We start from the raw sequence: 144,179 nt of genomic DNA, 5'->3' as shown, positions 1-144,179 counted from the left end.
TATTTAAGTGGGTCTTTACGTTATTTCTAGGTCCTTAAAGGGAAAATATAACCTGTTGGAAAAAATAGTAACTCTTTTCCTCGAAGAGATATCTCTGCTGCTGCTACACGTATATATATTGCATACTATTATTTTCTATTCTCTTGATAAATATATTAAAAATAATGCTTTTATGCCTTTTTATATTTAGTTATCTTTCCTCAAGACAGCTGAAGTTAACTGTATACTATATACAATACTATATAATACTATAAACTATTTTACTATTCTATGAAATGCTATTTTTATTTTTTTTTTCTGCAAATTTGATGTACAGCTCTAATGTTTCAGACCATAGATGTTTATTTTTAAAGAAGGGATAATAATTTTCCATGCATATCATTTATGTCTGGATACTTTGAAAACACATATTAGCAATAAATACTGCAGGTGGTTTCAAACTGTATGTGTGAGGGCGCAGTAGATAATGAATATAACATTTTTTCTAAGATCTTTGATTCATTGTTCTACCTGATAATTTCTCATGTAAATAATATATGTGATGTATATAAACATACATGTCATGCAGAAAATGCTGAATTCAAGCAACCTTTACAAAGAGAATCTTTCCTAAAACTACTTTGTAATTAGATTGGGAAAGCGAAATGACAGATAAACTTTTTCAGTATTTATCAATAAGTGAAAGCAGAGAGGAGGATCTTAGGGTTTCACAGTGTATATCAACACCAAACAAGTTGTCCTTATTCCATATTGTAATTTTTGTCTCTATAACAGTATGGCAACCCTTATTTTAGAGGAGAACTGAGAGAATGAAAGAAGATAGAAGGTAGTAATGTTTCTTTTTCTGGGAAAACTGCGTTACTAACAACTTTCCCCTACATCTAAAGGCACACACTTCTAAATGTAGCAATACAACTCAAGATATCAAAACTCCTTAAGATCTCTGCTTCATCATGTGTATAAATTACACCATTATATCTCTTTGGGTATTATAGATCCAGATTTAGGAAAGAAAGAAGTATCATAGCCAACTAGCAAAGCATCACTTAACAAAATGAGCAGTTCTATGTCAATATTTCTGAGTAGTTTAATTCTGAAGTCCAAAAATCATGCACACAAAAAATTATGCACCTAATTAATTTATTAGAGGTGTATGCTCTTTTTTTGGAGAGAAAAAAAAAATGCACAATTCCATAAGCCAAAATTTGAATCTCACAATATGGTATCCAGATATTTCCTTTTAAAGAGATAAGTCTGTCACATGCATAATTCCAATTTACAGCAACACAGTCATAAATGCAATAACAAACTCACCAAATACCAATACCCACCAATACCTTGCTAAAAATCTTTGCCCTTCATTAAGAAGCGTACTGTTTCCTAAACTGGATTATTACAATATTGTATATTAATCAGTGATAAAGCCTAATTTTCATACACATGCATGGTTTTGTATTAGCACCTAAGCTACAGTGGTTTTAATTGAGAAAAAATATTTATAAACTTAGGATATGAGTTGATCTCTAGATGACTTTAAATGCTTAGAAGCCAAATTCTACTAAACTCCAGAAGTCATGCTCAAATACTTCCATGCAGTGAAGCAGATCTTTCAGCTGTCAGGTGTCTGCTGTCACATCTTCATGCTGTAGGAACACACTGACACAGGAAGCACTGAACAATGACAGATCTAAGTCACAAGGAATAAAAGGGATTTAGGAATTCTTGAGGTGTCAGTTTAGCTTTTTAACAGATATAAAAAAATAAATAAATAAACTGATTTTATATTACCAGAGTGGTTTAAAGCACAAAATAAATCCAGTTCCTTTACTGGAATGATTTCAGGTCAAGAAATGCATTTTTAAGTGCCTTGGAGAGGTAAGGTCTTTGTAATTTTCTTATGAGATTGGAATGTAAAACTGAACACCTTCTACCATCATGGTAATGTCAAAAGTTGTTTTCTTAGGACCAAACCCATCTTCCTGGTCACTTCATTTTCCAGAACATTCTGATTTGGTAATGTGTCACTAGAGGGTGCTGCAAAGTTGTTTTCTAATATATTATACAGTTAAGTAGTATTTATTTTAATTTTTGCAGAAAATACAGATCCAAACTTTCTGGATAGAAAATCTCTAGGAAGGACCGATGAACTATCACTGGCTGATAGGCTTGAATGTCATAATGCAAAAAAGGTAGAAAAAAATGTCAGGTTTAAATGAGACCCAAACCATAAGTTAATGAATAATAGTGTGTTTTAGGTTTTCATTATATGCATTAGAAAGGGTCTTGATTAGGACACCTCTGCACAAATCTATAATAGTTCAAATTTATTTCAAGCATGTCTTCTCATCATTAGCATACTATTATGTTGAAGCAAGAAGATTAATTAAGAAGGTAGGAACTGTACTCTTCTGCAAAGACTGAAGTAATACCTTGTTCTTTCATATAAGATGAGGACCGGGACTTTTTTTTTTTTAATATTGTTGCTACAAAGACTTCTAACTGGAAACAACAAACCAATAGAAGAAAGAGTGTGTGATATGGTGTTTGCTGAATTGTGTATAAATAATACAAATCACATCCTCCACTTCTGAACTATCATGTGTACTTCTTATCCCTTACTTTACCAAATCACTAAATTACAGTGAGGGGCACCTAAATATCTAGACTTCTGGCAGATTTAAGACACTGTGAGAAATAATAGAGAAAATAGCTGCCACTTAAAAGCCCCCTGTAAGATAATGAGCATTGAAGAGTCATACAGGAGTATGTGTGATTAATGTATTAGTATGGTTGTCATAATTTCAACTAAATAATGTTCAGACATGATAGCACTACATGGAGGTGAAGGCTTAAAAAAGAAGCCCATCTTTTTCATGTACATCCTCTTTACTTTTGTTTGATAACTTTGTTCTACCAATTTTCCCTTACTTGTGATAGCTTTATTACATTTAATTTCCAATGCATTTACAAACCACTAATTACTGCCCAGTAGAAAACTGTGTTTACAGATACTGATTTTGAACTTACAGGGACTCGTACAAGACACTATAATGTATTTAGAGACCCATAAATCCCTAGGACCTGCTGATGGCACAGCTGTGCAAGTCACTGCCTCTGCTTGCAACCATAGAGCTCTGACACGCACCATGACACAAAGGTTTGGGAGCAGTGTCTCAACAAGGAAAGGGCTGCCCTACCGACAAGAGGGCTAATATGGTTGTGAAATGCACAGATTTAACACATTGCTTGAAAAACATTTTCAGGAACTGTGTTTTTGCTTGCACAGTTATTTGCAGGGAGGTGTGGGTTCTATCAGCAGATAGAACATGGACATGTTTGCGTAGAAGTGCGCCCCAGATGAAGAGCAGATCTGTATCAAGCTCTGACCCTATGAGCTGGCTGCTGGCTCCCACTGAGAAGCTTCCCTTGCTGCTGTGGCTTGCAAGCTACCCTTCCTCTGGAACCTCAGGCTGCCAACAGTATTCTGACCTTTCTCAGAGGTAATTCTCCTTACTTTCCCTGTCAAGCTCAGATGCTCTTTTCTATCAGGCAACAAAAGAATGCAATGTGGACGTTTGCACACTATTCCGTGTAACTGTTGGACTCTTGGCACTCTTCACAATGCTTTTCAGTCCTCTAGGGCTTTGAAAACAGCATGAAAGGGCTAGAAATAGGGTGGAGGGGAATATTTTCAGCAAGGTCACAAAAATGATCTAGTTGTTATTGACATTTTTGCCTCTTACAGCCACCATCTAAGAATAGAATGAAATCCTTGTCATTTATCTCCCTCAGTGGATCCTAACCCTGTCACAAACTGAAAATTATTTCCTTTTCACAATAGATAGTGCAATGTCTGTGCAGTAGTTAGTAGTTACTGTGTCAGTGCAAAGCAATAGGCAACTATGATAAGTAGCTTATTGACACAGTACATGGTAATTTCTCAGCTGGAACAATTGTGTCAATAAACACTTGGGAAATTTGTAATTCATGGAAATGCTATTAGTAAACAATATGTCATTATGGAGAGACCTTTATTCCATAGGTTGACACATGTACTGCCATGATTTGCTTTAGCAGTGATCTGATGCACTCAGAAAGAAATATTTTAAACAATTAATGTAGTATACTTAATGTTAATCATAAATATTCATGACCAAAACAACAGAAAGAAACATAACACTTTGGACTTTTAAAACTTAGATCTTACTATTAAATTAATAGAAAGAATAAAATGAGTCACTGATCCTAGTTGCACATAAACAACTATAATGTTTGTGGATTTCCCTTTCAAAGCCTTTGAGCTACAGTGGTGATGAAAAAACATCCACAGTGTGTTTTCATTTTTCACTGTAGTCTTCTATAACTTCATAATATCTAAACCAATTTAAACCTGTATTAATAAAAATGCTTTGAACTGGGACCTTGCATGTCAACTTGCAACACAGAAAGAATTTTTACTGTCAAGTTATGATCCTCTAAATTAGAAGTTGCTTTATAATTGAAATGCTGACACAGACTTCTAATTGTAGAGGTGTTGGCAGGTGCTGCTATGCTAGCATTATATTAGCAACTTTTTCCTGTGAATCTTGTTCATTAAAGGTTATGCTTATATCATATGCATACAGATTATAGGCCGTGGAATGACAGCTGTGTAAAATCAGTCAAATTAAAACACACACTGCAGATGAAAACAGTCACATATTAAACAGATTAAATTAGTATCCTTCAAAGTTTCTTTCACTTTAAAAATATAGATGGAAAATATTTTTATAGCTACCTGCTTAAAAGTAAAACAGTTTATGTGATGGTTTCTGATATGCATTAATCATTAAGGGAAAATAAAAATACGTCTTCTCCTTCAACTAAACATTAAATTAGCTCAACAATAGTAGTAGTCTGAATTGCAAGTGAATAGAGCATGGACCTAATTGCTGTAGTGTTCCAACCCTCCAAGCAGTGCAGATGTCATGCAAATAGTTTTGCGTTCATTTTCAGATTGTAAAATGTGGTCCTTTTTGCAAAATCTAAATGGATACTGACATGTATACATACAGAGTTAGAAAAAAAACCAAAAAACCAACATCACTGAATTCCCCTTTGTCTGGTTACTAGAAAAACCTTTCAAGGCACAGGCTTGTTTTAAGCAGTCTTAGTGACTGATCCACACCAAAACTCTTGATCAAAAGGTAGTAGACTTAGATAAAATTCGGATCTAAATCTCACTGAGCTGATGGTTTTGCTGAGGGTTTGTGTGTGTGCAGATTGGGAATGTTTGGGCTGTGAAGTACCAGTGTGCTGTGTAGGTACTAATATCTTAAGCCTTTTCTATCCTGCAGAAAATCATCGTCCCAGTGTGGAAATTGCTGATACATTCTGCTGGTGTATGTTAGCTTATTTCCATCTCTGTCTAATGATAATTTACCATGTAAGTGGCTTAGGGATGAGACCTGGGGTAGATGCTGAAATAATAAAAATCATCCCAGTAAGGTTGAGGCTTATTTCAGATTTTTAATGTTTCCATGTGCCTTCAGTGTGGAATTCCTGTTATTCAGGGTTACAATGCAGATGCTAGTAGACTTAAATTATTTACAATACAAACAAAACCATACCAAATTAAAAATAAATATTTAAGAAATATTTTTTTCTTTTAAATTTCCTGTAGTTTTCCTTTCTTTTTTTTTCTTTGTCACTGAGACGATATTTTGAACAGAAGTACTTGTTTGGTAATTTTTTAGGTACAGTCAAAGCTTAGACATTTTTTTCTTTGGATAATAAGCACAAATTAGGAAAAAAAAAACCAGAAAGAAGACAGCTGGATACATTTTCTATTCTTGTTCTATTTATCTAACAATATATTTAAGACAAGTGATTAAGATCCTGCAGCATTCTTTCTTCTCTTGCTCCAGTAAAGAGGATCCTCAGACAGTAGACTGCAGATATACTTTCAAAATTTTTCTTCACATGAATCAGTGGAGAGAATTGAAAAAAATATTTGACTTATTACTAGTTATTTTTATAGTTTAAGAATAAATTGTGTTATGAGTAATTTTTCTATTAAGAAGAGTCTTGGAGTCTGACATAGTTACTGGAGGGATGTTTGCATTGTCAGGAAACATAGAAGACAGGATAATTTTATAGGTTGAATTAGTATTTTATTCTTTATCAAAAGACATACAGGACAGCAGAGGTGAGCCAGTTATAATGCTTTTATCAATTGCTCAAGTTTCTGCTGCCAGACTGCTATAAGTAACTGTAAATTGGATAAATAAATGAGCACACAAAGCACTTTCTTTCAAAAGCCGGCATTAACTGTAAATAAATAAGGTTTTTCAACCAAGCAGTAATTACATATTTGCTCTACTCAGTGTCAGACTTTTTGCACTGCATCCATACTTGCAGAGCTGGGACTTTACCTGCAGAAGTACATGGTTTTCCTCACTTGTAAGTGCAAATGGCTTTAAAATTGTTTGGGTTTTTTTTTTGTTTTTTTTTTTTTTAGAGAGAAATATCAGAACACTCACAAAAATCTTATTGTTCTGAGCATACCAAAATGTCAATTTGATTTCACCTCTGCCACCTGGAGGAAGCAGATTTTGAAATATTTTGCATTTACTATCATTATGGTTATTATTACTTATCCTTCCTTTACTACTACCATTAAACAATCTTTTTAAAGTGAGATATCATGCTGTATATAAATTTCTACAAAGCTAAAGCAAACAAAACTAAAAGTAAAATTACTTATTTTGCAGACAGCACAAACATTAGCTTTGTGCTACTGAAAAGATCACATAATTTAAAGTAAAAAAAGGAAATTAACTGCAGTTAAAATGTCACTGTTAATCCGTTAAAATACCAACATCATCTCCTGCTGTTTTGTGCTACAAAAATAAAATTAAATAGTGAGTAAATAATCTTTAAATAGTGAGTAAAATATCTATAGAGTGCACCTAGGTAATATTGCATTCATGGGTGATTAAAACTGTTGCCACCTAAAGAGTAACAGTATTTTGGCATGAACCACATAACCTTTCATGTCTATATTAAATTAAATATGTGTGTGTCAACGTACCTGAATACATATAAAGATATGAAAATATAGATATGCTTTTACTCATACAGATGAGTTTCCCTATTTTATAAATCAAATACCATTTTTTCCTCTGATATATTTAGATCTGTCAAAGCTATTCTTCCATAACATTAAAGAAATAATGTTTTGCTGCATGATATAATAATAGTTTAGTTAACAGGAAAAAAATTCTGCTGAAGGAAAAACTGTTTTCTGTAAGTAAAGGTCTTCAATTCAAAGCAGGGATGGCTTTAGTTAAAACAATCTGTGGTCTTACACTGATTTAGAAGGTGTAGCTTAATCTGTTTCACAGAATCATGGAATCTTAGAATGGTTGAGTGGGAAGGGACCTTAAAAATCATCTAGTTCAAATTCCAATCCCCACCATGGATAGGGGTACCTTCCACTACGCCAGGTTGCTCAAAACCCCATCTAGCCTGACCTTGAACACTTCCAAGGATGGGGCCTCCATAGCTTCTCTGGGCAACCTGTTCTAGTGCCACACTACATACACAGTACTGAATTTGATCCTAAAATCTAGGCTAAATCTGCCCTCTTTAGTTTACAGCCATACCCCCATGTCCTGACACTACATGCTCTTATAAAACTCCTCTCAGCTTTCCTGCAGGCTCATTTTAGGTATTGGAAGGATAAAGGATAAAAAGAAGGCCCTGTAGAAGTCTCTTCAGTGAGTAAGCCCAGCTGTCTCAGCCTGTCTTCATAGAAAGTGTGCTCCAGCCCTCTGATCAACTTCATGGTCGTTATCTGCCCTCATTCCAACAGGTCCATGTCCTTCCTGCACTGGGGATGCCAGAGCTGGATGCAGCATTCCAGAGGCAGTCTCATGAGGCCAGAGCAGAGGGGTAGATTTCCCACCCTTCCCCCGCTGTCCCCGCTGCTTTGGATGCGGCCCAGGACACAACTGGCTTTCTGGGCTGCAAGTGCACATTGCTGGGTCATGCTGAGCTTCTCAAACTCAGACAGCATCCTCAAGACCTTCTCCTCAGGGCTGCTATCAAGTCATTTTCCTCCCAGTGTCTATCTCTGCTTGAGATTGCCATAACCCAGGTGTAGGACCTTGCACTTGGCCTTGTTGAACCTCACGAGTTTCTCATATACCACTTTGCAAGCCTGCCAAAGTCCTTTTGCATGACATCCCTTACCTCCAGCATGTCAACTGCACCACACAGTTTGGTGTCATTGGCAAACTTGCTGAGGGCGGCACTGTTCGTGTCACTGACAAAGATGTTAAGCAGTGCTGGTCCCAATACTTAGAAACAATTGTTTAAATGACCTTTACTGGTGATCAGATATTGTTTTAATATACTTTATTTAGTTTTGGCAGAAAATTAAGTTCTCTTAGGACTCATAGTATGCTACATTCTGAATTAACTGACAAAATGCAGTAATTTTCCCTTCTGCTTAATTGTATTGTGGAAGCAATCAATCATGCAGCAAAAGCAATTACATTTTTGTTTTTATTATATTTTCTTACTATTTTTGTTAATATCAAAGTGCATACTGTGTTTGAAAAGATGCTCTCTCTCAAACATGCTCTCTCTGAGAGCAAGGAAGCAAAACAAATCCAATGGTAATGAAATAATTCTTGGTTTTGTGGTAGGGTACAGGGTAGAAGAAAGAGATGCATATACACAAATATCTCATGAAAATATTTTCTCAAGGCATATTTAATAGATTTTGTCTAAAACAATAATTAGAAAGATGTGTCTGCCCTCTGCAGAAAATTGTATCTGTTCAACAAACCCAAAAACACCTGAATGTCAGAAATAGTCAGCTGAAACATTTTATTCACATCTGCTGATAATAATGCCCCATGGGCATTCAGAAGCCGCATGCCACTACTCTCAGTAGGTTTGGTTCATTAGCAAAGATTTTTCCCCTTGATGCACTTTTGGCCAACATGTAACATGACTATTTTTTAATGTACTGAGTTTTCATCTCCCAGGAGGAAAATGTATCTATTTGCTAAAAGTTGAAATTATTATTGAAAAAATACAGTGATTTTGTACACTCAGATATTTTACATAGGAAACAACCTACTTCTCAGGCAGCCTTATTGGTAACCTTGGCATTAGAAAGATCCAGTGTTACAGAGTACAATACCCACCAAATAACTAAACATCAGGCTGGGGTTCCTGTCTCAACTAATCCATTATATAGGTAGGTAGTGTGGAAAACTACAATTTTGGAAAACATTCTGCTTTCCATTTCAAGAATAATGAGGAAGATTGTTTGTCCATTGTATTGTAACACGTAAAAAGGCCCTAGTCACTGGATTAAGTCCATCACAACTGGACTTGATCTCAGAGGTCTTTTCCAACATAAAGGATTCTATGATTCCATAAATACTTCATTTGCGTATACTGAAACAAATCTGTCTTCCCCACTCTACATTATTTGACTGTGTACATCTTCAAAGAGTCAGAATTATTCCCCAATTTTAAGTGATATTCTGAAATCTCTAAGAGTCTGGGAAAGGTATTGATGAGATCAACACTACCACAGATTTGTTTGGATAACATTCAGCGATTTCTGCCCTTGATCATACTGAATCCAAGATTAGTTACACTATACTTGATAAGTCTAATTTTCCTCTGGTATAACCTGATGGAAAGTAGAGAGGATGCGTAGTGGATAATATGGCTATTGAATTTCTCATGCATTTGTATGGTGAATGCACTTGCTAGGTGTTAAGTTTACCAAAAAAACCAGTATCCAACATGGAGAAGACCAGTCTTGACACATTAATATTGGGTTCAAAGGATCTAACCAATCCTGATCACCCTTTAATAATGTATCTTAAAATTATGTGAATTTTTATATGAGCAAGTTTTATTTTTTTAAAAAATAGAGCAGGAAGAATAAAATGCAATCATTTTGATGGGCCAAAATTGTAATCTCTAAATAGAGTTTACTAAAAGATATTTTATTATTTTGATGTCAGATCTCATCAAGTTCAAAGAAAATTAAATAACTATTATCCTTTTCAAATACCTTGAAGAACAAGCAGTTTTGAAATTGTACTTAGTAGTATGCAAAGGAGATAAACTTTACATTAACCATGGAAATCTTATTAGTAATAACCCATTCATACACCATAACTCCCAATGTGCAAGAAGAACAATGCTTCTGTTACTGTCTCATTATACTCTTTATCAAATTATAAATGTAATATATTTTGTCACATTTTGTATGTAGTATTTTAAAATATCTGTAATACCTTATTTTATGGGCTTGGTTGGAAGAGCTACGAATATGTTTACCAAACAGTTCATTTAACAGATTTTACAGGTTTTCCGAATAAGATATTGAACTTTTTTTTCACTATTCCTCCAGTCTTATTATGTAAAATAATGCACATTGATTTTTTTTCCTTTTACTGGAATACTTTGGAGTCCAAATTAATATTAAGTAACTTTCTTTAAAGTTCTTTTTCTTGATTCTTGAGCTTAATAGGCTGAAATTGAATTTAATGGAGTAGAGAGAAGGGTGAGTGGGCAGGGAGAGCACAATCACAGTGGGTTTGGTATGTAGAGTGCTGCAGTTTGTAGCAGAACTCATTCTGGGACCTGGGTTTCTCCTTCCATGCTCAGTGCAGACAATTGAAATATACTTTATTTTCAAAGTACAGCACTTCCTCCCTCTCCTTCAGTGGCCTTCATGTTTTTCTCTCACATGTCTCAATCCTCCATCTGAATGGAACTGTTGAAGTGGGGTTTTTTTTCTCCTCCCTTAACTGTGTTATCCCACAGGTGCTACCACTGTTGTTGATGGGCTTGGCCTTGTCCAGTGGTGGATCCAGCTGGCATTGGCTCTGTCTGTCATGAGGGAAGCTTCTAACAAACTTCCATGTGGAAGCTGCCGCTGTAGTAACGCCCCACTGCCATTACTGAAACCTTGCCATGCAAACTCAGTACACATACTTTTAACAAAAGTCAGTTTAACTACCTCTTTCCTTAGAAAGCTAGGAAAAAGACCTGCTTGTAAAGCCACATTTTCTTCTTCCCCATGCTGCAGTTTTGATCAGAAGCCCAAGCAAGCCTAGAGCCCCACTGTGCTAGAGAGCCTGGGGCTGCTGTGGGGCTGCAAGTCCAGCCTATTCCAGGGTCTTCCCACCCCAGGGGTCTGGCTTGGGCTGGAGTGTGGTCATCACCAGCAGCTGACAGACCTCTGAATCCCTGGGCAAGACATATGCAAGACAAATTTCAAAGCAGAAACTAGTGCCTGAAACAGATTAGGGAAGAGATTTAGTTTTGATTGTAACTTTTGCTGGGAATACTCTGTTATATGTTAAAAGTGAGGAAGTAAATTACCACAGCAATTAAGAACTCCCTCTGCTGTAATGGCAAGAGTGTGAACCTGGAAACAAATCTGTTCTGTTTCCATCCAAGGATTACAGAAATCATGTGAAAATCTCAGGTACTTGAGGCAGTGCTAAGGAGTGATAACTGTATCCTTCATTGAAATGGCTTCCTTTTAGCCCCATCATTTGGAAATTATGAAAAAAGGGAAATGAAAGGTAAAAGATGAATGTATCTACACAGAATGGTGAGAGTACGCATGAAAGATGATCCTCCACAGCATACCAAATATAGCTCTAAAGATTCAGGAGTTAATGAGAGTGTCACTGGTGGTTAATGCAGTGCTCTGCATGGGATATGAATGAGGCCATACCTTCCCATGGTAGGGAAAGTGTAATTTCAAATTGTCCCTGATATCAACATGCAACAATTGTGAGCAAATATTGAACTCATAATGGCAATTACTGCATTTTAATTACTGAATAAATTATGTTGCATACAATAGACAGTAAATTGCCAACATTTTGTAACTTTTTTAAATGCTAAAAAACTGCTATCTACTAAAACAAAATCCTGTTTTCTCAAAACCATGAAAAAAATAATGAAAACCAGTACTTTCCTGAAGTTGATAATTTTATTTGAAACATGAAACAAGATAATTGGAAAAAAACATCGCTATAGATACACTTCCCTCCTGCTTATCTTCTTGCTTTTCTTCAACTCCTAACAGCTCAGATAGTTGCAACAGTAGGGGAATTGGGATTACATCATCTGTTCTGTGCAGAACACTAGAAGTATGAGTTGCATTGCTGAATAATCAGATTTTTTCTACTAGAATGCCCATTCTGTAGTTTGAGCTAATACACCATCCTGAAAATTTAATATCTTTGCAATCATTTTAATATAGAACAGAACAAAGCTGTGCTGAAAGATGCTTACATTTAAATAAATTAGAGCAAACTAGCAAAATGCAGAGGTTGAGATACAGGGTGAATTGTGCACATGAGGCAACTTTATCGAAAAAGGGTTCAAAACAGGTTTTATCTCCAAGTTCTTGAGAAATGAAAAGAAAATCAGCAATAAAGGGAGCAATAGAGGAAGCTAGCTTTTTCACACAGTAAGCAAACCTTTGTAAGGGCAGATCCACCACATAATCCTTATTTACTGGAGTCTAAATTCTTACAGGAAAATGTAAATATTCAGCACAAGAATGTATGCACAATGCAGATATTCTTTATTCCTTCAGAGCAAGGCCTCTTCAGTATAGCTTATTGTCAATACAAGTTAGCTGTCTGTGTAGAGAAAAGAAAAAACACTTTGTCCACTGTAAACTTAATCTCTTGCTCCTAAACTAAGCTTATTCTAATTTGAAATAAGTCTTTTTTGAGTCTTGGCACCAAAATGTTTTCATTCAATAAATGTGTATAAACATGCTCCTTATTACAGTTTCCACAAAGAGCTTTAATCAGGTCTCTAAATTATGGTTTTCAGAAAATCCTATTTCTTGTATGTGTTGGGCAATTTTCTTATTTCGTTCATTTGGTAAAATCTGTAAACAAAACATTCAGGATTTCATTAAATTGCTGTGACATATAGAGATACAGTAAGTAAGTATCCCCACTGAATGTACTCAGTTCTGGAATATAGAGTGTGTGGCAGTATTTTAAAATTCTGTAATGTTCACTGTGTTTGTTCTGCATGTTGTGAGTGTGCTCTAGTGAGAGAGTTTTGGTATAGTAAAGTTTTAGTTAAGTTAGTGGTCATTTTGCACTATGCAGTGTAAACTTGCATGTAGGCAAGGCTTGGATGTAGATGAAAAAAAAAAAGGAGGGTGAGGAGGTGGGGTGGTGTTCTTTAGAGTATTATTACTCAATCATCTAAAAAGGTTGGTATGTCATATTTTGTCATTTGATAATTATTTTGCAATGCTCTTAGCAGACATATTGCTTCCCTAGGTAGTGATTGTCTGAAGATTTCATTACAAACAGGAGCCTTCAGGGAAGAATGTTGCTTAATGAAATTAATCATTATACGGGTTTACTCTTTAATAAGGTACTTTGTAAGAGATTATTTCTTGATGGAATATATTAGTGCAGATATGCTGTTTTGACAGTCAATACACTATATAAGAAAGAGACAGAGTAGGAGAAAAGAAGAAGGGAAGGCGGGAGGGAGGGAAGGTGGAAAACAGGGAGAAAATTAAAAATAGCTCTTCACCTTACCTTTCTCTGGCCCCCTTGGCATGTACTGGGAATCATTTCACCTCAGCAGACCACCTGCTTGTTGATCGTGTGGTAGATAGAAGATGACTACATGACTGCAGAAAGGGAAGATGTATGCTTGGTACATTTTTGAGCTTTTTGTGCCTTTCAGGTGCCAATGCAACTCAGATAATCAGTACAGAGGCTGGACTTGATACACAGAAATTGGATTTTAGCTTCTGTTCACATTTTATCCTTGGGAATTTTTTTTTTCAGAATCAGACTGTCATTGGTTCCCTAGTCTTTTCAGAGTGCAGGATGTTAACATGGTAACTTTTATTTTTTTTTTCTATATATAACACTATCTATAGAGTTTGAGGCTACATGCAATTATGCAGCTTGGAAAACCTTTGTTTCATAAACAACACAAATTAGTTAATAAATCCAAGATTTTGGATAGTTATAACTACTTACAACAGCTTAAGAACTACTTCTAGTCAAACTTCAGATCATACATTTCTGATAGATTTTCCTTAAATCTATCTTGCTTTACTTGAAAATATAGTTTGCATCCTACCCAATGTTTTCCTAACTGTGTTTGAGCATAAGGAAATGCATGAAGATTAAAAGAAGGACTACTTTCCTGTGACCACCAGTACTGTTAATAAATGGCTGGTGTGTCATGGATTAGCATTTGAGACTTTTATAATTCGAGAATTTCATCCCTATCTTTCTTTGGATTAACTTTCATGAAGACTTTGTATTGTCTCCAGCGTTAGCTCTACAGGAAAGAAAATCAGCAAGTTACCATGAAATCAGAATTGTCTCACAAGTCAAGTCTAAACACCACTGAAAATCATCCAAGGATGATAGGGGAGGATGCAGAAGCCCAAGTTTCCACTTCGTGTGTGTCCAGTGCCAGGTTAGGGTTAGCTTTCTTCAGACCACATTGGTAGAGGAAGACATGGTTTCTGCCTCAGTGCTGGAGCAGGAGCTGTCTTTCATGACAGGCAATCCTAATAGAAAAGGTATGGACTCTCTTTCCATCCATGCACAGCACCTCTTAGGCATAGATTTTTTTTTTTTCTTCTGTTCAACTTGTTTTCAGAATTCACAATAAATGACCTTCTGAGGTGAAAAATACTATACTCCAGCAAGGGGTATATTATGGATTTAAAATAAAAAATTAGGAATGTTAAAAACAGATAAAGCTTATGAAAGGGCATGGCATTTTACTTGGTTTTATTATTGTGAACACAGGTTTAATTCACAGAAATTAGCTAGAAATTGATAAGCTTTTTTGTTTTTTCCTCATACAAAGAACACAATCTGCAAAAGAAAGAAAGAAAAAGCAATTATTTTTGTGAGCATAAACTATCAGATTTGCTAATTTGGACACTAGCTTCACTCTGAAGCTTAGCCAGCCTTTTATAATTTAACAAGTAGCCCTGATAATCTGCTGCATTGTGCACAATCATTTACCATTTCTAATTAAAATTGACAACCCCCCTGAAACTTCCCCTTGAAAAATGCAGCAAGTTTAGAATAGCTTCAATGGGTTTAATTCTTTGGGACTGTATTTTTACTTAGAGTCCTTTTAGAAAAGAAGCAACAATATATGGAATAGTACAACAAGCCTGTAAAAATGCCCAGAAAATAGATTTCTTGTGATGATGTGTAGAGTACCTACAAAACCTTTACCATATGAAAAAACATAGCGAAAGCACCATTTTCCCTCTAGACATGTTAAAGATACTTTGTTCTTATTTGGAAGCAGAGTCTCTGAGAAAAATATTGTCTCATATACAATTTGATCACTTCTGCTGCCTGGATGGCTGCTTGTCTGTTAAACTCCAGACTCCTACTGCAAAATACAGTGTGTGTGCTTGGGCTCTTACAAATGACCTACTTAATCTTGATAGAGGCAGCACTGGACCACCTCATACAAAGGTAACATTTCATACCTTCCCTCCTGCAACGAGACGGTGTCCTTGTGGTTCAATAAAGGAGTGACTGGAGGGTGACGTACAACAATTTGTGCATTAGGAAGCCAGAATCACTTCAGGGATTTTTTCTGTTCAACACTGAATTATTACAGTCCTCTCTCCTGTACCTGTCATTAAAGCTACTTAATTCAACATATTAATAGAAAGTTTTTTTTCTACTTCTGTGAAAGTAGTGCAGGCCTTAATGACTAATTTTTATTTATTTATTTATTTTTTAATGGAGCAGATGAAATAGGGGGAAAACATTGCTGATTTATGTATGTGCTGTACACGGTCATGTAAGAGCATGTGCATTTTGCATATTTCAGGAGATAGATTTTTGCCTGCAGCAATGCAGTCTATTTCTGGAATGTCCAGAGTAAATTCCTGAGATCACGTGTGGGGGAAGGGATACAGAAAGGCAGGAACAAAATGATACCAAAATGCAGATCTGATGCTCCCCATGTATTAGGGAACTTCTGGAAATCGGTGTGGGGGAAGGGATACAGAAAGGCAGGAACAAAATGATACCAAAATGCAGATCTGTATTAGGGAACTTCTGGAAATCAATGTTGTTAACATCTTTACAGAGTACTGAAGTAGCTGTTGTAGGGGCATTTCATTCTGGAAGGAAAGTGTATTTTTTATTGATAGTGGGCCTCTTTTGCTGTATGAATACAAGATTGATAATGCTGAAGGTCAAGTCTTGGCCAAGAGACCCAGTAAGTGTTGTAATAGACATCCTATGCACATATTCACTGCTTATCTAGTTTGGAACAAAAAGAGAACTGTGTTCTTTGAATGCATGTCTTGTAGGTAGACAAATTAGGAGATTGGTTCAAATACAGGATTTTGCATTCCAAACTTTAAAGACAGTATAAAAGAGGATTGGTCGGAAAGCTTGTGGCTTCTGAAAAGATTTATTTTTCTGTCTTGCACTTGTACCTTTGCATGTGGCAATGAGGTCCAGGGAGAGAGCTGTTTCCTTGAGAAGTTGATGACAGAGACATTGGTTCAGAAAGAAGATGGTGTTTGACATAAAAATTCTGAGATTTAGATAGAAGAAAATCACAAATATACAACAGAAGAAAAAGCAAACTACTTTCTGTGTCTATTTTCTGTCTCAATGTGTGTGTGTTTTGTTTTCTGTTACAGATGAGTGCAGGAATTTTGAGAAAAAAAACCCAATTTCCATTTAATACTTAAATCTGAAACCAATTTTTTGTAAGTTCATCTCAATGTGTGTGTGTTTTGTTTTCTGTTACAGATGAGTGCAGGAATTTTGAGGAAAAAAACCCCAATTTCCATTTAATACTTAAATATGAAACCAATTTTTTGTAAGTTCTTTGTGAAAAGAGGGAAGAAATAAAAGTCCATAAAAGTTTATAGACTCTCAGATTTCCTAGTGCCATAAAATCAGTCTCTTTTTTTATACCTGTTATTTATGTAGACTGAGTAATGTGCCTGACCTAGCCTATGCTTCCTTGTTTCTGTCTTTGTTGATGAGACACATGAACAACATTTATTTCCTTGTTTCCCTCTCCTTCTCTCTCTCTTCTCAAGTACTTGAATTCATGTACAGCATATTTTGGCTTCATGTATCTTCTTGCATGATGAAGCATCTGCCTGTGGTGCTGAAGCTACTGGCAGTGCCTGCGTTTGCCCCAGAGCACATTACAGATGGTAGTGTCATTGCAGATAATGATAGCCTAATATACTCAGGGTAGCAACAGGGGACAGATGCTGCTTTTGTTCCATTTTCAGTGGCAGATCCACCCTGTAGACTGGGGCGGAGGGGAGAAAACACCTCCAAAAAACAAGCAGAGCTGGCAATTTAGGTAAAGGCCACTGGGTGGGGCAAAAGTGCACATCATTAAAAACAGAACAAAAAAAAAAACAAACAACCAAAACACGCTTGGGTGATTTGTTGGAAATAGCAGTGCAATCAAAACATGAATTTTTTTGCCAGTAGATTCTCAGATATGTGAAATATCAGTTTCTACTTATGAAACAGCACACATCCTTCATTACTTTTATTACTTCCATGATAATTTACATCAGATTACACAGAGGGCCATTTCAAGGCATTTTGCCTCTCAGGATATGGATGTGAATAAATTGCACCCTATAATTTTCTATCATAACCAGTGCTTTTTCCAGGGGGGATTTACACTCAGACATAAAATAAACATTTAAACCCCTACTGTAGAATGGCAAAGGCCTTTTGTTCAGGAGACTACAACCATCTAAAGTACATGCTGTTTATCTTTTGCCTTTGTTCACAATAGTCAGATGAAGAAAGTCTTATCAGGTAATAATATTAACTAGGAATTTAACTTTAGCACTATTTTTCTCTGAATGTAGTATTTCACCAAATTGCATTTTCCTAATCTCTCAGTTTAGTAGCTTGAGATAATTTTTAAAAATTACAAATTTTTAATGATTAACATGATTTTAGCACAAACCAGCATTTTTTCCTCTTGCAGTTAGTAACACTAATGAGGGAATGGAACTCAGGTTATCCATGTCATCAGTCATCTATGTTCAGACAGTGTACTAGAAACAGAGAGAAGCCAATAGCTGAAAAAAAAAAAGATAAAAATCACAGTGTGAATGAGATTAACTTCTTGTACATCCTTTTACCAGTACTCAGATCTGCCATCTGTTTTTACCAGTACTCAGATCTGCCATAATGTAATTGCTCTGCTGAAGGTCCTTGAAGAGGTTTCTTCCCATAGCACTGCTATCTTTTTCATATTTTTCTGTAGGGAAGGAAAACTGTTGGCTTGACTTCAGCAAGCCCCTAAAATGGAAGACATAAGGAAGAATGGAGGAGTATTACAGGCTTTTCTAAGATTTTTTTTTCCCCAGACTTGTTCCTGAAGAGTGATCAGAAAATGAATAACAAAAGAATCCCCCTCGTCTTTGTAACACTACCGCCATTTTCTAAATTAGCCAAAAAAACTGCACTACATGTAGATGTTGAAGAACCAGCTCCAAGATAGAATACTGCCCTTTCTGTTTAGAGAAGACCATAAAAAAATAAATTTTTTCCCCTGTTCATCTTCCCACGTTTTTATGGCTGTATCCATCTATAACTCCAGAAGACCTCTCACATTTATGAACTCGGTAATTGTTATCACTTGTGTCATAGGATCAGTGGACAGGACAGTACCAATTTCTGCAGGGAGAAAAGAGCACCATCTCTTTTTTAGCAAAAAGACTGAAGCAATGTGGTAAAAGCCATTATACTTCCTCAGTCATTTAACACAGTGGCACCATTTTTCATTGACCTCACATCTTTCTACAAACATCCTGCTTAGAGCTACTTCCTGTGAGTAAAGCAGCCATCTGCTGGGGCTGCAAGTCCTTTTGCCCCTGGAGAGGTCTGTTTCACCTGATTCTTTCTAGACTAGCTGACTGCCTGGACTTATTTCTACTTGCAGTGCTTGGCCTACAAACAAACTGCTGATTTCAGCCCATTTCCTGTTCATCAGGCATACCAATCAGCAAAAACCATTAGAACAGATGTTACTATCTTTAAGTGCTTGAAGAGAGAAGACACTGAAGAGCAGAACTAACTTGCAGAAATTTCCAGATGTGAAAGGGTCTAATGCACATCACTTTCTTGAGGTTCCTGGCCTGTGTATAAATGAGTTTTATTGTCCACTGTTGCCAGCTTTGCATTTTAAAAATATTTTAAAAAATAACTTGGGGGAAAGCAAGCATAGTAACAGATAACAGTGCTCAAACTGCTTAGACTGTTTCAGAGGATATCAACAGGGCAAACATAAAACCTCTGCTAATGTCTCAGAATACCATTTAATTAACCTGTTGTGGTTGTGCTAAACATAGAAACAGAAAAATTAATCTCAACAAATTATGTCGTTTTGCAGAAAGAGCATTTACTGAAATATGAAGACACTACCCCTGGCTTGCTAAGTAAGTGTATACTAAACCTGGATGTTGGATATTGAAATCATAACTTCTGTCCTGTAACAACAAGATCATCTTTCCACTCTGCCTTGCACTGCAAAGCTAAGATAGTAATGCTTTTTAATAATGTCATTACTGATAGTACTTATTACTTAAAAGATTACCCAGTGTTGTAGCACAACTGCCAGTCAAACTGTATCTGCTTATACCAGAACTGAATCTGTTTCGCAAGACATTAGAGAATTTGAAGCACTTCAAACACTCAGGCAACCCTGACCAAATACAAATGAGGAGATTGAAATAAAAGTTTTGGGTTTTTCTCCAGGTAACTCTCCCTATCCTCCCCTACAGTACAAAGCAGAATCTTTTAAATTATTTCATTTTGAGGGACTACTATTGGCTTGAGCATCCTCTAACCAGGTCTTCCAAAGTATCTTCTTCCAAGCATTGAAAGGTTATAGCTTGCTACTCTTCCAAAAATCAGTCATCATCCCAGTCTAAAGTAGTTGTAGCTTTCCAGCCTATACTGAGAGTACTCTGCAATTTCCATTTATAGTTACACTTCCTGAATTTCTATCCTTGTCTTTGACCACAGAGAAACTGCTCTTTTTCATAATTGTGTCAAGAATTAAATGTGGCAATACATTCAATGTGGTTTCCATAGTCAATAAACAATTATCAATAGCAACTTGAAATATTCATTTAGGGCCTAAAGTAAATTTAATAAAAATTGCATAAGAGTTAATTAACATAAAACACCCGAATGAAAAATGAATTAAATAAACTAAAATAAAGTTCATGTTTTAATCAGCAAACCCTTGTTGCTTAACAGCTCCTCCAGGCTTAATGTTCGGCTTAGTTTCTGGATCACGCTCTTTCAAATTGCTCCACAGAGACATAAATCTGACTGCAGCTACTGTATACTCTTGTGAGAGTGAGTACATGTGTATATTTCTGAGTGGGAATGTGAAATATAGCGTGCTGGTGCATTGCATGTGAATGAGTCCTTTCTGTATTAGGGAAAATACATTGTAGTATACTATTCTTAAAGAACATTGCCAAATATTTTAAGTTTTCTTTTTTTGGGGTGATACCAGAGAAATTCAAGAATAACATTAGACTCAATTAGATAGTACAAAAGCAGAATAATATTATTGACTTCACTGGAATTTTCCTGGAATAGACACCAACATGTTTGAACACTTACATTAGCACAAAGTTCCATCCTTTGGCATGCCTTCACGGCAATATTTTTCTTTCTTGAGGCAAAATAAAAAAAACATTTCACAATCTGTTAATCCATAGATCTAGGACACATGTGTTTCATAATAATGTCCAAACTTACACTTAAAGCTAAGTAACTAGATAAGTTGTCTGGATTATGTCACATGTGTTAGCCTGCTCTGATCTACTCTGGCTCATCATGTAATCATTTGAATACAAGTGAAAATGTAGGCTGAGATATCTTTTCCTTCTCTGGTTTCTTACTGAGGTCCAGCACAACTTGACGAAAAACATGCTCTAAACAACAAGGTTACTGCTGTTTGACAACATACAGCAACCCAGCAACCAACACACTAGACAGAGATTTCTTGGATCTAAAGTCAGTGGGGACTCCCAGTAGATGCCCAGTGGCCCTCCTAGGACCCTGCTCTCACTGCTGGGAAGATGAAGAGAGACATGTTGTGTAGTATTAGCTGTAACACTGGGTCCAGGATAAGTATTTTTTTGTATGTTCAAAGACATGTCTAAATTTTCCTGACAAACATTAAAAACCTGTAAGTTTTTTTAATAACTACATAGAAATCTACTTGCACAGTCCTAGTTTATACGTATATTAATAATCTACTCCATTGCCCAGTGCATATTTCTGCTAAGGACTTCTAGCATATAAATTATCAACAATTTTTTCCCTAAATTTCTCCATCTGTAAAATCATAACAGTGTCATTCTGTATTGCAAAGATTGTGAAATAAAAGTGTCAGGAAGCCCTTTCTGAGCCTCAGGTAGAAAGTTTCACACAAGTGGAAAACATGTTTTTTTTATTTTCTGAAGTTCTGAATCATTCTATAAATGATTTTGCAGCTCAGAGCAGGCTTGTGAAAAGTAATTCTTTGTGGCAAAATAGTTCACATTGTCCTACATAAGACAAGCAAGTTCTGTTGAGAAAGTTGTGTTCTTCAAGTACAGCTAATTGAATTCTAGAAATTTTTATGTGGGAGGAATTACTGAAAGAAATCATGTTAATATTCATCATTAATATTAAACACGACTTGTTGGGGTTTTTAAAGCAGTACTGATTTTCAAGTGTCTTGTTAAATGACTAAAGATCATTATTAAAGAGAGTCCCCTCTGACAAGCCTGTGGCCACTCTATCTCAAAGAGAACACTTGTGGAAAAAAGGATAGTCATCCTTTCACTATTTAGATGACTTAGAGAGTCACTGCATGAAAGTTCTAGGGTTAATCACAAATTCAACAGAAAATGTTTTTAAGGGTGAAATGTAACAACATGTTTGACAGCCCAGAAATGACAAACTCTCAGGTACACTCTTGATTTAAAACAAATTTGCTAAAATACAAACTTTTGATGGAGGACATATTCTACATTTAAATTCTTTCTCTGGAATAAAGGATTATATGCATACCTCACTCCTAGACCCACAGAGTTAAACTGATTTGATTTTGATGATGTGAAGAAAGTTATTCAGTCTTCTTCAGATACTATTTCCTAAAACTTTTCTTTGGTAAAACTTTCAAAAAGATGAGACCTAAATGGTAGCCAAACTGCTCTAAAGGCATCATAAACCAGAGGAAGATCATGAACTTCTGAAATAACTATTGAAACACAGTTGGGCTTTCCCTGCTGCAGAGGGTTCATCCTGGATGATTGCTGGGCACCCACCAAAGCTTATCTATCACTCCCTTTCTAAGCAGAGCAAGGGGAAAAAAATTAACTGAGGGTTTATAGATTGAGATAAGAACTAGGAGAAATCACTCACCAAACACCATCATGGGCAAAACAAACTTGAATTAGAGACAATGATTGAATTTATTACTAACAGAATCAGAGCAGGATAATGAGAAGTAAAATAAGATCTTAAAAACACCTTTCCCCTGTCCCACCTTCCTTTCCAGCTCTCCCTCCTCCCCCCAAAAGTACAGGAAGACAGGGAATGGGGGTTATAGTCAGCTCATGAGATATTGTTTCTGCCTCTACTCAGAGAGTGGAATCTTTCTGCTGCTCCAGTATGGGGTCCCTCCCATGAGATATAGTTCTCCATTAATTCCAACATGAGTTTATCCCATGGGCAACCAGTCTCCATGAACTGCTGCAATGTAAGTCACTCTTCCACGGGGTGCAGTCCTCCAGGCACAGGCTGCTCTACCCTGGGTTCCCCACAGCATCACAATTACTACCAGGAAACCTGATCCAGTGTGGGCTCTTCTCTCCACAGGTCTGCGTTTCTCTGCCTCTCCAACATGGGTTCACAGCCTCCCCTCAGGCCTCCACTGCTCCAGCATAGCTTTCCTTCAGGGACTGCAGGCAAGCCTCTGCATCCCCATGGTCCTCCATGGCCTGCAGGGGCTCAGCTGCTTTACCATGGCCTGTCTCACAAGCTGCAGGGGAATCTCAGCTCCTGCCCTTCCTTTTCCAATGACCTTGGTGTCTACATAGTTGTTCCTTTCACATATTCTTATTCAACTCTTCTCTGGCCACAGATAGATGTGTGCAATAACTTTTTTATTTTCTTTTTCTTAAATATGTTATCATGGAGACATTACCACCATTTCTAATTGTCCCAGTCTTGGCCAGTGGCACTTCCATCTTGGAGCCAGCTGGCACTGACCCTTCTGGAGATAGAGGAAGCTTCTGGCAGTTTCTCAGCTTCTCACAGATGCTGCCCAGTCACCGCCTCCCCCCCCCCCCCCCCCCACTATCGAAACCTGGCCATGCAAACACAATACACCTGCCTTGTGCCCAGTGATGCAATGTCTCTTTTAATGGTATAGTGAAAACTAAGGTAAGTAATCTATGCAAGCTAATGTTTCTTGGGGAGATTTTAGTGACACTTTTCTGTTGTTGTTGTTTTGGGTTTTTTGGTGGTTTTTTGTTTTTGTTTTTGTTTTTTTTTGTGGGGGGGGAGTGTTCCCCTTTCTTGCCACTTCTTTTTTTTTGCCATTTATATTTCACATAAGCAAGGGTGGTCCTGGTTAATGTGCCCAAGAAATTGTGGCATGGGCATTAAAACTATTTCAAAGTTGTTTAGATGCACTTTAAAAGGGCAAGAATATCCACTCTGTACCTTGTGCTTTCTCTCCACTGAGTTCAGCTACAGGGCAAGCTGCTGCAAAGAAAGTGTTGCTGCAAATTTGTCAGCAGAATGCCCCCAAATCAACATGAAATAGAGGTCAAAACAAAAGTGAAGGGCAAATCAGTTATTGAGCAATCTCTAAAGAAAACCAAGGCCAGGTTAAATGCAGTTTATGTAATTCTTTTCAAAGAGGAGATTCAATAAATTTATGGAGCTGAAATCCAGATTCTCAGGCTCAAGCAAATGAGAGCTGAGCAGAGAATATATTTTATTGGTATCAGTCTTCAGTGCTGTGCCACAGACAACTGACCCCATGGATGACTTGAAACACAGTTCTATTAGTCATTGGATCCTTCAGTTCCTGTGATTCCTTACCTGGAATCCCTGCCCAGAAGAACATTTTATGTTTTGAGAGATTGTTAATTAGTTATATCAACAACTACCCAGAGTGAAGTACAGGGTCTCCAGTTCCTGTGATTCCTTACCTGGAATCCCTGCCCAGAAGAACATTTTATGTTTTGAGAGATTGTTCATTATACCAACAATTATACCAACAATTACCCAGAGTGAAGTACAGGGTCTATCTAGATAAGAAAGAGAGGCTAATTTCAATAGATATGAAAAAATTTTAAGCATAAAGTGTCTAAATTTAGATGCTCTGCAATTAAAAATAGTATGATTTCAGAGGACTTGCATTATTTGCAGAATTATTTCAACATACAAATTGCATACCATTCAATCATTAGAGAAGCTAATGTGCAGACTACTTAATGCATTTAGATATCTATAATGTATTGCAATTTAACCCTTTTACACTCATTTTAATGAGTGTAAAAGGCCTTGTGTTGATTCAGCATCTACAGTAATTCTGAAGTGTAGGGTTATTAATTTAACTTGTAACATCCAAGCATATCAGTTTGATGCATTTTTTCTTCTAAACTAAGTAAATTAACTTAAAAGTGACTCTGCATTTTGGTTTCTGATTACATCTCAGAACTACTGGTGATAAAACAAGCAACTAATTGAATTTTTCATTTTCTTACTCTCCTAATTTTCAATGTGTATTTACATTCCAAAATTTGATAGCAAAGTGTACAATGTATTCTCCAAATGTATAGAATCTCTTGTAAGAACTAAAGGTGGAATGAATTAAGTATTTTTATTTTAAGAAATGAAGTGTCAACTACATTTTCATGAATCTGTAAATTTTACAGTATTGACATTCTTACTGTCAACAAGCTAAGTATGAACAGCTTTACTAGGAACAGAGTTAGGTTCAGATTTAACAAATCATGAAACAAATCATGACTGTAGCACACATTTGCAGCTGTAATGATGTAATGCTCATTCCAGCCAGTCACAAGGCTGAGAGGTCTAGGTATTCACAGTTTACAATGATTACCACTTAATATCCAGGGAATTAAAAATTCAGTGTAGATATTACAGGATTTATTGCTACATAATAAATAGAGAATTCTTCCTTCAGATCCTCCTTTCTTTCTTTCTTTCTTTCTTTCTTTCTTTCTTTCTTTCTTTCTTTCTTTCTTTCTTTCATCAATACTTATAAACATAGATTTCTTTTGGCTGCTTGTATAGTGCATTAAAATATTCTTTTATTTTTCAAGATAGTACTATGTATTTTTACTCAATGTTTCTTCATTCCACATTACAGTAAAATAGAAAAGTGCTTTAATTGTTTTTTATACATTTCAGTGTCTGATAGATTACTATCATTTTTGAAAGTATAGAGGACATTTGATATCCAGTTCAATTCCTTCATGCTTCTAAGAAAGTACTAACCTCACCAGACATCAGTTTTTTTGCATCATTCTTCTTTTCACTTTAGAATAAATGCTTTTTTAAAATATATTTTCTTTTGAAAATCATTGTAACAAGCAGTAGTGGAATGCCCTCTGTCATAATCTCTTTAATTACAGATCATGCTTGGGACAAAGTAGTTCTGTGTAGCCATGATATTTCCTAAGAATAAATTTAGTTTGTGTACACTTTGGGTAATTTTCTATGTATTTACTGCTGTATGTACTGAACATAAAGCAACTAAAAAAATACTGGTTGGGTTTTTCAAGGGGGATATTTTTATTAATTGAAAATAAGAGTTGAATTTAAAAAACTCTAAAATATTTTCTCTTCTTCCACTTCATACAAAGTGAAAGTTTTCTTAATCTCTCTCTATACAAAGATTTCAGGATGTCATAAATATTACTTGGGTCGCCAAAGCTAAATTCAGAATTTAGTTTCATGAAGAGAAATCCAAAACTCACTTTAAATGCATTTAATTGGATATGCCAGTTTTCATGGCTTATGCTTTATATGTTAAGACTTTTAACAGACTGCAGCATAACTGAACTATGACTTATTCCTGTTCTTCTTTTATAGATTCATTCTGTTAAGTTATAAAGCTCTTTTCACTTAATTTCCTATGCATTTTTTCCAAAATATAAGGACTGCTGTTGGATCAAATAAATTAACTGCTAAGGGCTAAATATATTTGGGGGGAAATCTATTGAAAATTTCTTCTACAGTTATTCTGTGAGTGCACTGTGTCTGATGAGAAGGTCAGTTAACCTGTGTAAACCTCAGCTATTCTACAGTGGCAAAATTCTAAACTGACAAATTTTATCTTGTTACATCAAAATTTTATTTTGTTACATCAGAGTACTGATATACTAAATTAACTAACATTTCATATACCTTGTACTGTTGGGGTTTTTATGGGAGTTACCTTTTAAAGTGGAATTTCTCTATGAGTTTGTCTTTTGAAACCATATTCAAACACTTTTGTATACTCTAGATAAGAGCACAAAATTGTTTGGAGGTCTCTAAGCTGGTTAGTAGTTACATCCCCTTTGTAATTGCCTCCTAATAGAAAAGTATCCAAATTGTACCTTCAATCTAGTCAAACTGAGAACAGTGTTTTGCTCTGAACTGAAAATAGCAAAAAGAGGTCCAAAACCACAGTTCAAGTATTTTAAGAAGTGTGTTCACTCAGGCTGACTTAGTCTCACATTATTGTACAGCTTGTTGTTGGGTTTTTATGCCTTTTTTTTGGGTTTTTTTTCTCTTTTTTTTCTTGAACAACACCAAATAATATATCATAAGGTACTTCATAAGGCATGGAGAGAAGTCAAGATATACTGAATGTAAATTAGTATAATAATGAAAACTTCTGTTATGGAAGGGAGCTTTTTCTTGGTTATTTGTGTTATTGTTTTTTTTGTGATATTCAACTCAGTGACATTTTCAAGCCTACGTAGCCTGGGGAAGTTGAGGAATATTACTTTATGAAATGCTTCATCTTGGGGAGAAATCTGCATACTAAATCTTCACTCTATGGCTAATAAAATTATTTTTTACTTCAGTGAGAGCTTTGATTAAGTAATGAAGGAACTATCCATATTTTTATATATGTATATATATATACACATACACGTGCACATACGCACCATACATGTGGAACCATAAGTATGGGTTAGGCAAATCTCAAAATATGATAAATAAAAAAGAAGAAGAATAATGAAAAAAATTAAAAATAACATGGCTATCAGATTTTAGAACTGATGAGAGTAACATTTTGGCTGCCAAGTAAGAACTATATTTAAATTCAACAACACTGAAATGCTTTTATTTTAAGATGTTAGTGATTGAATCCCATCAAAAAGGAAGATGAAGACGTTAAAAGGCTTTTATAGGAAATTATTAGCATTGTTTTTTCTTGTCTGTTCAAGTAAAATAGTTAAAGGTAATTACAAATTTAAAAAAAAATATTATTGTATAAAATATATTAATGTATATATTAATGTGCATAAGTATTAATTAGTTCATGCTTAAAAAGTGCTTTGAGAAAGCATGGCATTACATAATACCAGACTTATTTTTACCATAATATCATGCAACTCCATTAGCTGTTTCCCACTTTCACAATACATAATTTAAAACTGTTCAGTAATAGATACAGCCTTCCATCTAGGGTAAACTTGTGTGAAAGAGCACATCATTGAATTGCTCTAGAAAGGTAAAGATGGGAACTCCATGTTTGCACTATACACACTTAGACTGTGACTCGTTCTGTGACCACATTATGCTATTATTACACCGGAATTGTGATATTGATTCAGATCCAAGGCCTTTCTTGGGCAGAATCATTATCTGAGAAAGTGGCCAGTGTCAGATTCTTTGAAGTCCTGGAGCCCTCTCCACAGGCGCTTCATATCATAGTCTGTCTCCACTTTTGATATTTTTTTGATTGCAACCAGAGATTCAACCCTGAATCATGAAGCTCTTCAATATGTCTCTATGTACAAAAATATATTACTTTATGTATTGTGTGCAAAAAAAGCTAAGTTCTCTAAAAGATGTGGGTGAAGAAAAAAAATTTGGCAATTTTACAAGGAAGCAATTGAATGAGCCAGTGGACTGCCCTAACTTTTACAATTGTGCAAGCGTTTTTCAAATAAAAATGCTGTGTGCAAACTCTAACCCTTAGCTCCTTTTCATCTCCTAAAACCTTCATTACCTCTGATATTCATGATCTCATTATCAGTCAACTATTTTGCATCCATGTTCTATTTCTCTGATATTTTATTTCTCTATCAGGGGATTGCAGTTCAGCGTAAGTTTGTGTTTATGCTAATCCTCTCACCCATAAATCATTTTTTATTCTGGGTTTAAAACTAAATCAAGATCAAAACTCTTCATAATCTTTTGTTTTGTCTTTCATTTGAATAATTTTTGATAGACCTTTAAGATACTGGCAAGAGACTAAAATAATACTGCACAAACCAGAAAGAGTAAAAACAAGCCTGAAGTTGATACTAAATTCCTGATTATGTTCCTAATTTGTTGACATTTCAGACTATATTCACTGTATCTCTTATCAGGTTCTGTTCAGTTTTAAAAAGAAGGAGGATAACATATCCCTGTGCAGTAAAAAGCTTCTTACTTTGTAGAGGAGTTCCTTACCTTAGGCTCCTAACTTCATTAGGTACCTACCTGCAGTTTGTGGCCTCAAGGACCAAACAGACTGAGGCTGGTGAACTAAACTGAGGTAATGAGTTCTCACTAGGGTGTCCTCTGCAGCCAGTGTGGCATTATGAGGATCATCCCTTCAGCATGACCATATGCTAATGGATGCCAGAGGTCCTGGTTAGCAAACAATCATTACTGAAGGAGCACCATGAAGGACTAGAAAGGGATAAAATGGGCATAATTTGCCCTGAAATCTTCCTGTGGATCCATAGTGGGCGAAATGTCTGAACTGCTGTCTAGTCTTCTTGACAGCCCTGGAATTGCCAACATGCCAAATGTAGGTACCACATGTAAACAAGAAATTAGTCAGTCATCATCTTGTATGCCAACTACCACCAGTGTCGTTCTCTGCAGAGAAAGAATCCACTTCAGAGCTGAACACTTCCCTTCAGTTTTCATCAGTTTTCTTCAGGTAGAAAAAGAAACGCTATGCCAATCTTGAGATTTCATTTTTATTTCTTTCTTCCAGGTAACTATTTAAGAACAAAACTAAAATTCATGGTATCCTTTGGATGTTGAAGATCACTCACTCTATGCCAGTTATAGTGAAAAAGGAAAAAAGTTTTGAAATAGTGTTTTGATTTATTTTTTCTTTAATTTATAAGGATACTGGAGAACAGTGAGTGCAGTTTTGTGCAAATAAGGCTTGCTCTGGCACTGCCGTGTAAAAACAATCACTCACTTCTGGGTTGTGAGCTGGAATACATTCCTACTCTGTGTTCTGTCTCCTAATTAGTTTTTTAATCCATGACATGACTGTGCATCATCCCCTCTCATTGCTTAATATCCTCAGAAGAAGAAATCTTTCAAAAGGCTCTTGAAATTCCAAATCAGTTATATTGCCTGCTTCTATTATGTATTTTGTTAACTATCCCAAGTAGTAATAACCCTTTAAGAATGTAAAAATCTCTGTAACAATACGCTTTGTAGTTTTATTTTCCCTTTCATGTTGCACTTATCAGAGACTCTTATATACCTTTGGTCAGTGCTACCAATTAGGAGGCACACACACAGAGGAACTCAGACTTAGATCTGTATGGTTCTTGCCAGTTCCCTTCAGTATTGAAAGTGCCTGGAGCACAACTAATATGATAAGGATGGTAACTTTATTGAAACATGGTGTAGCCATAGAAATCCATGAATTCTGTCTAATGAGGAGGTCTTTAAAATTTCTTTTCTCTAGTAGCTTATCTGCTTAAATTCTGAGGGCTTTAGTATTTTAGGTTTAGGCTACATTCTGCTGAAGCATATATACACACACACACATGTATATATAACTCTCCTTGTGTATGTCACCAAAACAATGTGCACACCCGAATACTGAGGCCTGTACTCTCAAAATGAATGAACTGATATTATTTTTTTAAATAGTATGTACTGTCCAGAAAGTGCAGGCACAATTTATTGCACACTCACTATTATTTTCATTTATGCACAAGAAGAAATGGTGTAGAAGCCCAAATGAGAATTTGCTTCTATCAAACATGAATCTAGTCCATTGCTATACCCTGGTGCCTATCTTATAAAAGCCAGTATCACATCAGACTGACAACTGGGAAATGCCCATGCCCTTTCTACTGCTCTCCTCAGCAGTGTTTGACACTGTCAGTCATACATTCCTGCTTACATGCTGTATAAATCTGGCAAGTGTAGGCAGAAGCATGCTAAAGTGACTCTGATCTTTCTTGTCAGATTAATCCCAGAAGGCTCCATTTCCATCTCCAGAACTTGGCACTGGTAAGGTTCAATTCCTTCCCCATTCTCATTTGATATCTGTACATCAGGAAACTATGACTTGGCAGAGTCTTGGAAACAGACCAGAATGGAAAACCAGAAGGGCATATACCCAGCTAGAAGAATGAGATGAATCCAGACAATAAAACAGCTGATATGCCTAAATACCTTTTACATTATGTTTCACAAAGAAGGAATCTTTGGAAATCTTCTGAAGGAAACTGGAAGTATAAGTTTAATTTGCTTGCTCCTTCCTTCTCGTCCCTACTCTTTGTTCTGCAGTTACATATGCTGTTACATGCTGTGAAGTTGATCAGGGAAGCAATACATGTTAAAGAAAATTAATTGAAAAATTCTCTTTTTTTAGAGCTTGATTTAACTTGAATAATTGAACTGATCTATTTTGTAGGCTTACTCTCTGTTCACCTGGGGTGACCTCACATGTGTGAATGCCAGCGCTGGGGGTAAGAAGGAAGGAGAAGAGGAATGTCTCAAATGCCTCAGCTGGCTTTGTTTTCAGTAGCACTGAAACACACAATTCCACCCCTTGCCTAGCTGAAAACCATGTATTACAATTGGGAATGAGTTTTCAGATGCAGCTATTCAAAGCTCATACACTCATTATATGCAATGCCTTAAAGAAAGAAAGTTTTAAGAAGTGGTATGAAGATTTCATTATATATATATTTACTTACTTAATGTTTTTAAGGAGAATAAAAGAAGTGAATTTTCTGTTGAAGATACAACTCTTCCTGATCTTCTTTCAAAATTTTCTTTGAACATGCATTTTCTATTTTTCTATGTGACAACAATGGCAAGTAATAGGATGAAATGCTAATAAAGGAAGATTGAGATGTACCACAGCTTTTGACCATAAATCAAGTAGTTAAAAGATATTTTAAATTTTATTTTTGTTTTTATGCAGTCCTGTATCACAGATTCTAGTACACTATTTGGACATTTTTCTACATCTCAATTTTTCTGAGTTAAAAGGCAGGGTTTTGCATACATTTGCCCTTAAATTCTGTTTCTATATCTGCTAATTAAGTAAATAGTAAGATCCTTCTTCTTCAGCTTGCTAAGCTACCTCTTGGATAACTCTACTTCAAAGGCCATGTGCTATACCAGCCATTCCATATAAATGCAGAGCCAGACTAAATGCTGTAATTCCTAATTTCCCCTGATCTTAAATCCACAGTTTTATGAATTAACATTAGCACTCTTTTTTTTTTTTGACCCATCTGGTAAAATTACCTATCTGCAGAGATTTTGCTTTCCTTTCAGAGGCATCAAAGCATGCTTCCTTTTGAAGTGGTAAGTGCTTGGTGTCGTGCCTTAATGCAGTACTTTATTGTTTTGCTCAGTCTCAGACTCAAAAAGCTGCTGGCCTGATCCTTCACACAGCAGAAAATATTGTGATCTGATAGGTGGGACTGAAGCAAGTAATGCAGGAGCTTGCCTGCACCAAGGATGGGGAGAGGGTTTTGCCTTTACCTTTCCCTGCTAGTGCCTGCTCTGTGCTATTATCTCTTTTAATAGATGGGAAAGAATTTTAAAAGAGGTAAATACCAAATCTTTTTTTTTCTCTGTGTTTTTGGTTCTTTTTTTTCCCTTTTCCTTTTCACTTTTGATAACTATGTAGCCACTTCCTAGTCACTGAAACAGGTTTATAAATATAGTTTTAAATAGTGCTGCTGATTATTCTTCTCTTTGAACTGATCACAAAAATAGTTTAGAGTTTATTGCATTCAATATTTCAAATAATATTGTGAGGGGGATGATAATGTAACTGATCTTGAATCCCACTTATTTCAAGCATATTCTGCTAAGGGTTAAACAGCAAGTCATTCTCAAGCCCAAACTGCCAGTATTACCATTTCAAATGTTCCCCAATTAAATAATTAGGTGTAACTTAATAAATGTTTGAACACCACTTTGTTCCCCCTTCTTTCAGTCCTACTCTCTTGTAGTTTATGTCACGATGGCCCACTTTTCAGCAAGAGCATGTCTTAATATTGACTGTATCAAATTAATCCTACGGTTTATTGTGGGCAGCCCCAGTTGGTCCTGTTCTAAGGCTTTCCCTCCCTTTCTGGTGAAAAGCAGTTGTACCGTGGCCCTGCTGGTGGCCTGAATCACCTCAATTTGTTCTAGCAATCAGAGGCAGCTGCTCCTAGTGAAAGGAACGTGGACCACTGAACAGAGCATTAGGACTGACCTCAGGATGAATGCAAAAGACTCAGCCTTTTCGGTGAGGCCAGTCGAGCATGTGCAAACAGATTTGCTGAAGTACAAAATGGTCCAGTGATTTAATGCAAGTTCTCTTCTCCCTTTCTCTCTTTTTCCTTTTCAGAAATGAAACAGGATAGAGGATAGCCTGGGTACAATCTTAGCAACATCTGTTGCCTTTCACTAGGGTCTTGGCCAAGGCCAATAGCTATTCAAAGAGCTACTGACACTTTACTGAAAGAGAAGAAAGGCTTAAATAGAGAAGTGTTTGGACATGTTTCCCAACACATACAGTTGGGTCTTTTTGTGGGTCAGAATGCTTTGGGGAAATACTTTTCCACTGCCTCCCCCACTCCCCCCTTTTTGGATGAAAGTGTCAGAAAACAAATCTTCAGCAAATTACAGAGTTCAGTGGGCCTACAACACCAAAGAACTGACCTGAGTTAAATTTTCCTTTCTTTGCTTTTATTGTCTGAACTAAAGGGTTTCTGATGACTAAAATCTTAACCACAGTTAATAAGATGTGTGAAGGAATTTATGCTTAAGATTGTTTCACATCTGTTACTTTCTAATTTCCACATCAATTTATCTTCTAGAGTAACTACTAATAGCAGTGGAGCAACTGCAGCATTTTAGCTTTGTTGAGATGACTAATATTGTATGAAGACATATTTTACCAAGTTATTTCTTATGTTTGTTTTCCTGTGTGCTCTCACCCCCTCCTCCATAAACATTAATTTCATCCAGCACTTAGGAAGAGGCAGTTACCTGTTTCTCTCTCCCTTTTTTCCTCACATAGCTTTTCACAGGCAATTTTGCTCTGTCCATCCATGACATGCCTTCATAAAAATGACAGATGAAGCAGCTGAGTAACTGGTGGGTATATTATCCTCCTGCAGGCATCTGCTGCTCAAAAGGCACCTATTCTTTTGTTTGCCTTGAGACAGAGGATTTATATTTCATCCCATACATGAAGTCATTCTTATCAGCCTTCTCCTATTTTGAGGATAATCACAGTAAATTAAATAAAAGCTACTCAGAGAAAGTCTAGAAGAGTTATTCAATTACATATATTTGCAATGAAGCTTGATGTAAGCACATGTCTGTAGACACAAAAGATGTTGCTAGAATCCTCAAGGAGAAATACTGTGGAGCTTCCCGTTTTACTGAATTTTGCTTTGATCAGGCCATGCTCATTAAATTCAAAGGAAGATGAATATCTATGGATGAGCACAAGCTTCTTGCCATGGGATGTCTTAGAGTAGCTGACTCATGTGTATTATACTCATGTGTGTAGTAAATTATTAGTATATGTCTGTAAGGTAGTACTTCACACTGAGAAAAAGGCGCTTGTGCTCTGTGTCCCTTGACTGACCTAAAAAACCCTTTGTCCCAGAAAGTTTCCAACAAAAATATATGTGACAAACTTCAGTGACTCAGAGGAAAACAAAAGCAGTACTTTGAAAAAGCAAGGCTTGCAGGGCTGGGAACACCAAGGTCAGTGTTGCTGAATGACTAGGCACAGCATCCCAGTGACCAGCACTGATGTCTCCAAAGGGCAGATTGGAGGAAATATGATAAAAGAGTCAAGGGGATTGAATGAATTACTTGTGATGCCAGGGCATCACTAACCTGCTAAGTGTGGGAGGAAGCAAGTTCCAAAGAACTGCTATTTTCTTTCATCTGTCCTTGGCAATTTTTTTTTCCTTTACACACATAGCTGTGCGTAGAAGTAGAAGGAAATAAGGATTCATCAGGCTCTGGTTTTGTTCTTGCAGCACAACCATTGGTGTAATGGTTTGGGACTTGCATCTTCATCTCCACCATTTGGGACTTGTAAAGATTTCCACCACTTTCTGCAGGAGTGGTACAAAATGTTGTGCTTCATATTCTGAGCTAGTTTTCAAACCAACAATAACAGGTTTTTCATAAACCTTATTTTTGTCTCATTGACTAAACAATGTTTTCCCACTGATTTTAATGAATGCAGAATCTATCCCAAGGAAAGGTAGAAGTTGGATAGGATTAAGGGATTTATAAGGTTTTTAGCTTTTTAAGTATAAAAGTAATGTCTAAGTTGTCATTCATAAGGAATAAAAAAATTGATGGATACATTAGCTGGGTGGAAAATTGACATATGAAATTATGTCTCCTTCAGCACTCACACCAAGTAATTTTGAGAGTGGGCAGTTCAGGATGATGAAGATAGTGACTTTTTTTTCTTAAACTCGCTTACAAGACATTTCCATCTGCTTCCTATACAACTGCTTACATGCTGGTGTAGAATTCTTTCTACATAAATATTCAGGTATAGGAGATTAGCATTTTGTTTAAAATCCAGACTTGAAAAATTGGATTGCTTCAAGGGAAAAAGGAAGGGTCATCAGCATGTTCCTTGCTTTTAGTGTTTCTTGTGCTTATAATACTCTACATTTTGAAAATGTGTTTTGGGGTTGTTAGGGACTTTTTGCCTTGTTTTGGTCTTCAGTTTTGGGAGAGTTTTTCTGAAAGAGAGAGTGCTTGTCCAATTTTTGCTGCGGTCAGGGGAAAAACCTACAAATAATAATAAAAAAGTTGCTTACTTAGCTTAAGTTTTCACACAGGGAAGGTTATGAGCATCTTGAATACCAGTTATGATGCAGAAGTGTACATAATTCAGGCCATTTATTCAGAAATGACTTCTAAAATTGCAGCTGTAATCACTGATTTTGTTTGTGCAAATGTTCAAGCTTGTCTTGACAAATCACACTGGAACACTGAAATTTGATTTGGGTTTAGAGGTCAGTGGAGGAATTATTCATATTAATTTTGTATAGTTGATGTAGAATAGAGGGTCTGACCTGAAGATAACCATCCTTCTATGTATGGGAAGTTACTGGTTTAATTGTGTATATATTGGCATTTTTCACAAGTAACTTAGCTGCAGATTTTCTGATGGATGCTACACAGTAGCAATCTCCCTGAAGCATGCAAAACTCCCTGAAGTCAATTGGACTTCCTATGTATAGCTTTTCATAGAATCAGACAAATTGTGGTTCTCTATCACAATTCCACTGAAAAAATTACATCAGTTGTACCACAGTATGAATGCTGGGCAGAATTTATCTTAATATACAGCAAAAATGCATCTAACCTATTTTTTTTTTAGCATACATCAAAAAAAGAGAGGAGTGATGATTCTAAGGATAGTGATGCTTCTTCTCCACCAGCAGGATCTTTCCATCCATGGCACATCAATCTGAGACTCATGTGCTTTTTTGAACACAATATGAATGATTTTTTTCATCAAGAGGTGGTCATAAAAGCAGTTACATGACACCTGATAGAGAGTTATTGTTTAACTTAGGACCATTTCAATGTTAGTGCAGGTCCAAGGATATAAAAGTAATTGGCATTTTGCATGCTCTTCTCCATCCAGACAATCCAGAAACTGGATTGTCTTCTACTCTTGCCCTGACTCATTTTTGATCATTTTTTATTTGGACAACAGTCTTGAATGAAACAGAATAAAATAGTTTTTTAATTATTCTGCCTCCCTTTTTATAATCTCATCTCATTTCTTATCTCTTATTCTTAGCCCCCCCCCTTTTTTTATTTAAGTCTAATATTTTAAAATAATATTAATCCTTTTATTATCAGCATCTTTCTTTGTCTGCTGCTGATTTCTTTTTTATTCCTCTATTGGTAATCCATACTTCTTGCAGAGCACTCACTGCACCACACTGCCAGCTTCGTCACTCTGTATTGTATCTCAGTGCTGGCCAGCTTGGTACATCCACTTATAATATGATGAATAGCATCTGGAGCCTGGCCACACAGCCTCCATTCTGGTCTTAGCACTTGTTTAAGCCATCTATCCTTGCTTGTACAAATAGCCCATTCCTGTGTGGCCATAATGAAATTCTCCATTTCTCTTTTCAGTTTTCTGACAGCCTACCTGCCATTTGCCATCGTCCAGTGACATTTTCAAAATTCTTTCCATGTTTTTGTTTTTCAATTGGTTTATTCTTGGGCTGTTCTTACTGGTGTGTGGCTAATAAATTACCCTCAATAGGAGAATCTTTTAGTTTTGCAGCTTCCTTATGATTAAATAAACTTATTTTCAGTTTAGACTTTTTTAACTTTACAAGTTCCCTTCCTACAACTCCCTTTGTTGCTATTCTCTGTTCTTCCTGACAGCATCAACTCCATTGTTAATTGCATTCACTTTTATTACCTCAGGCAACTTTGACTTCTTATTACTTGTACAGTTACATTGCCTTAAATTAACTAGATTTACTTTTGAAGAATACCACTCTTGCAAATATATCAGTTACTCAGATTTGCCAGTATACGTGGACCAAATATGTCATCAAAAGATTGTGGAAACTCAAGGGAGGATAGAGAGGAGCCAAAGAGGGACAGATGGAGCCATGACAGTAATGTTTAATTGATAAGGTAACACTTCTTAAGCAGAATGTGTGGTTGTGCATACACAAAGTGACCTCATAAATTCCCCAATTGAATCACCATTACTATTTACTAGAATTTAGTTCATATTACTATGTGATTTTGACTGACATATCTTTAGAGGATATTCTGCAAAATATATTCTAAAGAACAGGTTGCTGAACTTGTTATTGTTAGGCAGGTCCCTTGTGGTTCTACACTGGGTTGAAAACACTCTTAGATATAGAAAACATTGTAATTGTCTCAAAAATGTCAAAGTTTAAACAGCAAAATAAACTATAACTGTGAGGACACAGAAAGACAGAGAGATCCATCTGTTAAATATCTTGTCAAAAGCTGTGTCTTCAATTTCAATAGGCTTTATTTTTTTGTCTTCTGCTATTTATAGAAATGAAAAAAAAAAGGACTGAAAAAAAATCATTGCTCACTTCTAGACTGGAATCTGAGCTAGCATAGCCACAGCACTGGGCAGTGACTTCCTCTGTGATACAGAAGGTAAGATATTCAGATCAAATATATAGACACTTGTAAGTATTATTTCTGGACAGCTGAAGTGGTTAGCTAAGAGTAACGTACAAACCCATTAGTACCTGTACAGGGAAACCATGTGTTAACAGTGTTAAGAAATGCTTTCCTTTAAAAAATACTAAATTGCAAGCTCTCCTGCTTGCTTTATGAAAGACCAATACCCACATAATTTTTTTTTTAAAAAGTTAACATTTTGCATCTTAACGTACTACATTGACATATTGCAGGAACTCTACAAGCTATTGCTGAGCGCATAATGGATCTTGCTTTTTCCCACACAGTGAATTACCAGGACCCAGGCAGCAGTTACCTGACACTGCTCTTTTTCAGAATGTGTATAATGAGTGCACAAATAGAAATGTTTATATAGAAAGACAGAGGCTCAGGGGACTGAATACAAACATTAAACAAATTTGTTCTGTGTTTCTGGTCAAAATCCTTCATAAGCAGTGGCCACCAAAACTCTCACTGTCTAAGAAGCATTTAAGAGCATGTTTCAGGAGATGCAATTTCATGTTTAGTGGTCCTAAATCTATGGATCCACTCTACAAAGTAGCAATGTGACTTGTAATGTGAAGATGCATCCTTGATAGTTCCAGAAGTGAAAAGATGGGAAAGGTGCCAGTACCAATGTGTTTTGATGCCTGCAGTTACTCTTTACAGCACCTACCTAAGAGACAGTCCAGCATGGTCCAAGGTTTGTTCATACAAACTGTAGACTTTCCTCTGGAAGTGCTACACCTGTACCTCTCAGGATGGGTAAATGCACTCTACAACATATTAGAAAGAAGTACAACAGCTCTGTAGGTGTGGATTCCTGCCAAAATGATCCAGTCAATGCTTTGGAATGGACTGACTCATTGGCAAAAACCCACAATCAAGACAGTCAAGAACAAATTGTATTAAAAACCATACATTTGCTTATGTTACTAAAAATGGTAGATTGCCAAAAGTGACTAAGAATAATTGCTTCTTTATATTTTATTCTGCCTGTGCAATGAAATTAAATTGGTCTGCTTAGTCACATATTTTGCTTGGAGTCACTGTTTTACTCCCATGAAAGTCAAAGGGTTTCATACATTTTATTTTGATATGACAACATAAGCATTTAGAAAAATAATAAGGCAAAAATATCTATCCTATTTTCAACAGAGTAAAAATAAGTTCAAATGTTTTCACTGACACAAAGCTTAATGAGAGGTTTTGCTTGAGGGACTAGATTTTTGGAACATAAAGCACATCCTTGAGAGAGGTCTGTTAGAAAGAAAGTCATGAAATACTCCGTGAAGCTACACATGAAAGCTTTTTAATTGGGTGATAATTGACTATTCTATTTTTCCATTAGTAATATCTGGATCAGAATCAAAATTAATAAGAAAGAGTCCTTCCTTTATAATGATTTCAAGTGACGGTAAAACTACTTAGTCCCTATTTTGAACCTGAAGAGCAAATAAAAAGTTTGAGGATATTTGCTGAAGTTTATGAAGCTCATGACCTCTTGTAGATTCTTTGTTTATGTCATACTATTTGCAAACAAAGATTTTTTTCTCTGTTTTTGACTGTTGTTTTCATCATTGAAGTCATAGCTACTGAATTAAATGGTAAAAAAGATAAATTTTCATGGTTACATCTCTGAGTGAGTTTGAAAGAAGATAAAGGAGAGGTATTTATGATATTTCATGATTAAAAAAAAGGTAATCTGTCCTTGAACCTTGTCCTCTAAGGATCAGTGCAGAGAGTCTTATTTTGATTAACTTGTAAAAGATGAATTAGGGATTGGGGGAAGGAGAACAAAGGAAAGGCGAATCCTTAATTACAATCTTAAGCAACTGTGTGCAATCATGTTTCAGGATTTTCTTGCCTGAATACATCTTATTAAGTTGGAACCATGCACTCAGACACTCCACAACTTGGAGAATGTAGATTGCTTCTAGTTGCTCTCTTTAAACGACTACTTCAGTTCACAAATGCCATGTTGAATTGCTTCCCTCTGATTAGAAGGGTGACATTGGAAATCACGTCTGAAAGTGCAGCTTAAAGACAAGAAACACATAGCAGTTACATATTATATTTACTGAAATAGTTATGCATGATGCATTTGTGCATTCAAAGACTATAAACCAATTCAGAAATTAAAATTATTTTTAAAAAACCTTTGCAATCGAAACCAATTATTTTGTTGCTGTTTTTTTCTTATTCAAGTGACTTTATTCGCACATTACTTTATTAGTGTTGACAGCACACTTCATAGTATAATGTATAGTAGTAATGAAAAGTAATTATATATTCACATTATTAGTTTGTTTATATCATGTTGAAAATGCTTTTTCTGGTAAATATGAATCAAAAGACATTGGCCAAGGTGCATCTCTTACAGTTGCCCTTGGTACAGTCCATTGTTCTAAAAACAGTATGTGTTAAAAATATATTTGTCCGTGAAAAATGTCAGTTCAGCAGCTCTGCCAACATTTGGAACCTTAGCTTTTTTTTTTTTTTTTTTTTTTTTTTTTTTTTTTTTTTTTTTTTTTTTTTTTTTGTCAGGAGGCGTGCTGACTCCTGGCTGATCACGTTTCAGTTGTAGATCTGTTTGGTTCTGCAGACCCAAACGGCTTCAGCAGTGCTGAAAGGAGGCAGAAAGTTTGTGCTGCCGCTGACCACGTCCAAACAAAGCAGGTACTCATTTCCCAGATCGGCTGCCCCGAGCAGCTCCGGGGTTGCGAGGCTCTGGTGGGTGCTGCCGGGCACCAGCCCCAGCATGACACTGAGCCTTCTCCTGCTGCGGGGCGCACACTCCGCTCTCTCCACCTTTTATTCTGGGAAAGCGCCCGGTTTAGTTATTCAGCGTATTTTTTACTTTTTAAAATCCTCCTCTCCCTGCTCACCAGCACCCTGCGGTATAAACAGTAGCCGGGGAGGCGTGACAGCAGCTCTAGGGAGACAGAGGGCAGCAGGGCTGCGAGGTTTTAAGTCCCCCGAGCAGGTCGGTGGTGGCTCCGTGCTCTGCCCGGGGACCAGGAGAGGGGACCCCGGCCCGGCCCCGCGGCTGCCCCACGCCAGGCAGGAGGACGGGCCAGGGCAGGGAGCGTGGGTTTCACAAGTGGCAGGCTGGGCAGGCTGAAAGGGCAAAGCTTTAAAGCGGGGACTCCGCAAGTTCGGTTTAGTTTTGCGACTTTGCCTTCACGCCTCGAAAGCTCAGTCGAAGCTTGTAGGACAAATTGCTTGGTGGGGGGGAGAAGTAAAAAAAAAAAAAAAAAAAAAGAAAAAAATTTAAAAAATCTTGAAGTCTCTCCTTCAACTCCACGTTTCAAATGCAAATAGGGAGAAAGATTGTTTCCCGCCCCACCCCCTAGCCCGGCTCCTGATTTTTATCCAAAGGACTCCATCTGTATATCCTGTCAAGGAGGAGGAGGAGAAGAGGGGGGTGGGGGGGGGGAGGTAGTGGGGCCGGGCAGGCTGCTTGCTCCCTGAATCCCTCTTCAATAGCCACCACTGGTCTTCGGAAGGTACAAAGAGTCCCTGTGCCGCCTCCGCGCGCCCTCGGACGGAGCTGGCAGCCGGCTCCAGCCACCCAGCCGTGATATCCCCTGCCCAGAGCAGCATCCCCACCTCCTCTGCTTTCTCCCTCCCTCCCCGCTCCTTCCCTCCCTCCTCTTCCTCCTCCTCCCGCAGCCACGATCCGCACCCAGTCGGAGCTGGGCTTGGCACCGGCACCCACTTCTCCCATCGTGTGCCCAGCGGCTGCCTGTGCAGTGCCGCGCCGTGCCGTGGAGGAGGAGGAGCGGAGCAGCGGCAGCGCTCCCATCTCCGCGGGTGCGGGCGAGTGCGCGGGCGGGCGCGCAGCCCCCATGCCCGGTGGGCGCCCCGCCGCCCGCAGCCCGCCCCCCCCTGCTCGGGAGCATCCCGCCAGCACTTCGCCGCGGAGGCGCCGTCAGCCCTTGGAATTAAAATACTCACCACGCTGGGCAGCCGAGGGGAAGGGGGAGCAGGTAAGTGCTGGTTGCACCTGTGCCTTTCCTTGCCTTCCTTCCCCTTTCCCTTCCCCTCCCGTGTAGGCAGAGGGCGGTCGGAGCAGTTGCAGGAGCGGGCTGTGTGCTGTTCCTCCGCACCCGCTCTACCCGGAGCGGCTCCTGCCCGGAGCGGAGCCGCGGCTCTGCGGAGCCGCCGGGGGCGGCGCGGCCGCGGCCGTAAGTTTGGCGTTCTGCGGGCTGGGGGCGGCCCGGCCAGCGCGGCTGGGACCGGCCGCGGGAGCAGCCAACACCAGGTGTGGTGGGGAAACCGTGGAAAGTGAGAGCACTGGGACTGTAGGCGCGTGTGCACCTTCTGAGAAATAAGAGAACAATAGCATCACTCTTGACTCTTTGGAGAAGTCTCACAGACAAGCGGGGAAGTGGGGTGGGGGAAGGGAGGACCACAGACTTCTGCAAAATATAGGCAGCCCAAAGTCCTGACTGTCTCAGTCCTTTCTGCCAAGCCAAAGCGGCTTTCTTGCTTGGGCTCGAAGTCTGGCAGTGATGCTACAGCGCAAAATATTATAGAGACAATGACATTTCCTGAGTTATTTCCCAGAGCTTTTGTCCTTCTATGTCAAGGGTGTTCTAGAGTTTGCAAATGTTGAAATTATGGCAGCTGTTTCTTTGATTAGTATTCAGCTGGTAAGGCTAGCTCTGCAGTGCTTAGCTGATGCTGACCCTTCCCCCTCCACCCTGTCCCCCAATCCATCCACATATCCACACACGGGCATGTCCTGCTTTCCTACAATAGGCTGTGTACAACAGTAGCAAGAGGTTTGTCATCAGACTTCTAGTTGCTAATGGAGGCAAAAATAACCTTTTTTGAGATACAGTTTAGCCTTTATACTGCTTTCAAAAGGTGAAGTAGTTCAGGTGAGCCAAGAGTCTACAAACGATGCCTTCCCTGGGATGTGGGAAAGGATGGGAGATGGATAATTGTTATATGCTCTGATTCTGGGAACTGAAATGCTGATACTTTAATCTTTTCCCCTTGCAAGGATAAAATCTTATGTTCTGATAGATAACTTGCTCAAGCCAAACCAGAGACTTGAAAGGGCAGAGTATACTTCATAGTCTCTCTAACAAGGCATACTGACTGACTTGCAATTTTTCAGCTAAAACATAGGTGATTGTGCAGCTTTGCAGAAAATGAATTGCTTTTCCAGGACAAATAAATAAATACATAAAAGAACAAAACTGTTGAGTATGCCAGTTTCTGAGACAGCCTCTCTTTGGCATTGATGTGTGGCTTCACTTTCCTATCTTTATTATATCTACTAATTGTTTCTGTGTTGCATTATTTGAGTTTGCAGGGAATTGTTACTGGTGAAATCTAGGTACTTTGTTTCTGAGAAAGGTGGGTCTACATAACCCCGTGTGCAGCGCTGTTCAGATGGGCAGTAGCATGAAAGTTGCATAACTAAATTAAGTTGCTTACCATGTAGCTTCTGAAGGTACAACAGGTCAACAGATAAAGAACAGTTATAAAGTGATGCTGATTTTTTTTTTCTCAGCAATATTCTAACAGTTTTAACAATGCAGAAGTGAAGTGAGGGTATTTGAAAATGGTGCAATTGTGCCTCGTTAGAGCTAGTTCAGTGTAACGGGTGTGTTACCATCTTTGGAGGAAAAAAAGAACACAAAACCCACTTAACAAACCCAAAAGAACTATCCAGGGACCAAATGTGCTATTATTTTTAAGTCCTCTTATACAATTTCATAGCTTTTCAGTCTGCAGTTACCAGGGGATCAAACCTAGACATCTAGACACACATTTATTTCAGGGTCATGAAAAAAGGTTAAGTAAAATCCACAGTAAGGGAGGGCCTAGCTCTGACAGCTTCTAATATTAAGTATGTGTAACATCTAGGGTTTGAATACTCCATGAAGGTTTAAAACTACCAGGAATATTAGGAATATATCAAAGGTAATAATCTGAGCTACCACTGCATGTTAGAAATGTGTGTCAGTTAATGTGAGTGAAAATATAAACATCAGTAATATACCCTATTTTCTTGCAAAAAGCCATTAAAGATTGCAGTTTTAATCAAGGAACATTTCAGCCTTATAATGGGTGACTTTACTGTAATTAAAGGCTGATGTGGGTCATTAGAAGAGTGTTAAAAGTCAGATGACAGCCTCACAACTCTCCTAAGTCTACTTTCATTGATTTAATAGCAAGGCACTATTGATTATTTGCTATTGATTTAGCAGCAAAATATTCTTATTTTTTCATGTAAAAGAGTAATTGTAAAGCATTTGTACAGCAGCAGATTAACTGTGAATTTTCTGATGAGAAGAATGGATACAATATCCACATAGATTTTCGCCTATCCTTTTCACATACGACTGTGTGTACGTACATGTTTCCACATTTTTCTATGTTTCTTCAGCAGTCAGAGACTTGACTGAAGAAAATCATTACTAATGCAAGACCTTATATTGTTATACTCTAACTTAAATTCCTACTTTGCTATAAACCTGGCTAAGCCTTTTCTCAAAGGGATTCAACTCACAAATTGACTCCAATGTGTGATGAAAATAGAAAATATTTTAAACTTCATGTGGTCTACAGATGAATATACTGCTTGTGAGTCAGTCCTAGTGATGTCTAGTAAGTTTTTGTGTGTGTTCTCAGTCTATTGACTTCAGTATCTGATGTGTTCAGCAATTCTTCAATGAAGGCCTTTCTTGAGCCATTCCTTTTCCTTTAGTTTATCGCTTTTTCCTTTCAATTATCACTTTTTTTTCAGGTACGTTTTCATGCTACTACTGGGTATTGTTTTCTTGTGGCAATAAAAATAATTAAATTCTATCTGAGGAAGGGTGCATAAAATAGATGGTTACTTCAGTTCTTCCTGTCAAACCAGGCTTAACTCTAAGCAGTAATGCAGGAGTGCCTCCTCTGGGAATTCAGCAGTTCTGCAAGAAAGTCATCCCTAGGCATTATGTGGCGTTCTTCAGCTGAAATGAGACTGCAAAAACTGAGCTTGTGGAAAAATAAATTTAAATATTTGCCTTGATTGGTCCCAGATCCACAAATACTGCTGGTGTTTCTTTTCAATAACTGATCAAATTACCATAATCTTTCTCAGCAGTTTAGATCTTTCAAATGCACCATGGCAAGGTGAAAAACCAATAAAACACTTTCACATGGAGAAAATGATATTAGAAAAAAAAAAATCTTTCTTCTGATAATTTTGCATGGGGAAGAAAACAAACTTACCAAGAACCCAAACAATTTAGCACTCTAGACACGTGCAATCTTATGATCAACTGCAGAGCAGTATAAAAGACCAAAAGCTGTTATCTGGTTTTCTTTATACATTTTTTTAAAGCCATATAATTTATTGCAGAGTGCCTAGTGTTTTTCTGTTGTCTCATCAGGTCCTTTCACCTGAGTCAGAGGGTATTGGAGCCAGTTTAGTGTAACAGTGCCATATGTTTGGAGCAGTGATAGTTTTTTGCTTGATAACCAGATGCAGACTGCAGGATGTGCACTACATTTACAGATCTCCCATGTGAATATTTAGGCCAGTTAGCGGCAGGAGGTTGTGGTCTGTAGTTGTAATGTCATCTGGCACAGGGAGTTAATAGGTTTCATGGTACTGCCTTGACTTGCAGAGCTTCATTTCGTCACAAGGTCCCCACCTCACTTGCTCCAAGGCACCTTCCTTTTCTTTTTTTCTTTCTCTGAAAAAAGTGATAACCAGACATTGCAATTGACACCATAATTAGACATGTTATCTTCTTAAAATCTTTTTGTCTCAAGGATCACATTCCTGTTCATGTGCCTGTGAAGGAGTCTTCTGTAATATTTAGGATGTGTGACATGGAGGAGCTGCAGGCTTGTAACAAAGGGGAATTTTCTCTGCCACTAAATGTAACACCCTGTCCAATGGGCATTGTAAAATTGAATGTCAAAGCATAAATATTTCAGTGAGGGCAGTCCCGCTGTCAGGGGGCTCACCTGCTGGTTCTACTTTGTTTAAGGGATCATAGTTCAAGATCCAGTAGCAACAGTCACCCTTGGAATTATTTCACACCCTGGCTCTGATTTTACTGAATGACTAAAGTAGAGAAAAAACAAAAAAATCCCCATGGGATAACTGCTCAGTCAGTGGGGTCCATATTTGCGCAGTAAATTTTGCAATGGTATAAAAAAATTGAAGAAATTTGATGAAAGGAAAATAATGGGGCAGGGGGGAGGATGAGGGAAGAGAAGGCAATAAAATAGGAGTGGTAAACTCTTCAGTTACAACTTCAGTGAGTGGCTGACAGTGAGATTTCAAACTAAAGTAATGCAATCCAGACTGGGAGAGTTTAGTAATGGAAAAGGGTTTGGATTTCCACTTCTTCCTGAAGCATTTTACACATTAGAAACACTTCAGGACAAAATATACTGAAGGACAAAATCCTCTGTTGGGTTGAAGAGGTTGACAGGAAAATGATATGGTTCATAGATTAAGCTGGCACTGTGACACTGGTAGCAATGTGTGAGCAGAAGTCTGCAGGAATTTGCATTTTGGCTGCAAAGGTTAGGTGGTGCAAAGATGATCTCAAGAGCATTTAGCAAATTGCCCTACAGGGCTGGGGAAATCTCAGATGTGGGGAAGGAGGGCTTCCAAGATGATATCTCTGAGACTGAAAACTTGTCCTTATCTACTGGTGCTCATTGTGATACGCAAACAACGAACACTAGACTTGATGAGTTGTTTTAGAAATTTCGAAGTGAAGGAAAATATTCAGAGAGATTTTCAGTGGGTGTAAATTACTCTTAATTGCTTGCAGTGAAGGGGACTATTCCTTTAAGTTGAGGATCTTATTCATGATCTGAATGTTTTCAACAAATCAAGATTGCCCCTTGGAGACAGTGCATAATAGTGTCTTTTTGACATTAGCAGATTGTTTTGGCAAAGTAGAGTAGTAACATTTTTCATATTAGCAGTGTATACCAGTACACTGTGGCTTAAATATAGTTTAATTTTTGTACAGCAGATGGGAAAAATGTAAGGTTTATGATGTATATTGAATGAAAAAGTTATTAATTTTTTCAAAAGTGTATTCTTCAGTCTGATGTTTTGTATATCAGCCAGCTATTTAAGAACACAGACATGAGCATTTGAATATCTTGTGGATATTTTTTATGCTTAGTTTTTTGGGTTTTGTGGGGTTTTTTTTGATTCTTACAGCTGTTCAGTTGGACACCATGTTACTGCTTAGTTGAGACATGCTACCTGCACTGTCCAGATCACATAACATACTCTCCAAATTACACACCAGTTCTATTATTTTCTGGTTTTTATATTTGTGATTGCCAGGACTACATGTAAAGCAAATAGGGAAAACAAGCTTAGATGTAAAGCAAATAGGGAAAACAAGATTAGATGTGAAAGCTAGAGCTTAATGCTTTAAGTACACTAGCAGACAATTTTATTTTTAAAGGCCTAAGTTACTTTTTAGGTTTGAAAAAAACCTGTGAGTGGGAAGACACAATTTGATTTACCCATATTTGGGGAGGGGAATAGCATTTGGAAGATCAGAAACAAGATGTAAAGGTACACTTTTATTCTAGGATAGTTAATGAATCAAAAGTGTAAATGCTTCTCAGTTTTGTATACTCTGAATCTTGTTTGTGCATTTCATAAAAAAGCATCTTTAAACAAACTGTACAAAGTGGTTGCAGGTCAGTTTTGCCATCACACTTGAGTCAGTAAACACAGATGACAGTGAAGACACTGGAATCAGAGCACTGAATACCCTCTGTCGTTGTCAGTGTTAGCTTTATCCACTGCTGCAAGTGCAACCCTGAACACTCAAGCTGTGACTTAATGAAGAAAAAACCACCAACAGTACCTCCTAGTTTTCAGTTTTATGAATACTGTGACATTGCTTATGTGGTCTTGTGGACTTGATACTTATGGACATCATAGAACAGGTGATGTTGAAGTGCTAGTTATGCTTGGACAAAATTAATCAAAAAAGTCTGTATAAAATGTCTGTCTATCTATCTATCTATCTATCTATCTATCTATCTATCTATCTATCTATCTATCTATCTATCCAGCCATATATCTCAGTAAGAAAGGTAATGAAATGCAATTTAATAAAGAATTCTTCCCAAAACAGAAATTATTTTTAAATACAAGAGACTTCTGCTTTTGGAGGTATCACATATAAAAGGCAGTGTGCTGGAAAAACTATAAATAAAAATCTTAAAAAAAGAGCTTTAAGAGGAATAGGAGGACTTATCCTGAAGAAGAGAAAAAAGAGAGAGGAGTGTTTCAGAGCAGAAAGTGCTGCCACACAGCTGAATAAAAATAATTGAAATTTTGGAGTCTGTGTGGTGAAAGTATTTGAGAATGAATAAACCACAACAACATTTTTTTTTTCCAGGAGGTGTGAGTATTCTGCTTTTCATCAGATTGTGCTGTCTAGCATATGGACTGTTTTTCAGTTGGTATTTTGGGTGCGTTTTTCAGTTCTGTGCTGTGGTGTGTGGCTGGGGACCATGGCACTCCATATGGTGGCTTTCATACTTTCCTGCAGGTGTAAAAGAAAGGATATAAGAGAACACTGTTCGAGATAAAGGTTAGAGCAATTCTAGGTTTGAAATGTCTGTTCTGAGCAAGAACAAGACATTTCAAACTGCTTAGTGAAAAGACTCTAACATATTGTAAATGTTTTACTGACATTTCTTAAGAAAATCCATTTTGTATTTTTATCTCTGTTAAATAACAATCTGCTGCCTCTTTGAAATAAACTGACAGTTTATCAATATCAGATGTCTTTAACATGATGTAACTTAGACACAGAGAGGGGAAATCAAGGATGCATAAACAGCCTCTACTACAAACAACAGTTACTGTAGCTGAACAGAGCAGTAGGAAGTGAACGTATCACAGGGAAAGCACAGCTACTTCCTTAACACTCATTGGCAGGCCTCTCAGTAATTACTGTCATATGGTCATGATTTACCCAAAGGGCCAGATCAAAACTGAGTTATGACTAGTTGGGTTTAATCATTTCAAACTAGGCTCTTCTAACGAGGATGACACCTGCTTGTTAATCCTGCTGTGACAAGAATTTTGGTCCATGTTGAAGTGATGTTTTTTATGACTGTAGCATCATGTTTTCAAAATTAGCGTCTTTAGGTAAGGCTTGCCTATTCCTTTCATTTTTGCCTGTAGGGAGACACTGGATTTTCCTATTTGGAAGCTTTCAAATTGCTGCTGCTTAGCAAACACGCTCAGTGGGTTTGTGGTTTATCCCACCAGCCTCTAAGCAAAGCCTTTCTGGTGCAGGGCAGTACCACAGAAGGGATTACAATAAAAAGGCTTTAAATACAGTCTGTAATCAGAAGAGCTTTTTATTTGTTTCATGTTTCTGCCCTCTAGGTACCTTTGGCAGCACAATGCATAGGCGTTCTGCAGCTGAAAGAGCTTGACATACTGAAAACAGATAGTGGATATCACATTTCACTCAGTTTTAGTAGTAATGGGTAGGACTATGATAATCAGTCCAGAGTGTTTAATGTGTATGTGATTTAAGGTCTAGCCTTTTTAGATTAATTAAAAGTATAAAGGATGAAATCTTCTTTCTTCTGTGGCTTCCTAAGTAGCAGAAGTTCACTCCAAATTAATGCCGTTATCTATTTTAATTTCATCCTTATTTCCACTTCATGTTTGGCACTTTGTAAATGCTTCTTGTCTCCCTTATTGTTCACTTGGAAAAGGAGGATGTCTATTTAAGAGACAGCTTTGCTTATCTGGTGAGTCTTCTAAATGGCAAAGCTATGTTTGGTTCTGACTGACAGAATTTGTACTTTTAAAAACATTATACTAAGTATACATTTTTATATGGGCAGAGAAGGGTCACAGATATAAAAGGCAGAAAAGAGTCTTGTTCAAGTATTGAAGTTTGTCTTTCTAAAAAAAAAAATAGTAAGTCCTATGAGTTATTAAATGATTAAATTTTAAAATAAAGACTGATTTACATTTGTTAGTTCTGGAAAATCATTTGTAATTAAATCAAGGTTTCATTGAAAATAAAAAATGACATTATCTTCTGATCTTTCTGGGCATATTTCTGTATAAATATATAAAGTAGTCTAACATGTTTCTTACAGTGCCTGACATTTGCTTTAGGAATGTAGTGAAATTGAGTGGGGAGACTCAGACCTTTTTACCAGGTCAGGTTCAGTTCAGAACAAACCATAGCATCTGGTGTACTGTGACTAAGAATCAATCCAATTGTTCTGATTCATCTTATGCTCCTTCATTTTACTTTTGAGTTATATGGGAGAAAGTTAATCTAGGATCTATCCCTGCCATTATTACAATTTGCTGCCTTTAGCTGGTTTGTAATTATATCATAGTAATGGCAAGTAAAGCAGACCGTAGCAGACAGAAGAGAAAATATCAAATGAAAAGACTGTAAATAACTACACTTACTCTGATTATTTTAAAGAGGAACAATTTTAGCATTTATACTGGAAAATAAAAACAACCCAGTGTATTAAGAGAACATTTAGGAGAAAACTTTATGGCTATAAATACAGTTGTATCAGTAATGCCATCCAAGAAGCTTGCTATAAACTCAGAGAGATTTATGTAAACTCATTGGTGTTGATGAGGAGAAAAGTAATGAATAAACAGTTTTGATGCATGGTGTGAAAGCTGCAAAGAATTTGCATTCTCTAAAAAAATTATAAAAATTCTGACAACAGTTCTTGTCTTTTTCCTGGATAGGTACCCATTACACCATTTCTTTGGTGAAGGCTATTCAGCAGTGGTGACATCTTCCAATCGGCCACTCTGCAGATTATTATCTCTGGACTCCCAGCTGACACCCTGCCGGAGGCTAGAGCTACTGAGACAACTGGAATTGTGCCTGCTTTGGTCAAGGTTTTTTCATTCACCGAGGAAAAAAAAAAAAAAAGATGAAGTTGGGCAAAGTGGAGTTTTGCCATTTTCTTCAGATACTAGCTCTTTTCCTGTGTCTTTCTGGGATGAATCAAGCAGAGATCACAAGGTCCAGGTCAAAGCGCTCTTTTCAATCAGGGAGGATGAGAGCCAAACGGAGCTGGGTGTGGAATCAGTTCTTTGTGCTGGAAGAATACATGGGTACAGACCCACTCTATGTAGGAAAGGTAGGGAATTTAAATAAACTTTGGAGGGTGCAGATGCTTGCTTTTTGATGTGTTTATATGATGCAATCTAAAAATTGTAATTCTGTCAGCCCAGAACAGCAACACATTGCATTCTCCTAAGAATGCAAGGTTCCTATTGCAATTTTCCTTAAGAGCTCTACACATTAGCACTGCTTGTTTAACAGAGTGCAGTAATGGAAGTGTATTGCCACCACCGATAGGAAGAAAATATTTATTACTTATACTAGGTTTTAAAACAGAGGAACATAACAATGAGTATTCTTTTTTAAGTGTTAACAGCTAGTCCCAGAAAAGAAGCTCTGTATTATGTTGTTTGTGGCCTAAAGCTCAGCACTGCTGAAAGCAAGAGAGAAAGAATGAGGCGTCTGTGGGTGTGATGAGTGAAAAGGAGGGCATGTCTGCATTACTGCTTTTCTTTGACATTGCCTGGCTGGCAGATTGTCACCTTGGGGGCCTCGCTGTCCTCTGTACACAGCACAGCTTTGTGGCTTTACCTCTCCTGTGATGGGCACGGGTCCAGTAGAGAGCCAGCCCTTTTACATCAAGGCATCCCAAATGGTTGTTTCTGAGTGCCCGTCGCTGCACATGGAGCACACTGAGCACAGCTGTGAATCCGGGACTTAGCTCATTTACTGCCTTGTGCTAGTGGGTAATACGCTGCCTTCAGCAATTATGCAGGGGAAAAAAAAGCCCACAAAACAAAACCCCCTCTTGTGTTTCGCTGTAACATTTATGTGTAATCATCTTATTGAAAGGAAAACCCATTTTCTCGGTAATATCAGAATCAATAAATAGAGTTTCTCATTAAAATACAGCAAATGCATAGAAAACAAGGGAGTGACAGCTTTTGGCACAACAGCACGCTTGCAGAAAAAGATGAAGTAATCTGAAATCCACTGCTTCAAATATACCAGTGCAATGAATTTCAGCTTACTTAATTCATCTTACTGAGACAAAACCTTGATGTTTGTGTTAATGCAGTTAAACACTTAGAATTTAATCATGCCAACTGAATAATCAAGTTAAATAGGGAACTGCATTCATGATTGCAGCTATCGTTGTGTTTAGGTGTTTTTCTGAATTGGGACTGGTACTTTGCATAATTGAACCCTTAAGAAAAGTGTGCTAGAATCAGAAATATCATCTTGTGGTGACATTACAGTGGTCTTGAAAGTTTTGGTAAAGTTTTATATTATGTAGCAGTATCCATTCTGATGCCACACAGCTGCTGGTTGCCTGTGTGGGTTTGTCTTTTAGGCAAATTTGTCCCCAGGTTGTCCTCTTGTGGCTCTGGAAATGGCCTAGTTGGCATTCCTTCGTATTGATAAAAAAAGAAGTGTGGCTTGCAAATTTGAATTTCTCTCCTGGAAAAGAAGCATCTTGAAATACTTGAGTGAAGACTAGTTTTGATCTGTAGTAATTCTCATATTCAGTCGATTGCTATATTATGGCCAAAAATGCTGTGGTAGTGCTGTAGTACATGATATTTGCATGCATGTGCTTATTTTTAGCTTCACAGTCTGCTCTTTCCCATCCTTTGCAAGAGTCCTAGCATTCACAAGCAGATATCTTCCAAAATGCAACCTTTTTTTTTTTTTTCCTCCTGAAACATTCTGTGCCCAGCCTGCTTTTGTATCAGCAGTATGGATTGTTGGCTCAGGAATTTGTACCAGCAGTCCATTTTGTAGGAAAAGCAGATAAAAATTTTCATTTACAAAAAGAAGCCCTTCTTCCTGGAAACACAGTCCTTGCTGAGCATCTTGTAAGATAAGATGTGCCCAGTTCCTAACCTTCTCATTGTAGAGGCTTTTCACTGTATGGCTCCTGAGGCGCAATCATGACCGAAGCTGCATTCCCACACAGGGGAGCAAAAAGGTGAAGAAGTGAATTTCTTTCTGTGTCTTAACATATTATGTGTAGAACCGCTCCAAGTGCCGGTGAAGTGAGCAGCAGTCACCTTCCTCCCCCTCTTCTCCTCTTGAAAACATTGCTGCTCTTGTTTCAAATCCTTTGCAGGCAGGTAGGGACAGAGAAGACTGAGATTTGGATGGGAAGGATGGGGTTTTTTTCCTTCTTTTTTTTTTTCTTTTTTTTTTTTTTCCCTTGGTGAGGAAGCTGCAGCAAGCAAAAAGCTCTAATAACTCACTTTTTTCATCAAATAAAGTGGAAGCAGCAACCAGACTCTGCAGAGTGCTCTGCTTCTGGGGAGGCCAGTCCTGTGCTGCCTTACGTTCAGGATGCTTTGCAGGGGTCAATCTAACTGCACATCCAGGAAGCAGGGACCTTCTTCCAGCTTTTAAGGGCTGTGAGATAAAAAGGCTTCAGAAACACTCAAGCAAATAGAGCTGTAGTAGGAAATACTGTCTCCTTGCCGCTATTCAATTTTACAAAGCCCTAGGCAATTCTGGTTGGAGGACAGCATTTGGGGGATGTTAGGGTTACACGGCAAATCATTCAATAGTTGTGAAATATCAATGTTAATTCCATGTTCAGCACTAGCTCTGTCCTCCTGGGTGTCTGCATGCTGACACTTTAATTACATGATCATGCAGGGTAAAATCATATTCCTCGTAAATAATGTAGTAGGATTCCTATTCATCTCAGTAAAACAAGTCCTTCTCTTAATTTTTCAGTGTTTTCATGTTTGTTTAACAAGGCTTCACATCTATACCTGAGGTATACTGTAGCCTTCCTTCTTGACATCCTTTTTTCATTTTTCTAAATGCATATGTGAATATATGGGTTTTTTGTTTGTTTTGGTTTTTGTGGGTTTTTGTTGGTTTTTTTTTTTTTTTTTGGTTTTTTTTTTGGGGGGGTTTTTGTTGGGTTTTTTTTTTGTTTTTTTTTTTTTTTGTTTTGGTTTTTTTGTTTTTTTTTTTTTTTTGTAATTAAGGCAGCAGGCTCTATTTCTCACGTGACTCTGGAGAAACCTCTGGAGGAGTTCCATTAATTTCACTCTAATAGGAGTCAGAGGTGACAGAAGTTTGGTCTTTGCTTTTTTTATTATCTTCTTTTAAAATTTAGGTCCTTCCTCTCTACAATATGAATTTTAATCATCTTGGATGTAATTTTGAGCAATTCTTGGGAGGTGGTTCACATGTAATCAGATTGTGGACTGAACCATATACAATTCTTTTCTGTCGGTCAGCACAGCATATGTTATGTTCACTTGAAGGGCTGAAGCATTTGAGTGTTTAACGCATTAAACTGTTTGGATAGGCACTGTTCTCTTCCAGACATGCCATGTAGGAGGTGAGGCAGTTAACTGTGATGCTTATTGAGCTAGAAGCATAGCTGGCTTCTGTTTTCTGGAAAATGTTTACTATTGCTTGGTAATATGTTTTTGTGAAATGCCTTACTCTGTATCTTCCTTGTAAATGATGGTAATAGAATCTATTTGGGGAAAAAAGAAAAAGAGCAGTTTTAAATTATTTGAAACATAAACACCTAAAATTAGGAAAAATTTTGTTGAATATGCTATTATGTTGAATATTTGAAAACTTGCATACGATATTGTAATTAAAGTTTCCATGGGTACACATTGGCAAAAAGGGGTAGAGTAAAAGTAGAACTTGAACATTTTGTTGGTATTTTTTTTGGTTTTGTTACATAACTATCAGACATCCAGGGTCTGGGTTTTTTTTGGTCTGGTGGGTTGGATTTTTTTAATTATTATTTGTTTTAATTTGTCTTCTTCTGCAAGAGTATCAGTCTCATCAAAAGCATTATTATGATACAAAATCTCTGCCATTAATAATTTCATTTTTCTTATTAAATGTTAAAAAAACCCAAATAAACAAAAGAAACTGCAAACAAACCTGAAGTGATACAGGTCTTTGAATTCCATGTGAGATGCTGATTGATAGCTGGCTTCACTTTTTTCTTTAGGATCCAAGCCAACTCTCCTTTTCCAATGGCTCTAAATTTAGGTATAGTTACAGGGCAGTTTCAAGCTTTTTGCTGAGTTGAACTCTTCTCTTGAGTTCTCACTAACATATGAAGGACTGAAAATAAACACCAGAGACTTTTGACCGAGTACAAACCCAAGAAATTAGTATGTAACTTTGAGAGGCTCACTGGTAATTCTCAAAAATAATGCTTTGAACTCATAAAATGCCCTGAGTATTGTTTTTTATTTATAATGTAAGAGAAAGTAAGGCATAAGTCCTAACCTGCTTTTTCTTGATTGTCAAATCAAGAAAAAAGGTTAAATGAGTGAACTAAGAGCCTATAGTTTCCTAGATCTCACAGTCACTGCCTTCCAACAGTTTTACCTGCCTCTTCTGATTGTTTTAAGGTAAATAAGCCTGTTGGATTAAATTTTCAAACATTGTCAAAAGTGCATAAAAGCTAATATTTGCATTATTATTTCATGGACTAGTACAGAATGAGGGGCATGTGGGAAAAAAACCAGAACTGAACTTAAGCTTTTCCTATAAAATTATGTCATTTAAGAGAATTTGAAGGTTCTACAAGTTTTAAGGGAACTTACAGGAAGGATGGGTTTTTAAAGCAGACTCATAACAAGTTTATGTTATTATTAGCACGGAGAGTGGGTAGTTTTTTTCCAGTCTACTCATTTTGGAGGGAAGGAGGCTGGATAAGGGAGGATACTGGGGTTTTGGATTAATGCTTTGTTTTTCAAAGGTGTTGGTGAATATATCAGTAAGGTGACAGAATTACTCACATACTATATTTATCTGTGGTGTGACCTTGTCTCAGGCCATAGAGATGCAGTCAGCAGTAGGGCTCTTTTCATAGAATCGTAGCCTCACCATTTCAGATGTGGCTGATGAATTTTGATTGAGTTGGATAATAAGTGTCTTTGCTAAAATACTGTGTAGGCAGTGAGTACTGTGGAAGTGCTGGCCACTCAGTCAAGCTCAGACTGAACTGTGGGAATATTACTGGCATTTTGGGAAATGGAGAGGACATGAGGTGATATTACACAGGCTAAATATAGGAAGAAGGACTGGGCTGCCTCACTTGCACATAGTGAAAAAGGAGGTTAGTCAGGCACAATTCCCTGGAGGGATCTGACCCTCATGCTGCTTCTAGAGGCACCCACAAGGACTAAGGCTCTCTGCTCAGCTGTTGTCTGTGTTCTTTTTTTTTTTTTTTTTTTTTCCCTAAACATCCTGTGCAAGGTAAATGTTCATGCCTGTTCTGCAAGTAAGCTCCTAGCTGAGTGTACCACAGCTCTGCAGACTTTTGTTTATTTTCCACACCAAGAAGTTTTGGAAAAAAAGCATTCAAACATAACAAACTCAGACCAACTATTTCTCATCTGTCTTTGTGGCCTCTGTGTGGAAAACAGACAGCATAATAACTCAGAAAGAAACTTCCCCTTTGTTGTATTTTTTCCTCACTTTCTATTTGTGTTATCTTTACTTTTATCATAATCTTTGAAGCACTGTTGTTTTATATACTCCCAGAAGGCCATTTAAGAAAGGCAAAAAGAAAATCTGCTGTATTTCTGATATTTATCCATCTCAGGAACTCTTTGCTTTCCCGTGCTATGAAAATTGATAACTGCTGACCTTTTAAGTAAAATGGGACATGCCATTCTTTTCAAGTATTTTCCTACCACAACTGCTGCAAATGGAATGAATGATCAGAAAAAATAGCAAGTCCTGATTACTTGCTTAATGTATTGAATAGGTCTTGGGAAAGTGATGCGTCAATGGTACTGCACAGGTGTGACTTTACTATCTCAACCTGTTCTGTCCAGTCCCAGTATCACACACTTTTCTTCACTGGATAGTCACTGTGGACTTTGTGTGCTATTTCCGTGCTATAATTTATGTGGATTACCCTGAATATCTGAGAGATGACTGACAATCCAAATGTTCCCTCCTTAGCGTGCAGGGCTAAAGTGTCTCTGGGGAGAATGGTGAGATTAAGGCACACAGGAAGAATTATCCAAAAGGATAATCTAAAATCTGCTGCCTTTTCCTGGTTGATTTCATCAGCCTGAACAGCTACAATGTAATTTCTTCTTTCTCTCTTTACTGGAAGTCGTCTTCTCTCATAGCTGAATGGATACTAGAGAAGCTTTTATGCCAGGGACTTAAAATGATGACAATTTCACAAGCCCAAGCACTAAAAGACAATTTGTATGTGATTTCATTATTAAAAGTGATAATAGAGTTGAGAGACTTATGGTTGGATACTGAACCAGAACATGTAGCTTTTTGATCTCTTTTGTATAATATAGAACATTGATCCTTAACATGTGCCATTACAGAAGAGGAAGGTTAGTGAAGGTGATGACAAGACCACTAAATTAGGCAGCCCTCATGGCAATTTTTCGTTCAATGGCACAGCCATGCTATTTATGTAATCCTGTAATACCATTTCTGTATTTCAGCAGAATGAGAGGCTCTATCTGCAGTGCTCTGCTCTGGATGTCTTTTGACCATTATTTAAAACTAAATTTTATGAGTCTCTGATAAAATAGAACAGCAACAGTAAAAGCTAATTTTGCAATTATATGTAGATGAGAGGCTCTTGTATGCTTGGTTGGTTATCAGAAAATGCCTTATTTTCAGGAAAGAATGAGATTTAAAGCTCTGATGTCAGTCAAGCTGATGCTGCTTCAACTGACATTCCTTCTCCTTTTTGTCTTCAGAGATTGTACTTGGTCCCTTAGTTCTTGTTACTGGCTGTCATCCAACATCCAGTTTTATGTCCATCCTTTTGTCTCACAGTTCTGTGTTAATGGCATTAGAAATACAGCACTGTAAAACTATGTCCATCAGGAACTGTGACTATTTGCATTGTTCTAAGACAAAGGAAATCCATTCATTAGTTATTTTCCTATTTAAAATGCAAGCAAACACAACCCCTGCTCTGAGGCAGTGGTCTTATAAAGCAAGAACTAATAGCAGACTGAGAAGCAATGACAGAATTCAGGGAACTGTAGTGTTAATCAACATCTGAAAATAGTTTGAGAACAGTGGGTCACTAGTGCTGTTTTCTATGAAGATGGAATATTTCCATCTTTCTATGAAGATGGAAATAAAAATGAGACACATGTAACATTTTAAAACATTATGACCATATAATTGAGAGTTCTTTCCTGCCTTTACTTCCCACTTTATAGATGACAAGTTTTTTGAAACTTTTAAGTGCAGATCTGTTTAATATCTATGTTAGTACAAGGCTACATCTTCTTTCAGACCAGTAAAGATAAAGGATCTTTTCCAATTGCTTTCAAAATATCAGACTGCATATGCTTTATAGTTTTACATCTTGTAGCCTGCTGTCACACTACCTTTTTCATGTTGCCTTTTTTTACTTATACATCTTCTGTTAGCCATAAATGTCTGTCTACAGACTCATTGGGCATTCATTTCATGAATTAAGTATTTTCCATGTGTCACTGTCTAAAAATGATGCCAGGATTGTTGCTGCATTGTCATAATTCTACTGCAGAATTTCTTCTTTGCTTCGCATTTGTTTTAAATATTACACTGCATTTCTTAATTTCCTGGGCCCTCTTTTCTTTTTTTTCCCAGTAATCACTTAATAAAATAGCACCTGTCTACATATATCAATGTTTCAGCACTAAATTTAACCACTTAATGGGAGAACCTGGGGCAATATATTTAAAGATTCTGAAAAAAATCAGGGAATGGTTCCTTTGCATGCAATAAGCCGGCTTTTACATAAATACACTGATGATAAGTACTGGAAATCTCTTCAGTATTATCTTATTATCTCAGCACTGTGCATTTCCATGGAAGAGATAGCTGAGCAAAGTGCTAACGGTGGAGCTGCTGAGAGAAGAAAGATGTTAATACATTAAGTTGCTCAGTTCTTTTAGAATAACTATTAGCTGCCTTCTGCTAAGAGCATCTTCTCTGTCACTTTTGCACTGGAAGAGATACTTACTGTCATGTAAATTAAAGACAAGTTGCTCTTAGAAAAGGCAGTGGAGTGTGTGCTCTAGGAGAACTCTAATTCTGTCCCAACTGTTCAAACCATGTTCATGGTATGAGTACCAGCCTATACCAAGAGCAGAAGTTTGAGGATGTCATAATGCTTAGTCTTTCATAACTTCCAGGTTATAACAAGGAGGATTAGCCAGTTAAAAATAGGCATGGGGGTTGTTTACTTGATACAAATAAATGTTGTGAACACCTAACTATAATTCATTTGAACTCAATGTATAAATGGGAATGCTCTTAACTGTTCCAGGCAAGTGCAAACTTAGCCAGTGAAGAAGTTCATTGGCAACAGATACTGATCCACAAAATCAGTAAATAGGCTCATAAAACTGAAGGATAGATTTAATATTATTTCTTGCAGATGTTCTTGAAAAAAAAAAATACTACCATTAACAGTTCTGTCATTGTAAAAATATTTGGTGATGTTACAGCCCTCTGCTGTTGCAAAAATAATATTGTTATTTATGTAGGTATAAGGCACATAGTATGTTAGTAGCACACTGCAAGTCATAAACATAGTAAAGAATAAGCCTTATTTTTTCTCCCAGATAAATAGGAATGCCAAGAGAGATATAGCTCTTCTGCATACAGAAGTTCATGCACCGTTACTCATGTACCAAGAAATACAAAATATGCCTTACTGACATGGTGTCAAGCCGTCTTTTTCAGAGTTCTCCCCTAGGAGAAGAAGCTAATTCTAAACATTAAAGAAGACAAAAAGTTTTTTAATATGTTTTGATTATTAAATTATGCTGTTCATAGAGTAACTGAAAATTTAATCCAGAAACTTCAGATCAATTTTATTCACCCTTGGAGACCATTTCAGACATCTGGTCATTTCAAAATTGAATTTTTAACTGATATTTTATTCTGTAGGTTAGTGAAAGAGGAATACTGAGGATTGATTTGCAACATACATGAACATATTCCACATTTTGAGAGTGAAGAAATAGTGGCTTCCATTCATATAGTACTTTAAGGTTCCTAAAGCACCAAAGGGATGCATTGTCTCATTGTGTGTGGGTGAAAAGGTATATGCTAAGAACAATTAAGGACAATCTTAGATAATATTCTGTTTACAACACAGAAAATTCTTAGGCCCTCTCTGAGTAGAAAGAAAGAAATTTAATGTCATTTCTAGGTGATGTAAGATTTTTCTGCATGAATTCCACAAAACATTGCCAGAGTCATACTGTTTCATTTAGTTTTCCTGTTTCTGTACATCATGAGAAATTACCTTAAGGATTAACCAGACATGCAATTCTATTGCTGTGGAGTATGTGTGAGAAGAATTTAACCCAAAAAGTTATTTTTCATTTGAAATGCTTCCAAAATATGGAAAATCTGGTAGTTGGACTGTACATATGTAAGGTTGATAAGCTGCTTAAACACTTCATACTGAGGTACCAAATTGTTACCCTGCTGACTAGGCAGTCAGGCAATTCATTTTCCTTACAAGGTAGGCAGGTGCTGTATTACGTGAATTTTAGCTTGTTATCCTGTAACAATGAAAAGTTTCCAGACACAGCTGGGAAAAGCAGATGGTCATTTCTCAAGTTTCCATAATCATGGTATAAACGTAATGCCATAAATTAGCAAAATACTTAACTCGTCTTTCTTGCACAATCTATACACATTTTACAGGCAGAGCAGGCATTTGGAAAAGTGCTTGGCATTTTTTTACGTTTCTTTTTTAACTGGCAGGGCTGTAATTCTACATAGTCTACATATTAAAAACTGTTTAAATAATTCCACTTGCTCCTGGATGCTCATAATTTTCATGTATATGTAGATTGTTATCCTTCTCACTGTATTTCACCCTTTACCACTTAGCTGTTACTTAGCCAAGCAATTCTTTTAAAAGGTTTTCCTTTTTGAGTCAACACTGTAGTCTTGTGTTCATCCATACTGCTCTTTCATTCATCCCCTTCTTTTTTTGAATATCTTCTTGACAGTGAAAAGCTGTGAACAAAAGCACACTATTGTTGCTTCATCTAAACAGGAAATAAGCCAAGTGAAACTGTTACTTCCTTTCTCATTGTAAGATTCAAATTGCACTATTCATGTCTGTTTCTTTCTTTGCAAATTCATGTCCACTACCATGCTGAGAATCTTAAAGCCTTATTGCTTTTCTGGTTTTTTATCTTTATGCTGAATCAAGCACACTTCTCAGTGAGTATCAGTGCCAAAGCAATGGAAATAATAGTTGTTTAAAATGTTTCCATTTGTTTGATTGAGAAACCAAGTGAAGCCATGTCAAACAAGGTTTTATGGAGCAAACATGCAGGAACTAGAATGACAGCACTGATGAAGCATATACAGAAATGGGTATGAATATCTAGGAAGCAATGGAGGGACCTCACATTGAGGAATAGTTCCGGCTTATACTGACACTTTTATTTAATTCAGATTTATCTTAAGATTCAAAGAAAATATAAAAATTCTAGCCTATATTGGTTTTAGTTTGAGAAAATAGAGATTGAAAAAGTTAAAGGGAAGAAAAAGTATGCCAAAGACTAAGTGTGAGGTGGGAAGGAACATGCTGAAGCATTTTACTTTTTGTCACTCTGGAACTTGATGTAAAATGGAAATCAGTGAGAAAATAAATTTAAATTAAGGTATAACAATCTAATCACAGAATGGCTCAGGTTAGGAGAGGACACATGTTGTCTGGTCCAACCTCCCTGGTCAAGCAGTCATCCCAGAGCAGATGGCATAGGATTGTGTCCAGACAGCTCTTGAACATTTTCAGTGAGGAAGGCTCCACAACTTCTGTGGGTAGCCTGTTCCAGTATGTGATCACCTGCACAATAAAAATATTCTTCCTTGTGCTCAAGTGGACTTTTCTGTGCATCAGTCTCTGCCTGTTGCGTCTTGTTCTATTGCTTGGTGAAGAGTCTGGCTCCATCTGTGTGATCACCTGCATAATAAAAATATTCTTCCTTGTGCTCAAGTGGACTTTTGCGTCTTGTTCTATTGATTGGTGAAGAGTCTGGCGCCATCTTCCTGGCACCTCGCTTCAGAATCTTACAGACATTGGTGAGGACATCTTTCTCTTCTCGAGGCTGAACAGGCCCAGCTCACTCAGCCTGTCCTTGTAAGAAAGAAGCTCCAGGCCCCTAGGCCTTCTCTTTGAACTGTTCCAGGAGGTCCATGGAGCTCCAGGAGCTCTCTCTTGTACAGAGAAGTTCAGAACTGGACCCAGCACTCCAGATGTGCCTCACTTGGGCTAAGTAGAGGGGCAGGATCACTTTCCTTAACCTGCTGGCAGTGCTGTTCCTGATGTACCCCAGGAACCCACTGGCTGTCTTGGCCACACGAACACACAGGCCCATGGACATTTTGTTGTCTACCAGGACCCCTGCATCCTTCTCCAAAGAGCTGCCTTCCAGAAGGTCACCCCCTGTCTGTCCTGGTTTATGGGGTTATTCTTCCCCAGGGGCAGGACCCTGCACTTGCCTTTGTTCAGTTGCAGACAGTTCCTCTCTGTTCATCTCTCCCACCTGCTGAGGTCCCTCAGAAGGGCTGCCCAGCCACTTCTCCCAGCTTTGCGTTATCAGGGAACTTACAGAGGAGACATCTGCCCCTCCAGCCAAGCCATTGATGAATAAGTTAAATACTGGGCATAGTTTTGAACCTTGGGAGACATCACTAGCAACAGGCCTCCAACTACATCCTGTGCCACTGACTGCAACCCTCTGGTTCAGCCAGTTCTCAATCATCCTCACTGTACACTCATTCAACCCACACTTCCTGAATTTGCCTGTGAAGATGTTGAGAGAGACAGTGCTGAAAACCTTGCTGAAGTCAAAGTAGAAAATAGTACTGCCCCCATCCCTCCAAGTAGTTTCATTGCAGAAGGCAATCAGTTTGGTCCAGTGTGATTTACCATTAATGAACCTATGCTGACTACTCTTGATCACCTTGTTGTCATCCACACGGATAGAGATGGTCTTTTGGATGAGGTCAGGGATTGAGGTGAGGATCACCTTAACTGTAGATCTTGATTCCTTGTGCTCTTTGCTAAAGAAGCTATATGCATCTGTAGGATCACATATTGGTTTAGGTCAACTCAATCCACCCCATGGGTTCTAGAAAGCAGACCTGACTTGGTTATATTAACACAGATGGAAAATGAGGGCAGGTAGCCAGAGATCCAGTAACATCCAGATTTTAGAAATATACAGGGGAGTAGGTCTGTTAACTAGCAGATGTATTTGAAAGACACAAAAAAGGTAAGTAAAGTTCATTTTTAATCAAAAGAGGAAAATGCCATGTGCAGCAAGGTAATATGTGATACAAGACATCAAAGGCAAATATCATCAAGACAAAACCTAGTAGAACAAGTTTTTATGCTTCTTTAATGAGACTAAGTAAGCAATGAATAGGAAATGAAAGATGTAAATATTTCTTATAAAGCATTACTGGAGAGGGCTAGAGAATTTTGAATGTGTTAAAAAAAGCCCAAAACATGAACAGCAGAGTGCCAAACAGCACAGGACAAGACAGAATAGAATTCTATACATAGAGGTTCCAAGAATTACTGGGTCAAGATAAAGCATGGACAAGTGAAAAACAACATGAAGATCTGGAGGAGTCCAAGCAAGCCTGAGCTCTCAGCAGACGGATGGAAGGATGCAAATATGTGCAGCTGTCAGGGAAGTAACTGGACCATGTCCAGACTGTTTCCAAATTAAGATCCAAAATCAAAATTATGAGTTCTCTGGTCTGCCATTTAAGAAGGTGATTTGTACCTTACAAAGCAATTTTTTCTTGGGTGCTAAAGGGATGAAATAATGACATCAATGGCTTTCAGAACTTTAGTAGACACCTTTCCTTCTAGACTTGTATTTTGACATTGATCATTTCATGTAACTATATTTCCTCCCATCTGTTTGCAGGCTGCATGAGAATTTTTTCATGCAGACTAATTTCAATGTCCTGTCAAAATTAGATGCTGTTCCATACTATCTAAGTCACAGTATTACATGCAACAATTTTCTTTCATCTCTTATTTTAGTAAACAGAGATGGGTAGACAATGATGGTCCATTCTGCTAGTCTGATGACAAAGTAATCTTTCTGGATTTTTGGGTTTTGTTGCAATTTTACTTATAGTAGCACAAAGTGAAGTCAATGACTGCTTTATGTGTGGGATGATACAGACTGAGGGCCCAGGTGCTTTGTCAGGCTTCCAAAATACCTGCCAAGCAGAAAATGAGACCGTGAGGTAGATGGAAAGATTAAGACGTGCACCCTGATGACAGATCTTTCTGATTTAAAGATATAAGGGTGTGTATCTATATACCATATTAAAAAGGGAAGATATTTACCATTGCTTCTGAAATTATGTTATCATATGTGTTTTAGACAGTGGCCAGTCTTCCAGTTCTGATTATTTGAGGCATGCTTTGTATTATACTTAAAATGAAAATATCATTTTGGAACACAGTTTGAGGCTTTAGCAGGATGTGTTAACAATTTTTGTTTCAGATTATATTTATTGGAAAATTACTTTGTAAAATAATTAGCAGGATAAAGGGGAGACATGCTGCAGATTCACCTTCAAGGTTAGAAGAGTTAAATTTATTAGAGTGAACAAAATGATCTGCAATATCACAAATTTTCCTGTAATCAAGCATTCCTGTACCTGTAAATAACCTTTACTGAGAACTTCAGCAGAAATTGTATCTGTGGCATTGTAGAGAGTCATGGAGTGAAACCAGATGCTTTTTCTTCCACAGTAACTTGAATCTGGTGAAAATAGGGATACAACTGAGGATGAGCCATACATTCAGTATATGCTCAAAATCAAAGTGGATCCTTGGTTTGCAACAGAACTAGTGCAATAAAATAAGGTATATTTTCTTAAACATTAAGATACTGTTTAATAATGTTTGGCAGAGGATAACATCACTTTATAAATGAAATCTTGTAAGGCAAGGTAAGAGTTTTTCTTTATATATTCCTGAAGTTGTACATCTCAGTAATCAATAGACCCTCCCTGATGTTTTCCTGTAAGTTTGGGCTCAACAAAAGCATTTAATACCCTTAAATCTTGTATCTCAGTATTTAAATATCTTCAGGGTGGAGTGTAAGAAGAAGCAGTAGATTGTGACATGGCAAAGGTCGCTCAGGGCCCTGAGTCCTCACATTGCCTTGGAAACTCATACACACAATATGATGGTTTAATATGTCTGATGGTTTACAGACTAGCAGAAAATTTGCTCTTAAAAGAGACTGCTTAAAATTGTACTGTGTTACTCAGTAGATGAATTCTATGTGTGAGTCACACCTGCCTGTTCCAGTGATAATTTTTTTCCTACTTATTATTGCCATTAGTCCTGCTGAGCTAACACAGGTGAGAGACAGCAAACTGAGTGTCATCCACAGACTTATTTGTTATGTTCCACTGACTTACACCTGCAGAATCGTATTGTAAGCTATGGGGCCCTACATTTTAAAAATTAGAATAGAATCTGAAGATTGCAGGGGCTTTACTTGCTTTTGTAACCAGGGAAAAAACTCAACCAATATTGCAATATGAACAGCTTGCATATGGTCTGTCCACTGAGTCTGAAATGCAAGACAAAGGAAGGAATTGCTGGTTTTATGCTATTACTTTTTATCATGGTGCATACTAATAGAAAGTCTGTTTACTGTCCTAATCCTATTTTTTTAATGATTAAATTGGCTTGGTTGGTTAATTAATTTTGGTTTTCACCAGTTAACATTGAATTCACTAGATTTGGTGTTGGACTACTATCCTTCCACTTGTACCACTATTCTTGTGTATGTATTGACACAAATGCATGGTTTTGTATGTGAACTGGCATGCTTTACCTTTGGCAAAAATTATTACAGAATTAAATAGTGTATTCTAATTCCTCTACTCTCTAATATAGGCACTGGTTTTACCTTCCAGTCTTCCACAAGTTTTAAAAGTAGCTGCAGAGCAAACCTGAAGGGTATTTCTTATCTTGAGCTGTCATGAATACTGACAAATAGTGACTGATGACTTCTGTGAACAACATGCATTAGAGTTTCTCATATATTCATCACTGAAAACAAATTTTAAAAATCCCTGAACAATCTCTTTGCCTTCTAATTAATTTTATTGGAAAATATAAATAGAGATAAATGGAAAGAAGAAAATTTGAAGTGATGAAAAGGATGTATGTATGAAAAAAATTTGCCAGCTACAAACTCCCAAAAGAGCAGGGGTACTATTGGACAAGGGATTCAACAGGTAGGAAGATGTGGAAAGAGTATGGCTGAAGAAACACAGCGACCTTTGGACTCTTATATAAACTAGAGACAGATAGAGAATATAAATTCTTGTCAGTGAATCACTAGTGAGATTAAAAAGTAGAACTTTCTGTCCACTTCAGAAAGTTAGATTTTAGTGATTGAAGTGTGTACATATTTCATTAATTTGACTAATCTGCTTGTTACTTTTCTTTGCAGAAGCTCTTATTTGTGCCTTTTTCACAAGGTAACTTTCAGCTATTTGTGAACAACATAACTATTTACTAAAATGCCATTGTGTTTATATGACTTGTACAGTTTTGAAGGGAAAATATACAGCAAAATAACATAAGTAAGAGATTTTCATGTACAGAAGCAATTATTAATTGAAAAATATTTACTGAAAATAACATTTTCTTTTAACAAATATAAAAGTTTGGCACTATTTATTAGTGTACAAGGCTCAGAGGCCAATGAATAGGGATATAATTAGTTATTTTTTTCCCTTAAAACTACGGGATCCTCAGTTAATAGCAATTGTAACTTTTTTTCAGTGCACAGAGCTGTGCTGATTTACACCAAGCTTTATAGAACTTCCCTAAGGGGACTTTCTTAAATGAAATAATCATTTTAATGGACCACACAGAAGGTACGAGACAAGAGTGGAAATGCCTTGAGTATAAAGTTCTGAACATTACAATTGGTGACAGAAGGCCTATCAGTGAGACAATAATCCTATAAAAATACGTAAAGATCAGATTGTTTGTCGATTTAGACTTGCTTTAATATGGATGCATGCAAGGGAGCTGAAACTTTGCATCTGTTTTGTATACAAAGTGATTAGATTGTGATCACTTAGTCCAAGAGGATAGAAATGATGCACAATTCTGCCAGGATGAGACATGCAAATTGGATCAATTAGGCTTTGAGAGTGCTCAGACAATCTGGTAGAGAAGTTTACATGCTGTGTCAAGTAAAACTTAGCAAAGATCAGTCCTGGATGCTAGGGGCAAGTATTATAGTGATTTAAACGCTAATCTCTGAGAATAATTCATTGTTTTCAGATTTAGTTATAAAATGGATCCAACCAATACTATAATGAGACAACCAGATATTATAATAAAAAATCTCTTACAAAGTTGTTTGGTGGTACACCAGAAGTATGACAGAGAAAACAGTAGCAGTCATTTGAGTTGCATAATTTTTTGTAGAGGCAAGTAAATTCAGATGACTGATCTTGTTTGCAGCTAACAAAATGCACAATTCTAGTAACTCCTGTACCTTCATGTTTGCCACAATGTTTCAGAAGCCGGGAGTATTCTCATAAGTAGCTCACTGTGTGCACTATTTTCATTGAACCAAAGCTCTCTCAGAAGGGCATCAACAAGAAAATGATCATTAGGTAAGACTGCTGTTATTTCATCACAGACCACGTAAGAATTTGAATTATGTACCCTTTTCAATGTCTTTTATTGTGCCAAAGGACATGTTGTTTTAGATAATCAGAGGGGTCTCTATGGAAATTGAAAATTTTCAATATATGTGAAATACCAGAAGCCTCAGAAATCAGTTTTGAAAGGAGACACTAAAATTTTCAGTAGAATCCAGACAGCTTACAGAATTAGGAACAGGTCTGCACAATTTTAAGATCGATTCAGCAAGTATACATGAGCAGTGTAAAATGACACGTCATTCCACTATTTTATCAAAATTTGTATATCAGTGGCACATTTACTGTATCACCAGCATTTAATGGGAATAAGTAAGAAATACCATAAGAATATGTTAAGGTGAAAACAGATGAAAAAATCTCAGCACCGTCATTTTATATGGCAAATGTCATATCTCATTTGTTTGTTTGTTTTTTAATACAAGTGAAGTTCAATCTTAACTAATAAATATCTTCTTACATCATTTGAAATGGAAAAATATGATTTGAGGAAACAAGGTATAATGACTGCAGAGGAATTTGATGAGATTTTCTTGTTACATGCTTGTTGTAAACACCAGCATAAAAAAAGGCACTAGGAGAGCACTGCCTTTCACATAGAACTGTTAAAATCCTTCTGAGCTGGGAGGATTTACAATTAACCTAGTATTGTTCATGTTAAGGCAGTTTTTTATGGGTTTGAATGAGGCATTATCCTCCCCCTCAAATATTTTGTGAAAAACAAGCAGAAAACCTGGGCATTAAAAGCATTTATTTCCCAGCCCTTAATCCTGTAGAGTTTAAATGCCTATCAAGATATGAATTACCATCTTGAGATCAGCCTGGTTATATCTGAAAATTCTTGCAGGCCTGCAAGTTTGAATGGTTAAAAAAAAAAAGCTAGGGAGAAATCAAACTTCTTAAAGTATCTATTCACAAAGGATCACTTTAAATGATCTGAACAGTTTCAAGCAGACTTTCAAGTGTCCATATTTACTGTGCATACTCTGCTTCAGCTTGTTCTGAATACTGAACAGCTACCATGTGAATTTGTGTAAGGAAATCTCTTAATCTTTCAATGCTGCTTCTTATAATTAGGCATATGTGACACACGTTCATTAAAGCAACCTGCCTCTTAGAGCAGGGGTTAAGGGGCTGTTTCAGAAAGATACTTAGACATATGCTTAGTACCAGCTTTCATGACTGTTAAGCAAGTCCTGACACGATCCACATGGATAAGGATGATTTCCTAACTTAGAAAATGCTAAACCAGCTTTAATTTGATGTAGCACCAGGTTAAATTTCCCTAGGTTTTGAAGTGAATTTTGAACAATGGGCTGTGAATTACAAGCCAATATATATATGGGTGGATGGACAGACTTGAGAAATATTTTTGGGTGAAATTCAATATGATAAGCTACCTTCAGTGAAATACATAATAGTAGGGGAAAGACAATAAAAATTGTCCTATAGTCTGCTGAAAAAAAGAGCATGTTATTTGTCATTCAGTGTTTTATCTTTACTGTTACATTTACTGCAGAGCTAGAAATGGGTCACAGTAGTTAATGGAAAGCATTCACAGAAATATTAGGGTGTTTATCAAGCCAGACTCTAAAAGAGATTCTAAATGAAGTGTAAACACACTAGCAACAGTAACCTGTGTTTTATGATAACAAATTAACCAAGGGATTATTTTGCTCTTTTTTACCTGAACTCAGTTTACGACACAAGATAAGTGTCTACATGAAGGTATCTAACACTCTCCACTTTATCTGGCTATGCAGTGGTTTTTCATCTTACATTGTCATATTAGCAAGGAAACTCTAATGCTTTACTAAAGGCATTCCTGCCTTTTTCATATTAAATAATTCATTAATTTTAAAATGCTATAGTAAAATTTTGTGTTTAAATTCTCTGTTACTGATTTTTTTCCCTTGACACACTGTAATCTCTGGGCAGTTGTGACTTTCTCCACAACATGCCTTCCGAGGTACTAATTATATCTATGTGGGCATTGTGTCAAAATCCTAATTTTGCACTTTAAGAGTAGCCCCATTGGGAAGACCTATGGGATTAGTTTGTGAAAATGCTTTGGGAGATACCTGGGTGGTGTGAAATATTTTATAACATATAACCAATTTGTTCATATGGAGAACTGTCAATTTAAAGTTGACTATATAGCTTTCATGAAAGTCAGCATCAAGTATTTAATTTTTTTAAAACATGCAACATTTTATAAAGAAAGACAATAGGAATTTAGTTTTTTAAGAAGAAAACACAATAACAAGCACTGTTATCCTGACATTTGTACTGTCATTTTTGTTAAAAATTAAAATTAGTATTTAGACCAACATGTAAATTCTGTCTTGTTCTCACAGTTTTTTTTAAATATTAATTAACAAGTCCATAGTTGTTTTCAGGAAATTAAAGATTAGTGAGTTTGTGGAACCAGTTAACTACATTTTTTCTGTACTGCAAGTCTTTAATCATTAAAATGATCAGATCATAGTCTCTTATGTAGTCCAGTACTTTTTAAACTTCTCCAGACACTTAACCCTAGTTACTTACACTCCTTCAGTTAGGTGTTTTACCATTGTCTTCCAGTCTGTCAGGGTGTCAGCACTTCCCACTAACACATAAGGTAAGATTATGAGTTGATCTTTAGTAGCATTAAACTTTCAAAAGCAAATTAAATGTGAGGAATTGAAACAACACAAAACCAAAACGAAAACAAATGAAAAAAGCTCTACACCCTCTGGGTGTCTATTCCTTGGTACTAATGTTCTTTGGAAGCAGGTTCCTATGAGAAAAATCATTATCAATGAAGCAATGCTGCAAGCTATTTTGGATAGTTGAAGCAGAAAGAGGATAATGACTCTAAACTATAGATCAGTAGTTTGACGAAGAAGAGACAATATGAGAGTACAGTATAAGTACATATTTTATCTCAGAAAATACTTTAATTCCAAATGAATTTTTGTTTGTAAATTTGGTGTTACTGATATGGTAGTCAAACAAGAAGCGTGTATCATTATTTTTCCTGTGCAGTGCTGTTACAGATAATTCTATAGATTACAGAGTCAGAGATGAAAACATAGATCCCCTAATGTGCTCTCATTTTCCATGGTTGAAATCCTAGTCCCAAATTATTATGGCTGAGTAGAAAAAGCATTATGGGAGAAACAACTTTCTAATTACCTTGTTTGTATTCTAATGTCTTATTTCTGTTTTCAAGAGCAGATAAAAAAATAAAAGCATTAATTTTTCATTATTGAAGGTACATAAATTCTGCTACTGCTTTTCCTGTTTCATTTACCCTCTTTCCCTTCTTTCTGTACATGCATGAATTGTCTGGTCATAATAACTAACTAACTAACTAAAAAAAATAAATAAACTGTACTGAATTAATTAATAGAAGTATGTACAGTGGTATAAGAAGGGAATATTCATATTACTATAAATATATATATATTTGCAGCTATTTATGTGTTTCATTAAAGAAAAATACATGCTCAGGAATCAGTATTTCACTGTAGGTGTGTTAGTACTGCGCAAACAGAAATTATTTCATGTATAGTGAAGAAGTAATTTGAGAAGAATGAGTAAAGTTTCTTGAAGGTTCTGTTTCTGCAAGCTGCTACACATACATAAACTTTTCAAACTCATGGACATCTGCTAGCCCGGAGATATTCTTCTATGAAGTATGCTGGGAACTTTGGTATTTGTTTTCCATGCTACATTTTTAAAGCCTGAACACATTCATAGAAGCCATATGTGGGGAATGCAGGAAGGACGCATCCTTGAAACAAGTTTATTATACTGCTGAAATAGAGTGTAGTGACTTTAAGGGAATTTTGTCTTACAGCTTCAGTGATTCTTGGCAACAAAATAAATCAAACCACTGGACCAGCAAATCCATCACTTTAGTATATAACAGCAAGTTGCTTGGTGTACCATGAATAGATATGGATCATGTGGAAATAATATTGGCATGTGTGGAAGTGAACTTAGGCTCTTTCCTGGAGAAGAAGTGGGACCCAAAATAGAATGAATAGATATGGATCATGTGGAAATAATATTGGCATGTGTGGAAGTGAACTTAGGCCTGGAGAAGAAGTAGGACCCAAAATAGAGCTAGTAAGAGTAAACATTCAGGAATTTGTAAATAGAATTTCACTGCAGTGGGATGTTCACACGATGTAATTGTATTAGGCACTTTCATAAGGTTTGAGTAATTTGGTTTCTTTAAGCAAAAATTAAATCTGAGTTAAAAACAGCTGGTTTAAAAGTAAGTCAGATGGCAAATCCATTGTATGTTGGTTTGTCAATGACGCTGTTTTTTTACTGGGATGTTTAGAATGAGTACTCCTAGGAATAAATGCTCATAGACTGAGTGTAGTGTGGGGAAAAAAACAAACACCACCACCACCACAAAAAAAACCCCAAAAAAACAAAAAAAAACACCCCAAAACAAAACAAAAAAACCCTCAAAAACCAAAAAAAGAACAACCAAAACCAACTGAACCAAATAACCCACGCAATGCTGAATATTGAAAAGCTCCCTAAGGATTCCAATGTGCATGTTGTCTGCAAACAGTGTGGTCTGTTTCCATTCTAGGAAGCCAATTTCTGAAAAGTTTGGAGCCTGTGCATGAGGGGAAAGCAAGTCTCCTTTTTTTCCAGTTCTTGTTGTGAACATGTTATGTTATCTATAGGCTCTTGGTGGTGCTACAATACAGTATTGCTGTCCCCCCACCCCCAATAAATATTATGCAATTAGTACATGATGATGCACAGTATGCAGATGGTTTTTACCTCCCAAAGCTGCCAAACTGTCTTTTTATGAAAGTGAATGACAAACAGTCGTTTTGGGGAGTGACATGTCATGACGATGGCCCATTAAAACTCCTCAAGAATACTCAGCCAGCTACATATGCCCACTCAGCTCCATCCACAGCAGCAGCTGCTTCTGAGTTCCTCCTGTAGCTGCAGTAAACTTAATGGGCTGGCTGCACAATTCTCTGTCGCCACAGGGCATTTTGTGTTCTTATTAAAACTGGAGAGTGGAAAAGGCACAGATTTGTGGCTACAGCAGCTGCAGAGACTGGAAAATGACAGAAAAGGGAAGGGTACATGTGTGTGTATGTATGCACATGTGTACATGTACATACAGGCACTTAAATATATCTATTGATATACAATCTCTATGTATATAAAGAGCTACATTATATGTGGGTATACATGAGAAGAGAGAACACTACAGACACAGCTGAGTATTATTAAGAGAAAAAAGTATCACAGAAATGTGACATGGATGCTCGTATCACATCAAGTTTTCAGTATTTCCTATTAATTATTCAACTCACTAGCCTTTAGATGACAGTATCAGTTATTCCTAGGGGAACTATTCTTCTGAACTTTGTCTTCAACCTAGAAGCCTTGAGGGCTTACTTAGATGCTAACTGGAATATTATGAAGTGAGAGTTTTAGAATTTTAGTACTTCTACTTTGAATTTTGTTTGAATGGTAGCCATCAAGGAAATGAAGTTTCACTGTTCCCTTTCCTCTTTAACCCCCATTTTCCAAAGGTTGGCAAAATTAAATACTCACTTCACTTCATGTGGCTGAGGTGATAAGATTATTATCCTCCTGAAGCACTGATCCACTACTTAAAATTAAAAGGTCTTTAACTAAACTCTTCCACCAGTATCTCTGAAATTTTATTTTTGGCAACAATACAGAGGAAGGAGGGAATAGTAAAACCCAACTGCTTATTCCACATTTGCTGATAGAAGAACATAAGTAAATTAACACAAACGCTTACTATTTTAGTTTCTTAGGTAAAGAAACATGCATTCTGTAACAGAAAAGAAGGAGTTCAAAAACTGCATTAACAGCAGAAATAAGGATTGTTTGAGGGGTTTTTAAAGAAAAATACCTAGTCATTCAAAGTCAGCTGACAATTATGCTACTCTCCCAGCCCATTAATCATGTTTATTTTATCCTCTGGTTTCAGGACTTGAAAACCAATGGCAATTTAAATTTCAACTTCTTTTTTTTTTTATTTTTTTACCTTTTTTTTTTTTCCCCATACACTTGGAGCAGTGCTATTGCACATCCTTAGTAAAATGACAATTGACCAGATTTAGGTAATCATCTTTTTAAATTGCTGTTGCATTAAGCAGTGTATGAAAAGAAGATGCTGATAGTTATTACTCTGAAGTACTATTCTTGCACTTCAGATGTATCCATGTTCTCATTCACTTTGGCTTTGGTTTGTGAATATTTTTACCTTATATTTGTTTTTTGTTTTCTGGGGTTTTTTTTCCTGCCTGTCCTGTTAAACATTTGTATTTATTTTGCCTCATCCTCTGTTTTCTTCATAACGACTGAATACCTTAATTGTAGACAAAGCTTTATTCTCACTGGCTTTATATACTGTTGAATATGAAGGTCTTGAAGGTTCAAATTACACCAAATGTCATACATTTTGACTGCAGGAGGACTAATGAGGGCAATCTGTGGGATGAAAACTGATACTCCCAAAAGGATGTGCCTTGGTTTTACCTTGAATCTGAAGTGTGTTCATTTGATAGGTAATTTCTGATGACCTCATTGCATTTGTGGTGATCTTGGGCAGATATATATCTGCCTTGTGGTCAGTCATAGGACTCTAGTATTACCTGTGTCAAAACAAAATATGATTCAGAGGCAGTCTGAGTTCAGGCAGCCTGTAGGGTCAGTGCTGAATGTGAAAAGATATCTGAAATGTCCTGGACCTCAATTATCTCAGAAGTTCTTAGGTCTTTGGTCAGCTCTGAGCACTCCAGACACTGGTTTTGGATATTTTAAATCAAGTCAGGAGAGATGTCTTGTCTGGGCTGACCAGAGTTTTAGCAACCCTGTCACCAGCTTCTTGTGTTAAATAAATATAACATGGTTAAACTTTGGTCTGCAGCATGAGACCTTGTTGTATTCCCTCATGACTGTCTCTGCACTTGCCTGACAAAGAGCAAGTCTGAAGGCAACAAAACAGTGCATGAAATTGCCAGTACGTCAACATGGCAAATTGTGCCACAGTGACACCGTTGTCTGTGCTGGTTCCCTACTATGCTGACAGCATTGCTGAGACAAGGAAACTCTGGCAGCATTACAAGCATATTCCTTCTGTTCAAACTCTAATTAAACGTGTTGGAGTTTTGGGTATAGCCGTTTATATTGACTTGATCTCTTGTCCTCAGTATTATCTGTTATGCTGAAAGCACAGAATGTAAACCAGCATATTTCCTTCTCAGCCTAGGCCTATACTATAGTTTTACATAAATTAATAAAAGCAAAAGCAAACAAAAGCCCTCCAGGAACTCCTTTATCACTTTCTCAACATTTCTTGGAGAATAGACTTTTATAAGAAAATCATTACCTACTGAATAATACTTTCACTGGTGCCTGGGTATAAAGTCAATTATATGAATCACAGGCCTTTGCTGACATCAATAAAATGTTGAGGAATCTTTTTCTTTCCCTCATGACTTCTGTAATCAGACTGAAAGATAAATTTAAAAAGATGTCTTAGGCTGTTGATACTGAAATATGGTTTCAGTTTACAAGAATGATAGTTTCATGGCTCCCTCTGAAAACAATGATCCTATTAGTAACGAATGTGTTTGTGAAGCCCTTAGACAATGCAGAAACATGGTGTGTGTGCACATTAGATTTTACTGAAATGTTAACTACATTGTCTAGGTTGAATTTTAAATATTTGTTACTATTTGCATTGAAATTGTTCCAAAGCACCAGCAATGAATCCTTAGTTATCCTGATAGTTGAGAAATATAGCGTTACATTAAATTAAAAAAAAAAAAAAAGTAGATAAATCCCCTATAAACATCTAGTACTATATGAGTCATCACAAAATACATACTAACAATGATAATCTAAGGGGAAAGGGGATTTGAAAATTTTGTATGTGTAACCACAGTAAATATGGACTCCAAGAAAATCCAAGAACAGCAGTTTTAAGAACCTGGCTGTTGTGATGTCCAAAATTAATAGAAATGGAAAAATTGTGGTTTTGTTTCAAATCACCAGCTTTCTTTAACCGTTTAGAAATAACATGCTTAATCTTTATATACCCTTTTTAAGTCTTCCCAGAAAGGACAAAGGTAAGAAGATGGCATGAAATAAGTTTATTCTTCCCACAATCTATTCTCAGTTGTTTTGTGATAGTAAATTGTGGTTATAAAATGGACAAGAAGATTGCTTCTGGCTTGGAGTTCTTTTTTTTTATTTTTTTATTTTTTTTCCTTTTTCATGGTTGTTTTTGATTCTTAGTGCTTCCTTTCATTTTGTGAGGAGGTAGAAATAAAGCTTCAGTTGTGCCAGTTTCATATCACAAATAACAATGATGTTGCACAGGGCATGAGGAGGAGGCAGAGGAGGCAATTTTCATTCCTCTCCTCCCTTTCTAGTTAATTTCATAGAGAGAAAGGAAGGGATGCAGACAAGGCAAATCCTCCTTAAGAAAACTTTTCAGTTCTGCAAAGGAGAACATATTTCCTATGGTCTTAGAGAGGAATGCAGCTAGATTGTATTGAAGCATACCTTTCTCTCCATTGCCTCTGTCATTCTCCTAGTGTCAAAAAACCACCAGCTCCTCACTCATGTTCTCCCTTCGATTTTCTTCTTCACCAATAATCTATAGACTCTGTAATGAATCATTAACCATGCTGGTACAGAGAGAAACAAAAGCAAAGATAGATCTTTAGGGAAGAGAAATCAGAGAGGCATATGAACATTGCGCCTGGGTTAAAGGAGCCTGAACTGAAAATCAGAAAAAGAGCAAACCTCCCATTCAGACATACAAGAGATGAGTAGTGGCCAGATAAGCTGCTTTTAGTACTTTAAATGCTTTTAATAATGCAGTGCAGTATCTCTTCTTACTAAGAATAATAAGACTCCTTCTCTGTTGGAAATAGTGCTTTAGTACTTTAATGGCAAGTGATACAAAAGGAGATCACCTTTGATTGTACAGATGTTAACATAGGCAATGTCTAGAAATTGTTGAGTATTGGTAATCATCAGCCTGAAAGTCCACATAAACATAAATGCATAAGGGGAGACCCTGGACTAAGCTACTTGCGTGTAAGCCAAAAAAAAAAAAAAAGAAAAAAAAGAAAAAAAATGGGTTTATCAAAAGTTAAGGTAATAGCACCTTTGCTCTTTAGTGAAGCTGACTGCTTCCTTCTCTCACACATATCCAGCAAATATTTTCTAAAACTGAGAGCCTAAAGAGATTAAGTGCTTTTTTAGCTTGAGTTCAGAGTCAACAATAAATTATCTTCTAAAGAACAAGACAAAAGTTCACTTTTTATGTGCATTGTCCCTCTGCTTCAATAAGGCTTATGTGGCTTTTATTATTAGATCTGTTTGCTCTCTGCTAACTTTCCTAGCACATCAAAAGTTATCCTCCTGGTAAAAAAAAATATGTAATCTCTCTCTAGAGGATTGTTTCTTCCCTTTCCTGTTCTCATGTACTCTTGTATATGCATGGATCACCCAAATCCATAACTCTTAGAATCTTCATGTTAAATGTATGCAGTATGTAATGAAAAAGCTACAGGATCAGCGTACAAGAATTGGATCATGAAACTTATACTGAAAATAAGCCAAGTTGAAAGGCAAGGCAAACTGGAGAGTCACTGTCATAGATATTGTGTGGAGGTGGCAATGGATGAAATTAATTGGAAGCATACAATTGTCTCTATCATTCCTCTTTCTGAAAATGTGGTGTTTTATTTACAATATCTATGGTAAACTGATTCTGAAAGAGGAATTGTCTGGAATGACCCAGAATGGAACCAGATGAGGTTTACCCAGTAAATCTGTGAATCCTCCATGTCTCTTGAAACAAGAATTTGAAAGTGACTTTGTCTTGAGCCTCTCTGCTTCTGAAGTCATAGTCCCCATGTGCAGCTGCAGATTGAGCTGCAGTTCTGTCTCCTACAAGAATGGCCCTGTAGAAAGTGGGAGGTTTGAAAGACAAGCTAGCAGATGGCATGGCTATAGATGCTTTCTGGAACCTTCCTGTAAAGTACTACTGTGCTGAGAACTAATATCATTCTATATATTGTTGCCAAATTAATAACAAGAACTAATGAAAATCCCAGGTCTTATTACTTAATATATTTCTTCCATTAAAAAGGGACAAAGAATACTCCAAAACAACAACAAAAACAAACAAGAAAACCTGACAACAAAAAATATAAAAAGTATTTTCTAAAGCCAATATTATACAGAAAATTGTACTTCTCAATTCCTACAATGTAGGAATTAAATAGCTGGAACAACAGGTAGTTTGCAGTCATGTTTGGTAGTAGCAGAGCTGTGAATATGATACGGGACATTCAAATTAAAAAATTTTGTTCATAGTTGCAAAGCCTCAATGCCTCTGCATTAATGACTTTGAAGATCACTGTATGGAAGAATTACATTGTATGAAACTGGAATATAAGTGACATGAAAACTGCATCAAAATTCTCAATATTTTCAGCAAAGCACTTCTTTTTCTTTTTTTTCATTCTTCTCTTGCACTGTACTTTTAAGCTTTCTCAGATCTCCTCTAAAAAGCATATAAAAGTGTTGAAAAAAAAATCTCTTTAGAGTGCTTTACACTGAATTGATTGTTCCATAGTGCCAAAGATAAACTAAATCTTGAGCTATATCACCTTCCTGGGGTTAAGTAGGTAGAGAATGGTACATTATTAATCTGAGCATGGGCCAGCACAGTTTTTAAATACTTAGTAGAACAAAGTTTTAATAAAAGATGCAAAGAAGTCTGCAGTTCCAGAGCCTTAACCTTGGAATAACAAAGGTACTCACTAATCACTTTACTAATCCATGTGGTAGCAGTTTTCTTACCAAGGCATCGTTCCAAAAAGTGGCTTCTGCTCAGCATTTCACTCCAGGTCACCAGCCACTGTAGTGCAATCCATGAGGAGATTTATGGACCTCAAAGTGGAACTCCTTAAAGAACAATGTGTTGTTAATCAGTAAGCCACTGAGTGAGCAAATGGGAAATGCTGAAGCTACAGAATTTCTCCTTTCCCTGGGATGTGAAAGCCTTGCTCAGTGCATCTTCAAGGATTTACTGGCCTCTCCCCTGAAGGTCTTTTTTTAATTTTTTTTCAAAGCAGTGGTGATTAGTCATTTGGGATAGGGCTGGGTGCAGATACAAGGTAAAAGGTAGGCTGTGCAGCCCTGCAGTTTGAGACCATTGTAATGTGCTGATGGGCTCAGCTCCATACCCAGGGGACAGTGCTGTGCTGCTCTCAGCAGCTGAGATGTGGAAACTTTCCTTTCTCTGCTTGAAGAGATTTGCTTGTACATCTCTAACATTCCAAAAACTGCTCTGCTGATGAAATGCTGGGTATGCTGGTGTCCTCTGCTTTTCTCTCATCCAGCATCCATCCTAAAGTATGCCAGAAAAGGTGGAACAGCCTTTACAGGGAGAATGTGAGAGTCTCAGGCACCACAGAAAGACCAGCTATAATATGGGGTATGGAGAAAACAGTATCCCTTAAGAAAGACAGAGGCATGAAATCCTTGTATCCCATAACCTCAGTCCTTGTGTAATGTGATGTTCAGCATGTCAGTCTAGACTGTAGGATTCTGGCTGTGAAGGGAAACACACACAGTTCCTCTGTAGCACACAGGAGACATGCACCCTGAAGCAGGTATTAGAGAAAGAAAAGAGGAAGGAAAAAAAGGTCAAATAAAATTAAAGACAAGTTAGACAGATTCTTACTTGCACAGGCCAGTGCTCCTCTGTAGGGAAGATGGATACTTCTTCCACTCAAGTTTGAAAAAGCATTGAAAGCCCCAGCTGTCAGATGTGTGCATTGAACAGAGGTATGGTTTCTTCAATAAACCCCAGTCATTGGAACTGAGGAATACTCAGTGCTGTGGATCTCGAAAGAGCCTGAATGTGAGACACATTTTACCTGCCTGCTCACAGTGTCAGCATTGTTTATTCCTGAGTGTGCAGAGAAGTAGGGCTTTAATTGTTTGGGGAACTCCATCAAAGAAATCTTAGGCTTGTTTAGGTGTCTCTGGATTTAGGTAGCAGCAGAATAAGGATGAACCATATTTCAGAATAATGTAGCTAATCTGATTTAGATACCATAATTCAGTTTTTCTAATCCAGTCCAAAGCTCCAGATTCCATTTCTGTCTTAAAAGAGAGAAGTGCACTGTAATTGCATAAGTATGAGATATCTAAACAGTGTAAGTGAAATAATGTGTAAGAAATAGGCAGCTTTTTATCCAGCTGAAAAATTCAAAACTAAGCATGAATACTTCCCTGCTGAAATAGGAAAAGATTTTGCAGCTGTGCTAAGTCATACCCAAGATAACAATTTTCTGCATGTATTTGGGAAGCAAATACTGTCACAGTGATACTCCTAACAGAGAGAAAAAAATTAGGGATGGAAATTGTGATGATGATGATGATGACAGTGAACGCCGTACCTCCAAACTCAAGATAACATAGAATTAGGACGGCTACAAAGAATATATGAGATAGAAAAACCCAAGCATATTTAACACTGTCTTCAGGGCTTTACAAATTAATGCACTTTCAACAAGCAAGAAAATACTTTAAATTTTACTGATATTATTTTCACTTGTACAGTATTAAATATATCATATGTGTGTGTTACTATAATATGACATCCAGATCAATTACAGTCTTGATGCAAGTTTGAGAAGTATGTAAGAGGTGTTTGAGTCTGTGTTCTGTAACAGGAAGATGAAACTTGGTGAACATAAAAGAGCTAGAAAACCTTGGAATCTTGCTCAGTAAGTTAAAATACCTTGAGTGATGAGGAAAAAAATTTCTTTCTGTAAATCTATCTTGCATTTCTAATAGAAGATACGTTTTGGCCTACTGCAGTGTATTTCTTGTGTGCCTGCCACAACTAGTCTCAGGGGAACTGCACCTGGCCTTCAATGCTGTGTGCTTCCAAAAGTGCCAGGACACCTTGGTCTTTCTGAGTCCGCATTTTTCTGTAATTAGATAATGAAAAGGAAGATATAGAAGTGAAGAATTGAAGTTACAGGCCCATCAGATAGTAGTGAGCAGCTGATCAACCAGTACATTCTACTAGGATCATAGAATTTGCGGAGCTGGAAGGGACCCATTAAGATAATGAAGACCAACCCATGGCTTTGAACAAGAAACCACAAGAATCACACCAAGTGCCTGAGAGCATTGTCCAAATGCTTCTTGAACTCTGCCAGGCTTGGTGCTGTGACCACTTCCCTGGGGAGCCTGCTGCAGTGCCCAACCACCCTCTTGTTGAAAACTTTCCTGCTATCCAACCTAAACCTCCCCTGACTTAGCTTCATGAAATTCTCTTGAATTCTGTCACTGGTCACGAGAGTGAAGAGATCAATACCTTCCCTGCTGCTTTCCCTCATGAGGAACATTTAACACATTTTACTGGTCTCCACAGTAAACACTGAGAAAATACATAAATACACACAAGAGCAAACACACACTGACGTGAAGTTTATATTACCATTTGTTTGAAGTCTCATCCTTCAGAAGGATTTTAGGCTGAAGTGAGCAATGTGATTAAATTCTGATAGGAATAATGTCATGGTTATGATCATAGGTGTGCATGTGTTTGCCTATGTAAAAATCTGGCATGAGAGGAGTGATATTTTTTGCAGGAAAGAATGAAGTTTTTGTGCTTAAAGGAGCAGTTTTACAGATTCTAATGGTCACATACACGCTGTGTGTGATGAACATTGAGCTTATATTTCCAGGAACAATAAAATTTCATGTACTAGTGCTCAACACAGGAATTATTTTTTTTACATATCTCCATGCCACTGACTCTCTTGTAAGTTAATCTCATCTCTCATCAATTTTTCACCAGCTTCACTCTGATGTTGATAAAGGAGATGGTTCCATCAAATACATCTTGTCAGGCGAAGGGGCAAGTTCCATTTTCATTATTGATGAGAACACGGGGGATATTCATGCTACAAAAAGGCTGGATCGAGAAGAGCAGGCCTACTACACGCTCCGAGCACAAGCTCTAGATAGGCTGACTAATAAACCTGTGGAGCCAGAGTCTGAGTTCGTCATTAAGATTCAGGACATCAATGACAATGAGCCAAAATTTCTGGATGGTCCCTACACTGCTGGAGTTCCTGAGATGTCTCCTGTGGGTAAGTGCAAAATACACTGTCGGTGTTGTGGGAAATTTGTTCCTATTGCCTTTTTAAAAGTTTCATTATTTTTTACTGTTTCACAATAAGCTACTTAATTATCTATGAGGCACCTGCAACAGTTAGCTATTTCAAGACTAAACTGGAAATAACATGCTGCATTAAGTATTTACCCTTTCAAAAATGTTGTGAAACTCAAACAGCTATGCAAGGATTCAGCCATTTTATGGTGCATTTCTCATTCCAGGGCCCAGAGGCTTTGTTTTATAATCCCTATTAACAGTGATAAGTTTCACACCTATGTTATGGTACTCAAAGGTTATAATTTATAATTTCATTTAGATAGGGTCTGTTCATAACAAACTCTTCAAGTTCCTGCTGGTGAATAGCATAATCTTTTTTGTAAGTTTTGCACATTTTAATAATAGTTTAATGGATATTTTTTTCTTACACTGAAATCCCATTTTCTGGGGAATATAGGCAAGCAGCAGGAACTGGGGTACAACTTGAGATAGTTCGAAGTTCTACTGAAATCAGAGAAGAATGGGTCTTAGATGCCTCAGACCCTTTGTTGGAAGCTAAAAAATTCTGATTTTTCCTGAATTTGAATTAGGGAAGAATTTCAAAATCAAAATCACTATCTCTTCATTATAAGGTGACCAAATGCTCATTCATTGTCAGGTGCCACTGTTCCTTTGAAAGCTGACTCAGACCAGATAAAGGCTTGGCCCAGAGTTGTTTTGGTAAATGTTACTTTAAGATGAAGTTATAAATGCAAGCACAAAAAACCCCAACCAACCAACCAAAAACAAGAAGGAAAAAAACTAACAAAACAAAATATAAAAACTTATTTTACTACAAATGTGTATATGGGAAGGCCCACTTCAACCTGAGCGAGTTCTGTGGTTACTGAAATATTTTCTTTGCTTAACTGATTTTAAACCATATTAAAATGTGGTACTCTTAAAGTAAGGCTGAGCATAAAATTTTATATAGTTTCCTCAGTATGATCTCCTGTGTTTTTGAATGTTAAACAATGCATCTAAATTTGAGCTAGAGAGAAAAAGAATCTTCCCTACCTAAGTGCCCTGCAGCACTCAGTAGCAAACATTGCTTATATATTTGAAAATCAGCTTAGAAGTCAATAGAAAATAAGTAAAATATTGCTAATGAGTTTTCTATACATTTATTTTACTAAGCAGTGAACATAGACACTATTTCTCATTGATACTTGGCATTTGTTGTCACTCGGGCACTATGTGGATGGTTGAAGAGCTAATATTGGCTTGGAAGAAAGACACACCACAGCTTTTGCAGAGTTACAGGGAGGAGATGAAGTTCTGATATTTTGCTGGGAACTTTTTAATTCTGAATTTTGAAAAAATCTAGACAACAGATAATCTAAGACTGTAAAACCTAAATAATACACTTCAAAAATATGTTGTGCTAAAATACATCTGCTTTTTTTCTTAATTAAGTTACCCCTTTACTTTAGAATAAGATTATTTAAGTAAGATGTAGCATGCAAAAACTATTAGTTTTTTTTTCACTTTTGTCTTATGACCTGAAAAGAAATTATCTCCATATTTCACTTTTGCATTTATCACCTCTGTCTTTTCTTGCACTGGCATATTGATGTACAGAGAACTACTACAGATATATGAGGTTTACCTACATGTACAAACCCATGCTCTACTCCTACCTATGCTCCATTTGTTCCAAAACTATATTGGAAATCAATCTATGAGGAGTGCACTGTGTGCAGTGGAGAATACAAGGGCTATTTTTCAAAATGAGCTTCTTTGCATATTTTGTTGAATCTTTACATTATAAAGGAGTAAAAGATATTTTCTCCCACACGGACTATGCAACACCAAATGTATTTTTGATTCAGGTAAGTATTATGCAAAATGATTAACTGAGACTAGTGTTTTTGTGTTCACATTAAAATTTTGTGTTCACATTAAAATTTTAATTCACATTAAAATGTGAAATTTGTGTCAACTAAAGGTGGTTTCAGATTCATGAACTTCCTGAAACTGCACATTTTAAACATCTTCACAGTTAGTATCACACACCTAGCAAATACTGCACTGTTACACAGTTAAGGATTAACATTAAATTCCTTTGTCACACTCTGTCATACTTTGTCGCATTTTGTCTTACATAGTTACAGCAATTCATACTTTATTCACATAACATAATTTTTAATTAATCACCTAGAGCATCCATGAAATATTAAGGAGATACAAAGTATCTCTCTCCTATTTTGTTTAAAATTGTATCCATTACAAGGATTTTTAATTGGATATTAAAGGAAATGAAAGAGATCACAGGATTATAAACCCAAATTAACTATGAAACTAGGAAAACTATAACCTTTAACCTACAGACTGGTTATGCAAGTATAATGGTTCTGTATTTTGTTTGACAAATATTTTTGGACTTGATCTAAGGCTAATTGAAGTCAATCTCTTCTTTTATTTGAAATGACTTGAGGTCAGGTTTAAATTATATTTGGGTCAGGCCCAATTATATTGATTATCCTGAACTGAGTAAATATCTTGATGGCTTATAAATCTATTCATGGCAAAACCCCCAAAGATATGGCTTATCTGAAAAGCATAAGGATTTGTTTTTGTCCTATTTTTTAAAGTGTATCTGGTACTTAAAAAACTGAGCAGCATAATATTTGAAACAAAAGGATACTGGTCTGTTTGAGTTATAACCAGGGGAAGTAGGGAGAAGAATTCCACTTCCCAACATAGTTTTGGTTTGTTTAATCTTCTCTGCTCTCCAGCCATATCAACAGCCTTGCTTGTTACCCGGCACAGCAAATATCTCCCTTGCCATTTATTACCCCTGACTGAGATGGATAGAAATATCTGAATTATATAACAACGTAAAGAAAGCAAAAGCACTGTATCAGGCTTACATCTTTGATACAGTGTGTAGTGGGCTTTGAGAGTCTGCATGAAGTGTCTCTCTCCAAGCACAAGCCACCTCTGCTTGCCTTTGTCTGACCTTGCTGCTTAGCTGGGACCATTCTTGAGTTTTTTCCCCAAGTGAAGGCAACATAATGAGGCTGTGGCAGGGGAGGGAGGAGCTGAAGAGGGTTCTGACTCTCCCCATTCCCACTCCTGGAAGGGAAAGGCTGTGGAAGCCTTGTGGCATCAGCTGTGGGTGAGACCTGGTGGTGGAAGAATAGAAATACCAGCAGGTACTGAGCAGAACCAGTCTGGATTGTACATAAAGATCATGCAGGAATTCTGGATAACTTGATAGTAAAGGTATTTAATGTTTTTAGTAGGAGCTAATACCATGTAAAGATAAGATGCCATCATGGAATGGTTTTGTGTGTTAGACGTAGTACACATCGTTAATTGATATAAATTAATAATTTAATAACTGACTGCCTTAAAGTTCTATTTTTAATTTGTTAATGTGGCTAAAATTCATTTGATAAGAGTATGTGAAGTTTAAAAATTATGCATTTGTTAAATTATTTTAGTTTTAGAAACCAGTTTTATTTTGAATGATCTCACCAATATTAAAACAGAAATAATTTCTTATAAATATTAAAACAGAATCATTTCTTATAAAACGTTATTTCAAAATTTGCATAAAATACAATGCAAGTTACTAGCAAGCTTTCTAAAAAGCTCTGTAGAGGCTTCTAAAATCAAAATGGATCCCTTTGAAGGATCTCAATTTTCACCAAGCGGTTTAGCTTTTTCTTTTCCTATCATGGAAAAGTTTAATCTCTGTGGTGTGTCAGGAATATTGTTGAGCCTTGACTTGGCTAAATTTAAGTACAAATTGCATTCTAAATACAAGGTCCTCTCTGCAAATATCCTCCCATCCTTTTACCTTAATATTGGAGTTAATAGGTCAAATTCTGAGATTACTGTAATTTAGTAATCTCTATTAAATCTCATAGGTATTATGTTACAAATGATCTTAAAATTTCTGCAAAATAAAACCAGGAATCTGTACCAGTCACACATAATTAAGTCTGTAACAAACTACTAGCAAAAAAAAAAATAATGTGGAACATTTTGATAAGCAGCACAGATTTTTTCTCAGTCCTTGCTACAATTGCTGAAAAAGTTTATGTTGTTGTTACATGTAGAATTCCTTTTAATGAATTGATATCCAAGTTTTGTTAAAAAGACACAACTGTAGAGAAAAATAATTTTAGAGGAATCCACACTTAAATGACAAAGCTATTTTTAAAATAAATAACGCATGTTTCTTTTTTCAACCCATACAAAATACACAAACTGTAAGTAATATTTTAAGTTACGGTTGCAAAGCTGCAGTTTATATTAAGACACTAAATGAAAGTTTGGGGTAGGGTCACTGTCCTGTCTACACTTGCACTCCAGGGCTCTGAACAATGGCAACTAAACAAGATTTATTGGAACACTCATTTTGTTGGATGGAGTAAAGGTGTGGTATCATTTGTTGACTGTCCCTGTTGCCTGTAAATCCTAACCTTGGATGCAGACATGGCAGCTGACTGTCTCTGCTAGAGGGTAAGGCAAAACGTTCACGGATACAAGGATGACAATTTCAGTGCAGGAACACAAACTCTTCTAAGGTGATGTACTTGGAACTACAATGCAACTACCCATTTTTCCTCACACTTTTAGATTTATTTACTATCCATAAGTATCCACACAACTTTATGATTTGTGGTCTTTTTAAAAGGGAAGTAAGTAATTTAACCTCAATCCATTGCAGAAAGATTAGGACAGAAGTACATGGCAAGTATCCTACTCTGAAGGAATTCCAGTTCTTCAAAAGCAATCTGCTTCTTCTGGAAGAAATCTCTGGAAATCCTCAAATACAGATCTTTCTGTGCATTTTGTTTCCTTGGAACAGATTTCCTACACATAGGACTTTTCACATAATTAGAATACCTTCTGTTATCTTGCATATTCTTGAAAAAAATATTGTGCAGAAATCTCCCTCTGAGCAGGGGGTGTCAAAAGCTCTTTTTTGTGTGTGTGTGTGCAATTAATAAAGAAATAATGACAATATCATGAGTTTTAGATCTTTCTCCTAGTGATGTTTTGAAGAAGTTGATTATCACAGAAGGACTGTAAAAGTATAATTATTTTTTAGTTACTGATTACATTTAAATGGAATTATTGCAGAAAGATTTGATGTTAGAATTTCTGCTTAAAAAACACCCTTTTCTGAAGGATTCATATGTTTTAGGAGAGAGACAATCAAACTCAGATAACAACTTTATTCATCTCCTGAAATGTAGAGGGTTTGTTTGCTACATCAATAGATTTTTACAGCAAACAAGCATTTCTAAACTTGCAGCATTTTGAAAATGTCTTTGCTGAGATTGCAGAGCTTGTAATTTCTTTGATCTTGTATTGGTCTGGGGCCCTTGAAGGCAGCAAGAGCAGGGGAAAAGACATAACTGTGTGAGAGGTTTATAAGCACTTTTGCCAATATTTGCAGACATTGTAAGCTTCATTGGCAGGGCTTAGTGACTTTGTAAATGTGGTAAGCCTGGCTTTCACAAAGAACACAGGATGTCAAACAGTCATTAAGATACCCTTGTTCTCAAAAGCTGGATAGACTTTGGCAAGTTTAAAATAGGTCCCTGTATGAAATTACATTATAGAGCAATCTGTAAAATCAGTTTGACACATGTAATCAAAGCTCTTAGCTACTGGTGTACAGAAAATGGATGTATTTTAAATCATAAAACTGATACATGACTTGATGGATAAACTAGCAATTTTCTTTTTAAACTTCCCATCTACTTAATAGTTGCATGTGAAATTTCAGGTTGGGAAGAACCTCTTCCCTGTCCAAAAATATTAGGCCAGTCACAAGACAGAAAAAATACATTTAAATAGAATTGCAGCCATACTACTTTGTCATGGATACTTCAGGAACAGAGATCAGGAATGTGGGCTAACTAGGCCATAACCACAATAAATTTGTTTTACAAATGATCATTTCTGGTCAGAATTCTGTCAAGCAGGACCCATCCTTTGCAGTCTGTTCCATTTTATGGAGGGCCATACATAATCCTTTCTGCAAACTTTCAGCCTAGTCCCAGGCTCCATTTATGATGTTCTACTTAACTGAAAATAGAAAAGATGAGGAACATGGATGGGTGATGTCCTATATAAGATAAAAAGAACTTCAGAGCTTTCTCCCATTTCCTGAAAATTCCAGTAAAACTGACCAGTATACTATTTACTTTAACTTCACCCCGGACACTTGCTATTGCAGTTTGTTCTTAAAAAGTGATTTCAAGGCTTGCTGGTCTCATTTTCACATGTCAAAAACATGTCCTTTCAGAACATGAACATTGTGTTTAGCAAATGTTTTTCTCTAATTGTGTGTCTAAACAAAGTCTATGAAGCAATCTGATCCTCTCTTGAAGACCTTTACTGGGCATCTGCCAAAATACTACAATATTAATTTGCAATCTCACCTCCAAATGGGTCCCTGGGCTGTTCAATGGAAGTTGAACAGTTACAAACAATCTGCCAGTGAGAAAAAATAATCTTTTCTGTCTATCAAAGGGTGGTGACCATGGCCAAGGCCCTGGATCCCAAGTGTTATTTTATTCTGATCTCGGCATACACCATGACAGCTGCTGTCTAGAACAAAACAAATGGGAACTGACATGGGGAACATAATGAAGAGGAGCTGGATGCAGAATGAGGTCCTCACAAAACATAACATTCTTATTAGCCAGTTATAAATTTTTCTTTCTTATTCCTGTTCAAAAAGAGACATTTTTTGCTCGAGTAATCTTTATACAATAGATTACTGCAATTGATATTGCAGATATATTGAAGGAAAATAGTATTGCAGATTATTGAGGGAAATTACTGCTTTTTAAAGGAATTTTGAGACCACTTTCACCAGGTTTTCTCTGAGATGAGAAAAAAAAATCTTCAGCCATCTCTTTATGAAGCAGTAAATAATTTTATAGGCTAACAATAATTTTGTGTACATTTATCAAAATTTGCAACAACATATATATGTATATATGTTTGAATTTCTAATGAGTTATTACAATTTCAGCAAGCAGATGTCTCTTAAAAGGAAAACCACTAATACTGTATTTCATACTCAAACAGACTTCAGGCTTCACCATCATTACTGACATTTTGCTGACATATCCTCCACCAGGCAAAGGCAGAGATAGAGAGCAGGAGCTAATGAGTGAGACGGTTTGTACTGCTGTGAGTCAGTGCTTGTGACTGTTTGGGAAGATGGAATTCTGTAGTAGCTGATACTATCAAATAGAACCAGATACACTAAACAGAGTCAGCATGGAAATGATGAACAGTTGTGAAAAAGCCACCTCACCCTGTTCCAGATATATACTGGCACAGCATATAGAGTATGTGTAGTTCAGATTCTTCTATCTTTCATGTGCAACAGTCCTTCAAACATTTTACAGGTACCTCTGTGGTTCAAGTGACAGCCACGGATGCAGATGATCCCACTTATGGCAACAGTGCTCGAGTTGTTTACAGCATATTGCAAGGACAGCCTTACTTCTCTGTGGAGCCCAAAACAGGTAAATTTGCATAAACCCTTTGCAGTAATTCTGAGAAAAAGAGAAAAAATATGCATTAAGACTTGCTAGGAACTTAATATGACCTCTTTGTTAATTGAATACATTCAGGTTTTATTGATATTTTAATCTCTTATTGTTTAGAATAGATTAGTAAAGCCACATGTCTGAGCTATGTAATAAACAGACTTTGCAGGAATAGAATTTATTGTCTTTTTAATCTATGAGCTACTTGGTCTGCTGCCCATTTTCATCTCTCTTATCAATGAAAATTTCAAAATTCATTGAACATTTTTTTCAGATTTTAGAAATACCTAAATGTCACGTAGCCAGGTTCCATAAGAATAGATTTAAGGCTCAATTACTCTCTATTCTACTTTTCAAACTGAAGTTTTGTTGTGGAAAATGAATTCCTTCTTTAGTAATTTGAAGAAAACACTGTGATTCTTATGCTTATTGGATAATATTTTGCTGCCACTTTCAAAGCATATTGCTGGTGAAACTTTGTTTTTACAATTTTCTTGAAATTTTGTGAATATTTTAAAGCCACAACCAAATGCAACTTTTAATCCTCTGTTATTTTAATAAATATTGCCCATTCCACTGGATCATTTCATAATGCAGGAAAGCGGTTTTTGGTCTGCTCATTTCAGTTTAGAGCTTGAGCCTTCACTTACTCTTACAAGGAGAAGAGTTATAATCTTCATTTTGGATATAACCAAGCTGAGACAAAAGAGAAAAAATATCACCATTTTAATAATGAAAAATCTGTGATGCAAATCAGACCTGAGTCCCAATATTGTGACCAAAAAGTCACACTCTATTTAGCAACATCTACATTTTCAGAAATAACTAATATAATTATCTCCATATTGCAACAAATCCATGCTCAGCAGGGATATATAGCACTGTCCTTTTCCTCCCAATGAGTATGATTCATAGTGGTTTTCTCTCTATTTCTCTTTCTCCCTCTCCATGTGTGCTTATACACCATGTATGTTGTCATGATGACTGCAGGCAGCCCTTGAACAATAATGTGGTAGTTTCTGCTAAATAAAAATCTTGAAGAATTCAGACTGAAATGTTTGCACACATTTTCATCACTTTGATGTAATACTCAAATTTCCTGCGTGCATGACAGTTTGCATCCAAATGATTGGGTAACTTTGCCTGGTAATTTAACTATGACAGAAAAACAAGCGTGCCAAGAAAAGCAAGGTAGAAACAATAACATTATTAAATTGTATATTAATTGTATTTTTACACATCTTGTAAAATGGGTGAAATAGTACCAGGCAGTCTGTTGGTGAAATAAATGTTTCAACCCAAAGCTGATTAATGGCAAGTCCAACATTCATAAGGGAAAAAAGAAATAAAACTCTAAGCAAACATTCAACAAATAGCATATGAAAAGATATGTGTCCCAATGTGCCTCTTCTTTATTTAGTTTGTTTATATTTCTTTTATTGCTGACACTAAGTGCTGGAGGAGCAAACGGCTGCCTCTCTGGAAATCAGGGTTAGCAGCTGTATTATGTACTGGGCATGAAATATTCATAAAATCATCCTATTTTGAGAAGGCATATTTATTTTTTTGATGCATATCAACAGAGCTGAAAGAATGAAACACGGAATTTTCTTCTAGTTTTCATTTAATATCAATTAATTACAAATTAATCAATTATGCAGATCCTCAAATGGATATAACAAAAGCTATTTCACATATTTAAGTGTTTCATTACTAAATAAAAAAATCTCTTAATTATGCCAATGATTTAGAAATGGATATTGGTAAACCAAATGTAGGGCAAAATAAGATAATTTCATATATCCACAAAGTGTGGCATGTTATGGGTATTGGCAAGAGTTAATGTCTTGAATGGTCATCCATAAGATAGTGAAATGAATCTTGATCTTAGACTTTAAAAAATGAATGCAGAATATTCTGTTCTTCCTAGCTCTAAAAGAGTGGGAAATCAAATACAGAAGTTTATATCTTCCAGGGAAGGAAGTGTTACTCAAGACATTTTGAAGACTAGTTCAGGGAGAAGATACTTGAAAATCACAATCATGCATGGTATTACTCAGTAAATAAAAATTGGTGGGTTTGGTGACTATTTAAACTAAGCTTATGGTACGTCAGTGCAATCCTAGTCACACCCTGTTGTATTAGTATTGGAATTAATTCATTCCACTCTTGCTGCAATCACTGATCCGCTGTTCCTTTTAAAGGCAAACTCAGCTTTTAAAGTAGCATTTTTTTGCTTGTGTGATATTTGACATCTTGTCTTCCTGCAGGTGTTATCAAGACTGCCCTTCCGAATATGGACAGAGAAGCCAAGGACCAGTACCTGTTAGTTATCCAAGCAAAGGACATGGTTGGGCAGAATGGGGGATTGTCAGGGACTACATCTGTAACTGTCACCCTGACTGATGTTAACGACAACCCGCCCCGCTTCCCACGCAGTAAGTTACTTTGTAAATATGTGACTCATAATATTATTCCTAAACACTGCTACTTTCTTTACACACAGTGCTATTTCTAAACAAAAAGTGCTTATTTTCCATGTTCTTTGTTAAACACTGACCGCAAGACTATATTGCTATTATTACTATTATTAATATTATTGTTATTTAGCAAGCATTGTTTTTCTTTGTCTCATGCATACCAGATCAGTTAAAATGGTGTACAGCAGCAGGGACATTTAGGTCTTTCCACCTCAGCTTCAGAATTCTTTAATCCTTCGTACTCCTTTGGCATTGTCACGTGCTTACAGTGTTTCCTAAAGAGTTAAATACCAAAGAGCTGAGAAGTCACCTTCCCTCCATTTGATTTCTTTGACCAAGGTGGCTCTCATCCTAACCTAAAGAATCGTGCACACAGCTGTATGCTCAAACCAGAAGAGCTCAGTTTATTCATAGTGTGCTCAAACCAGAAGAGCTCAGTTTATTCATAATGTTCTGTCTGGGGTGCTTTTTTTATTAATAAAAAAACCAAAAAAATGTGGTAACATAGAAAGTAATATGAAGGATATATTCATGTCATCTCCAGCCTCACCTCCAACGATGGAAAAAATAGATCTGTACATAATAGATTTCCTGTTATTTCAAGCCACCAACTGCTTGAAATAATAATAGAATAACTGAAGTTGTTTTTGAAGGTGAAGGTGTTATTGGCTACAGAATGCACTCTGATAGCCTTTTGACAGCATATATATCATTTTGTGCTCAAATAAAAAAAGATAGAATTCTCAAGATGGTGCACTTACCATTAAAGAAATTAATATATATTAGTTTCTAGTGATATTCAGATTGTGAACTGCCTAATCAAGATATAAACTATAGAATAATAAGTTTTTATATTGATATTATTTTACTTACTAGCTTTTCTTTCCTCTTTTCTGGTAAAGAAAGGAAAACTGCATTATCAGGGACTCACATAATGATTTGTATTTAAGTTTTGAATTTTATTTTTGCATCTTTGCTTTGTACTTCTCTTGTCATATGAAGAAGTTATGCCTGTTGTACTTAGAGTCTATCACAAAGAAAACTAGCAAAAAAGGGCAATTCGGTTTCAAAACTGAAGAATCTTTTCTTGTAGCTTGAGTAAATGTTCTGGCACATGATTTTAAGGAATGTAGATTTAAGAAAGCTAGATTTTTTTTTTGACTTTCAGTCACAGAAGACTCTGAATTCATTAAATTTTTAAATTTTGCAGGATCATATCAGTATAATGTTCCAGAGTCCTTGCCAGTGGCTTCTGTGGTGGCCAGAATAAAAGCTGCAGATGCAGATGTTGGACCTAATGCTGAAATGGAGTACAAGATTGTGGATGGCGATGGTTTGGGAGTATTCAAAGTTTCTGTTGACAAAGACACCCAGGAGGGAGTCATAACTATTCAGAAGGTGAGTCAGATTTTACCCACTGATTCTGTTTGGAACTCTTCAAGATGGAGGCAGGTAATGAGAGTATGAGCTTTTGCTCCCAAGAGCCTTGTTTACTGTAAATGTTTCCATCGGTGTATTTCATCTTCACTTGACTCTGTGATTTTGAGGTTTTTAATTACTTATGCTGAAAAATATTCTGCATTTTCTTTGACAAGACCTGTATTTTTGTGAGGTGTATGTTTTAAAGCACTACATTTGAATGGGAATCAAAACGTTAGTCTCATTTGTCTTTGTATGAAATAGTAGAAAGAGTGAAAATATATCTTGCAGCAAAAATGGAAGCTCCAAATAAAAAATGGATCCTGAAATTAACTTTAAAAATAATTATCTAGATGTCTTTAGTTAAGGTGGTACTATTCAGAAAGCACACATTATTAATTTAAAATTATATAACAGTAAATGTAGTAGGTTTACAAGATCATGTATTATTAAAATTATTATTTTAAAAAACCCTGAAAAATTTAAATACCTATTTTTTCTTCATAGCTTTCTACATGTGCAGTTAGAAAGCACTATGAAATTGAAAAGTCATGTTGATATAAAATTATTAAAACTAAGCTTCTCACATTACTGCAACACATTTTAGACTACCCTTTTAAAAAGTAAAAATGTGCTGAAATATTTTTCAAGAAAATTAAAATTTTTTGAACAGCAAAAGAAATACAACACCTTAGAAGAACCTCTCCTTTAATTTCCTACTCTTAATGTGTGAATGCTTGGCAAGGTCCCTCTGACCTTTGTTATGCAAAGGGTGGCCTGGGCTTCCCACCCAGAGCTCAGTCTGCAGCTCCCACTGCAGCTGCTTACCCAGCTACCTACACTGAATAGATTCCTCAACAATTTAATATCCTTAAAGTGTAGGAATGACTTGGCATTTTGGAATACATGTACCTGTGTTTCCAAACAAGGACCTATGTTTGTACTTAGTATTATTCCATAACAGATTTTTCTATGTAGTCTTTAATCTTCACTATCGGCTGGGGTGCTTTTTTATTTTGTTGTGTTGGGGTTTTTTTCCCTTCTCTGGTGTATCACTTTCTTCTTCTAGCAATATGAATCTTCAGTTATATTTCTCTTTGAAAGAAGTTAAGAGTGCAAGGTTTTGCAGAGCAATGGGCTAACTCTCTGATGCCCTTAACACTTGTTGAGACTAGTAATCATCCGTAGATGTCACAACAAATGAAGTATGTTCACCCTCGAAAGATCATAATATGTGTAATGTGAATCTTTTTTCAAGGAAAAAACATCCATCTTAGGCTTCTTACAAAATGTACTTCTGCTTAGCACATTTGAAATACAAGTGATGAAAAGTTAGTAGTGTTTTTGTTCAACAGCCAAATTCAGTGTGGCTTCTTCAGTTTGCTCATTTAAAGTTTGTGGGCAAGGATTTGGGAGAAATGTGCCTATCCTAGAGGGAGAACATTTACCAGTGCCACAATGAGCAACACTGAATCAGTCAGGATCTTCAGTGATCTAATATGAGAACTGGTGAGTTAATTTTCTTTTTTTTTAGTATGGTTTTGTAGTCATGGTATTTGTTCCTGGAGTATCCTGACTTCAGTGCTATACAGTGGGCCAAATAATTGACATTTGTTATTTCTATAATCATTTTAGCTAGGGAGCTGAACTGGACTTTTCACGACTGAATATTTGTCCAGAGAAATGCTCTAAGAAATAGCTGTTAGACTACATCAAAAGGGTACAAATTTTTGACCCGATCAAATGGTCTAATCTGCCAATAATTCTTATACCTACATGCTTCTATATTTTGACACAAGAATTCAGACTTCTTTCTTTGCAGCGTTAGACCTTTTCTCTAATTTTCCTACTATTTTTGACTTTTCCTCTGTGTGGTAGGTAGTCCTTGGCTAGTGCAAGGTGCCCACCAAGCCAGTCTATCACCCCCTCTTCAGCAGGACAGTGTGATAAAATAAGATGGACAAAACCTTGTGGTTCAAATAAGAGCAGTTTATGAAAGTAAAACTGAGGGTCACATGCATGCCAAGCAATGCAAAAAAACAGATCTTATTCCTTATGGAAATGCCTGGCTGCTTCCTGGGAAGCAGGGCTTCAGTTCAAATAGCAGTTGCTTCAGAAGGCAAAGGTTGTAAATAGGAAATGCCCACTCCCCCACTCTAAGCCCTGCCTTTCTCTTAGGTTTTATGTCTGAGCAGATGCCCTATAGCATGGAGTATCTCTTTGGTCCGTTTGGGTCCATTGTTCTGGCTGTGCTTCCTCCCAAGATCTTGCCCATCTGTGTGGGAAATGTTGGAGAGAAGCGCTGATGCTGTGCCAGCAGTGCTTGGCAGTAGCCAAAAACTGGCATGTTGTCAATACCTTTTCAACTACCCATGCAAAGCACAGTGCTGTTCTGCTGTGGGGAAAATTGATTGCCCTTCACCCAAACCCTGACATACCCAAAGGTGATTTCCCACACTGAGGGCCACCTCCTGAATCTCAGGATGTCCTTAGCTTTTCATTTTGACTCCAGGGAACCTTGTGCTTTGCCCAGTGCTGAAAGACCACCCCTGCCAGCCTTCTAGAGAGCACTGTCTAGGACAGAATTGAGGAACTAAAGCCTATCAGGCAGCTTCACTGTTTTCTGGACAATAAATTGAATTAAAGACCATTAATAATATCCATTATTAATAACTGCATATACAGGTTAAGTATGTTTCAATTACTAAACCTTACCTGCCAGATCACTGGAGTCAGGTTGTCCCTGCATGATAATGTATGCTTGTTAGTAAGAAATCAGGGAAGAAATTAAGTTTGTAGCCTGAAATCTGCCTAAAAATCTTACTGTCCAGCACATGATGTTCTGTACTCCTCTGAGTGCAATTGCCTTTCTCCTTTTCATGCCCTAAAATCAGCTGAGGTACTGAGAAAAAGCTCAGCCTCAAAATGCATGCTTATCCTTTTCAACTTCTGATTATTGATATGCTCAGATATCATGTTTGTGTACACATCAGGCAGTAAAATGCCAAGGCAAAGACATGAAAAGGCACGCTTTGGTTCTAAATGCAAATGGGTGCTTTAGTTTTGCGTACTTCTGCTGCAATTGTACATAAAGCTCAGCAGGCTGGGCATGAAAATCACCAGCAGTAACTGAGCAGCTGAAGGCACTTCTCCATTCATTTTTGTGCTGGGTGTTGCTGGAGAAAGTTTGGCACCTGGTTATCCGAGTTCCGCACACAAGCTGAGGATTTTGCATTCTGTTTTTAGAAGGCTAACCACTTCAAGACAACTTTGAAAGTTGACTTCCTCAAAACTAACACTTTTTCTAACACATAAGTAGCATTAAATTTTAAAAAAAGAGAGTTTTTGTAAGAAAGAAAAGAAAACTGCAGGAAGAAAAGTGAGATTCAAGAATTCACCATGTAAAGATAGATTATTATGTTCCTTTTTATTTTTATTCCACAACATTCATTTTATGGAATATTAAAGAAAAATGCCCAGGGATGAGCAAAAATTGCAGGAAAATGATCTTGTTTGAAACAGAGACACCAAGTACCATGATATTAGAATGAGAAAAGTGTTACATGGTTAAGTGCATCTCAAGATTACTAGTGAACAGATTTGGGTGTGTTTAATTTTTTGTTTTGGATTGTTTTCCATGCCTGTTTGAACACATTTCTTCTCTGTGGAACCCTGCAAAAAAGAGACTTCATAACATCACGAGTCAGTGTGTGTAGGGGGTGGGGGGAAGTGTTTTTACTATTAATAGTGATTTTCTTTTAAATATATGAAGTGCATTCTTTTATTCCTTCCTTTATAATTCTTCTGCCTTGCCATAAACCCAGATATCTGGCTTGCACAGTTTATTCAGGCTGGATTTTTCTCCTAACTCTTTGAGAACAGTGTTTTTTTCAGAATAGTAGTGGTAGTTCTGCTCATAGTTCTTACAGCCATGGCAGGACTAGGGATTACATGTTCCTGAACATGCTAGTACTGTTCCTGCCTAGTGCCTAATGTGAGTGTAGATTAACTACTAGACTAAACTTCAGCTCAAAATAGCATTTTGGCAATAGTCTGGCTCTCCTGGAATTACTCCCTTGATCATTTGGAAGCAGACAAGGGAAGAATGCTTTCTCTGTGTCTCTATCCACTTGGTCTTTGTGTTTTCCAAGAGTAAAGAGTAGGATTGTACTACACCTTATGCAGCACAACTAAGAAGTATGTCTGCTTCTGTCACTGTTGAGTTTTTGCAGCCGTATGGATTTTCACATATTTGTCACACCTTATTTTATTTTATTCCAGTTAGGATACTTGAATCAGCAGGCAACTGAATGTAACTCCATTCACTACCAAATTAAATGAATGAGACAAGTAGTTCACTTATTTCAGGAAGTTGCTTAAGTTCCTTTGAAACAAAAATCCTCTACTAAATAAAACCTGAACCCAAATAAACCAATCAAACAAAAACAAATAAACAAAAAACCCTCACACACAACATTTTGAAAATATTTGGGACAAGGACTGATTTTTTTTCATTAATTTATGGCTTACAAAATGACAGCAGGTTATGTTTGGGTAGAATTGGTTTTGGGAAGATTGGAGAAGCTAAAATTTCATCTAATGACAGAAGCTAGTAAAACAGTGTTGAACCATTTACTTGGTTATTGGCACTAAGAAAATAATCTACTCTCTTCTGCAATGCATTAACTGATTTCATATGCAAAACATGTATCCAGGATGTATCTGGAATAGTATATGAAAATGTGTAAATCAATTTTAGGCTATTTTCAGCTATTTCATTACCTGAAATAGGATATCAAAAATTCTAGAAGACAAACTTTGACTTTCTTTTTCTTTGTCTTCCCTCTTTCTTCAGAAGTTGTTATAAATAACAAGTGAATGAGACCCATAAGTAATATTCTCAGCTTAAACAAAGGGTGGGAAAGTGGTAGGAAAGCTAATTAGGGTCTTTTCCTGTAACCTACTATATTCATACAATTTGTTGCCTAGCAGTTTCAAATCTCTGTGGAAATCTTCCTACTTTATTTACTCGTTCTCTTTTATTATATAATACTAAAAAATAAATGAAAAATTCTCACTTGTCAAATGAAACAAAAGAAATCTTTCTTATTTTTATGCTGTTCGGAGCAGTTTATGCAACAATTCTGATGTTGCAAATAATGTGAGTTTGGCTAATCTCTACACTGTAGCACAGTCTCTGTGGTAATTCAAAAAATAGAGCAGAATAGAAGAGAATAGAATCATAAGATAGCATCATTAAGGTTGGAAGAGATCTCCAAATTCATCAATTCCAGTCTTTGATCAAACATCATCATGTCAGTTGGACTATAGTGGCACATCCAGTCATTTCTTGAATGCTTCCAGGGATGATGATCCCCTGGGCAGTCTGTTTCTATGCTTAAGTACCCTTTCAGTGAAAAACAGTCTTTGTGATGTCCAGCCTGAACCTTTACCTGTCACATCTTGTAGCTGTGTTGTCTTGTACTATCCCTAGTTACCTGAGAGAAGAGGCTGACCCCCATCTCAAGACAATCTCTTTCTAGGCAGTTGTAGAAAAGAATGTTCCCTCTGAGCCTCCTTTTCTCAGGGCTAAACAACCCCAGTTCCTTCAGCCACTCCTTACACAACTTATTGTCTAGACCCCTCATCAACTCCATTGCCCTTCTCCCTACACTCCAACACCTCCTGAATGGGGGCCTAAAACTGGACACAAGACTCAAGGTGTGGTCTCACCTGTACCAAGTAGAGGGGAGCAGTTGCTGCCCTTGTCCCCCAGATATGCTGGTTTTGATAGCTGCTGTTGGCCTTCTGAGGCACCTTGGGCACACGCTGGCTCATGATCAGCATTCCCAGGTTCTTTCCTGATGGGCAGTTTTCCAGCCACTCTGCCCCCAGCCTGTAGCACTGCAGGGTTGTTGTCACTCAGGTGCGGAACCCTGCACTTTTATTGTTGAACTGACCTCAGCCCATTGATCCAGCCTGTCCAAATGCCTCTGCAGAGCGTTCCTGCCCTGCAGCAGATCAATGCTCCCACCCAAATTAGTGTTGTCTGCAAACTTACTGAGTGCACTCAATCCCCCTATCCAAATTATTTATACATATTTATCAGGACTGGACTGAACATTGGTGATTGGATGGCAACTGAATGTAACTCCATTCACTACCAATTTTCTGCGCCTGGCCAGTTTTTAACTCAGTGAAGAGTGCACAGGTCAAAGCCATGGGTTGCCAATTCCAAAGTAAAACTAAACTAGATGTATAAGTTGACTTTAAGGAGGATTTAGGAAAACATCCCTCTTATATGATCTTTTCAGAAAAAAAAGAGTTGTAGAGTTTATGAAAAGTAATGAGGCATTTATATTTCTTAGAAGTATCTCAAATTTTTTTCTTCGTTCACACTGTGACTCAGTACTCCATCTGTAGAGTAGGATCAATTCCTTCCTGTGGTTTCATTTGTAATTTCCAAACTTCTACCAATGCTCCGTTAGTAAGGACTCAGATCATTTGCATAACTCGATTTCACAGTGGTGAGGGTGTTTGGAGAAAAAGCGTAATTTTTCTGCATATATTGGAGTTTTAAAAAATGTGTCAGATTTTCCTCTGCAGTAGAAATCTTAGAATTGAAGAAACATTTATGGAAGCAAATGATGATTCAGTCACTTAATAGAACAGATTCTGAAGTGTCCATGCAAAGCTATGTACAATTTTGAAGTGAATTCATGTTGATTTTTGACAGAATCAAATTGTAATACATATGAATGGAGTTTTGGCTTTGCTTTCCAAACAAAGTATATACACAAACCCTTTCTTGTGGTTTCCAAGCCACTATTCCTAGAAATAGTGTGCTAAAAAATGCATCATTTAAGTACAGATCTTCATCCACAAAGTTGCAGGCTAAAGTTAGACTTCAGTAATATTAATAGCTTAGTAGCAAAATATCTAAAGATAAAAACATGATGCTCTGTATCCACCTACACTTTTATCAAATATTTGGTACTTAAAGTAGTTATGGTAATTTAATAATAAAAAAGGCTGTAAGGTATATTTTTATTTTATGTATCATATGTGACTTTTTGAAATGTTGTGAGATGTGATTCAAGCCATTTGGAAGTCTATGGAGAGATTTTAGTGGATTAAAGGGAGGGAGAAAAAAAGACCAAAGACCCCTAAATACTCTGTAGAGTGAGGGTTGCAAAGTCTTACTGCAGAAAGTGACAAGCATTAAGATTTCCCATGGCAGAGTTCTTGCTAACTTTGCCTTCATTTTTACCCTTAATACACAGCCCCACCACAATATCACTAACTGGTATGCATGTTAAAGGGAAAAATAATGTTCTAAAGTACTTTCTCATAGAAATTGACTGCTAAGAGATTATTTTAAAACCTGAGTTCATTCTAAAAGCAATATTGGCAATTATAAAATGGGGGTATGGGAAGGAATGGGTTTATGCATAAGCTTTTGAGTGAATAGCTATCTTTCCATTATTGTTAACATTTTTTTTTTAGCTAGAAATTTTCCTTTCAATTCTATAACAGAGTTTACAATGTAAGAACTTGAAGCTTCCCTGGTTCCTTTGAGAGATTATGTGCATTTGTTTGATGTACTGCAGTTTTCAATATAAAACCTCAACTGGGCTTAAAAATGGGATTTTCACCTCTGAAAAGTACATTATTTCAAAGTTGCCATGCAATAAAAATGAACATTATAAAAATGGACTTTCAGTGAGTTATAACTTTATATCCAGCTTCTCTAAAATAGAAGACTTGTTTTGCAATTTCCTTCAGAGAGGATAAAATTCTTACCCCTTAAAAGAAAAAGAAAAAAAGAGACAAACCTCACAAAAGGAAAGATATGGATCCTGCACATGATCTAATCAGATAATTCTAATACACAGATATTAATGAAGCTGTTAAGCTCTATTCATTGTACTAAAGGACTGAAGTATATGTTGTCCATTTAATCTTCACCATTGATGTAGTGATTTGCAGTCTATAAACTTGGTGTTCCATCATTGAAATCCTGTGCTTTTGTTATAGCAGGAAATAATGAAGGCATGATCTAAAAGCCATTTAAATAATACTCTCTGTAGAACAGACACCAAAGATAATTAAATAAGAAGAAACAAAAAAAAAGAAAATCTTTTCAGGTCACTTTCTCTGTCTTTCATTAGTGTGTGTAGCATGAAATTTCTTCATTATATTATCTAAGAAATGTTGAAATATTTATGCCAAGTCAAGAGCTCTTGCACATTAATAATATCTTAGATATTTTGTTTGCTTTTCCCAGATTATATTCTGCCACAAACTCTGATTGATACCTCTGTATTCCCCACTGGCTCTGAGGTTGTATATCTCAGAGCAACAGATTGAAGGTGATGACTGTAGCTATTGTAGACATTGCCACACGCCACAGAAGACAGGGTCTGTTAGAAAGAACTGAAAATAACATTTTTGCCACAGCAGTAAAATCACTTGATATTGTAAAATCCATTTGTCCATCCATAATTACCCTCTTCTAAACACCGTCTCTACTGTATATGGATATAGATTCAGTTTTTAAAATTTATTTATTTATTTTTCATTAACAAGGATCCTTATCTATTTTGAATGCTGCCAGCAGCATTGAGTACCAGAATATATCTGAGGGAATCCTACAGAAGGATTCATGTTGCTAAGAGCAGATGTTTACTTCTTTCAGTTACTGAAATTCCCTTACTAGTGACTGGTGAAAAACAGGCATTCACCAGCTGATAGCTTTCCTGGAAGAATTTTGCTACAATCACACTAAGGACCATATGGTGGCTTTGTCAGATGTATATAGCTCTGTTAGAGGAGGTTGAACATGCACTTAGTAAGTAAGACTGTTTAGAATACATATCTACACCACTGTTAGTTTTTCATCCTTTTCTGTGAAGAAATACTTTACTCATGAATGTGTATTTTTGGTGAATCCCTATTAGTGTAACACTCCTTCAGGATACACATTCATATGAAAAAACACTTCATTATGATTTCAGTTAATAAAGATCTAAAGTAGTCTTCTTTAATTAATATATAGACATGGGAGTGTCTTAAAATTAATTTAAATAGTATTTCTTTTTTGTTGTTCTAGTCTATTAAAACAAAATTTAAATTTATATAATTTTTTCAATTACATATATAGTATAAATTTTATGTATTAAATCAGAAATTTCATAATTGTTTTTAGTTGGAAGGACTGTGCTGTTAACATTAGTGTATCAGAAGAAGCTATCTCTTCTGCAGTCTCATGATATTTCCATGTGTTTAATTAGGTATCACTGTAATCTCAATCACCCAATTTCAACAGATACCATGAGGATAAATTAACTTTCCTTTCTCCACTACATACTTTTGTACATTCTGGCTGAAAACATACTGTTTGCAAAAGGGTCAGTGTTTTTGTTTATTGAGGGGGAGTTTTGGTTTTAGTGGGGTTTTTTTGTTTGCTTGTTTTTGTTTTCATATTTGTTATTTAGTTCAAAAAAGGTTATCCTTTTGCCTTTCACATTTTTCAGGTTATCATTTCATTATTTATTATGCTGTTTCTTTAGGTTATAATTTTTAAATTAATAGTTTGCTTTTATTAGATATTGTAATGTCTTAAGATGTCTTAAGACTTTGTCCACTCTAACCTTGCTGCTCATCTGGTTATATCACTTGCCTAATTGTTACCACCACAGAATGAAGTTTCTGAGGCATTTTTCATCATTCCAACACCACATCTCATTTGCATTATGGCTATGAGGTTGTTTCATAACACATGTACTGTCCTTTAAATACAAAACCAAAGTGAAAATAAAAAAAACCTATTAAACATGCTTTAGTAGTGAATACTGACCAGTTGTATCCAATACAGGGAGCAGTATCCAGACAAACTTTCTATTTCAGCATATCTGTTTTCCAAGAGCTGTGGATAGTGCAGCTTTGATTCAATGCAAATAAGTGCTTGCACAATATGAGAATCACAAGTATTCCCATTTGGAGAAGCCTTTTGCTGCCACACAGAGTTTATAAAAGTTCAGTGCCTTTCTGAGTGTGTTGTGCTGCAATTCATTTTTCATGTTTAAATCTAGACTCTTTGCATCTGTATTATCGCATCAACATAATCGCTGACTTTAAGATGCTCATTTGGGATTTATCCGACTGTAACTAGATGGAGAACTTAGGCCATTGTAGGTCAACAGATGTGTGTTTCACCTCTGCTGCTCCTCTAAGTGAATACTGCAATGTTTTGAAGATGTTGGAGGATTAATTTACAAGCATATCTCAGATCCCTGTGATGTATTCAGTAGCAGAACTGCAGAAAAAACATTTTTAATCTGTTTTATCCACTTGGAATTATAGTTTGAAGGCATAGTTGAATAACCAGACTGCAGCTTAAGAAGTGTTTCAGTATTTTGCTATTGTTTTTCAATGTTTAAACTTGGAATTACAAAGGAATAGTTAGTCAGATGTTTGGTGCAAGCTGACAAACTAAGACTACAGATACAGGGTAAACGGTTTTAATTGTTTCATGTTTTCTTTCAGTAACGGCCTCTGTGCTAAAATTACTCTTTTCTCAAATAAAATTTTCTTCTTTCTGAAGAATCTGAATATCCTCAGATCACAGATGTCTCAATTGTTGTGGGAAATATTTTTTTACTCTAATGCAGTATTTATTTGAAAATAAACTGTACTTCCATTGAAGAAAATTAAAGCTGAAAGAAGGTATTAAAACCACATATATTTTGCTTAATAAGCAATACAAGCCAAAACAATCTCCAGACTTCATCTCAGTACAAGATATTGTGATATAAACATTGTAATTTAGATCATTGTCTCATTTTCTACACAAATTTATAAGACCTTGGAGAAAAGATTGTTTATTCAATCCAAATACTATGCAAACCCCAATAAATTCAAAAGAAATTCAAGACAGAAAATAATCCCACCCACAATTTTCTGAATGAGATGTTTTCACATGTAAGTAACTTGTAAAGATTATATTGGGTTTTTTAATCTGGGTAGTATGTCACAGGGTATTTGCCATGAGCTTAGATAAAATATTAATAAGACAAAAAAAGGTATTAATTCACAATGGTGAAATAATCAGTGAGAATCTGGTCCTCACAGAAGTTACAGAAAGTTTTGCAATTATCTTATAAATTTGTTTCACTCATAAGGTAGAACTATCTTTATTGCTTAAGTCGTTGCAGAATATTCACTAGTGAGACACTGCAAATAGTGATTTTAGAAAGCTAAAAAATTAATCCTTAACTATGGTTTGTCAGTCAAAAGTGATAGTTGTATACAAATGGAAAAAGTATTTTCATTTTATACTTACTGAAAGTTTTAATCAAAACAGTTTTACATCAACATCACTGAATAATAAAATTTCCAAATAATTTTGCCTGTATAGGAGCTGGATTTTGAAGCTAAGACAAGCTATACCTTGAGGATAGAAGCAGCCAATATGCATGTTGACCCTCGTTTCCTGAGTCTGGGGCCCTTCAGTGACATGACAACAGTGAAGATAATTGTAGAGGACGTTGATGAACCACCTGTGTTTACCTCACGTCTGTACTCCATGGTGGTGTCTGAAGCAGCAAAGGTTGGCACTATCATTGGAACTGTAGCAGCCCATGATCCTGATGCCTCAAATAGTCCTGTCAGGTAATTCCAAGAGTTCTTGATTATTTATTCAGCTTTTGCATTGAATTTGTTCATCTTGTGATGGGAGGGGCTTTGGTAACAGTGGTAGTCATTAATAAGCTTTATTCCCTTGCAGAAGGAGATTCAGATGTTCTATGAGTTTGCATGGTTTAACTTTTATAACCTGAACTACAGAATCGCTGAAAAAAAAAAAAGTTGAAATCTCTGTGAAACAAAGAGAAGATATCAGAAGATATCTTCTCAAGATTTCAGAATCTCAAATGAAAGAAATCACCTAAAAATATTGCTCATACTTATTACTCTCTCAGCTTAGGAAGAGTCTATTATTATCTATAGCAAGTTATGTTCTCTTAAATCAACCAGGATCAAAAATTGTATCTATGATATACATGTATGCTTGAATAGTGATTCATAGTCTGTGTGCACTAGGAATCAGAATGTAATAGGACATAAATTCCCACATGGAAACTGGAGCTGAGGTCCCACAGCAGGAAACATTCATAAAAACTCTTCACATGAAATAAGTGGACAGGATGAGATGCATCCTGTTCTAGTCAGGATGGTTAAATGCTTTTGGTTTTGTAAATTTTGCTGCAGCCAAACGTCTTATATTTGAATGGGAAGAGGTGTGATCACTAGAGATTCATAAACTGTCAAGGCCCTCTTCCTTTGTCTTCAGTGTCTGAAAAACTTTCAAACCTTCCACAATATAATGTCCAAGATCATTAAGAAACCATAGAAGAACACAAATTCTCAATCTTCTGTTTGCCTGTATCTAAGGTCAGAGCTCAAGGGCAAAGACTCGCCACCTTAGCTATACCAGTAATGAGCTACTTGTTATTTTCTTTTGCAGAGTAGTAGTATTAATTCTCAAAGGAACATGCAAAGGATCTAGAGAGTAATGGTTATAACTTAGGAACTCTGAATTTAAACACCTGCAGGGGGAGGAACTCATACGCAATTAAAAGTTAGTGCTTAGTTACATTTGGTTTTATTGCTCACTTAGGGCATACATAGGAAAGATCTTTGTGGGTATTTGTTTTGGTAATGTTAAGTCTTTCCTCTCATGCATTGAAAACGAACTTGAGGATCAAGTGAAATTTCTAAAGCAGAGATCTTTTGCAAAAGCAAAGCACATGTTTCACTCCTAGAGGTGATGCAAGTGTTCTATCTCTTTTGTTATATATTTTCAACTTATTCAAAGTAGCTGATTCCTATAATGAATAAACAAGTCGTAGGTGAATGTTTGGCATGGATTTACTTGTGAAATTTTTCTTTGCTGTGGCAGTATTTTCTGGCACTAATGTTAGCATCTGGTGTATAATATCTGGTTACCAGAATCATTCAGAATAAGCTTAAACACAGTTCTATTAATGCAGGCCATGCTCAGAATGCTTTTGACTCCTTTGTAAACATAAAGATGAGTTTATTTGCCTTGATCTGGTTAATTTTTACAATTCCAGCATAAAAAAATAATTTTATCACCTGCCAACATCTTGGAGGTTCCTTCTGCTTGAAAGTTTCTTGGAATTTGAGGGAGAAGAAAAACGAAAAGTAGTGAGGAGGACTTTTCTATGTGCTTGTGAACCTGCTATGTACATGGTCAAAGTTACTGAAAGATAATATAATTTAAAGCTGTTCTACATATGCTCTGATACATCAGAGACAGATTCCCCTAAAATTGGAATGTGCTAAGAAGGATTAATGCGTAAAACTTTTCATGATCTTAAGTAAACTATTAATCTATAAATAAGTATTACAACTTCCAAACATTGGATTATATTGATACTGATTAAAATCTAGATTTGTTACAATTCAGAAAATGTTGAAATTACAAGATCAGACACAGAACCTTGACAATACCAAGGACTAAGGAAAATAATAAATGTTTTGAAAATAAGAGGTCACCTCATAAGGGCTAGAGGACCACTGATGTTTGAACTAGCTTAAATAAAGAATTAAAACTCCTGCAGCTCAAAGATTTTCAAGTACTATGGCTGTGAGGAATTAAAGGATTAAATATATTTGAAATACTTTTTTTAGAATTTGAGTATGCATACAATGCTTATAAATAAAGCTTGCTTCCTATGCATAGAATTATTTTTCTTCTTGTTTCATAAGGAGATCATCTAATTTATATAATTTGTTTGCTTTTCTGCCTTCCTTCCCTCTCTCCCTCCTTGTCTCTCTCCTTTACTGCTTTCTTCCTTTTTGTATTTCTCACCTCTCCATCATCTCCTGCTTTTCTCCTTCTCTTTCTCCTCCTTCTCCTCTGACTCTTCAAGTTGCATAATGATAGTCTTAATAACTGGGAAATCTAAGGATTTCTAAGGGAAATCTGGCAGGAGATTGAATCTCAGCTGTGAGGCCTGCCAAGATTGACTATATAGCAGAGGTGACAGGTATGGTCTCATGGGGAAACTTGCCAGCCTCAAAGCAGCTGTAGAACACAGCTGACCAAATAAACAACAGTGCTGGCAAGAAATAAAGTGAAAAATGGCCTACAGTTACGACAAAATGAAAGAAAAGAAAAAGAGGGAAAGCAGTTATCCACAAAAACTGCTCTTACTGTTGTTATAATTCGTTATTCTCTCTCTCGCTGAGACATAATACAGGTAAACAATTATAATTATGTAACAAGGCTCTGCACTTAGATTATACAGGTAGGAGGCAAAGATAAAAACACAGTAATACAGTAAAGAAGATGTATATTACAACGTATCACAAAAAAATGGTTTCATTAGATCATTGTGTCTAGGAAGTCGCATTTTTTAATTGTCTTGCATTGTTCTTTCTTTCCATGTTGTTCTAAGAATTTGGTTTATGTTATATCAATAATCTAATATATCATGTGTGTCAGTAATTGCAACAATCACACTTGATCTGGTTCAGACTTTTAATTCATTCTGAGTGTAGGGAAGTGCTCTGGAGTACCTACTCGACCTAAAAGAGAGTGCAAGAATTTGACCCAGTTATAAATCTAATGTCAAAAATACTCCAGTTCTAAATCTAAATCTGCCTAATGAGCTGTCCGTTACTCTAAAAAGGGATATAAGAAAATCACCCACAGTTGTTTTGACCTTTTCTCTTATGCTATTTTCAGTTTGCTAAGGAGCTCCTAAGGAGTTCCCCTTCCTAAAACAAGTTGGGAGGTAAAGAGGTGTTAAGCCAAAGATTTCAGGGCATGAGCCTGTGTTTGTTTAATGACAGGGAAGTGCTGAGAGCTGACAGTGATGACATGCAATCCCTTGACCCTAGGCTGCATCATCTTTCCTTTTTCCCCCTTCCCCTGCAGCTCTGGGTGACTCAGGGTCTCTTGTGGAGATAATAGAAAGTTCTAAGCTCAGACTGCCAGCCCCATGAGATCAGTGCCTGGCTGGTACAGACTTGTAGCAAATTCCAACTCACCTTCTCCTTAGCTGGCTCTCAGGAGGATGCTATTTGATTAATTCCTGAGTTTGTTTTACAGCACAGAGGAAGAAAGAAAAGACAGAGGAATACCTCGCTTAAGATGGCACTGTGGGAGTGTAGCCTGCCACTGGCAGCACAAGTCACTGTGTAATTCTCTCACCTTTGCAAGTGCCTTTGCTTCTCTCGATGCCCCAGGAAAACTGGACTGAGCAATGCTCAAACTGAGGAAAGAGTGGAAGTGCTTTCCCTCTAATAAGAAATCAGTGAAATATTGTTACAAGCTGTAAATGAGCATAAATTAAAAGCTTCTTTCATCCTTTATCTAGATATTCAATAGATCGAAACACAGATCTGGAGAGGTATTTCAATATTGATGCCAACAGTGGAGTCATTACAACTGCCAAATCTTTGGACAGGGAAACTAATGCTGTTCATAATATCACAGTTTTGGCCATGGAAAGTCGTAAGTATCCGTAGAAAGATTTTTACCAACAGTTTGTGTGTAAAGTTTCAGGCTTGGTTTTGACGAGCTTCACTTAGAGAAGTTCTGGCAGTGGCAAACTGTGACAGATAAAAATAACATATTGCTTAATGCAATAGAAATCTATATTATAAAAATACAACAGTATAGGTGTTTGCTCCTTCATTTGCTTCACACCTTATGTATGCTTTTATTTTCTGAATAACAAATACAAAGGAAGATGAAATATGTTAAGTCAGCAGTCTCACACTAAGTGTCATTACAGGAAAGGTGATACGGAAGATAGGGGAGAGTGGTTACCCCACCTCAGTGAGGGCACTCAGAGTTGATTGCTGTTGGTCAACCACAGCATTCTTAGAAGGTATAAAGAAAAGGGAATGTGAATGCTAACGTAGTTTCATTTTCCTGGCTCTAAGGTACCACTGTAGAAGTTATTTTGTATTTGGTATATTTTTCTAGTGTAAGATAAAAAGTGCTAAAAAATGCAATGCTTCAAATCGATACAAGAATTCTTCTAATGCAGGTTCAAACATAAACTTGTTCTGCTTTGAATACATTTTGTGAAGTGCTTTTATATTTGAAGAATTTATATCTTCAAATTTCATCTTTATTACTACTCTGTTGGGCTGTGACAATAAAAAGTTATCAGTTCTCTGGCTTGCTATTGTAAAAATCATCACTTCTTAATTTCAGTGAGCTTAATTTGACATTCAACCTGATAGTTAAGATTTATCATTTAGTGTCTCTATGAATCTATCTTCTATTATCACTAGTAGAATTTTGGTCTAAAACCACAGAATAGAAAAAAATTTTCCTGGGTGGTAGTAAAACTGATGAGGTAGACAAGGGGCATACCTGACACAAATAAGAGTCTAGGAGCACAAGCAAAAACTTGTACTGCTTTAATTTATATTTATGTCTGATTGGTTTTCAATCAGCTTAGTTCAGCAGAGGACAAATTTGGTGTCAAAAAGGCTTGCTTGTCAGGCATTTCACATGTGATATAAAAAACAGCCAAAAAAACCCCTCCTTGTGAATTAACATTTGGATGCTTAAAATTTTTATTAAAACATGGCTTCAATACACTCTAAAAAGAGAAATACATGTTTGAAGTTTTGTAAAGTTTTTTATTTTGTCCTGATGTAATATTTATATCATTATTTTTGGTAAAAAAGAATTATAACAACTATTTCCCCTGCTCTGAAAGAGAAACAAAATAAGTATTGCACTCACTGATGTCCCTATGCTTGGTTCAAAATATAATTATCGTTTATGGGTAAAGTATGACATTGGACAATAAACATATTCATAGTTTAGCTAGAGATGTGTACCAGTTTAGGATGTGATTCATATTTAAGGTGTTCAACATGTTAATGACAGTATTGAAATACTTAGTTGTGTGTGCACTTTAAATACTTTGTGATTTGCTTCAGAATGCAGCCTTCTCTTCTTTTCTCTTATACATAGCTGATAAAATTCTGGTTTTGACTTCTCAATATACTGATCCAGCTAAAGTTCACAAAAAAAAAAAAAAAAAGTTTAACCTATAATAATCATGCTATTCTCAGTATGAATAGTGATGTTCTGGCTAGCTTGGTGATGATTTTACATCGTCTTGCTTTTATCCTTCCATGTGATTTGATTCAATGCTGTGATTACTGAGTAAGATTTCCAGTTTATCCTGAGAATAAAATCTTAGATTAATTGAAGCAGCTGGAACACACAAATGTTGGTCCAGAAGATCAAGACAGGAGCTTCCTTTGTATTTGAGGGAGGGATTATAATTGATTTGACATGCATATCCCAAAGAAGAATGCAAATAAAAAAGATAATGACCTTCAAAATAACTTGCAAGGATCTCCTCTAAATTGTTTTATTGGACTTTTTCCTGTAGAGAATCCAGCACAGATTGGGAGAGGCTATGTAGCCATCACAATCCTTGACATCAATGATAATGCCCCTGAGTTTGCCATGGAGTATGAGACAACTGTCTGTGAAAATGCTCAGCCTGGTCAGGTATTTCTTGATAGGTTTTATGTTTATTTTTACTAGATAATCAGCCATTCCTTATGAAAGCCTTCCAGCTTTAAGAAAAATCCTCTTATGACATTAAGAATGAGGCTTTGATGAACAGTATAAGCAAACAGTAGGAAGGATCCAGGTATAAAAAATATTGGTTGAAAGTCATGTTAAAATCTCTGGCTTTCTTTCTTGTATAACTGATACATTTTACTTAACTCACCTAATTTTGAATAATACTGAGAACGCATACTTTCCTCTAATTTTTGTGGGAAGTGGGAAGTAGTAACACAAAGGTCATTCTGAAACTAAAAGTCCACCATTCTGAAAATGAGTACACACTTTTAATCCCCCTAGAAAGTATGGACCTTAAGGAAACAGTTTCACATTGGAAATGTATTCTTATTTTTTATTCTCATATTTTCAACTACACAAATATCTTCCAAGTAGTCCTAGACCTAACTAAATCTATCACTTGTGGTTTGTCCTTGATGTCCCTCATATTTGGCCTTTTCCTCTCTGCTTTGGAAGACCTGACAAAATACATTTATTTTCTTAGAAAACTTGTAGTTGCACCTGCATAGATCCCGCATATTTCCTGGAAGACTTTGTGCTTTTGTGTCTTCTCCCAGTGTATTGTCCTTCCTGTGGTAGATGTTTATTGCATATTTCAAAATCACCTCATAATTTAAATTCTGACAAAACCACCACTATGACTATTAGCTTGTATTAATGAGAAACACCATGCATGCTCTTATTGTTGTACCTTTCTGTTTTCCCTGCACTCTGATCAGAACTGGACCAGAGAATTGGAATTTCCAATTTTTGTGGATTTTAAGTAGTGGTGACAATTTCTTTAGAGGTAGATTTTGACAGAATTTTAGAAAATGAAATAAAATTAATGATGAAATTCGAGAAAACAATAATAATATAATATGCCTTTCTGTTTTCCATTATATTAAAAAAAAAAAAGTGCATGAATTCGAATGCTTAAAAACATCATGGTTTCCTTGTGAAGGTTTCCAACATTGATTGCAGCCACTAATAACTACACTAAGAACCATCCAGAAGACACAATTCTTCCACTGCTATGTAGTTTATTACTCCAAGCTCTGGCAAATGACAGGAGCTAACTTTCTCCCAGAGCCTGGAGAGCATTGCTTTGGCCAATAAATTTGGTACAGGTGAAGAGCTGAGTCACACATTAATAGTCTCTACATGCTTAGGAGATTAGCAAACTAAAATTCAAGATTACTAGAACTTGAGGGAGGGTTGATATTTTGGTAGGTATCAACTAAAATAGAGGGGTTATGTAATGTACATGTACATATCTTCAACCCTGATGTATTTCAAAACAGGTGATCCAAAAAATTAGTGCAATTGATAAGGATGACCCACCAAATGGCCATCAGTTCTACTTCAGTTTAACAGCAGAAGCAGCAAATAACCAAAATTTTACACTGCAGGACAACAAAGGTAAGAAAATTTTGATTTAGTAAATATTCACCAATAGCACCTTCCATTTTCAATGCAGCATGCTTATTATGACTTACATAAACTTCTGTTCTGGAAGGGACATAAACTACAATGAGCCTGCCAAATATTTTCGTCTATTTGTCAAAGGAATTAAGCTGTTGCTTGAATCATTTAAAGCTTTGAGCCAAACAGAGCTGCATCAAATCTTGAAATATTTACTTTTTTTTTTTTTCCATCAGTCATTCTTCACATTTTTTTGCATGTATTTATAGGTTTCTATGTAAATTATATTTTACCTTGGGGCAGTGACTGAAAAATGTGCAGGAATTCATGTCTTATTAATATAACTCAGGGCATAAAAATGAGTACACGATTGATGGAGATGTTTTGTGATTTGTGGGGTTTTTGTTTGATTTTTAGAAAAACACATCTTTTCAGTAACTAAGTACATCCCTTTTTGAAGAATGCTTTTGATAATGAAAGCTGCCTGTAATATTTGCACTGACTTCTTATGACTGTTTCCTCAAAGACTCCCACTGACATCCCATTTCTGTTAGTTAAAATATCTGAGAACACACTCTAATTACTGCCCTCATTAGTTGCACTGCACAGTACAGCAGCTGGGCACGTGTCAGGCAGTTTAGCTATTAGCTGTAGCAAACAGAACTAAATAGACAGGGTATTGCTCTTGCACTGCTCTTTTGTGGATCAGTACTTAGCCAGAGATACAAAGTCATCTTTTATGGATCAGTACTTAGCCAGAGATACAAAGTCATCCTATTAGTAAAACAAGAAAAGCAAACATATGGACACTGAAGGATGCTGTTTTTAGAGGCAGGCTTTGAATAATATTCAGTAAGTATAATGTGTGACCTAAAGTTCTTTCATGCAGGTCTTCCTTGCCTTACCTTACATGTAGTTAATGAAATGCTTAATTTTCTTTATATGAGCAGCTTGCAGTTTAAAACTGAAGACTCTAATAGTAACAATGATCAAAATAATAAAAGTGCATTAGAATAGGTCTGTTCAGAAATCTGACATCATGAAAAGTGTAAGTTATGAAAAGAGACCCTCTTCCAGAGAATTTATAATTTAATAAAAGTGATACTAGACTTTTGTAATGCCTGTAAAATCAGTGGAGGTAAAAGACCCAGCAGCAGCTGCCTCATTCAACATTAGTTAATTTTATGCATCTCTCGTTTGATGTTATGTCAAGGTGTTTGCATATTTTGCCAGATATATCATAATAGATGACACAGTAAGATAACTTTACTGACTACCAATATGTCTGTCTATGAATAGAGAGGAAAGTGGTTAGGTAGATAGATCAACTGAATGAATATTTACATACATGCTGGGGGATGTAATTCCCTGCCTCTCAGGAGCTCTCAATCTGTGTTGTACAGTGAGTTTTGCACATATCTTCTTGAACACACAGGCTTAATCACATAACTCAGACCACTGTAAATCTATACATTTTAGACTGATTATAATAGCCATCTTGAATCTCATAAGAGTTTGGAAACAATAGTATTTCTTTGCTGCATGCACAATTACTTTGTTTGCACATGGATGGGAATTGTTTTGCATTCAAAAATATTTCATTGATCTTTAGAAACTATTCTCCTATTAGTATGGTCATTGCTTCCATTAATATGATATCTATAGCTGTAAATAGTTGAAATAGATGCTTGTAAATTAGCTGGAAACATGTATTGAGATACCTAATCTGATCACTGAAGATAATTTTTACAATGATCTCATCTTCAGCTATCTATCCAGGCTGTGAAAATGTGAGCTTAGCTAAAAACAAATGGATCTCTGCATTTTTGAAATATTCTTTTCTGTAAAGTAAAAATCTTCTTGTTTAGTTGTGTGTGATTTTCAATTATCTTACCTCTGCAGTTTCAAAAGTGTATGACTGGGAAAGGTAAACTTGTTGAAATAATATTAATGTTTTTATAAAATCTTTAAGTAGAAGGCTATAGTATTTATAGGCTTGTGTTTCAGAAAAGTCACAGATGTTATAATTTGTCTTTTTATTCCTTTATCTAGATAATACTGCAACAGTATTAACCAAAAGAAATGGGTTTCGAAGACAGGAACAGTCTGTTTTCTACTTGCCAATATTCATAGTGGACAGTGGATCACCTTCACTTAGTAGCACTAATACTCTCACCATCAGGGTCTGTGATTGCGATGCAGATGGTATTGCTCAGACATGCAATGCAGAAGCATATATCTTGCCTGCAGGACTTAGCACTGGAGCCCTGATAGCAATATTGGCTTGTGTCTTGACACTGCTAGGTATGTCTTCTTTCTGTTACCCTTATTTTCCATTCAATGCATTGTGGCAAAATATACAAGAATATAAGCTTCAACATTCTTCTCAGCCCTCATTTCTGTGAACAGGCACAGATAGTACTCAAGAAAGAACAGCATTTTGTAACATTAACACAAAAAACTTTAGATTGTGGTTATCAGTTTAGATTCTTTGTTTCTATATCAAGCTGCCTTCAGACAGATATCAGAAATTACAGTAAAAAAAAAAAAAGTTTGACTTGCATCAAATCCAATATTTAAGAGATAGACAATGCACTGGTTTAGCATAAATATGGAAGCATGCTAAATATGGAAGCATTTGGTTTAGCATCCTCACCATATAGCCAGTATACCTTTCCCACAGGCATAACTGTTTTTAAACATTTACTGATCTGCATAGAACAAAATATATTCAGAAAATACAACAGATGCAATTTACTCATGAGAATCATAATTAATTGACATCATTTGCAGAGTGATCTTTTGTTACTTCTGCAAATGCTAGCACAGCTGGAATTTATGTTGAGCAGTGAAACTGCAGCTAGACAAAAGGCAGTGGAAAAGAGCAGAATAGTGTCAACATCCTAGTTTGCCTAGCATTTCTCATGTAATACCTAGTCATTAAAAAGTAAAAGGGAGAATAAAGGGTCAAATCAAGAAATAAAGATGAAGACTAAGGTGAACAAAAGTGAAGTTTTGGGTTTTGCCTAAAATTTTTTATGTTACCAGGGTACCTGGTTCAATACACAAGAATTTTCATCATTGTTGCTATCAATTAAGAGATTTTTCTATTTCCTGTGTGTACATACCAGTCTAAGGAAAGGGAGAAGACCACAGTCTTCTTACATTGGTATAATCCCAGTAGTCTTTTATCTGCCACTGTTATCAAAGTAATTTCCATACGTCAAATCAAGAGACTTCTGTCCATGGAAGTATTTCCAGCATGTACAATATGTCTTATTTCACACTGTGATTCATGCCACTGAAAACCACTAGAAGGACATGCTCCTTCTGCTAAAATATTTCTAAAGGACTCCAAAACAAAAAATCTGTTGCACACTTTTTTTACAGAGTAATAAAAACCACTACCTCTGCAACCAACTTACATGTATATATATATATATATATATATATATATATATATGAGATGGCATTTCTAAAGTTTTCCATCTCCGTGACATGAAAAAATCTAACACCATAAGACTTTATTCTCACTCAACACATGGTTAGGCCTAGGTTTAAGAAATGGAAGGAAATTATTGCCAAAAGTTTTAATGAACATTTTTAAATATCATTTTTCTAGTAGCATTTCTAGCCAATTTATATACACAAATGAACTTTATTGGGACACGAAGCTAAATGTTAGAGTTCAAAAAGATATAAAAATATTCTCTTATATCAACTGGCATTAGTATCAGTTAAAAAAACACCCACTTTAAACTTTAAGTTTATATACTTAGGAATAAAAGTCCTGTAACCATAGCAATTCATTTGATCCAAAAAGGAAATCTCACAATTTTTGTTATACATGAAAAACTAGTTTTTGAAGATTACATAGGAAACTGCTGTAGGTACCGTGCAACTTGGTCTGTTCATAAACCTTTCTTAAATAGAAGCAGTAGGATTTCAAGAAGACCATTGACTGGAAACAAAGCATGTTGGCACCAAATAACTTGGTTATTCTACTAGGTACACTGGGAGTCAAATACAACCAAAAAAGGACCTCTTATTCCAGTTATTTTTAAAGTATTCTGAACAAGGGTTTGGTAAAAAAATCTTGCATATTACCACCTCACCAGTGATTTTATTTGTCAAAGACTTTGGTTTTCCAAAGTCATCTGTCTGAATGCATCAACATTGTTTATCCAAAAACACATCTGTATGTGCCACTATCATTTCCAGTCTAAACTGTTCCTTTTGAGTACAGTTCAAAGCTGCAGGAACAGGTTAGGCTGTGTTTGTATGATAACCCTGGCTTTGAGTCCTGCATTTTGATATTGTATCCCATTTTAGTCTCAGCCATGCGCCAGTGTCCACAAGAAAGAGGTACCTAAGCATCCCTGATGCCTAATGAAACCCAGCTGTTTGTCCGGTCCCAGAGAGTTTCTTCTTCTCTCATTTGCTCCTAACATATGTTTTCTGGGACCAGCTGTATGGTGGAATTGCTGGGAATTGCTAGGAATTTACTTTTGTCCTTTTGCCCTTTGCAAAATTCCTGAGAAAAATGTTGAAGATCTACTAGTACAGCATAAAAAACCGGCTTCAGCTGTTGACAAATGGTTCCAGGACTGGAACAAGGGATCAACATTTTTGTGTAAGACTTTATCAGTGAAACAAGGATACAGTCTACTGGATCAATATCTTTTCCTAACCCAACATTAACACACAGTGCAAATCCAGTCACATTAATCAATGTCATCTTAATGTGGGTGCCAGTTGTAAAGTAGAGAAAGCATGAAATTTGCATAGATGGAATGAATACACGCATTCTGGCACGAGGGTATTGAATTCTCAACCAGGTCTTACTTGAAGTTAGTTTGATATACTTTTTGATCTTGCCCCATATATCCCTGTAGCTAATATATAACCATCTGTCTTTATCAAGACCAGGATTGTCTCAGTGGGATTTCTTAGTGTTACTACTTTTATTTAAGCAACCAATCAATTTTAGATAAGCACAATGTTTTCACTAACTCTAAGAAGGAAAAACGTTATTAAATTATCTTCTTTTGATAATTGCATATAACCTGTTACAGACTATTTTTTCGAACTAAAATAATTTTTAAAAGTTAACAAGATTTAAAAACAAAATATCTATCTTCATATTGACTGATGGGGTTTAAATTGTAAATTTTATTTTACAAGAAAATTCCAGTACTTTTTTAATTACTCAAAACAGCTTTCCAATTATGTGGTAAGGCTAAGTTTTACAGAAAGAAAAAATATAAAACATCATAAAAAGCATATTAAAAGGTAGATTGATTAATTTTGGACTACACATGAATTTGAGGAAAGCAAGTAGAATTTTTTTAACTTTTCTGAAAATTATATGGTAATTTAATTCAAGGCAATTTGTTTTTCAGTTAGCATCTTCCAGAAACAGTAATTGCTTTTGTAACAACTGTTTAGCATGAAATGTTTACATAAAATCACACAAACAGAATATTCACCTGTAGATAACCTAATCACTTTTGAGAGGTTAACTATTTTCTTTGTACCAAAAGCTATATTGGCACAATACTTTTCCATAATTGTTGTCTTTCATACTTCTAAAGGTAATCTATTAGTGTCACCTATTTTCTTAGGAAGACTGAAGAAAGCTTCCTATTGGTGTGCCACTAGAGTTTACAGGAATAATACATTAATAAACTTGAAAATACAGCTTTGAATCTTTTTTTTTTTTTTCAGTCGAAAGACATCCAATTTTTTATCATTATCAAAATACCTGCAAACCGAAATTAAATCAGAGAACACAACCATGATTTGTAAACAAGAAGAAACAGTTCTAGCTGTAAGAACCCTATTTTCTAAATAGGTATAATTTGTACAGATTGTGGCTATGTAATATGTGTAGGGTTCAGCCTTGCAGTTTTAAAAGTTATAAATGTGTAACTGTGAGAAAACATTTAACTAGGGGTACCCAAAGCAACACTTCCCGAAAGTGGTTGAATATGAAATGCAGCAGCTGTTTTCTGAAGGTTAGGGAGCTGATTAGGGTCACTCAGTGTGGGCATTTAAAGGTCACAGTCACTTTGCAAATATCAGTCCAAAGTGATTAAACAACAGGTATAGGTGAAGTTTGTTAAGTGGGAATTAAATTCAAGTTTCCTGAGTCTTGGCCTCTGTTATCCCCAAACGTTATCTGACTGTACTGGCAACTGCAAGGTATAACTTAAATAGGTTATTAGTACGCTGCTTAGATGGCTGGGGATCTCCAATCATCAGCTTTATGAATCATGACACACCTAAGGCATAAACCAGTGTGCAGTTCTGCTCGCAGCTGATGTGGCTTATTGCTATAGTAAATTCCTGGCTTAGGGGTGTAGTGTATACAAATCATGGTAATGCTTGTGATTTAGCTCTGTGCCTTTCTGTATAGCTCTGCATGTAGTCTTCTCTCTCAGGGACTCTCACGACTTTATGGCTTCCTTACAATTATGTTGCAGTTGCCTTGAGTACAAAAGGAAAAATTAACACTAAATCAGAAAAATATGTTCCGGTGAACTAAACCTGACTTATTACCAGATCATACCAAAATGGAAATTTCATGGTAATTCCAGAAAGCACACTGAAATGTGGCAAAGCAAAAATCCACTCTTGCATTTGAAGGTGTTTGTTTAAAGACTGATTTGGGTGTACTGAAACTAAAAACATTAAATATATACCAGGCACACGGATAAAACTCTGTATTACCACAGCTAATATAAAGACAAACAATTTTTTTTTGCTTGGTTACTGTACCTAATACTGGAAATCAATATTTGTAAAAATTTAGGTAAATCAGAAGAATTAAAAGGTTAGTTTAAATCAGTCTCTGTTAATTCTGGTTATTAAAATTTTATAATTATCAGCTTAAAACATCAATTGAGTTGTTTATTTGTTACATCACATACGAAACCTGTATAGTCATTTCATCTCCTTAATATGAGTTGGGTGCATCTGTATGAAGCCAATCTAGTGCCCTCAATATGCAATACATTCGTGCCTAAAGGTTTTCCACTGTATTATTTCTTTTGTAAGAACCATGAAATTAGGTTTTTAGAAGTTCAGACAGTCCCTAATTACTGACTTAATGTCTGCTTTTGTCATAAATGTAGGAAATAAAAGCCCACTATTACTTAATGAGAAATGAAAAAAACTTTAGAATCATTTGCATTTGATTTAAATAGCAGTGAAAATTGTTTAGTCTTGTATTCTTTTCTGCAGCTCCTCCAATGCAGCTAAAGCTTTGTTCATTTAGAGGTTAAACTTTACTGTTCATGGCTGCTGGAAAGGCTAGAAATTAATAATCTTATAAAGTTATCTAAATGCTAAAATATTTAACCTTTAGAAAGACTCCATATTTTTCTTGGCTTCAAGCAAGTGTGAGAGGTAGAAGGAACACTACATAAAACGTTCATTGTATCTTGATTTTTATTGTACCTTTAGGCAGACCTTCCTACTAAGTTTCTTATTTTACACTTATTAGCATGTCTTTAACTTTCAACATGAAGTATGTTAAGAGGGACAGTCGAGTAAAAATGCATTTATTGAGTAAAGTAAATAATTAGCTTACTTATGTGGCAATAAAAATGTGGCAGTAAATGCTAAAAACAATAATTAAGAAGTTATGCCAATAGAAATTTTGTTTGAAATATCTATTTGTACTGTCAGCAAGGTAATTTCACTTTTAAATATCTTTTATAATAAGAAAAAACATTAAGAGTGGAGTGCAGTTGTATCTGATGACAATTTTATGTTCTCTGCCATATAATTTACAGCTTATTATACAAATACCAGAATGTTTTGAAATTTCACAAATGTCACTTTAAAGGTCAATATTTCATATTATTAAACTGCTTATGTAAATATTGTTCAAAGCAAAATGCCCCAAACTATTGGCTTCTGAATTCAATACATAAAGGATGAATCCGGTAGATGCCAGGGGCAAAAAATGTGAAAGGATGATGTTGATTACGTCGTAATATAGTCATGAGACTCCTATTAGCAGATGGACTATTGGATATGTGCTTGGTAGCTACTGAGAAAAGAGGAATGAATCGTTGCCTAATATATTTGTCAAAAATTTTAGGAGAAAAAAAAAAAAAGTAGTTGCAGCTTTATTTTTAGACATGTGTGGTTCCAAAGGAAAATATAAATAGTGCAAAAAGGCATCTCTGGCTTTAGCCAGTTCCAAATAGTACCATAACATCTGTAGACATATACCACTTTCTTGCATATACAATTTACTGGTTTATTTTAACCATGTGGTCCAAATATTAAGTCATTCCTTACAATGATTAGATTGATACTGATTTTAAGATCACTCCATGAAAATGCTTTCAAGAATGGTAGTCCCATATCATGCAATTTGTGGAGGCCATTTTTGAGACTACCTAGGGAACCTTAAGCTTAATTTTATCTCTATTACCTTTTAGCTTTTGCTTTTCCATATGTTTCTACAGCATTTAATTTGCATTGTAAGTAAAGATTGAAAATGTTATCAATGCATATAATCACATAATCTTAGCATTAAATATAGTCATAAAATCAGAAGAGATAAATTAAATGTGGAATGACACTTTTCAACGTACTGTTATTTTGTCAATCATAGTGATGCCTGTGATATCCTAGGAGTGTCATTAACTCAGCAAATGTTATCCAGATGCTACAATATAGTATTAATTATTTTCTAGGAGGATGATTCACACTCCATCATGTCTCACAGATGGATGCAATAGTCACAGTATTGGTTCCATATTTTGTGTGCCACCAGTGATGTTTCTCTACCAAAACTGTATTAGAACTAGAGGAGCCTTGAGCTAGTTTCTTTCAGTGCTTTTGGCTGCCACTGTAGTTTAGTATTAGCTTTCAAGCTGAAAGAAAGTTTAGAGTTAAAATTAAATAACCAATTACATTTCTAGTACTGGTTTATCCAGTAAACTCCAGCCGTAGCAGTTCTCATTAGATATGAGGCATAAGTCTCAATGCAGTACTTTGCACTTTTCAGGAAAGTGAGATCTTATATAGAAGTGGTTTTATTCTATGAACTAAGTCTAATCGATGTTCTCCAATATAAACTTTTTAAACTTTCTTTTTCTTCACCAGATATTGATCATACACTTTAATGCTGTCACTTTCCAAAGCATGGTTTTTAAATGCTATTCCATCAATTTATGGATGTGCTTTTATCACTTGGGCATTTAAGAGTTCAGGAAAAGTTTTTTGGTTTTTAAAAAAAATATTATAATTTCTTGGCTGTGAGATTTTCATAGTCAGACTGAACCAGTATTGAAATTATATTTAGCAGACAATATAGGATATTAGAATTAGAGATGAAGATGCTAATCCTGAATGATTTGGGAAATAGATTCTTTAGGGTCTAAAAAGCTTATGGTTTAAAAGTTATTTCATAATCTGCTGGGTTTCACGTCTAACTGCATAAATTTCTTGCATCTATCTGCATAAATTCCTTGGGTTTTTGCCATATAAATTAATGGATAATTCCAACATTAGAAAAACTACAAGAAAACTTCAGCACTGCTAAAACTCTAGCTTTTCTTTGTTCCAGTTCTTGTCTTGCTGATTGTCACCATGAGGCGACGGAAAAAAGAGCCCCTCATTTTTGATGAAGAGAGAGATATCAGAGAAAACATTGTCAGGTACGATGATGAGGGTGGGGGAGAAGAAGACACGGAGGCTTTTGACATGGCTGCCTTGAGGAACCTCAACATCATGCGAGACACCAAGACCAGAAGGGACGTGACACCTGAGATTCAGTTCTTGAGCAGACCGACCTTTAAAAGTATCCCAGATAATGTCATTTTTAGGGAATTTATTTGGGAAAGACTAAAAGAAGCTGACGTGGACCCCTGTGCGCCGCCCTACGACTCCCTGCAGACGTACGCATTTGAGGGGAACGGCTCGGTGGCAGAGTCGCTTAGTTCTTTAGATTCCATCAGCTCAAACTCTGACCAGAACTACGATTACCTCAGTGACTGGGGCCCTCGTTTTAAAAGGCTTGCAGATATGTATGGGACCGGACCAGAATGCTTATATTCCTAGCCTTGGAACCTCTCTCTGAAAATGCACTGAAGAATATTAAAACAGAAAACTTAACGTAACAGACTGAGGAAAGTTGTAAATATTTTCCCATTTTTAAAATTTTAGGTTGTTGGTTTTTGTTTTTTTTTTCTGCCTTGGTGGAACATATCTTCATTGGACTTGTCCTAGGGACTGCACTGACCACACAGAATATGAGCATTTGGTGGCATTTTTGATAAAATGAAATGCTCAGCCACGTTCAAATAGATAGCAACCCTCAAGTACCTGCAGAGGCAACTCACTTTCAAGAGTATGTTATGCAGTCACCTCAGTGAGCTGGTGATACTCTGTAGATGCCTTCATAATATTACTGTATTGGGAATACAGAGTCTCTGTTTTAAGAAGAAATAAATTTTCAAATATATAACTCAATACAATATTACACTACATTGTATTTACACAAGCAAGGGTTTTTTTAGTAAATTTTCTTTACTATGTGCATACAGCTTTCTAGAACAAAACCAGAAAGACTGATGAAAACAAACAAAAGCCCAGGAAATGTTTTTTGTGTTTCTCATCAGTTTCTTCTGAGCTACTTAATTAGAAATCTCTGTAATTGTCTGGGTAGTATTTGAGAAATTATTGTTTGTACTAAGAAATTCCACAGTATGTCATCAATTTACAAAGTAGATTAAAATCCACATAAAATGATAAATATGGAGGTGTAGTCTTATGGATGGGAAGTTTTGTGATGCCCATGTAGGTATAGAAAAGGTGTTGCTATCTATTTGCTATTTTTTATTCTCTCTTCTGATTTGTACAGGAGAATTTATCCTTTTTTATTATTGTTTGACATAAAGTGTTATATTTATTTTGGAACTCCAATCTCCACTAAATTCAGGTCCATTTTACTGCCTCATGGTTTTAGACTTGTCAGAACATGCTGATTTTTCTCCAGTCTCAGATAAATGTAGGAAATGAAGCATGGAAGTGGAGAAATTACAGTAAACAAGGCTACCCACCATTCATCTCACAGAAAGGGGAGCAGCTCCAAGGATGTGCAGTTGTTCTTCTGAGCCATTACAAAGTCTGAGACATTTAAAGAAGATATTTGTACATTGAATTTTTTGAAAGGAGACTACAGAGGTAGCTGGGAGTGTCTTTAATGCAAGATTTAATTTTCAAGGTTAAACATGCTATATGCTTCAAAGACTGTAAACACCTCGATCTTCTCCTTCCCTTCTCTTTTGCTGCTGATGAATCACAGTAAAAGATTTTTCTATTTCTTTCTTATGTTAAGCAATGTAATACTATTAACTTCAGAGGTCATCTTTAGATCCTGCTGCACATAAGTATTATTTCCCCAAGGTGTTAACTCACTACAAGTAATTTCTATGCTGGTTCAGGAGTGCCAAAATGGAAGGACAACTATTGTTGGCTAATATGCTGTATGATTTTGAAGTAGGTTTTCTTAGAATAAGACAACTTTTTTAATGGTTCTGACAATATTTATACTTCATCTTTCATGATTTATTACTAGATAATAAGACATATATTCAAGTAAAATAGTGGGTTTAGGTATTATTTCAGATTTTTTTTTTGTTTTAGATAAAATGTAGATGAGTTCCTAAATTAGAGTCTGTTCCTGCAAATTTTTTGATTGTACCTAACTTGAAATTACTTGATCTGCCTGCAATTATTGAGAGGTACACTGAATTGTTTACAAAACTGTGTTTGTGAACAGAAGGTGCCCCACAGAGGATGATGCTCACTCTAAAAGTACTTCTTTCTGAGAGAATGATCCTTGTACTGAAATCCTGATATATGAGTGATGGGAGGCTGGGGGATGGGAAATTATCATTAAGGCTCTGTAATTTTTGCAGCCCAGCATTATCAGTTAATTATGTGAAAGTGGCCTTCAGCTCCAACAGAAAAGAAAAATAATTTTAATCATCTACAACATACTTAATTTGAGTTACATGTTAATAGACAATCATTGTTTCATAATTCAGTAGATTTGCTTCTAGTTGTATGAAATATATATATATACGCATATATATATATATATATATGACAGATTTTGTAATGGAACTGAAAGATATCGTCCATGACTTTTAGTCATACATGTAAGATTTTCAATAAAAATATTAAAAAATAGGAAAAAAATAACCATGTGTATACAGTTTAATGAGAGCAAGATATGCTGCAGAATATAAGCAGGTATGAAATCAGAAAGGTTCTGAAAGAACTGGTTTTTGTTAATCTCCTTGTTCTTTGTGGGAAGATAATTCATGCATGTGGATTAAGATGTCAAAAATGCTGATTTTAGCACATAACATTCACAGGAGATTTAAATGTGGTTTAGAGTAAACAGCCCAATTTCTTTGGTTTTCTACCTTCTGCATCTGTAAAACCCCTCAAAACCTCCACTATTAGGTAACTATGTTAGTGTGGGGTTTTTTTGATGTGCTTTCTACAACAACAACAAAAAAAAACAAAACCCCAAAAAAAAACCCCAAAAAAACCCAAACCAAACCAAACAACCAAAAAAAAACCCCAAAAAAACAAAACACACAAGCCACCCCCCCCCAAAAAAAAAGCTTCATTCTGATACTATAAAAATCTTTTGCACATGCATGTTTTCTGTTGCACAGTTCTAATTTAATTAAGTTTGCTGATACATTCTACATGCTTACCTGCTGATTGTATTGTTGCAGTAAGAAAGGAAGGTGGAAATCCCCATGTTTTGTGACAGATAATACTATAGCATACACATAAGGGTGTGTGTAATATGCATACTATATAATGTTCACCAAAAATTACCACAACTATAGGTTTTTACAGTTTGTAATCTGATTCAAATTCTTTTGTTGAGTATTATTTATGTTGCATAGCTGCATGGCATAAAGTATATTCTACTGACTAAAGAGTATAAAATGAAAAAAATATTTCCTCTGTCCTGGATAGGTAATGAAATTATATGGGCAAATTAATTAGAAGAAACCTTTAAAAAGACTTCCAATCATACTTATTTATTTAATTTTCTGAAGAGCTTCAGTACCTAACTAGAGGGTTCCTAGGTAAAAATAGGTCAAACATTGCAATCACTCCCATCTTACAGTGGAATAACATGTCTTTCCTTATGCCATACGCTAATGGAATAGGCTTACTTTAAATTGAGATTTTCAAGAATGCTAAAAAGTGCAGTTTTAAGAGTGCTACTAAAATACCTCTACATAAAATTAAGCTGTTTGAAGAAGACTTAAACTAAAGACCTCTTACTCTGTTTTGACCAATGTGAAATCTACTGGATTCAACAGAGTCAAACAATGGACATTCTGATTAATATTCCCTATTCAAAAGAATAAACTTAATGTACTTACTCTAGGTTACATTCCCACTAAGAAATAGCACAGGCCTCCCTAAGCCTCCTAGTCCTGAGGGCTGCTTAGTATAATCAGTGTAGGACACATGAACTTTGATGTTACCAACTGAAATTTCTCCTACTCTCAAAGAATTAAGGGAGAAATAAAAAACCAAAAGAGTTCCTTTTTAATCTATTATTTGTTGTTTTGAAAGGGAGAGGGAGGATTCATCACAATGTCCCATTTCAGTTAAGGTATTTTCTAATTATTTTTTTTTCCTGTTTACACTTCAGGTGTTAGCAATAATTAATAAAAAAAATCCTATCATTTTTTTTCTTTTAGAAGTTTTGTATGAAAGCATGTTATGAAATATAAAATTGCAGCATTTAATTTTTATGGACAAATACTCTTGTATGATATGAAGAAAAGTTGTAGTTTCTCATTCTGAAAAGTAAATAAATATAAATAAAACATACAATTATATCAGTTTTTAAGATCCTTAAAGAGTTGAAAAGTGAACACAATTACCTATATCAAATCTAATATTAAATTATTGGTTGCAGTCCATTATGTGACTGATTTAAATTTTTTAAATATAGATTTCTTTGTCTATTTTAGAATCTGTAGAGTAATACTGCTTTGAGTCATCATTGTCTTCACTTCATTAGTGATAGAAGGGGTCAAGTATATTTTTACTGGTCTGTGACTCTAAAACTGAGTTGTTAAAGATAGAAATGTCACTGTATTTATTTGATAGAAACGGGAAAGTCTACAAGAGCTCTAAAATTTGCTTTCTTAACTATGCCATCCTTAAGTCTGACAGATCTACATCTAAATTTTTCAGATACATCCTAAGATATATTTTCACCCCAGAATGATTCCTTCCACACCAAAAATATTTCTTCAGTTCATTTTTATTGCAGCTAAAAATGTATTTTATTGTTCACTGATTTTTTTAAAATACATTTCTTCCTTAACTTTTGTTCTTTGAACTAGGGGAATCTCACTATGCAATAAAATCTATTTTCTACATGAAGGGAATAAAAAAAAAATCTACATAACATAGGCTCTAATTTGTTACTATAATTTACCTTTTCTCAGAAAAGACAGAAAAAAATCTTTCCCTCACATAAAATCTGTGAAACCTTATGCCATACAATTGCCTACAGAAATACATTATTTGAAAAAACTTGATTTTCCTCATCCTTATATGAAAAGAGATTGTAATGGAATCTTTATGTGAAGCCTTATATATCTGATCAAACACAATGAAAGAAGAAATCAACATAAGAATTTTCTGGAAATCAGAAGAAATTTTCATTTGAAACCACAGTGGTGTGTTGCAAACACTCCTCATAGGTGAACATATATTTTCTAAAATTACTTGTATGTTTAAACATTTAATTCCCAAATAATTTCTTTTAAAATATTTTTATTAATTAGAAAGTATCTAGAAAAATGTAATATTCCTCTCAAAAACTTTGTTTATCCCTATCAATGAATGAGGTAGAAAAATATTGTTTAGACTTAGGCAAAACTTTTAATAATGTCCACACAATGAAAGCAAAGTGGTGTCATATTTTGACCCAAAATAGTTTAAAAGCTGTTAGAAGTGTTGCAAGGACTGTGATTTCTGTGATTTTTTTTAAAAGATGGTATTAGATTGCAATTCGTGTTCCTAGAAATAATGTAAGTTTAAATGGAGTTTAATATTTGGATGATTAACTAAAGTCAGAAACCTGTTGTGATGGATGCTGAACCACTACTAGGGAAAAAAGCAAAGATTTTATTTTCTTCTTCTATTCGCCAGTATCCTGGTCAAAGTCACAATTTCAGTGTCCACCAAAGCAAAATCATGTTAAATCTAGAACACAGTAGGTAATTAGATGTTGTCTCTTCCTCACAAAGGCTAAGATACATTTATTCTATTTATTCTATCATTCTATTCACATATTTTTTTCTGATTATGTCTTGACTGCCTAGGTCATTCTACCTGAAACCTGTGAAGTTGTTGTGGTTTGGGGGTTTTGGGGGCGGTGAGGTTTGTCTGTTTATGTTTTTGTTAATGTTAAAATTGGTATTCTTGCTGAAATGCTTATGATTGAATGAGCTGACTTTTTTGATTGAGTTTTTTGGGTTTGTTTTTCTTTGGTCAAAATCATACTGGCCGTGTATATCTTGACATTTCTTCTATTTTGACTCCAAACCCATCTTTTTCCGTACTCTTAATAGCAAAAAAAGGTCTTGAGGTGTTCCCGCTCTTTGATGTCAAGAAGCTATGAAGAAAAAGATAAACAGAGGATCAACAGACTGCAATGAAACTAATCTGTCATTTTCTTGAAGCACAAACTCACAGATTCCATAGTTAAGCTGCCATTAACATCATTCAAATAATGACATTGACCTAATCTTAAAACCCTAAAATATTCTGGCACTGCTATCAGCAATTTTTACACATTTAATGAAATAATATTTTAGAATTGTTCAAGGTTTGTTACCTGTAACTCAGTTTCATCATATTTATTTATATCATGATCTTGATGCACAGAAAAAGAAAGAAAAATTGCAAAGTAAAACAGCCCAAATACAAAATACCCCTATGTGCACTGACATTTAATGCAGTGTTTTAATTACTGCTGTGCCTTAATATTCCTCATACACTGAGAGCATTTCCTCTCTTTGAGACTAACTACTAATAAATTAAGACAGTGTGATATCGAGCCAGATATTCAAGCCACATTAGACCATTTGAGTTTGATACGAATATACAGTCTGAATTTTAATGTTCTTCTATTTCCTTAATGATCAGAACATCCTTTATTATTGTCATCAGACTGTTGAAATTTTATAGAGAAAAAAGTGTTTACTGATTCACTTACGAAATGCTAGGCAAAATCTGGATCACATTGAAGTACTTGGCAGATCTCCCTATGGCTTTCACGAGGTGTCAAAATTTGCCCATTGTTAGAGGAGGCGGATAAATGATCACTTACGTCATCAGGATGGAAGATTGTTGCTTTGAGTTGGATACCTTTTTACACAAACTCTTCTACTAACCTTCCCATCTTGGAAGACACAATCTCAGAATGGTAATACAAGAAGCTTAATAGGATGTTTTTATGGCATAAGCTGCTTACTATCAGCATAGTACACATAACTTTCATGCACTTAATAGTACCCTTGCTCATAAAGATCATTTCTGTGCACATGCTAAATACAGACAATGTTAGGAAAGGTTTAAATTTGATGATGTACCAATAGTAAAATACTGCCTGGAGAACAAAACCAAACCAAAGCAAAACACAAGCAATAGTTTCTCATTAAAATAAATTACACACTAAAATTTCAGGCTATCAAAATTAAGTTATCATATTTTCCTCAGACTGTGTGACCATCTGTAGCCTTACTGACTTCAGTGACTGCAGGAACAATCCAAATTAACCATAATCTTGTTTGGAAATATTTTTTTTGCTGATACTTCAGATTTTGTTAAATCATAGAAAAGTGATGTAGCAAAAGAAAAAAGTGTCAGAGAGGTTAAAAGTATCAAGCTTTTTCTGGTGTTTGTAATGTTTCATAGATGATCTAATGATGTGAAAAATAATGTTTTACCAGGTGCTACTGGAATACAATTTCCTTTCAGGTAATAATATTTTCATCTTGTGGAACACTGTTTTCCAACAGTCTGCAGTGCTTGGCCTGGCCTGGCCTCATCTTCTTATTCAAATATTAAAAAAAAAAAAAAAGAGTTATTAAGGGGAGAGATTAAAAACATAAGTGACAAGCCTAATCAAAAATTTTCAATTGGTCAAGACATTAAGTTCCTGTTCTAGTTGTGAGGAACTGTCATGGGTTGGCACTGGGAGGTCTGAAATCTTCACTGACCAGAACAAAGAGAAAGTTCCCCTGGGAGTTCTCTGCTTTTAACCCCCTGTGTTCTCAGAGGTGTATCCATGTCTTCAGTAGCCACACTAGGTGCTAATCTTCCTATCTGACCACGGATTGGTTTGGCTACAAATTCCTGAAAAACTCACTTCATTATCAACCCAGGACAGGAACACATAAATAAAGCTCTCATAGGACATACAATCTGTTGATGCTATTGATTCTGTCTGGATATTTGTTAATGATTTTCCCCATTCTATTTCTAGTAGTTTGTGACTTGATTTATCTTTCAGTGGAAGTTAGTATGCGATAACAAAATAAAACATTATGAAAAAAAGATATTTAGTAGTAGCTGATAATGAAAAATAGGTTAATATATTATGCATGACAATTTTTTTTTTAATGCAGCTTAGCACAGGTCAATATACTTTATTGGGACTCAGAGATTAATGTCGACCAACTTGCCTCATGCACAAACACCCCCATAATGGGATTTTAATTCAAATAGCTACTATAAAATGTGGAGTTATTTAAATATTCAGAAGCCACTGTTCCTTGGAAATAAACAGAGGTAACCAACAATCCATACTCCTTGTCTTTCTGGGAATAGGTAGATCTATGCAGAGAAGTCAGAAAGGGTAAGCTCTTCAAATTTAACACCTGTAGTGAATACGGATGAAAATCCAATTGAGTGTAACTGAAAGCAAGATAGAAACCCAGGAGACATCTGTCAATGGCAATTATTCTAATCAATCCAATTTAGCCAATTAGGGTCATCTGTATTAAGAGTTGTCCTACTTTAGTTTGGGCTTTGTGTACTACAAAAAACACAACTTCAGAAACTGAAAAGATTTATGTTGTCTTCTGGTCAATTATCAAGAGATAAAGCAAATACAGAGCAAAGCTGTGGCTGACTGGCAGTCTGGAAGTCTGGCCTCACCTACAATATAGATAAGACTGATGGTATGGGGAGGCCATGCTGAATGAAAGGAAAGTTTTCTTCAAACCCCTTGTTCTTGATTTATTTGTCAGGAGAGCCAAGACCCTTGTGTCAAACAGTTTTTCAGTATCCCATTATGGGGGCTCTCCACTGAGAAGTCCATGGGAATGGAGGGCAGTTCAACTAACTTGTTCAAGGACACACACCAACAGCGTAAGAAAGACCCCATCCCAAGTCCCTGCAGTCGAGAATGTTGCCCACTTCCAGTGACTGCCAGCACCCTTGAAGGACTCACATGAACAATTTCCAAAACAATATTATTAGTATAATAGAAAATTCTGACAGGTTAAGGTCCAGTGCTTGCTGGTGATAATATTTGACTGCAAAAACTTATTCAAAGCCACATATGAATAAGCTCTAATCCCTAAAAATGTTAGCTAGAGATAATTATTCAGTGTGAATAGAGTATGATTCTTACCCAATACACATCCCCATGGGGGAGAAGACATGTTCAGCTTGTCAGCTGATCCTGGCAGTTATGGAGTCTTCCCTAACTTCTCCCAGTTATTAACGTACATTTTCAATATTTCCTGGTGTCTAAGTGAAGCTTTAGAGACTCTAGGCATGCATCATGCTCAGAGACGGGTGCTCATACCCTGAAGACAGGTAACTTTGGGATGGAGGTGAGGATCAGTATTATATCTGAGGTAACCTTGGGATGGAGATGGACATCAGTATTACATATGACAAAGGTGATTTCACCCTGGTTTCTGGCTCAATGGCAAGAGATCTCTTTTTATCTCCCTTGGTAACATCTAATATATGGCTTATCAGCTAAAAAACATCACTGAGTTCATTCTGCAACGATTTCAGCTGAGCTTAGTCATTGTTTCTCACTCTGCTCCACTGTCAGCTTCATCCCTCCCTTCTCATATATTGTGTGTGGGAAGTCAGGCATGTTGACCACATTCCATCCAAGGAAAGGCAACTGCATTTCCCCCCTATTCTTTCCGTACTGTTATAATTTCCTGGTTTTCTGTAATTTTTGCCTCAGTCTTTTCCCTACAGTGAATGACAATGTCTTGCTGCCTCACTCTTCATCCTTCCACTGCTCATCTCTTTCTCTAGCTGGTATTTCCTAGAGGAAAGTTGTAATTTTGTGAATTTCCTAGGCATGATGTTTCATACCACAGATGTTGATTAAGCCATAAAAACAGAACAGCAAAACTGATTTTACTCTTACTACTAATAACAATGATGCTGTCAAAAAGAGACAATGTTAATCTTGGAATCAGAATATCAGATTATTATAAGGTATTAGTTATATCTGCCCATCTTTGTCAGTGATCTGATCTGTGGCACGAGTTGATCCATCTTTGTCACTTGTTGACAAAAAGACCTGAAGAGGAACAGAGCACTTTCAATATTTAGAGAATGACTATAATATGGCAACATTCATGTAACGGTTTGGTGTTTTTTTAACAGTTTATTTCATTCCTGGCATAAGTCTGGAGTAAACTATTCCCTAGCCAATGTCAGCAGCAATGTAATTTCAATGCTGTATATAGGATGGCAAGGAAGTTTCAGAAAACAACAAGCAGTCCTGAAAATTATTTGGCATTAAGATGCCATACAAATGCAATGTGATAGTCATACCAGTGGAATGAATGCTGTAAGGGAAAAAAAAAAAAAAAAAAAAAGCACACATAATGGCTTCCAATACTTTAATTTCATACATTTTATGATTCACAGAGTTTCAAAGAAAGAGACATTAAATTAATTTGCTTAGTCATTCTGGCATTGAAGAAAGCATTCTCTCAAATCTGTGATGAAACAGAGCATACAAATATTTTGGAGGAGTAGTATACTTTGTATTGATGTAAAAGGAAGCTACATAGCCTTCTGTTGTGTGTTCGAGGAGGTAAAGGCAAATCCTTGATTGATGTTTTAATATGAAAGAAGACATATTTGCAAGTAACAAGAAAGGTTTTGAGAATGTATTTTCTCCTCAGCTAACTTATTTCAACAGCTGAAGCTTGTTAATACCCAATCCTAAAGTAAAACATCTATCTTTAAAACCTTATGGTTTAACCAATATGAGACTAAAAAATAAAAAACTTTATTGAAATAGAAGCTGATCTAGGAGGTATAATTATTCCAACTTGCTTGCCATTTAATCATAAGAAAACCCAATGGCTTTGTAAATTTGAAAATAAGTCCTCTCTTTGGAAATCAGAAATTAAACAAATTAAAGGCTCCCTCACTAGCAACTTTTATTGGCAAAGCAATATGTGAGAAAAACTAATGGCCTTGAACAGAATATCTCACCAAATTATATCTGTAGGATTAACCTGCCATGTGCCTAAGGAATAATTAGGTTAGGAAAGCAAAATCATTCTCTGTTAGAAAACCAAAGTAGAGGCATTTCAGGTAAGCTCTTATCAACTTCAGTAGAAAAACAGGTTTTGGTCAATCACTTTATTTCTGTAATTTTTTGGTGAATGGAAATTATATAAGCCAATTGATACAGAAGAAATTAACACGTTCTTAGATTTAAAGGTGACCATGTTGTCCAAAAATAATGTGTGAAATATTTAATCAAGATTCAGGCCAATAAATCTGGACTGCTTATGTTTTTTTCTGAGTGAATCAAAAAAGATGCCAATATTCTGACAGCAAAATTATTTCCTGAAGTAAATGGGATCTCACAGAACATGTGTTCTACTGTTTGCTTTCAAGATGTTTAAGAAAAAAAAAAACCAAAACCAACAAAAACAATACCCAGAGAAGCATAAGACATGAGTTCAAAGTTCTCAAAGAGGATTTTTTTGTAACTATTGTAGTTGTTTTATTTGCCTTCTGGTAGCTCAGATTTTGTCCAATATATTGGCAATTATTTGGTGGTATATTTGCTACTGGATCAGCAGTGAACTGACCTAGAGAACAATATGGTATCCAACCTCAGAATTTTAGAGGTATTTAGTCACATGACCAATAACAGTGGGGCAGCTAAAGACCTCTTAAAGGCCATGATCACAACTGAACCCTTATCTTCCAAATTCCTCAGAGACCAGACATCTGAGTGCAGTATTTTTTAGACAGCAGAATGCAACAAAAGTCTCTACCTTAGGAAATCTAGTCATAGGAGAAAAAAGTCCTTTATCTTGGGAAGTTTTCTTATTGTGTTGAAAGTGATCTTACCAGTCTTTTATCTACAAATAACCAAAGCACTTCATTAACCTTTATCATCACAATTCACACTAAGACTCTCTAAGCTAAATTCTTTAAAAAGTCTCCTTAATTATTCTTGGGAATCTCTGGCATTTAAAAGGGAAATATTTTAAATGTTCTAGTTATCTATACCTTCTTTCTCCATGTATTGGGTTTGCTTGGCCAGGTTTTAGTAGCAGGGCACCTACAGGGCTGGCTTCTGTGAGAAGCTGACAGAAGGTTCCTCCAAGTCCATCAAAGCCAATGCCAGCTGGCTCCAAGATGGATGTGCCACTGGCTAAGGTCAAGCCAATCAGAAAGAGTGATGTCTCCTCTGCAATAACATATTTAGAGGGGAAAAAAGTTATTGTGCAGATATAGTTGTGGCCAGAGAGGAGCGGGGCGAAAATATGTGAGAGGAATAATGGTGTAGACCTCAAAGATCACTGGAGAAGGAAGGAGAGAGGACGCACCAGGTGCTGAAGCTGAGCTTCCCCTGCAGCCTGTGGTGAAGACCATAGCGAAGCACCTATCTCCCTGCAGTCCACAGAATAGGAGATTTCCTGGTAGGACTTGTGATCTGTGAGGAATCCATGCTGGAGAAGGGTGTGCCTGAAGGACTGCACACTGTGGAAACTTGATCAGTTCATGAAGAACCAGAGCCTGTGAGAAGGACTTACACTGGGGAAGTTTATGGAGAAAGATTCCTCTCCCCAAGTATCAACAGAAACAACGTGTGACCATAACCTCCACTGCTTGTTTCCTTGCACTGCCAGGTGGGAGAAATCAGAGCTAGGAAGGAGGGACGGGTGGGGAAAGGTGTTTTTAGGATTTTTTTTAGTAGTCATTATCCTGCTCTGATTTTGCAAGCAAAAAATTCCATTAATATCCCCAAGCTGATTCTGCTTCATCCATGACTGTTACTAGTGAGTGAATCCCAGTCCTTAACTCATGGACCTTTTCCGTTATTTTCACTATCCAATTTTGGAGGTGAGTGGTAGAGCAGCTTTGGTGGGCACCTGGCATCCTGAGAGCATTAAACTAATATGAACAGAAGCAAGAATCAGAGTATCTTGTGTTTAGAAGATTAGCAAACCACCTGGGCTTAGGATAAAAATGTCATAGCTCCTGAAACGACTTGTTATTTTTATTTTTAAATGTTTTTTTCTCTAAGTGAGATCCTACTGACTTTTGCATTACAAGACAGATAGCAAACGTAATGGGTTTTATAGATATTGTCCAAGGACATAGAGAAGTGTTATTTACACCTAACAGGCAGAAGACTGGGTGTGTACAAGATGACATGATGTTAGGTTAAAAGGATGCAACTTTAACCAGCTTAGAAAGAGCACATCTTGTTTACAACTGAGTGTATTCATCAGAGAGCTGTTAAGTATGAATTATTAAATTTAGAGCACTTCAGAAAATGTAACTGAACATGGAAGATAAATATATAAATTATAGTCTGCAAGAAAATAAATTTAACCTTATTTCCAAAATATACATAAAATACAATATTAGCATACAATTTAAAGTTTAATTAGCAGCGATAGTACACCAGTTTTATGGAGGTTAGCCATGTAGGGATCTTGAAAATAAATAACTTTTCACATGATTTTACAAACTTCTTTTAAAACCATACTCCACTTTTTTCTGTCATTTCTTGTCTCCTTATTCTGCTTCACTTCTTTTCTCCTTTAAGAAATCTGTTTTGTTGTACAACCTCTCACTCTCTAAAAGGATATGATATACCAGGCACTCTCACTATGTGAGCTGCAAAATTAGATTTCAGGCATGGGTTTTGTAATCAGTGTTTCTGATAGTGCTGCCTTCTAGATCAACCTTCAACAAATTTCTCTACCACTATTTACGTATGGTCAGAATTTTCCTCTGTTTACAAAAGGCAGACAGAAGACATGAAGCCAATACACTGCCTTATGTTTTCTTCCTCTGCATATTCTATGAATATACATATATATGAATATGAATATAATATTTTCATATTCTATGAATCCTAAAATAAAAGCTTCTCAAGAAGCTGTGACACTGTATAGCATAAGGATGGAGTAAGACAGTGAACTCTGTGCCTCAAGAAGTTAATAGTGAGTTAGGAAGGAAAACCTCATACCTGTATGAACTTAGTTTTGAGTAGGAAGGAGTTGCTAGTCAATAATATTTGAAAGATATTATATTACACTCATGTGACAATCAGGGAGCCTATGTCAAATAACTTTTGTTTTGAAACTAGGTCATAGAGTATAAGTCCTCACATAATTAATTAACAATTAATTAATTAATTGACAATTAATTTAACAGCATTTTCAGCAATCTCAATAAACACAAAAAGAACTAAAACAACACACTGAGTAAAATACCCTCTCTCTGTCCATCTGATTACCAAATGTTTGCTTCAGGCCATTTTTTTAAGTCACACCAGCTGTATTAGCCATCACAAGGCAAAAATAACAAAGCTTTAGATGTTAATGAACTGATAATTCAGCATTTTTCTTTTAGCATTGGAAACAAAAGAAGATTGTTGACTAAGCAAAGATAATTCAAGTTAAGGTCAGTCCTAAAACCTTTCTGATATTTAATATCCTACCATGCTCAACTTTTAAAACATCTATCAATTTTGTCCAAATCATGTAAACAGTAATAATTTAATGAGAAATGTGTTTAGATAGATTTTAAATCCAGGTTTTGATAAAGTTCCAAAATCTCAGTTTTTCTTCACTTTTTTTTTCCCTTTCACGTATAAGAATTGCAGAAGCTCACTATTCAATAAGTTCAGTAAACTTCAGGAAGTAGCAAGTAAAACATGTCTGACACACTTTAATTTTCTAGCCAGATATTTAAAAATAGATATCATAATAACTTTAGGGACAAAATATTCTTGCACATGGAGAGGGCAGATATCACTACCAAGTGCTGAAATGAAGCAGAGGAATAAATTCTTTTAGATTAAAAAGCATATTTATAACAGCCACAGAAAGTCATCTGACATATTGAAATGTAAGACAAAAATTAGTCTCTGACTTTTTTATTTCTAATTGATGATGTTGATTGGCTTGAATGATGAACACCAATATTGGAATGGAATGAGCAAAGAAATATTTTCTGTAAAAAAGGCAAATTTGAGCATGAACTTTCATTCAAAGCAGGAGGGCACTGATATGGAAGAAGTGCAAGCCTTACTGAATAAACAGAAAACCAACGCAAAACAACATAACATATGTCCAAACAATTATTAAGAAAACAATGACAAACTATGAAAAAAGATACTCCAATAAATTTTCCCTATGACAAAATTGTAAGGAAGTACACAGAAAAAAAAATAGTCAAAATACGGTTAAGCTGAGTATTTTAAAGAAAATTACATGTCACTGACAAAGATAAAAATAGAAAAGGGTCAGCAGGAAAAGGAAACAGAAGAAAAGTGATACTAATGCATGCTCAGAAAGGAGAAAAGATCAATGTTAATCTATTCCAATTTCCAATGGAATAATTTTGCCTCAGACTTTCTTTTTTCAATGTAACTGCTATACAGAAAAAAAACAAACCAGTAACCAATTATAATTAAAAACCCCATGCCAAAGAAAAAACAACAACAAAAAATAATTAAGTGGCAAAAGTAAGGATATCTGAAAGGGAATAAAAACTTAGATTTCAAATTATAAAAAAAATTAGCATAGTTACTTAGTGTGTGTCTTGAAGAATATAGTCTTTTAAAGAATCATCATTTGAAATTGATAGTCCAGTACTATGAATGAATCATGGAAATGGTCTCTGAATGAAGAGCAGGAAACACAGCACTGTAAACACATCAGAAATATGCACATAGCAGGCCTTGGTGCTACATAATGGCCTAGAACTTATTTTTGAGAAACAATTGACAAATCCATGTACCTCTGTGGACTCTTGAGTAAGTTATAAAAGCACAGTAGATACACTCTTTATATATCCTTTGGAAATACACACATCTGTATATTTTTCTGACAGTTTATTAGATCATCATAGTCAAGTAATCCCAATCTGTCTAGAGTTACAAAGCACTTCATACAGTTCCCTACGGAGGACTGGACTTGTATCATTAGAAATTATGAACAGCCAGCAAACAGGAATGTGGCAAAAGTTGAGTTGAACAGATCAGACCAGGAAAAAGTTAGACAATGATTTCCCTCAGTCATTCTTCCTGTGGTAGATACGTTTAACATTTTCATTCAAGACTTTTATGCAGGAATTAAGTGGGCACTCTGAAATGTGGAAGTGTTAGAAAGCAAAAAGTGCTATCCAGATCTGATCAGTAAGTGGAAGATTTGGATGGACTTGGGAGCTAAAGCAATGGAAATTATATTAAATAATACAGATTCTAAAGGCAAATGCTTTATGGTTAGTGAGAATTTGACCCTATAAATGTAAACTTCATTCATTGTATGCAAGAAAGGAAAGGAAAGGAAAAACTTGAATACACTGGTGAGTAACAGGATGACTGTGACATGGTTGTGAAAATAATAATATCCCGGAGTGCATCAAACAATGAATTCTCATTACAGATAGGAAAATCGTACTCCCATTTTGGAACATATTGTCATGATCTTACTCAAAATATTGTAAACAAAATTACTCAGCTGATAAGCATAAAATTTACCTGAATTTGATACAGAAAAAGATGGTAAGGATGACTGTGAAAATGTAAAAATCCGTACAAATTCATGATAGAAGACATAGTGAACCACATGTGAAGTGAAGAATACCTTCTTTATAAGTGTAAAGATGTAAGAAGGACAAGAATTATCTGCCTTAGAAGACAATGCCTATGCACGAGCAGAGGGATATGAGGTGGTCATGAATAATGTCATCACAATCAGAAAGGTGTTTCTTAGTAAGTTCCTGGGATAGCATTTCTAATGATTTTGGCTCTAACACTGAAGTTGAAAAGATTAGAGGAAGAAGGATTACATAAAAATCCTAATTCTCATGATGAAAGATTCAACTCAATTAAATTTTCAAAGGTTGTTAAAATAAACATAAGGGCTTCATTGATCAAAAATGCCAACGCTGCTTCTTGGTACTACACCCAATTTATATGCCACCAAGACTGCATCCTAGACAAATAAATTTGCTCTTGTTTTGTTGCTCCATCTTTCATTCTTCTTCCAAAAATGCATTTAGAGACTGATCACTGACTGCAGTACAGGTTCTAAAGCAGTTCTAGCATTACTGAGTATTTTTCAAGTGTCTACATGGTATTTCATACTTAGATACTGAGGTGATCATCATATATCATTAGAGGAATAATCAGGAAGTAATCAAAGACTGGCTGTCAGAAAACACTGGAAATTTGTTTCAATTTGTTTTTAGTCTTCCTACCTAGATAGTTTCATCTGACAAATGCTCATATTCTTCCTGTAATCTAGGACAGTGTCAATGTCCTTGATATTCTCAGCTTTTTTTTTTTCTGTGAATTTTTGTAGCTTTTGATCTGATGTTAAAATACTGAAATCTTCAGTTAGTTGAAATAAAACACTATTATGACTTTTAAGTTTAGGTTTCCCAGTGCCTGTCCAAGAAGATGTCATTCAATCTACAACTGGTGAGCACTGACCTCTATTGCTATAAAACTGTTTTTTTTCCCCCTGCAAGCTCTCTTTCCTTATTCATTTGCATTTATTTATGCATTTAAGCTGTGTTATTGACTTTTTTTCCTACATGATTACAGAAGTAATACCCCATTTTTTTGTAACCCTTGTTTGTTGGAGTCTTAAAGCAACATGCTGAAATTTACAATTTTGACACTGCAAGGAACAAAATTCTAGAAGCTAGAGTGCCTTAAACACTGCAAATGTATATATCTCTAAAATCACTGGGTTTAGTTAAGCTGCCCTGAATTTTCTTTCTTTCTTTCTTTCTTTCTTTCTTTCTTTCTTTCTTTCTTTCTTTCTTTCTTTCTTTCTTTCTTTCTTTCTTTCTTTCTCCTTACTGAAAATTATCTCACCTTTTCCAGTTTATCTCATTTCTGGCTGAATATCTGAAACTACCTGTTATCATTCCTCTACTGTATGTCATTCAAGATTGCTTTCCCAGGAGTTAATTGGGAAAAGACAGCTCAGGCTGGCAGAAATAGCCTCATGATATTTGCACACAGGAGTATTCAGCACTAAGTTTTCATGACTGATGTTGCTCTACATGTATATCACTGAACAAAAAAGAGCAAGAAATCCAGAAGACATGTGCAGCATTTTTCATTACAGGACTCTAACAAAGAAATGAGGAAAAAAGAAAAACAGGTTTTGTTAGATAAAAATAAAAAGGTAAATTGAGATTAAGGAAGGAGAAAATCATATGTTTAATACTGAAAGAATAAACATAATTTCAATCAACGGTTTTGCTATATTTATATGCAAAAATAAATGTAGACCAGTTTGGAAACAGACTTGTATGATGACATTAATTTTTTCTTAATATTTTTCCTCTTCACTACTTTTTATTTTCTATCATGACAAGACAGTAGCAGGAAATTGCTGCAGGTATTTTCTCAGTTTATTTGTTATCTGTTTTAAAGCACTAGTTTTTACATATCAGCTTTATGAAATACATATTTTTGAAGTAAATATCATTCATATACAGAAAGCAATATGACTTAAAGTGTTAGATTCACTCACAGCAGAATCACGCTGCATTTAAATCAGTAATGCATCTGTTTCTCCTAATTAGGGAAAGGTCAGTGTAGAATAAAAATAATAATGATCGCAAAAATATTTCTGATATATATTATATGCTGTGTGTGAAGAATTCAAAGTATTTTTGACGTTCAGTAGCATTTAGCCAACTAGTAAAACCCTGTTGACACGGGAAGTTAAGAGTTAGGGCACAGACAATCTAAATGACTTACCCAAGGCCAAACAACAATTCAATTCCAGTTACAAAAATAAGATTCCATAATTCTTGTCTCCTTTGTACCTAGCTATACTTCATTCCTGCCAAGCGTCTGTCTTACAGACAAGTACTCTTGTTCTCAATTGTGAAGTGAAATGAAAGGAAATTAAGTCACCTTCTGTGATTTTATTAGATGACCTGTCTCAATGAAATATTGAATCCTCTAAAGATGGTGCATAGAATTTATCTTTCTGGTCCTAAATATGTTAATAACATTCTTCTACTCTCCTGTAGAAATTTTGGAAATAACAGAAATGTGGAAGTGTCAGCAGAGGTACATACTTACAAGACCATATTTTACAGCTGGGTAGATTTAAGACTAAAAGAAAGCAGATGTGATAGCAAAGGACTGACTGCATTAACAGCTTAAATGCAAAGTAAATGGCATATCAGACAGAAATGTGAAGGAAGTGAAATACCTTCTATCTAAATATACACATGCAGTCGCAGCTGTTTCCGAGGTAACACAATGTGCCTTTCTGAACAGTAATTCCCCAAAGCAGGTGTAACTTTCAAGGGATGAATAGTGCACAAAGACATTCAGAACCATAACTTTTCTAAAACCAGCAGTTGGTTATTTTAGATTTTTTTTTTCCTTGACATAGGCTTTTTTAATTATTACTAGCAAAATTTTGCCAGGAAAATAATTTCAGTGTTCTGACAAACTATATATGCTTTCTGTAGGGTGATCTGTGGTTCTGTATATTAGTAAAAACAAGAACAAAAATAAGTTGGTAAGAAACCAAAAGGAGCAAGAGGAAGTATGGGTTTAAAGTTTCACTGCCTGACAGAACAGCTGTCTATAAATCTTCTGTGCATCTTTTACCTTTGCAAAACTGGATACTAGCCAGCAGTGCACAATCCAACATAGGCAGGGAATCCAAATTTTTTACTGCCTGAAGCCTCTGTAACTTCTTATAGCTTTTCAGTTTGCATGTAAAATGCTACTATTCTGATCATACCCACACTTTGCACACAAGATAATGATTACCTAAGGCAGCGTGGAATCAGACCAAGAAAGAGGGATGAGACAGGGAAGAGGACTCTTTCCTTATGATCAACATTTAAGTGAGAAAATATAGAATAAGAAGTAACATATGCATTTTCATGAGTGCTCACCTTTTTTTGTAGTGTTTGCAAAAGCATTAAGCATTTTTAATTATGAATTCAGAGAGGAGTTAAAATATTCAATCTGTATAAAATTTTCCAGTAGATTACCAATGCATTCAAATCCATTTAAAATGACATTTTTGTGGGATACCTGTATAAAATGCTACTTACTCATCTCTGCCGAAGTCCTATTTAAAACCTATACACATATTTAGGAAACTAAACTCCTTCTGTATTATTTTGTGGTGCTGTGATGTACCTGTCAGTACTTTACTCAGAGTGCTAGGAGACCAAAATATCTAACAAAGCATGGAATGATTAAACAACATCTAATTCAAAGATCTGTTAATCTTTTATAATCTTTGAGTACATCTTGCTGCAACACCAATCAATTTGTCACATATTCAAAGGAAGGTTTATGGTGAAGGACCGCAGGTTTACAATTTCAGGAGGGTTTGTGTGCTCGTTATTGCATATGGTCCCACAAAATCTTTTACAAGATGTGATCAACTCTGTGTTTCTCATTCATACTAGGATTTTTATTCAGAGATTGAAAGTAGAAGTCTACAGCAAAGAAGGATGTAACTGGCTGTATAATGGAGAGTAATCATCCATCATTTATGTTCTCCTTCCCTCTCACACAGTCTTACTCATATGTGGTAATAACTGCAGTTTAGATGGAACTGCAGCAAATATGAAATATCCAGGTTCTGCTATAATTTTGAGAAATGACAACATATTTATGTGAATAATTTCTAGTACTACATCAGCATTTTAGATAACAAGATGATGTCATTCAAGGAAACCTTGAAAATCTGGAGAGGTATTTTAAGACATAGATAAGACAGTGTTGCACAAATATGTTAAGAATGGCTATAGTTCAGACTAAAGGCCCTGTAATCAAAAGTGAAAAATTGGTTTATAAGAAACCTAGCAAGTAGAGGATAGGCTGAAATGTTCTCAAAAAACTTTCCTAGGCTTGAGATGGAAATTGTTTTTCCAGGACGTAAGGCAGATGGTATGTCCTACCCTGTATTACCCAGCTGAAAGATGAGAATGGAGAGTGCTTTCACATCTCTAAGCATATATGTGCTTCCTGCCTTTTATCCCATTCATACTTTGTTTTCCTCCAAACAAACAAACCATTGCTGTATAAATATATTTAGCTTCAGAGACATGATATTCTTTGGTAATGATAAGTTCACTCATCAGAGAACCAAGGACCCTTATGACTTCATGCATATTCCTCAACTGCCACATCTGACCAGGCAGTAATGTTTACTTGTTGGCACAGTTTGCTTACAAACTGTGCAAAAACCAGGCTATTGCATTTTGAGAGATGACTTTAATCTATTGGTTGATGTGATTAGTTGGAAGGAAATTGGTTCTGCAACTTTCATTTCTATGCAACTGCAGTAAAATCATTAATATTGGTGTGAATGAAGAATTAACAAGATTTTTCTGCTGTAGAAGCAATGGAAGAAAAAGCAGAACACTAAGCCTATAAGAATAGCATGTGCTGATAGCATGCAGCATTGATTTTCAAAACATCTGATTCAATAGACAAAAAATTAAGTAAATTCTGAAGCACTGTAAAGGTTGAACAAGCTGGAGAGATTAATCTCTGGAGTCTAACATGAAAAATGGGCAAGTAAGTCACTCACCTAAGAAAAACTGAGGACATGATGACTTGTTGTTCTTTGGAACCTGCATTTTCCTGGGGCCAACTACTATTGTACATGAATCTTGTGAACCTTGGTCATTGCACACTGAAGAGGATGCAAAACTACAAAAGTCTTGGTGCATATGAGTATGTGAGCATGGGGGTAAATGTGAACTAAGTAAATCTAAGGTAAATGGCCCTAAGCCAACTCTGGATTTGTGTTTATTGTAGAACTTCCTGTGTGTCTAAAACATTGCTTGCATGGTTCTGCCTTGGGAGAGGGGAACCTCCTTGGAGGCCGCTCTGGTTTGGTACTCACTTCAGGAGGGTGTCTGTTTCCCATGGGGAAGCTCAAGAGTTTTAGATTGCTTTAACAAGTTTCAAAAATTACTCCTTTAACAGAAATTGAACAAATACCTTCTGTCAAGAGTACACAATTTGCTCTGTCTTTTTGTGCTTCATAGACCTTGAATTCTTGAAAATCCTATGGAATTCAGTAAAGGTTCAGTGGCTAGTTTGACTTGGCTGTTACACAATTCCTCTATCAATGTAATTTGCAAAAAATTAAAACTGTATCAAAGGCACAGA

At 36.0% G+C, this 144,179-nt stretch overlaps 1 protein-coding gene across 2 annotated transcripts; it reads left to right on the top strand.

The window, feature by feature from the left end:
• The first annotated feature begins 37,740 nt into the window (after positions 1-37,740).
• LOC120503046 (cadherin-7) lies at positions 37,741-124,639 on the top strand. Of its 2 annotated transcripts, XM_039711177.1 has the most exons (13): positions 37,741-37,784; positions 40,359-40,490; positions 50,578-50,978; positions 81,567-81,861; positions 89,315-89,434; positions 91,729-91,896; positions 93,149-93,336; positions 104,777-105,030; positions 108,768-108,904; positions 110,817-110,938; positions 112,300-112,417; positions 114,473-114,724; positions 122,010-124,639. In XM_039711177.1, the coding sequence occupies exons 3-13, from the start codon at positions 50,769-50,771 to the stop codon at positions 122,501-122,503; spliced, it is 2,358 nt and encodes a 785-aa protein (XP_039567111.1). In that variant the 5' UTR covers positions 37,741-37,784; positions 40,359-40,490; positions 50,578-50,768; the 3' UTR covers positions 122,504-124,639. The 2 variants fall into 2 exon arrangements, with proteins under 2 accessions (XP_039567111.1, XP_039567110.1); XM_039711176.1 differs by lacking the exons at positions 37,741-37,784; positions 40,359-40,490 and adding an exon at positions 41,672-41,803.
• The last annotated feature ends 19,540 nt before the right edge of the window (positions 124,640-144,179 follow it).

Source organism: Passer montanus, unplaced genomic scaffold (genome assembly GCF_014805655.1).
Source record: "Passer montanus isolate IOZ18808 unplaced genomic scaffold, ASM1480565v1 scaffold24, whole genome shotgun sequence".
Taxonomy (NCBI): Eukaryota; Metazoa; Chordata; class Aves; order Passeriformes; family Passeridae; genus Passer; species Passer montanus.
Note: the sequence above shows the minus strand (reverse complement) of the source record. Positions and strands in the feature narration are given on the sequence as shown.

What these genes read in the sequence shown, in the direction of transcription:
- LOC120503046 (XM_039711177.1), top strand. Translation starts at nt 50,769, where the DNA reads ATGAAGTTGGGCAAAGTGGAGTTTTGCCATTTTCTTCAGATACTAGCT. An exon ending in GCCTCAAATAGTCCTGTCAG is followed by an intron (nt 105,031 to 108,767) that starts GTAATTCCAAGA and finishes TCCTTTATCTAG; the next exon opens with ATATTCAATAGATCGAAACA. An exon ending in TACACTGCAGGACAACAAAG is followed by an intron (nt 112,418 to 114,472) that starts GTAAGAAAATTT and finishes TCCTTTATCTAG; the next exon opens with ATAATACTGCAACAGTATTA.